Raw genomic sequence first — 144,179 nt, 5'->3', positions numbered from 1 at the left:
CAAAATTAACAATCTAAGGGGAAATATGTATCTAAACTTTACCAGGCTTTGGGGAATACTCTACCAAGTCTTTAATTAAGACACAGTTACAGGAGGAAATGTAGTCCTCAGCTGTTCCCCCCCCCCCCCCCCGCACATGTTTTGCAACTCGGCAAGTTTCTGCTTGTGGTCCTTTGCATTCTTCTGCCATGAGATCAGACCGGGCAGAGACCGCAAAAAAGGGGAGTGGGGTTGGCCCTCCTTTTCAGAGTCAGTAGAGGGGTCTTCTCTCACCCAACCACACACAGACACACCCAATTCACAGATCTCTGGAGATTCACATGGATCTTGGGAGATGGGTGGAATTCAGGAGCATCGAGTTAGCTGCTTCTTGCTTGGACATTAGCTCTCTGTAGAGGCCAGGGTCATCCGTTCAGACACCTCCTGACTGCAGAATATTTCTCAGCTTTATCCACTTACTCCAATTTTGAAAGCCAGGCTCCATTGGGCTATCACCAGTTCCCACATTGCCTGTTCCCCCACTAACCTCTCTGTCCCTTCCCCCCTTACAGTCTTAGAAAATATCCTGATAGGGCTTTGGAAGGCGACAGTGCTACTGAGCATTTTGTATCCCAGTCTCCAGTCCGCCCCATCTGTGGAACCCATTCTCTGCAGACTGGAAAATTCACCCCTGCACATGGCGGACTGTTATGTAATCCCTTAAACCCTGTTTTGCAAAACTGAGTGCTATTCCAGCGGTGCACAGGCCTGTAGCAAGGTGATGTTAATGCTTGTTTAACAATACTCACATGGCTAGTCCCATTGAAGTAAATGTGACTAATCTTGGCATTTACTTAATAAATATAGTACTTGAAGAGCAAAAGCCTCAGGAACTAAATTCAACTCTGATCAAAGCAGGCACAGGTCCACCGACTTCTGTTAATTCCCTCTTTTATTGTTGGTTGTTGCTAACTGGAAAATAGTTGCACTGGGCTTCATTAGTTATTGGTTTTGAGACCTGTAGTAAGTCGTCACTCCAGGAAGTTTCACTGGGTAAAGTTAAAGGGCTGGAGAGTCAGTAAAAAAGAAATACAAAAGCTTCCAGGAAAGACTTTTATGGTCAATGTTGGCACTTGTGAGTGAAATTCACCCCTCTCCAGAGACCCAGCACCAGGCTATTTTGAGTTTGAAGTGGGATTTAAGTGGCTTATAGACCATACTTTTGATGTCCCTCTACACAGGAAAAAATCTGTCTAAGGTTCAGATAAGTCCCCAATTATCTGAGCAGCTCACCATGTTTAATATATTGATCCTCATAGCAGCCCTCTGAGGAAGGGAAGTACTATTATTTTCATTTTACATCTGGGGAACTGAAGTACAGAAAACCGAAGTGACTTGCATATGGTCACTCAGGAAGGCTAAAGCAGAGATTTGAACTCAGACATCCTACCGTATATGATGGTGCCCTAAATACTGGACCATATTTCCTCTTGAAAGCCTTTACTAATGTGCAGTTGAGATACTCCAAAACTACCTTGTGTTAGTCAATACATATATGTTAGGCATAGTGTACACCATGCTAATAGGTATTATGTGCATGGTATTAACATTTATATATATAAAGTGTTGGGAAGTTATGTTAACTAAATGTATTATGCTCTTCCTACAATTCTGTTCATCAAGCTAAGTAATCCCAACAACACTTTGCAAAGCTGAAGTCAACTTTGATATTAAAAAACAGGAAACTTGTCCAAGCAAAGATGTAGGAATCCTTTGTACCAAGAACTGTGAGAGAGTAGTTTTATGGCTCATCAGCACTTGGAATTTAGTAATCAAAATAAGATATGGGTAAATATAGGTAGGTACCTTCCAGTACCTTGAAATCCTAGTATCCAAAACAGAGATAAGGAAGATACCGAACAATAAGTTAGGAACTGGGCCAAACTGGAGGGCTAGATTTTGGTGACTCATAGAAAGTTTTGTGACTTGTAAAATTACACTATACAGACTGCTAGCTGAAATGCCTCTCTTTGAAGCAAGTCTTCTGTGTAAGGGGAACACCCTGGAAGAATTTGCTTCCTGGAAGCAGGGTGTGTACGTCTCCTTTCGTACTGCTTTGTCTTTAAATATTAAATTTGGCTAAATTTAGTTATTTGGTCTCTGGAAAGAAACATGAGTGTAGTCAAACAACTGGCTACCCCTTTTAGTCAATAATGGGCTTAATTCATCACCCACTAAAGTCTCCATAAGTCTAAACCAACAGGACTGATCCTTTCAATAACCACTATTACAGGGCTTAAGTATGACTTAAGTGTGGCATAAGGCTTTGTTCTGTCCCTCTGCTTGGGGTGAATTTCACCTTGTGTGCATATTTCCATAGCTGTTATCTAAGTGACTGCTTTATTAGTAAGATGCCAAAGTAACTGGGTTTCCAATACATGTTTCTTTCTTTTAATTTTAATGTCCCTGCAAGGTAAAATGTATTGACATAACGGATACGTGATGGCAACTTTAGGCAAACACTTACTAATGTGAGTAACTTTAGACATAAATTTGTCCTGCTGAATTTATACACATGCTCAGAAGTGTTCGGATCATTGGGGCCATAACTTTATCTTGATACTTCTTTTGTATTTGGGTTGCAATATGATAGGGGTTCCAGCACATGTTGTGTTTTCCCCTCACTCATCTAATCCAAGATGAAGCTGTGGCCTGGCTCAAGCAAACCCCCATTTTTCAATGGAAAAAAAGTGGGTTGACAAACTCTAGTTATAATATGATGCCCTGACTTTGCTTGATGCAAAATGTCAATGAAAAGCTCTGTTGGAGTTCCAAGTTAATACTTAGGGCCATGCTGCAGCCACGTTTCGGCAGTCCAGCTGTACAAAATGGCTATAAACTCAGTGGATCTGGCCACAGGATCATCCCCTGCATAGGAAACCCTCTCATAGTTCTGAGACACTCTAGCACAATCTTCAGCACCCTTTCTCCCCCGACTGGCATGGGCAGCATGGCTGGGCAAAAAGGGGATGATCTCTACACCACAGAGGTCTTTGAATACCCTTGTGTGTCATTGCCAGCTGGGATAAGGCATAGCAGGTGTGATCCTCCTCTAGTTTACTCCATAACTGGCCTGGCAGAGAGAGGTCCCCCAGATCAGGGATCCAAAAAGCTACTTGTCCCACTCCCCTTCCAAGCTAAACTCAGGGCTTGTCTACACCGATGCAGCTGTGTGGCTGCAGAGCTTAAGTGAAGATGCTACCTACGCTGATGAATGGGGTTTTCCCATCGGAGTTAGTAATCCACCTCTAGGTCAATGGGAGAATTCTTCAATTGACCGAGAGGTGTCTACATTGGGGGTTAGGTTAATTTAACTGCATCACTCAGGGATGTGGATTTTTCACACCCTGGAGCAAAGTAGTTATATATTTATATAAATTATACTGACCCAATTTCCTAGTGCAGACCAGACCTCAGACTCAGCCCAAGGGCAGAGATCAAGGGGGCACCCAGATAGCTGGTAATGAATTTCAGCTGGCTTAATTAGTTCAAGTGTATTCCAGTTCTTTAATGTCATGAATGGTGTCAAGGTTCCTTCCCCACTCTGAACTCTAGGGTAGAGATGTGGGGACCTGCGTGAAAGACCCCCTAAGCTTATTTTTACCAGTTTAGGTTAAAAACTTCTCCAAGGTACAAACTTTGCCTTGTCCTTGAAACGTATGCTGCCACCACCAAACGTGTTAAACAAAGAACAGGGAAAGAGCCCACTTGGAGATGTCTTCCCCCAAATATCCCCCCAAGCCCTACACTCCCTTTCCTGGGGAAGGCTTGATAAAAATCCTCACCAGTTGGTACAGGTGAACACAGACGCAAACCCTTGGACCTTAAGAACAATGAAAAATCAATCAGGTTCTTAAAAGGAGAATTTTAATTAAAGAAAAGGTAAGAGAATCACCTCTGTAAAATCAGGATGGTAAATACCTTAGAGGGTAATCAGATTCAAAACAAAGAGAAACCCTCCAGGCAAAACCTTAAGTTACAAAAAGACACAAAAACAGGAATATACATTCCATTCAGCACAGAGTATTTTACCAGCCATTAAACAAAAGGAAATCTAACACATTTCTAGCTAGATTACTTACTGACTTTACAGAAGTTCTGAGTCTGCATTCCTGATCTGTTCCCAGCAAAAGCATCACCCAGACAGACAGACCCTTTGTCCCCCCCTCCAGCTTTGAAAGTATCTTGTCTCCTCATTGGTCATTTTGGTCAGGTGTCAGCCAGGTTATCTTAGCTTCTTAACCCTTTACAGGTGAAAGGGTTTCGCCTCTGGCCTGGAGGGATTTTATAGCACTGTATACAGAAAGATGGTTACCCTTCCCTTTATTTTTATGACAAATGGTATCTGATCAATGTCATGCAAGTTGTCAGTTGAATGAGGGAAAAATGTAGACCTCAGTATGCAAGGAAAAGGGGAGAACATCCTAAGAAGAACAATAGGCTATACCTATTTCAGAGGTGAGTAGGAAACAGGAGCATAGAAAGCAATTAATACAGGACTCAGAGAATGGAGAGCAGGACTTTTGAAAGAAAGTTAAATTAAATTATTTGGTAAGTAGAGAGAGAGAGAGAGGAAGAAGATTCTATTCCTGGCTCTCTCACATCACATCCCAGTAACTCAGCATCCCCATCTGTAACATGTGGTTAATAATACTTACCAACTTTGAGATATATGAATGAAAACCACATCATCAGAGCTAGGTATTAACATTTATTAATTAATTTAATTAGATTTATAAAATGGGGCTGTCCCACATTCTTTGAGCATATCGCTATTGAACTTTCTTGATTTTTCTCTATATTTACCATATATATAGAACCTGGACTAATATTAAATGCCCTAAAACTCTGTTAATGCAAAATAAAGGTTGCTCAATGATACCTAGTAGACTTCTGGAATATGTTAAAACAAAAGCAGATTAAGCTACAGTGAACTAACGCTACTTTATTTCTGAATGAGAGTGTCCACACAGCTGTTTAATGCATATTAATGGGCTTTAACATCATACCTGCAGTAACTTGGTTTTAACTTCCCTGAGTGTCCTGGTGTGGATAGGCCGAAGATAATGTTAACAGACTGGGGAAGCAGCCAGAAGAGTCTGATGTCACAGAGCAACTGAGCATAGCAGTCTGCTGTTGGTTTAGACAGTTTCTGCACCGCCCCATCTGGGCTTCACCTAAAGTAACGATCTAGGGCCGGATTGTTTCATTGTATCATTGTGCTCCCTCCCCTCACCCCCATCTGTCTGTATCAAGCTTGTCTTATAATTAGATTGTAAGCTCTGCGGGGTAGTGTAATGGTCCTCATTCAGAGTCTGGTTGGGGAGCGTGGCCTACTGGTCATAGTCTCAACCCCAGACTGCCAAGAGGGTTTTGGGGAGGGGAGCCTGGGCTAGTCAACTCTGACCTAGGGCCATTTAGGATACCAGCAGCCTGGCAACCAAGGCTGCTTAAGGCTGTCCTCTTCCTCTCGTTCCCTCTCTCCCAGGGTCAACTTAGTTCAACACCTTCCCCTGGTGGGGAAACCCAAACCACAATAAGTAAAGGGGGTTACCAAAGTGCAAGGTCCACAGGATACTTCCCTCTCTGGTTGTCTCTGGGGCGGGTCCTCCCTATCCTCGGGGGGGGATGGGGGCGTGCTTTGGGCAGCTGTGTCAGAGTCTTAGGCTTCCCTCTGCTCTGTGCTGCTGGAGATGTGGGCTACAGAGCTGCTCACCTCCAGTCCTGCCACCCAAATGAGCTAATTCCTTGCCTTGTAATGCCTCCAACAGATGGAACATTTGCTGCAGGTATGGCAGGGCAGGGCTGGCTGAGCCCCAAATAATCCTTTTAGCTCCTTGTTGTCCAGTGTGGAGTTTGTACACCCCATCACAGGCAGGCACTCTCTCTTTTTTGTTCTGCGTTTTTCGAGTGACTCTCACAGCCGGACACCTAGGTGCAACCATCAGCACAACCACAACAATAAGGACACTCGATGATTAGCAGCGCAATACCCATTTGTTTGTACCTTCACCAAACATTCATAATGTTGTGACTTTGTCCTTACCCATAACTATTTCACATTTGGGGACAATGTCTACCTTCAAATCAGCGGCACTGCTATGGGTACCCGCATGGCCCCACAGTATGCCAATATTTTTATGGCTGATTTAGAACAACGCTTCCTCAACTCTCGTCCCCTAACGCCCCTACTCTACTTGCGCTATATTGATGACATCTTCATCATCTGGACCCATGGAAAAGAAGCCCTTGAGGAATTCCACCATGATTTCAACAACTTCCATCCCACCATCAACCTCAGCCTGGTCCAGTCCACACAAGAGATCCACTTCCTGGACACTACAGTGCTAATAAACAATGGTCACATAAACACCACCCTATACCGGAAACCTACTGACCGCTATTCCTACCTACATGCCTCCAGCTTTCATCCTGACCACACCACACGATCCATCGTCTACAGCCAAGCTCTGCGATACAACCGCATTTGCTCCAACCCCTCAGACAGAGACAAACACCTACAAGATCTCAATCAAGCATTCTTACAACTACAATACCCACCTGCGGAAGTAAAGAAACAGATTGATAGAGCCAGAAGAGTTCCCAGAAGTTACCTACTACAGGACAGACCTAACAAAGAAAATAACAGAACGCCACTAGCCGTCACCTTCAGCCCCCAACTAAAACCCCTCCAATGCATTATTAAGGATCTACAATCTATCCTAAAGGATGACCCAACACTCTCACAAATCTTGGGAGACAGGCCAGTCCTTGCCTACAGACAGCCCCGCAACCTGAAGCAAATACTCACCAACAACCACATACCACACAACAGAACCACTAACCCAGGAACTTATCCTTGCAACAAAGTCTGTTGCCAACTGTGTCCATATATCTATTCAGGGGACACCATCACAGGGCCTAATAACATCAGCCACACCATCAGAGGCTCGTTCACCTGCACATCCACCAATGTGATATATGCCATCATGTGCCAGCAATGCCCCTCTGCCATTTACATTGGTCAAACTGGACAGTCTCTACGTAAAAGAATAAATGGACACAAATCAGATGTCAAGAATTATAACATTCATAAACCAGTCGGAGAACACTTCAATCTCTCTGGTCACGCAATCACAGACATGAAGGTCGCTATCTTAAAACAAAAAAACTTCAAATCCAGACTCCAGCGAGAAACTGCTGAATTGGAATTCATTTGCAAATTGGATACTATTAGTTTAGGCTTAAATGGAGACTGGGAGTGGCTAAGTCATTATGCAAGGTAGCCTGTTTCCTCTTGTTTTTTCCTACCTCCCCCGCCCCCAGATGTTCTGGTTTAACTTGGATTTAAACTTGGAGAGTGGTCAGTTTGGATGAGCTATTGCCAGCAGGAGAGTGAGTTTGTGTGTGTCCCTGGGGAAAAAAAAAAAAGGGGGGGGTAAGAAAGCCTGGATTTGTGCTGGCTGGACATGGCCCACCTTGATTACCATGCACATTGTAGGGAGAGTGGTCACTTTGGATGAGCTATTACCAGCAGGAGAGTGAGTTTGTGTGTGTATGGGGGTGGGGGGGGGGTGAGAAAACCTGAATTTGTGCTGGAAATGGCCCACCTTGATTATCATGCACATTGTGAGGAGAGTGGTCACTTTGGATGAGCTATTACCAGCAGGATAGTGAGTTTGTGTGTGTGTTTTTTGGAGGGGGTGAGGGGGTGAGAGAACCTGGATTTGTGCAGGAAATGGCCCAACTTGATTATCATGCACATTGTGTAGAGAGTTGTCACTTTGGATGGGCTATTACCAGCAGGAGAGTGAATTTGTGTGTGGGGGGGTGGAGGGTGAGAAAACCTGGATTTATGCTGGAAATGGCCCAACCTGATGATCACTTTAGATAAGCTATTACCAGCAGGACAGTGGGGTGGGAGGAGGTATTGTTTCATATTCTCTGTGTGTATATAAAGTCTGCTGCAGTTTCCACGGTATGCATCCGATGAAGTGAGCTTTAGCTAACGAAAGCTCATGCTCAAATAAATTGGTTAGTCTCTAAGGTGCCACAAGTACTCCTTTTCTTTTTGCGAAATCCTTTACAGTTCATTTTCCCTCAGCTCTTTCTGTTGCCACTTAGGTGATGCACTGATATCAGCATGGATGTTTCTGGCTGCTCTCACAGCAGCTTTCATAGCCGTTTCGATCCAGGCGTGAGGGTGAGCAGTGTATTCTCCTGCAAAATAGACCCTCCCTTCATTCTGAAACAAAGCTTTGGAGTAGTCGACAAACTGGTACGGGGTGAATGAAACATATGCTCCCATCGAATATTTGTCCAGGCCCCATTTCTTGATCACATGTTTATCACAGACGTTCTGGATATAATTCTTGGGCATTTGGTGGATTTCTGCCAGGTCCTCCAGCACCACATCAACACACTTTTCATCACTGAGGGGAACGAAGAATTCAGCATCATCATCCCAAGTGTAGGAAGCCAGGATCACCCCCACCCCACTGGAGAAATTGTGGTTGGGGTAGTAGATGAATCTGGAGGGGCGATCAGTGATTGACCTCCCATTATAGATTCCATCCTTTTCCCAAAACTTTTCCCTGCAGACCAAAAAAATCTTCACGTCCTTTGAGTAGTGGAGGGAGCGCAGGGCATGGGTCTTGTTGGAGGAAAGAGGTGGAGAAAATTTAATGAGTCGTGTGGCTTTTGCGGTGGTTGTGACAAGGACATAGTCGGCCGTCACTGAGGAGGGGAGCGATGAGCGTGGCCTGCGATAAAACACTCTCACTTTTTCATTGTTGTGTAGTATCTTCACCACTGTGGACTGAAATAGAATATCCCAATGCATAGTCTTGTAGAAAGCCTCTGGAAGCTGATCGAATCCCCCCGTGATCTCATCAAAACTGAAAGAAAGGCAGTGGGGCGGGGGGCGGGGAGGGGGGAGATGATGGTAGAAGAATTACAGCTTCTGTTAACAGTTCTCTGAATGAATATCACAAAAATAATAAGCAGATCTGTAAGGAGCTGCTTAGCTGAAGATATAATTTACCCCTTCCATCCCCTCCTCCCCCAGTGACTACTTCAATTCCGGCTTCTTTTATTACAGGCAACTGCCAGGTCTGCGGTAGTTAAGGTTAAGACAAGCTTTCTGTTTAAAGCTTCACTCTTCGACGTGATCTAAATTCTGCATGATTACTGAGATTGCCTTAGAATTAGGTGTGCCTCCTGGGGACAGGGTAGGGTTAGTAATCCCAATTCTGGATCATTTGACCAAAGGGTTCCCTCGATACAACAGAGTGATGCTCTGATATCACTATTACAGGTACCCTCAGTCAGAAGTTAATTAGTGAATTCCATAGGAACGCTCCCCATTAGACATTTTCAGTAATGTCCATCTCATCCCTTGTGAAAGTGTTCCCTGCCTTGTATGGCTAGAGAAACATAGTAATGAACACCTGCCCTCTGTGACAGTTCAGACCATCAGTGCCTACTTGAAAGAAGGCAACTGGCCGCACAGATAGATGGATAAGATACATCTATCTTCTTATCAACCTCATTATATCAGAAGATGGATGGATCGATAGACAGATCCTACCATAGATACATGTTCTTCTCCATATAAAGCAAGTAATTAAAGATACTCTTCTTCTTACCCTTCTTTGAATGCAATATCATCCATGACCGAGTACAGAAAAGACATGTGGAAACTACCATCTATATTCAGCAAGTCACCAATCATGTCAATGGCTCCTCTACTTAACTTTCCTTCTTTAATCAAATATTCCTGGTTGGGGAAGAGAGGAAGGGCAGAAAGTGCATGCATATCATATCCACATTGAACCATGACAGCTGAAGAGATGAACATAGGACTTAATCAGTACCCGTAAGGGTTAGCCAAAGGTCACACCCATAGAGATACAGAGACCCCTTGGCAAACAGTCTCCTGTTCTTTGCAAACATCTCTCAGCTCAGACCTGACAAACTGACTACACCAAACACACCTTACAAGCTATTTATCTATGAATAGTAACATGTAAGGTATCTCCAGAAAGCTCACAACTTGTCAAGATTCATAATCGTGGCGAGATGTATGTATGGGTAATATTTAAGGAATAAAGTATTTATACTGAAAGTATGCTTGATGGACTTGGGGTAAAAATTAGTCATCGGGGTACTGTGTCTAGGTGACAACTCATTCAAACCAGAGGGACTTGTTCCCCTCCCTCAGTCAGCCAGTAGGTAATGCAAGGTTCTTTTCACTACCCTGGCCACATCCCAGAACAAATTATCAAAAAAAAAACCCATTATAACAGGCAGGAGATGGCCCTGGCTATGAATCAAGGCAAAAGACTGTTTCAGTATAAACAGAGTGTCAGGGAAGGCATTCTGGATTCATTCACTGAGAAAACCCCTCAAGGCAGTGGTCCCCAAACTGTGGGGCATGCCCCCCCTAGAGGGGCATGGAGGAACGTGCGGGGGGCTTGATGGGGCCCAGGCCAGCCCCCATTGGGGGCAGGGAAGGAGCACCATCCAGCCCCACTCTGCCCCCATCTCTGCTCCAGCCCAACCCCAACCCCAGCTGAGGCCCTGGCTTTGGCTTCCGGCCCCCGACCATGGCCCGGCCCTGGCCTCAGCCAGGGACCATAGCCAGGCTTCCGGCTCTCGGCTCCAGCTCAGTTCCCAGCCACGGTTCCAGGTCTGGCAGTGGCTCTGCTCCTGGCCCCAACCCCAGTCACAGCTCTGGCCCCGATCCCCGGCTCCCAGCCTTCGGCCCCCGAAGGGGTGCAGACAGATTACATTATGGGTAAGGGGGAGCATGACATAAAAAGTTTGGGGACCCCTGCCTTAAGGAGCAGGGGCCTTGCATGAACATTTTGATGCTGATTCTGGTGAACCCAGCCAACTTTGCAACAGACTGAGCTTTGCAGGGGAAGCCTACTTTAGTGTATTGGAAAAGTAACTATTGAGAAGGGTACACCCAGCTTTGTGTTTTATGCTTTTATATTCTAGCCATTTGCTTCTAATCACTTTCTCTCAATTCTAGTTAAATACTTATTCTTTCTCAAACAAACCTTCTTTCATTCTTTTATAAGTGCTCACCAGGGCTATGTGGTTTACAGGAGTGGTGGTTTAAAGTAAAACTGGTAAACTGAGGTACACTGCGGGGGAGCTGGGATTTCTGTGAGTAGCCCGCGGCTGGGACTGGATATCACAGGGAAATGAGTCTCGGGAATTGGGGTTCACATACTGTTAACCACCCGCAAGGCAAAGCTACGACTGGCCCGGCCCAGAGGAGAGAGCTTGTGTGACTGAAAGGCTGGTGGTGTCAGGGAGCTGCCACTCAGCTACCACAACAAAGACTTCCTCGAGCTGGAGGCAGGGAGAAACAAAGTGACTTAGGCCTTGTCTTCACTACCATGCTAAATCGGTGCTGCTGCCATTGATGCAGCGGTGTCGATTTAGCGGGCCTGGTGACGATGCGATAAGTCGACGGGAGAGCGCTCTTCTGTCGACTTCAGTACCCCACCTCAACGAGAGGCGGAAGCTATGTTGATGGGAGAGTGTCTCCTGTCAACATAGCACGGCACAGACCCAACAGAAGTCAATGCCATTTACGTGAACTTGAGTTACGGAACTTAACTAGCGTAACTTAGATCAACTTCCAGTGTTAGTGTAGACAAGGCCTTAGAGGCCCAGGTGACTGGAATACCATCCCAAACATCAACTACCCTCCTGTGTGAGTTGTCAGCTTCCTCATAACCAATCACTGGAGTAAGGCGGATGATCCCATTCAGGACACAATCCCCCATCCCTTTTGATTCACTGGGTGAAATCCTGACCCCAGTGAAATCAACGGGAGCTTTGTCATTGATTTCAGTGGGGGCAGGATTTCATTCAGAGTGTCCATAGCAAGATTTTATTGCCTTTGATTAAACAGCCATGGTCCAGGTCACACTTCCTACAGCAGTGGTTCTCAACCAGGGGTACACGTATCCCTAGGGGAACACAGAGATCTCCAAGGGGGTACATCAACTCATGTAGATATTTGTCTAGTTTTACAACAAGCTACATAAAAAGCACTAGCTAAGTCAGTGCAAACTAAAATTTCAGGCAGACAATGACTTCTTTATACTGCTCTATATACTACACACTGCCATGTAAGTATAATATTTATATTCCAATTGATTCGTTTTATAATTATATGGTAAAATTGAGAAAGTCAGCAATTTTCCAGTAATAATATGCTGTGATACTTTTGTATTTTTAGGTCTGATTTTGTAACCAAGTGGTTTTTAAGTGAGCTGAAACTTGGGGTATGCATGAAAATCAGGTGAAAGGGGTACAGTCATCTGGAAAGGTTGAGAGCCACTTTCGTATGGATTAAAAATAATGATGGGCAGGTACACAGAGGAAGGGTGCCTCATTGAAATAACCATGGATGAGGACACATAGTTGGATGCCACTCAGAGACCCAGGGTGAGAAGAAGAGATGCCATGTCAGTTACATAGGTATGGAGGAGGGTCCTGTCTTCACTACACAAACACAGGACCGATGGGAGCACAGAGACCGTTTGCTTTCTACTGACCAATGTAGGCAAAGAAGATATGGGTCCGTGGCCCTGCCCTCCCCGTTCCGCAATGCAGAACCCGGAGGACCACAGGGGAAAGTATGCAAGGCCCCATGAGGCAACCGTGTTTCCTCCGCATAGCCAGGAGGTGTAGGAGGATTCAGATGTAATACCTCCTACCATGGACTGTGTGAACATGGCACAATCTATCCCACAAGGTGTTGCATTAGCTGGTGTGAGGAAAGTTTTAGGAAATCAGGCACAGGATACTGGAATGCCTTATTCAATTACCTTGATGGAAAAGGAGTCATATTTCTCTTTCAAAACTCTGCAGTCTGTTGTCACCTGGGGAGCAACAAGGCAAACAGTTGCTAGTCTCACAATCACAGCTCTACCTTTGCAGATTGGTTATTTTCCCTGTTTGCGATCACGTACTTATAGGTGGTATCCTAGTGCATATGCCCATGGAGCAGGACATGAAATGACTGCTCAGGTGGAAGAGCTGTTAACAAGATCTTTTTAATGGGGACGTAGGCATGGACCTCTCCTCTAGCTGGTGGGTGCTCGACACCCCCCCCAGGCCTCACCCCCACTCCGCCCTTTCCCCCAAGCCCCCACCACTGCCCTGCCTCTTCCCACCTCTGCCCCACCTATTTCTGCCCCCTCCCCTGAGTGTGCCCCATCGCCACTACTCCCCCTCCCTCCAGGAGCCTCCTGCATGCCTCAGAACAATTGTTCAAGGCAGGTGAGAGGTGATGGGAGGGAGTGGGAGGAGTTGATCAGTGGTGCCGCCGGTGGACAGGAGGCACTGGGGGAGGGGGGATCTGGCTGCTGGCACTGTGCTAAGCACCCGCTAATTTTTTAACTTGGGTGTTCCAGCCCTGGAGCACCCACTGAGTCAGTGCCTATGAATGGGGATAAGGAGCGGTAATTTTTGTTTTCCTTTCCTGCAGTTTTCCAGCTGTCTCAACTGCTTTCGCTCAGACTTTTTGAACAATAAAATTAATAGTTTAAGGCAATGTCTACAGTAGCAGTTTTGTTGGTCAACCTTTTATCCATCCATGGTCTGAAAAAACACCCCTCCTGACCGATAAAAGTTTCACTAACAAAAGCACTGGTGTGGACAGCGCTATGTCGGCGGGAGAGCTCATTGGGGGTGGTTTAATTATGCCGGTAGGAGAGCTCTCTCCTGCCGGCGTAGAGAAGCTACACAGGAGATCTTACAGTGGCACAGCTGCGATGTGCCGCTGTAAGATCTATCCGGTAGACAGAGCCTAAAGGTAAAAAGAGAACCAGATTTTCAAATGTATTTCATTGTTTAAAGAGGCAGATAGGCATCTACTGGCATTTTCAAAAGCACCTATGTGTCTTTAATCCTATTGAAATCACACTGATCTTTTGGAAATATCGCAAGAGGCTAGATTCACAAATGGATATAGACATTGCAGTGCTACGTGTCTCAACACCTAACTTTTAGGTGTCTAGAAAATCACTGGGATTCACACAGTCACATTCTCAGGCTCCCTACACAATGAAGGGTGGAAGAAAGGTTAGGCACCTAAGAATGGGATCCACAAAAGGCTCAAGCAGGCTGAGCTAGCTAAACTGGCCAACGAGAGATGCCAAAAAAGGGGTGTGTCCTAATCCCTACCCCTCCCAGGGCGTTCAACGCCTATCTCTGCTTGGGGATCTCAACTGTGAAGCCTCTCCTAGAGTCAGGAGCCTAAGGTGTGTCTTGAAATAGCACCAGCCTCATAGCTTTTCCCAGGGATTTGGGTACTCACCAAGCATGTGGGAAACCTCTTGTGCAAGTCTTCCCTCTATCTGATCAGCAGTGGGGATTTGAATAGGGGTCTGTTCCTCTCAGTTGAGATACTGCACCCTCTCTGGTGACGCATTCACCCATGTGTATACTGCTAGGACTTCTGGGGCCATTTTCCGTGGTTCTCTGTGCCGTAGTAAGCTGAGCCACTCTATGATTCTTTCCCAGAACTAGTTTATATTTCTGGGCACCTGGGGCTGGGGATTGTGGGAAGGCATTGGAGGACTATCAGAACTCAAGGGTTTTAGCTTGCACCTTCACTGCACACACTGAGTTGCCTACTAGCTCAAGTGAACACAGACCCTTAGCTCTAACTCATACCCTCAGCCATAGGTACTGACTCTGTGGGTGCTCCAGGGCTGGAGCATACCTTATCCAGGGCTGGAGCATCCATGGAAAAAAAATAGCGGGTGCTTAGCACCCACCAGCAGTCAGCTGCCACCCCCTACACCCCAGCACCTCCGGCCCACTAGTGGGTCCAGCTGATCAACTCCTCCCCATCCCTCCCCGTGCCTCTGGCCTGCTGTGGTCAGCTGCTCCATGGTGTGCAGGAGGCACTGGGGGAGAGGGTGCGCTTGGGAGAGGGGCCGGAACTGGGTGGGAAGAGGTGGAGCGGAGGCAGAGTGGGGACAGGAAGAGGTGGGGTGGGGGTGGGGCCTTGGTGGAAAGGGGTGCAGTGGAGGTGAGGCCTATGGTGGAGCAGGGGTGGGGCAGTGGTGGGAGCATGGGGGAAGGGGGGAAGGGGTGCAGTGGGGGCAGGGTGTGGGGTTGATCTGGGTTTGAGCACCCCCAGGGAAAGGAGAAAGCCAGCACCTGTTCCCTGAAGCAATGCCAGCTAGCCTGGGTTGAAAGGACCACTTAAGTTGAGCAAGATGGTTTTGTGTGTGGATGAGATGGGGTTTAGGACCAAAATCTAACTTTGAAGTGAAGACCTACAGTACAAAAGTCCATTCCACAACACACATACCATATCCAGTGTCTGGTCATAAAGTTCACTGGCAGATTTCCCTTTCTCTGTGGGAAGCAGAGGGTATTGCAAGATATCAGGGTTTCGGTCAACATCTCCAGATCTTGCCCTGATGTTGTTAGCCAAATACCAGGCATTGTCATTAGTATTATAGAATGGGTTCAGTTTAAGTTTGAATTTGGTAATAAATTCACGCACAACCCTAAAGAAAAGAAAAGGAGTAAAAAGAGAAAAATTCCAAAATGAGAAAGAATTTTATATGTTCATATATGGTCCCGAGCATGAATGGCCCAGTCCTACCTAGGTAAATGACATTATTTGTGTGTCATATGACCCCAAATCTATATTTTGCTAAATTCACATTCAACCCTGTTTTGCAGTAGATGAAAAATGTGGATAACTAGTTCAATAATGATGATAAATATGTTCATAATAAAAATTGTAGTTAAATATGTCATGAAACATTTTGCTAAAACTGAAACAAAACAATGCACTAAACAATTTACTTTTGAAAAAATGCCACTTGGCATTTTGGCTGGTGGAGTAGATTGTCATAATTCAACCCACTCTGCACTTCTGCCCACCCAGTCCCATCCCATCTATGCAGGAAGAGTTACAGCTCCATAGAGATTTCAGTCCGTGCACACAGACTGACTATCTGATGCAATGCAATTAGTCCACACAAAGAGAGATTTTAACCTACCCAAATTTGAGCCTTCAAAGATTTTTTTTCTTGGAATTATCATAAAAGTCTTTAAAATGGGGCTTCCACTGTTCTGAAAAAGGCTGGCGGGTGAGGAGGGCAACTGTGTATTACCTATGGTCTCTTGGCAAACGCATGGCTCCCAGCTCCGCATACCAATCTTTTTCTCGATAGGTCAAGATACGTCCTCCCACGCGGTTACTGGCTTCCAGAATCAGGACCTAGGGGCAAAACACAGGTCATGATTTTCAGTCCTTTGCTGGTACCTAGTGGCTGTAGGTAGGGCTTGATTTATCCCACATCCTTTCGTTTGTAAATGGCCATCAAAGAAAGAACATTAATGTTTTATCAAAGTAATTTCAGATGATATGTAAGCATACAGGCCTTGATTCAGAAAAGCAGGTACACATATGCTCAACTTGAATTTCAACTTCATAGGACTTAAGCATAGGCTTAAAGTTAAGCATGTGCTCAACCATGCTTCCAGAATCAGGCTGTATTCCTGCATTGGGTACTCAAGGAACACATTCCAGTATGGACGTTTTCACAGTAATAGTGATTTTTCCATTCATTATTAATGCCAGATTTTCAGTGAGGGAGGTTTTAAACCAACAACATCAACTAAGCACTTCAAATATAAATACACAAGCTATCTCTGTTGACTTTTCCAGACTCAGGGGCTGTAGTTCTTGGGTGGTTTTGAGAAGGGGGAGTAGAGGATGTTTAGGCAATCTATAGGGATAATGGATTTGGGTCCTTCCCATGGCCCAAGACAGTAGCTTTTTCTATGGAAAAACAAAACAAAGCAAACAAACAAACAAGAGTGAAAGTTAAAGTTGTTATGAGATAGTTAATATCAGGTTTCACAGGTAGAGAATTTTGTCAGAAATATGCGAACTGTTAGGGCATTTGAATCTTTTGGAACATTTACTTAACTAATCACCATTTCCATAAAAGGTACGGATTAGGGTTTTTTTAGCTGCAGTGTTATTTTTCATACAGCTATGCTATTATTTCGCTAATAACCTTAACTTCAAGACAATGAACATGTTGTCTGGAAATCAAAATAATAGATTTTTCTCTCTCTTTCCTTCACAAGTCACCCAGTTTACTTCAGTTCACATCGTTTTGTTCTTCAGCATTGTTTACGCTATCAAAAAGGAATGATAAGACTATTTCAGAGGAGCACTGCCTCCCTGGCCTGTCTCTGGCTCCTCTTGGTCATTATAATTACCTTGCAACCAGCATCTTTCAGCAGTTTGGCAGCAGTGAGTCCACTGATTCCTGCCCCGACAATCACCACCTTCTTTGAACAACATGCTTTTTCCAACCCATTTTTGGCAATATCCACCAGTTCTTCATAGTCAGAGTCAATAAAGCATTTTTCCCACTCCTTCAGTTTGTGAGGGATACCGTCTGAGCTCAGGACTGCTACAAGGAGGAAGAGCTGAAGAAATACTAGAAACAGAGATGCAAAGAAAACACCCATGTTGAAGCAAACTCACTCTCTGAGACCATGCAGCTTAGTAACATCACTGACATGCTACTCCTCATCTCTAGGAAGAGGCTAACAACCTCAAATGCAGAGCTCTGTTATATTAACAAACCAGGAATGTTATTACAATCCAATACAATCAGCATATAAACCCAGAGAAGGGAAGTCAGTTCTCAAATCCTCTCACAGTTCATGCATTCTTATAAACTGGAAAATATAAGAAAGGCCATACTGGGTCAGACCAATAGTCCCTCTAGCCCAGTATCCTGTTTTCTGTTAGTGGCTGGTACCACACATGGCCCACCACCCAGTCTACCACTGAGGGTCCTGGGCCCCACAGATTCACTTAGATCTGTGCATACCACAGGGATGTGATGATTTTGGGGGCCAGCCATGATCTGTGCGAATGGATGCAGGAGAAATTCATCCATGGTGGACAATGTGACTGAACAAGGTCTTCAAGACTTAACTTCATGAGGTGAATTGAGGAACCTAACCAGAGTCTCTGTCTTATGCCATTAAAAAAATCCCCTCAGTTCTGCTTTTGCTTTCCACAATTCAAGATAAGTTTTTTGTTTTTTCAAAATGGAAAGCTGTGATTCCCCCTCTCGATGACCATGAAGGAGCTCTGTGTCCTGTGGAGTGCAGTTACAGAAGGATCGCACAAAGAAATACGTGGTGCATGAGGTCACCAGTCCCCTAACCCGTTACAGCTTTAAAATCAAATCAACACTCGGAACTCTGTCTGGAAGTTCACAGGCTGTCAGCGCAGTTTTCAAAGCAAGATTATTATGATGTTCTCAATGGAAAGCTCCTTCCTAGTGAACACTCACATTTTCCACTCTTATCAGTTTTTGACTGGTCTAAACTGAAGGTGACAAAGGCATGGAGGTCCCACATTTCACAGCATTGGTGACTCTGCTGCTTTTTCCTCACCTTTTTGAGCTTCCTTTATCTCCCTTTCCTGCTTGATGACTCTGTTCACTGCTTCAATGCAAATAAAGCAGAACACACAATCCTCTGTTTGAGACAGAGCTGTTTGCCAACCTCAGTCTGGGACATGAGTTAAAAACACCATACAGTGGAATCTTATAACTGCATGAAAATGTTGCCACACATACGTTATCAGGACAATATTAATCATCAAATTATGAGTTTTCAATTGATACCTTAAAAGACATACTTGGTACAAAGATTATTACCATAATAATATGGAGGGTGTGGATACAGGGCTACATCCTGCCACAAATCCTGTTACTCCTTCTCATAACACAAGAACTAGGGGTCACCAAGTGAAATTAATGGACAGCAGGTTTAAAAGAAACAAAAGGAAGTATTTCTTCATACAACGCACAGTCAACCTGTGGAACTCTTTGCCAGAGGATGTTGTGAAGGCTAAGACTATAACGGGGTTCAAAAAAGAACTAGATAAATTCATGGAGGTTAGGTCCATTAATGGCTATTAGCCAGGATGGGCAGGGATGGTGTCCTTAGCCTCTGTTTGCCAGAAGCTGGTAATAAGCGACAGGGAACAGATCATTAGATGATTACTTGTTATGTTCATTCCTTCTGGGGCACCTGGCATTGGCCACTGTTGGAAAAAAAGATACTGGGCTAGATGGAACATTGGTCTGACCCAGTATGGCTGTTCTTATGTTTTTATATTCTAAATAACTATCCCATGAAACCAAAAATGGTACAGGATCACCACAGCCATAAACACCCATGTAATGTGTTTTTAATTACAGTGTTGAAACTGTTAGCAAAAAGCAAAACCAGGAAGGACTGGGTTAAAGCCATCGATACTCTTGACAATTATTATGTTCTTCTTACTCTGCAATTATCCATATCTTCCGATGTGATAGGCTGAAACACGGGCTGGAGGATTGCCACCACGCCTGTTTATTTGCAGTGACACTGAAGGGGATAGTGCATCTTGACCTTTAGCAGCATAATCATGTTATTCCCACAGCGCATAATGTTTCTTTTGTTAAAATGTGTGTATGTGGAGGGGGGGCATGGACTCCTGGCCCTCCTGTTTCTGGCACCAGTGCACCACGCTCAGTTGTGGCCGTATGAGACATTGACACAACTATGCTTCAGTTTTCCTCCTGTCTCCTTTGACCTATTTTGTCTGTAGGAGTGGCCTGACCTTCTGTCTACGACACCTTCAAATGCCTGACCCCATCCAGGACCACGGCACCCTTTAACACAAGGCTCCTCAACCTTTTTTTTTTCTGAGGCCCCCCTGACAGGCTATAAAAACACCACGACCCACCTATGCCTCAACAACTGTTTTCCTGCATATAAAAGGCAGGGTCAGCGTTAGGGGGTAGCAAGCAGGGCAATTGCCCAGGGCCCCATGCCACAGGTGCCCTGCATAGCTAAGTTACTTGGACTTCGACTTTCGTCTGAGCTTGGGTTTTGGGCCTGAGTGGCGGGACTTGGCCTTCAGCTTTCTACCCTGGGCCCCAGTGAATCTAATACCAGTCCTGCTTGGCAGACCCCTGAAACCTGCTTGTGGCCCTGAACAGGGCTATGGACCCCCATCTGAGAACTGCTGATTTAACAAGTCCAACAGAAACATAGAAATAACTACATCTTTGGCCTCAGCTGGCTACCCCTCTCCTTTGCAGGTGGGACCCAGCTACCATGCACATCTGTCCTCAGTCTCCTCTGCTTCACTCCACCCTAAAGTCTATACCTGGCTCAATTCTCCCCACCTTCCCAGGGTTTTGCAGGAAGGCTGTCATCCCTCAATGGCTCCTGACAGCCACTCAAGCACCAGGCTCACCTTAGAGGTTTCCTGTTTGCTTCTTAGTCCCTTAAACCTTCTATCAGTCGCAGAGAGAGGGAACTCACTACATCCTCCCTCCTAGGTCTCCTTCCCCAGCTGACCTCAGTCATGGAACCGCAGGGATTTCCTGGTGGGAGAGGTGTAAGGACGCTCATGTGAGTTGGAAATGGTCACAAGACATGCATTTTTCTTTACTTGTTTCAGATGTTACAAATCAGCTTCAGCTGCTGAAAAGCAGAATGTATCCAATCCTCAGTTTTTAATTAAAATGTATTTTTAAAAGACAATTAAAAATTTCCCATCAACTTTTTTGTTTAGAACTAAGGTAAATTTTCCTAAAAAAATTTTCTTCAAATGACATATTTTGACCAGCATTAAAATTAACTTAGTTTTCCAGAAACATGCTTTGACTCAGCTATCTTCAAAGAAAGGACAGACCATGTCCTATTCATGGAGCCCTTCCAACCATAAAAGGACATGATAGCAATCATAGAATCTAAGAAGTGTAGGACTGGAAGGGACCTCGAGAGGTCATCTAGTCCCGTCCCCCACACTCAAGGCAGGACTAAGTATTATCTAGACCACCCCTGACAGGTGTTTGTCTAACCTGTTCTTAAAAGTCTTCACTGATGGAGATTCCACAACCTCCCTAGGCAATTTATTCCAGTGCTTAACCACCCTGACAGTTAGGAACATTTTCCTAATGTCCAACCTAAACCTCCCTTGCTGCAATTTAGCCCATTGCTTCTTGCCAGTTAAGAAGAACAATTTTTCTCCCTCCTCCTTGTAACAGCCTTTTATGTACTTGAAAACTGTTCTGTCATGTCCCCTCTCAGTCTCCTCTTCTCCAGACTAAACAAACCCATTTTTTTCCAATCTTCCTTCAGAGGTCATGTTTTCTAGAGTTTTAAATGCAGATTAATTCAGGACTGTGAAATACACCGTACAATTTAACTGTAAGAGTTGCAGGTGAAAACAGTCAGCCAAGGTATAATAAATAATAAATATAATAAAAATAAAATAATAACCGTAATAATAATAATATTTGCATTTCTCTTCCATCCACATTTCCAAATGGACATTGGACAAGAAATAAACAGGGCGTCTAACATATACTGTGAGGAAAAACAGCTTGCAATTGGGAGCACCCTTGCCATGTTAACTCAAGGAAACAATTCCTTAGAACCCCCACAAGAACGTCAACAGCATCATCAGTACTTTGATTTTTGAGTAAATGTATTTAAAATCTCAAAGGCTTTTCTGTTGTATAAAAATAAATACGTTCAGCACTGACTTACAACATTGTTGTCCCTTCCCTTGGTGAACATATAATTTGCTCTCTTAATGTTTTAACTGAATCTAATCACTGAGCCACAGCCATGGAAAGTGCAGATCAGCTATACCTGCGTCCCACAGTGTCACTGAGGCCAAGTGCAACCGAAAATACCACTCTGGTGTTTGTTTCCTCCTAAATTCACACTTAAAGAGGAGTTGAGGATTCTGGGAGAAGCTCAACTGAAAGTGAGGAAGAAAAAGACAAAAAGAGAAAGACGATAAGAGAGAAAGATGTGAAACACGAAAGCCCATTGATACAGTAAGATGTGCCCAAAAGAATAATGTATCCCATCGCTCTGAAAAAGCTCAAAGAGAAGTTTCACTCACAGAACCTGTCCATTTCAGATGGTGGGTGGAGTCATCCACTTGCCCTCTTATTTTATACCCACCTTTTATATAGGCAGACTGATGAATATCCCAGCAGGAACTGCTGACTCTGTGTCTGGTGAAACTGGGAGATGGCTGTCACATGGTCTTATAGGACCTCCTCCTGTGACAAGCTCATAGCCTGCAGGTTACTCTGAGTTGAGTCAGCTCCATTCAGGCACATAGGACTTGGGAACAAAGGAATTGTGGTAGTAGACTCTGTCCCATCTATCTTCCTCCACACTCTGCTGAATCTGGCAGCCTCCTATTCTTTCCTGGAAACCACTCCACATTTCCTTCCATATCCTCATGAGCTGATATCCTCTCTCCTGCTGAAGCTGTTCCCGTGTGTGGAAAAAAAGTCATTGGCACAGAGGGACTGGATGCTGGGTCTCCCACGTCAACGCTTTAACCACTAGGCAATGGAGTCATTCTCTGGCTTGTTTTCTTTCTCTGGACCAGTGTGTTCTTTCACTAGTTAGCCACAATGGGTGCTTTGTTTCAGAGGCGCAAGTTAAAATCTGTATTTCCTGGGTTTCAAAACATTTGAAATTTTATTTAATCTGTAGTTCTATGTTCTTGTAAGGTAATATGAGTTCAGTCACAAATGGTCAATTTTGAATAATGTCTCACATTTCCACATTTTGAATCACATGATCATTTCAATTTGGATTTTGGATTTTCAGTTTTTTAATTTTCATTATTTTCTTGCTCTACCGCTTTTTTAAAAAAAAAAAACTTTTCCAAAAGAGAGAAAAGGCAAATAAGAAAGTAGGTTAAAAATATTCTCTGTATTACATGCCTTTCTTTTTTTCCCCAAATGACAAAGTGTGAAGCCATTTTTAAAGCTTTGTCAAGATGAAAACTTAAAAAATTTATTTTACATTTTAAAATTCTTTTTTTCACACTTTTTGAGCTGGTAATAAAAATGTGTGTGTCCCCCCTGCCATTTTCTCACACTTTAATAAAACCTTTCTTTCCTAACATTTGTGGTTTTCCCTACTTTCTCTCACTTTAGAGTCTTTCCCACAGTTTTTCCATTGGAAAAGAGACCAGAAGGGGAAAAAAGGCAAAGAACAGGTGGGGAAATACCAAAAATTCAGTGTAAGAAAGTGCAAGCACTGACATGCCATTTCTAAAAGCAGGTCGGGGAGGGAGAAATCCTGACAGTTTCAGTTCAAATCCTGGAAATCTCAGCATTGGTGAAAAAGTCTATTTGAAATTAAATAATTTTCTACTTCATCATTCTATTTTGAAAATTTTCCCTGAAAAAGAAACGTTCAGAGAAACATATTTTTCCAATGAAAAATTTAAATGTTCAACAAAAGTATTTTTTCAATAGAAGAAGTTTGTTTGACACTTCTGACCAGCTCTAGTTATAATTTGCTTCCCCAACGCAGTTCAGATTCTAAGCTAATATTTTTGGCCATACTGGGGCCATTATTAGACTAGTCCAGAAACACAAAAGGGTTCTAACTGTATGGAATGTGCTTTCAGAGGCAGCGTGGGAACTCCTTAATTAGCCAGGAAGGGATGAGTCAAAGCTATTGCTATTACCAGCAGTTACTCATTCTGCTTATTCTGCAATTATAGATCTTCTTGCACAACTTTATAACTGATATGCCAAGAATGACATGGGATGAATGGGCTGGAGAGAGGAATTGACACCCAGCTATCTTTTGCAATTGCACTGCAAAACAGGAAACATTCTCTGTCAGTCAGTGTAAAGGGCTTTCACGCGCTGCAGGTGTGCCTCCTTGTGGCTGGGCCTGGGAATTAGTTCTCGCCCCATCTGGCACCCCCTTTCATTGGTTGCTCATGATGTGGCCCTATGCTTTCTGTATGCCTTGGGGTGCACCCTCTTTGTGACTCAGCCCTCTAGTTTCCCCCTACCAAGGTAACAAAGTCCCACCGTACTAGCTTTGCAGACACTGTCTCAGACAGTTTTCCATTCCAACTCTCCAGGTCCTGTGCCACTTTCCAGCAGGTGGTAGTGGAGCCCAGGCCCACCCACTACTCTGGATTCCAGCTCAGGGACCCTAAAATGAACAATCCTGATCTGCTCAATCTCACATACTGTTGCTATTTCCCTGGAGTCCTTCCTACCCTACCTCTCTATTGCCTGGCCAATCTCTGGTTTAACCTGGGAGATTCCTCTGTTCCCCATGGCTACGTCCCCCTCTAGGCCAGGCATGCCAGAACAGTGGGAGTCAGGGGGCCATGGCCCCATCACTTTTAAATGGGGGAGGGATATGCCCTTCCACTTCTTATTGGCCATAAGGGTGAGCAATGGGAGGAGTGGGTGGAGAGGAGTGCGCAGGGCCACGTCTTGGGGAGAAGAGGTGGTATGAGGGTGGGGCCTCAGAGGAATAGGCAGGGCCAGAGCAGTGGCTCAGGAAGAAGGGGCGGCATGGGGTGTGGGTCCTCGGGGGAAGGGGCGGCATATGGGGTGGGGCCATGGTTCCAGCATCAGTGGCCCCCCACTTCTAGGGAGCTTCAGCCACTTCTGGTGAGAGTAGCCAGAGATGAGGAGCATAAACATGGCAGCACCACAGAGGAGTGTCGCCGCAGTGATGGGTAAGGCGCAGTTGGAGAAGGCCTTGAAACTCTCTTCAGCCGGGCATATCCTCAAGACAGCCACTGTGATGAAAGCATAAGAGACCAAGATCAAGGAGAACAGGGCCAGGAGTAGTCTACCGCCTCACTGACCCATGTGCGTCCACACTGGCCCCACTTCAAAATGGCCAGCACCTCACAAAAGCTGGGGTTAATCTTATCCTGGCTGCGATAGGGCAGAGTTATGGTGACGCTGGTGTGCATTGTGGCAAAGGAAATGTCGCAGGCCCAGGAGACCATTGTCATCCTGACACAGATCAGCCGGCTCATGATAAGGGTGTAGCACAGTAGGTGGCAGTTGGCTACGTACTGGTCATTGGCTACCATGGCATGGAGGACGCACTCAGTTATCCCCAGGAAGAGGAAAATGTACATCTGGGTGATGCAGCCAACATAGGAGATGCTCTTCTTCCTGGAGAGGAGAAGGAGCAGCACCTGGGGCATGGTGGTGTCGGTTTAACTGATGTCCAGAAAACAGAGATTAGGCAGTCCCAGCAAGGGCAATGAAGAGGCTGTTCTGAAAGGTGGCCTCCAGAATGATGGCCTGAAAGTCTGCAAGGACCAGCAGCTGCATTCTCTGTTAGCTGGGAAATCCCAGCAGGATGAAATCTTGACACTGAGCTTCTGCATCTGGAGCTATCATCCAGGCAGGGTCTACGTGGCCATGCAGGAGGGCAAGGGAAGCATTACTCAGCTGCAGGGACAATCTGGACCTATTGGTCTTGTTAAGGCTGAATTTCTCTTGTGTGAGACTGCCAGGAGATCAGATCAATAAGCACATTCCTGGCCTCTCTGGCCAAACCCCTCTCTTTAGGGCTTCCTAGAGTAGATGGTGAGGTCATTTCCAAGAACCTATTGACAAAGTCCATCTATCTATTTGCCCAAGGGCCTTTTGCAAGGGTGTCTACTGATACAAGGACTTCTAATACAATTGACACAACACATCAAAAAACTCGCAAGCGAATAAAAGTTGCACTTTGTCTCATTGATTCTGTGAATGTGCTCCTGGCTTAATTCCTGCTGCTTAGTTTGAGAGGGACTAGTTTCAAGTAGCAAAAGCAATCGCTTAAAAGTAGAGCTGTGTGGGAATGGAATTTCCATTCAGTGACAAATCTCGGAAGATTTCACAGAAGGAAGAAGGTCTACCTGGCTGCACAAACAGGGAGCCTGTCAACTCAAGATGCCATGCAGGCTGCCTGTGACCCATGCGTTCCCACGGAGACTCAGCTCCCAGGCAGCCACCCATGCAAGCTGCCTCACATCCAGGAGCTCTGGGGATCCTGTAAGCTTGCCTAGCAGCAAGCTGGCAGGAGGGTGGGCAGGCTGGCAGCCTGTCTACCTGGTGTCAAAGAACATTTTGTTGGAAATAACATTCCCACAGAACATTTCAGTTCCATCAAACCGGCATTATTCAATGGAACTCTGTGCTGTCAGAAAATTTTCAGCCTACTCTTCTTAAATTTATTCTTTGAGATTTCCTTTAGGCCAACCAACATGGAGCTTTAAAGGAGAAACTGTGATGGGTTGGATCACAGAAACCCCCTGGGAGGTGCCACTTGATGTGCCAAGACTACTTCTGATCCTGCTTTCCTGCCCAGTCAGCTTAGGACTTCAGTGCCCTGCCTGGTTTGAGCCAGACCCGCTAGCCTGCTGCAAACCCAGACCCAGGTCTGAACCACGTCCCCTAACAGCTATAGGCTTAACTGAAAGCAACTTACAGAAGTGTTCCTGTCCTTGACACTCAGATGCCCAACTCCCAATGGGGTCCAAACCCTGAATAAATCCGTTTTACCCTGTATAAAGCTTATACAGGGTAAACTCATAAATTGTTCGCCCTCTATAACACTGATAGAGAGACATGTTTGCCCCCCCCAGCCATATAAGGGGGTGGAACAGAAGTATTAATACATACTCTGGGTTAATTAATAAGTAAAAAGTTATTTTATTAAGTACAGAAAGTAGGATTTAAGTCATTCCAAGTAGTAACAGACAGAACAAAGTGAATTACCAAGAAAAACAAAATAAAACACGCAAGTCTAAGTCTAGTACATAATAAAAACTGAATACAGATTTAATCTCATCCTTAGAGGTGTTTCAATAAGTTTCTTTCACAGACTGGACACCTTCCTAGTCTGGGCACAATCCTTTCCTCTGGTTCCAGCTCAGGTGATAGCTAAGGAATTCCTCATGATGGCTCCCCGTTTGTTCTGTTCCACCCCCTTATATGGCTTTGGCACAAGACGGGAATCCTTTGTCTCTCTGGGTCCTCCCCCCTCACCCCCAAATGGAAAAGCACCAGGTTTAAGATGGATTTCAGTACCAGGTGACATGGTCACATTTCCCGTGAGACCCCAAGCCTTCATTCCTCCCAGCCTGACTCACAGGAAGGTCTGCCTGCAAACAGCCATCCGCAGTCAATTGTCCTGGTTGATGGGAGCCATCAAGATTCCAAACCACCATCAATGGCCCACACTTTGCATAATTACAATAGGCCCTCAGAGTTATATTTCATATTTCTAGTTTCAGATACAAGAGTGATATATTTATACAAATAGGATGAGTACACTCAGTAGATTATAAGCTTTATAATAAAAAGAAAAGGAGTACTTGTGGCACCTTAGAGACTAACCAATTTATTAGAGCATAAGCTTTCGTGACCTACAGCTCACTTCATCAGATGCATATCGTGGAAACTGCAGCAGACTTTATATATACACAGAGAATATGAAACAATACCTCCTCCCACCCCACTGTCCTGCTGGTAATAGCTTATCTAAAGTGATCATCAGGTGGGCCATTTCCAGCACAAATCCAGGTTTTCTCACCCTCCACCCCCCCACACAAATTCACTCTCCTGCTGGTGATAGCCCATCCAAAGTGACAACTCTTTACACAATGTGCATGACAATCAAGTTGGGCTATTTCCTGCACAAATCCAGGTTTTCTCACATCCCCCCCACCCAATGTACATGACCAATGTACATGGCAGAGGGGCATTGCTGGCACATGATGGCATATATCACATTGGTGGATGTGCAGGTGAACGAGCCTCTGATAGTGTGGCTGATGTTATTAGGCCCTGTGATGGTGTCCCCTGAATAGATATGTGGGCACAATTGGCAACGGGCTTTGTTGCAAGGATAAGTTCCTGGGTTAGTGGTTCTGTTGTGTGGTATGTGGTTGTTGGTGAGTATTTGCTTCAGGTTGCGGGGCTGTCTGTAGGCAAGGACTGGCCTGTCTCCCAAGATTTGTGAGAGTGTTGGGTCATCCTTTAGGATAGATTGTAGATCCTTAATAATGCATTGGAGGGGTTTTAGTTGGGGGCTGAAGGTGACGGCTAGTGGCGTTCTGTTATTTTCTTTGTTAGGTCTGTCCTGTAGTAGGTAACTTCTGGGAACTCTTCTGGCTCTATCAATCTGTTTCTTTACTTCCGCAGGTGGGTATTGTAGTTGTAAGAAAGCTTGACAGAGATCTTGTAGGTGTTTGTCTCTGTCTGAGGGGTTGGAGCAAATGCGGTTGTATCGCAGAGCTTGGCTGTAGACGATGGATCGTGTGGTGTGGTCAGGATGAAAGCTGGAGGCATGCAGGTAGGAATAGCGGTCAGTAGGTTTCCGGTATAGGGTGGTGTTTATGTGACCATTGTTTATTAGCACTGTAGTGTCCAGGAAGTGGATCTCTTGTGTGGACTGGACCAGGCTGAGGTTGGTGGTGGGATGGAAATTGTTGAAATCATGGTGGAATTCCTCAAGGGCTTCTTTTCCATGGGTCCATATGATGAAGATGTCATCAATATAGCGCAAGTAGAGTAGGGGCTTTAGGGGACGAGAGCTGAGGAAGCGTTGTTCTAAATCAGCCATAAAAATGTTGGCATACTGTGGGGCCATGCAGGTACCCATAGCAGTGCTGCTGATCTGAAGGTATACATTGTCCCCAAATGTGAAGTAGTTATGGGTAAGGACAAAGTCACAAAGTTCAGCCACCAGGTTAGCCGTGACATTATCGGGGATAGTGTTCTTGACGGCTTGTAGTCCATCTTTGTGTGGAATGTTGGTGTAGAGGGCTTCTACATCCATAGTGGCCAGGATGGTGTTATCAGGAAGATCACCGATGGATTGAAGTTTCCTCAGGAAGTCAGTGTTGTCTCGAAGATAGCTGGGAGTGCTGGTAGCGTAGGGCCTGAGGAGGGAGTCTACATAGCCAGACAATCCTGCTGTCAGGGTGCCAATGCCTGAGATGATGGGGCGCCCAGGATTTCCAGGTTTATGGATCTTGGGTAGTAGATAGAATATCCCAGGTCGGGGTTCCAGGGGTGTGTCTGTGCGGATTTGATCTTGTGCTTTTTCAGGAAGTTTCTTGAGCAAATGCTGTAGTTGCTTTTGGTAACTCTCAGTGGGATCAGAGGGTAATGGCTTGTAGAAACTCGTGTTGGAGAGCTGCCGAGCAGCCTCTTGTTCATATTCCGACCTATTCATGATGACAACAGCACCTCCTTTGTCAGCCTTTTATAAAGCTTTATAATGATACCTTACAAGAGACCTTTTGCATGAAAAATATTGTAGTTACATTATATTCACACTCATCAGCATACTTTCATAAAATCATATAGAGTGCATCACAACCAGCATATAGCATTACTTAGTAATATCCTAAAATTCAGTTCTTTAAGGTGTAGCTAGAGAGCACAGACTAATGCCGCTAACTTACAGCTACTTCTATTAAATAAAACAAAGAGAAATACAGCCTCTGAAATGGAGGCTCACCATTGCCTCTTAGTTCTGGTAACCTTTGGAGGAGGAGAGAGGCTGCCCCCATTGGCTGCTCCAAAGTGTCAGATTTCACTTTTTGGCTCCATCAACTTTTCAATGGAAACAGTGACTCTGAGGTTCCGTTCAGTGACCTTGTGTATAATAACCATTCTCCGACAACCCCAGGAAAAAGGTCTCTTCTTAGTTTCCATTGCACATTTGTCAACAGTCTCTCGTATTCCAGTTCCTGCAGTTTCTCTTCTGCTTCCATCGATATCCAGTAGAAGGCATTGATGTACAATATATTTATTTCAGGTTTCAGAGTAGCAGCTGTGTTAGTCTGAATCCGCAGAAAGAACAGGAGTACTTGTGGTGCCTTAGAGACCAAAAATTTGATTTGAGCATAAGCTTTTGTGGGCTACAGAAAAGCTTAGCCCACAAAAGCTTATGCTCAAATCAATTTGTTAGTCTCTAAGGTGCCACAAGTACTCCTGTTCTTTTTAATGTTTTTATTGTTCTTTTCAGGTCAGAAGGGCTTTTTTTTAAGTTTGACTCATTTCAGAGACTATATTTGCATATTAACCCACACTAGTCATTACAATTTCCCATTTAATCACTTCCTCTTAATATTCAAAACTATACACACTAAGTGCTTATTCCTTCCACCAAATCTTTTTTCTGGTCTGCAATTCCATTATATAAATATAATTATTTCAGAGTGCAACAACCATTCAAAAAGAAAAAAAGTTACAGTTCCTCTAAATTTGATAGGCATGTCATACTTTCTTTGATTATTCTGAGACATTTCATTTCACATTCTCTTGGGATTAACAGAATAAGAGACATCCTATTGGTGGAACAAGATACGTTATCCACACAAAGAGAGATAGTATATCAGATTCATAAGGCAGACAAGAGTACAATTTTATTTCTTTGTTTACTTTTGGTTTGATTTTGAATTTGTGGTGAAAGAAAGGTAGTTCAAATTCTGTGGAGTATCAGAACATTTGATCTATTCATCCTTCAGTTTCTTTGGGTTATTTCTAGTCTATTCAATCCGACATCTTCCAAGCACTTATCGGGGATTTAGTAAACTCAGAGGAGGCAATGAGCCAATCTGATCAGGAAATAAGGTTTTTACCCTTATTTGTCAATCATCCAGGAGGGTGCTTCAGTAACTGCAGAAGAGAAAAAGGATTCCCCTAAATTTCTGAGAGAGTCTTGCCTCAGTAACTAGCAGTAGTTTGATGATCTTATTTAAACATTCCAGGTTTTATTCCTCAGGCGGGGATGAGCGGGGGAGGACATAGGCACTATTTTGGGTAAACAGAGATGGGTGCGAGTTTCTTGCTGTGTCACTGAGAAGAGAACAGATTCAGATCACAGTTGCCAACTTTCACGCAGTAAATAAGCACTCCGACTTTCACAATAAGCCAAAATCAAGCTAATTCCATATCAAAACAAGGCCAAAACAAGCCAGTCCCTAAGAACCCCAACACTCTATGTAACTAGATCCCCCCAGTGTGCAATCTGAGACTATGGTGGGCCTGCTGTGCACCCCTGACTCTCTTTCCCCCTTGCCCCTGCTTGCCCCTTGCCCCTGTTTGCCAGGAGCCGATCAAAAAAAAGAAGCAACAAGCAACAAGCTACAAGCCAAACAAGCAACAAGCTACATGCCAAAAGCTAGTCAACAAGCAACCCAGAAGCCAATTAAACCAAAAACAAGCCCAATTTCTGCATTTTTTTCATGGGTTTGCCATGTCTGATTCAGATTTTAACCTTGCACATTAGAAATGACTCTCATAATTAACAATATACTCAAGGGATAGCTGATATCTATACACATCACACCTGATTCCATCCATGTTGACCATGGAATGACCATAATCAGAGTCAAAGATGAGGTCATTGGTTTCCTGCTACACATTGCATTTCACTGGTGGACAGACTGCAATGGAGGCAAAACCCTGAACAGGGGGGGATGCAGAGTGACTTATCCCATCCCAGGAGATGCCTCCTGTGAAATTTGCTTTGGGGAGCTTTGAGGAAGTGCAGAAGCATTGCTGCCAGATTGGAGATCAAGACATGTACTGCTGATTGCAGCCTTGCAGTTCTGCCTCTCCTCCCATTTTGGGAATGCTGGTGTGGCTGATAGGATCTGCAAGGGCTGGACTTGTTGGCTCTGGAACCAGGAGACAGAATAGTAATTGTATGCCTGCCATCTAGGCATGAGGCTAGATTGGGAAGCAGATTATTTGCCTCATTAGGGAAGCAAGAACCACCTTCAGACTCTGACGTGGGCTACATAGACCTTGAGGGTAGGGCAGCTAGGAGTTACTGGGGCTACTCATTCATTTCTTCCCTTCTTAGGAGTAAGTGAGTGTATTGGGCACAGCTGTGGCTTTACCCTCTGGTGGCTGAGCAGGGTGGCTGAGTATGAGGGCATGCAGAGTTGTTGTAGCTAGGTTGGTCCCAGCATACCAGACAGATGAGGTGGGTGAGGTAATATCTTTTATGGGACCCATAGGCACCGACTCCATGAGTGCTCCTGGGCTAGAGTAACCACAGAAAAAAATTAGTGGGTGCTTAGCATCCACCGGTAGCCAGCTCTCCCCTTCCCCTGCAGCGCCTCCCATCTGCCGGATGCCCTGCCGATCAGCTCCTCGCCCTCCCCCCCATCACCTCCCACCCACCGGGATCAGCTGTTCTGCCGCAGTCCCTGCTCTTCCCCATTCCCCCCAGTGCCTCCTGCACACGGCAGAACAGCTGATCCCGGTGGGTGGGAGGTGCTGGGGGGGAGGGCGAGGAGCTGATCGGCAGGGCATCCGGCAGATGGAAGGCGCTGCAGGGGAAGGGGAGAGCTGGCTACCGGTGGATGCTAAGCACCCACACTCAGAGTAGGGGCGCACTCAGAGTAGGGGGCGGAACTGGGCGGGAAGAGGAGGGTAGGGATGGGAAGAGGCGGGACAGGAGTGGGGACTTGGGAGAAGGGGTGGGGTGGGGTGGGGGCAGGGCCTGGCGTGGAGCATGGGATGTTGAGCACCCCCAGGGCCCAGAGGAAGCCAGACCCTGTGATTGGACCAACTTCTGTGGGTGAGAGAGAGCTGAAGAAGAGCTCTGTGTAAGCTTGAAATCTTGCCTCTCTCACCAGCAGAAGTTGGTCCAATAAAAGATAATTACCTCACCCCCTTCTCTCTCTGAGTGTAAGGGTAATAGTCTAATGCCAATGCATACAGTTTATGCATCCCCCCCATCAGGGCTAAACCTAAAGTAACAATCTTGTAATGCCCGCTGATAAGCAGTGCAATTTCTAAATTCCCCAGTCAGTAGCTGATGCATTTGTACCTTCCCCAAGCACCCTTATTATTATTATTATAATATCATCAATTATGTTTTATTTTTCTTCAGCTCTTGCTGCTACTGCCTGGGTGATGCATTGATAGCGCCATGGATGTTCCTGGCCGCTCTCACTGCAGATTTCATAGCGGTTTCGATCCAGCCGTGAGGCTGGGCTGTGAGTTCTCCTGCAAAATGGACCCTCCCTTCATTCTGAAACAGAGCCTTGGAGTAGTCAACAAACTGGTACGGAGTGAATGAAACAAAGGATCCCATGGAATATCTGTCCAGGCCCCATTTCTTGATCATGTGCTTATCGCAGACACTCTGGATATAATTCTTGGGCACTTGGTGGATTTCTGCCAGGTCCCCCAGAACCACATCAACACACTTTTCATCACTGAGGGGACTGAAGAATTCAGCATCATCGCCCCAGGTGTAGGAAGCCAGGATCACGCCCAGGCCACTGGGGAAATTGTGGCTGGGGTAGTAGACGAATCTGGAGGGGCGATCCGTGACTGACCTCCCACCCTGGATTCCCTCCTTCTCCCAAAACCTTTCAGTACAGACCAAAACAATCTTAGTGGCTTCTGAATAGTGAATGGAGCGCAGGGCATGGGCCTTGTTAGTCGAAAGAGGTGGTGAAAATTTAATAAGCCGTGTGGCTTTTGCCGTGGCAGTGACAAGAACATAGTCGGATGTCACAGCCAAGGGGACCAATGCATCTGGCCCCTGGTAAAACACTCTCACTTGGTCATCCTCGTTTAGTATCTTCACTACTGTGGAGTGAAATAGAACGCCCCTGTGAATATACTGGTAGAAAGTATCAGGAAGCTGATCAAATCCCCCAGTGATCTCATCATAACTGAAAGAAAGGGGGAGAAAAGAGGATGGTAAGGCAACAACATCATTGGACAACAGTTATCTGAGAGAATTTCACAAGAACGACAAGGAGAGCTGTAAGGAGCTGCATAGTTGAAGATAGAACCTAGCCCCCACTGAGTGCCAACTCCAACTTCTTTTATTATAGTAGAGTGGCAGGCCTGCTGCTGTTAAGGTTAAGATCAACTATCTGTTTAAAGCTTGACTCTGCTAAATGCTCTAAAATCTGCGTGATTACTCAGATTCCCTTGGAATTAGTTCTGCCTCATGGGAGCGCTGGGGAGCATTAATGATACTACTTTAGCGTCATTTGACCTAGGAGGTTCTGAGATACAGCAGAGTGATGCCCCAGTATGCCCATAACACATACACTCTGGACTTAATTACTGAATTCCATAGGATCTGACCCAGTTAGAAGCTATGGACACTGTGAAAGTGACCCTGGTTTTTAATGGCTAGTGAACTATAGTAATGAACACTTATCCTTTATAACAAGTCAGACCACCAGTGCCTACTTCAAAGAAGGCAACCGGCTGCATTGATAAGATGAGGTTGATGGACAGTTAAATGTATTGAAAGATGGATGGATTGCCAGACAGATCCTACCAGAGCTACATGTCCCTTCCACATACAAAGCAACTGAATAAAGATTCCTTTTTCCTTACCGCTTCTCAGAGAATATAATATGGTCCATGAAAGAGTGAAGAAATGACACCTGGAATTCACTATCTTCATTCAGCAAATCACCGATCATGTTGATGGCTCCTCTACTTAAATTTCCTTCTTTAATCAAAAACTCCTGGGTGGGGAAGAGTGGAGAGGGTGGAAGGTGCATGCATATTATATCCCCATAGAGAAGAGATATTTCTTTTCAGTTGAACATAGGAATTTTTCAATATCCATAAGGGATGGGCAGAAGTCAAACCCATCCACTATCCTACTCGATGATTTGTCTGCTTCCTCATAAACAATCACTGAAGTAAGGCTGATGCTCACTTTCAAGACACAATCCCTCACCCAGTTTTGATGCACGTGGTGCAGTCCTGACCCCCACCCAATAAAGTCAATGGGAGCTTTGCCATTGATTTCAATGGGGCCAGGATTTTATTCCTAGTGTCCATACCAAGATTTCACTGTCTTTGACTAAAGATTCATGATCCAGTCCACACCTCCTGTGGGGTAAAAAGTAATTGTGGGTGGGTATACGGAGACAGGTTCTCTCACTGAAATAATTTTGGATGGGGATACATAGGTGGATGTCACATAAAGTGCTGGGGTGGGAAGAAGAGATGTCAAATCAGTCACACCAGAGTGGAGGAGGGCGCTACACAAACACTAGGCAGGTGGGAGCACAGAGACTGGTGTTTTGGATAGGGAGAGACAGAGAAGATCCATGGCCTTGCCCTCCCCCTGCCACTAAGGGGAATCCAGAGGACCACCGAGGGAAGAAGGCTGTGCTCCGTGAAGACTCATGAGGCAAATGTGTTGCCTCCACCCAACCAGTAGCTTTCAGAGGATTCGGATGCATTGTCTCCTACCAAGGACTTTGTGCACATGGCAAGAACTATCCCACAAGGAGTTACATTGGCAAAGTGAGGAAAGTATGTCTACACTACCCGCTGGATCGGTGAGTAGTGATCCATCTATCGGCGGTCAATTTATCGCATCTAGTATAGATGCGACAAAGTCGATCCCCGATCGCTCTGCCGTCGACTCTGGTACTGCGAGAGGCGGAAGCAGAGTTGATGGGGGAGTGGCGGCAGTCAACCCCGCACCATGAGGACGTGAGGTGAGTCGATCTAAGATACGTCGACTTCAGCTAGGCTATTCTCGTAGCTGAAGTTGCATATCTTAGTTCGATCCCTCTCCCCCCCCCCACCCCCACTGTAGACCAGGGCTTAGAAAATCAGGCACCTTTAGATTTAAAGATACTGGAATGCTAACTTCAATTACCTTGGTGGAAAAGGAGTCATATTTCTCTTTCAGAACACTGCAGTCTGTGGTCACCTGGGTAGCAACGAAGAAAACAGTTGTTTGTTTCATGATCACAGTTCCACCTTTAAAGGGTGTTATTTTCCCTGTTTGTGATCATGTACTTATATATGGTATCCTATTACATATGCACAAGGGGGCAGGACATGAAATGACTGCTCAGGTGAAAAAGCTGTTAAGAATATCTTTTAAATGGAGATACAAGGGACAGCTTTTGTTTTCCACTCCTGCAGTTCTCCAAATGACTGAACTGCTTTCACTCAAGCTTTCTAAACAATACAAACAAATAGACTAAAGGTAAAATGTTTAAATGTGGCAAAATGAATCTGGGATCTAGCTCCCACCTTAGAAGTGACTTAGGTACTTTAGGGGGCGCATTTTCAAAGGTATTTAGGCATCTAAACATGCAGATAGCACTGGGATTTTCAAAAGCACCGAAGTGCCTAAATCCCATTGAAATCCATGGGAGTATGGCACCTAAGTCTTTGGAAATACCACTAGCGGCTAGATTCACAAAAGAACTTATGCTCAGCAACGCAATGCCTAACTTCTAGATGCCTAGAAAATCAGTGGGATTCACAAAGGTTGAATTTGGCATTCAGGGTTATGTCTATACCGGAAAAAAAACAACAACCCCAAAACCCACACCTCCAAGTCTCAGAGCCCAGTCATGACTTGGGAATGCACGGCTGAGGCCGCAGGGATAAAAATAGCAGTGTAGATGTTCCCTCTGGAGTCCTGGCTCTGAAACCCAGTGAGGGGAGAGAGTTTTGGAGCATGTGCTCCAGCCCAAGCAAGAATGTGTACACCAATATTATTAGGCTTGCAGCCCAAGGCCCCTGCTCCTGGGCTTTGACACTTGGCACCATGGGTTTTTCTTTGCAGTGCAGACTTACCCTCAGGCTCCCTGCACAGTGAGTGGAGGTAGACAGGCCTTTAAGAATTAGATCCACAAAAGCCAGCACACAGACTAAATTAGTCAATGGGAGATGCCAAGGAGAGGGGTGTATACTGTGGAGGAAAAAATCTAGTAGGCCTAAACTTATAGGCCTAAAACTTTGGTCAAGCTAACTGTGTATATAGAGCATAAGAAGAGGATGAGGAAAATTCCATTGTGGGGCAATTACAACAGCACATCTTAAGAAATGTAACCATAACAGCTAGAAATTAGGAAAGACCGTTAACCGCAAAAGAACAGATTTGTCAATAACAGGAAAAGCTTGTTTTGCTATATTCCAAATAAGGAAAGCTGCAGTTAAAACTTGCACTATATGCCAAATATGGGAAAATGCCGTTAAAGGAAATTTGCTTAACAAATTGTGGTTTTCAGCTATATAAGCTCCTGTATTTTCTGTATACGACAGGAACAGCTACTTAGAGCTGTTACCCCCTGCGCTTGTAATCAATAAAGGAGCCTCAGGCTTGTTCTGATCCAAACACAACCCGTGGTTAATTTTCCACCACAATCCTAAATCCCATCCCTCTCAGGAAGTTCGGCACCTGCGTCTGCTTGGGATTCTCAGCTGCGAGCCTTCTCCTGGAATCGGTCACCTCAGGTGTCTGTTGCAAGCAGTAGCAGCAGCAGCCGCTTTCTAGCTTTTGGTGGCAGTAATTAGAGTGAGTCGGGGGGGGGGGGGGTGGGCGAGAGCTGCCCCCGCCCATGTCCCTTCCCCTGGGGCCCCCTGCCCAGTGCAGGTGGAGGGTCCATGCCACGGCTCCCCACAGCTGCCCAGCCACTCAGCTCTTACCATGGACAGGCTGAGGCTTCAAGGCCCCATCCTTCGGCCAGGGGCGGGGCCTTGAGCAGAAGGAGCAGGGCACGGCGGGGCCACAGAGGGGGCAGGGCCCTTGGCCCCCCATTTTTGGGAAGGCTCCACCACTGCTGGTATGAGTACGCTAATGTGGGAGACCACCAGTTCAAGTCCCCTCTCTACCTGCTGAGGGGGAGGGATTTGAACAGGAGTCTCCCCACCTCTTCCATAAATGCCCTAACTGCTGGGCTAGTCCCAATCTCTCTTGCTGAAGCTGTTCCATTTTGGATGAACAAATAGTCATTGGAGCAGAGGAACTGGATCCAGGGTGTCCCAGGTGAGTGTTTTAACCACTGGATTACACAGTCATGCTCACTTGCTCCCTACTTTGTCTCTTTTTTAAAAAAATCCAGCCCCAGATGCCTCTGCATCCATGAGCATAGGTGCTGAGTTTTATTTTTCTCCAGGGATACTCAACCCTGGCTCTGTCCTGAGGTCCCTTCCCCACTCCGCCCCCTCCCACAAGGCCCTGCCTTTGCTCCACCTCCTCCTGTCTCCACTCCGACTCCAACCCTGAGACTTCCACCCACCCGCTGCTTGCTGCTCTCTGCCCTCCCCGAAGTGCCTCTGCCAGCACCAAACAGCTGATGGGTGGCACCCACAAAGAGCTGTGGCTGATCATAGAATCATAGAATCTCAGGGTTGGAAGGGACCTCAGGAGGTCATCTAGTCTCAAAGCAGGACCCATCCCCAATTTTTGCCCAATATCCCTACAAGGCCCTCTCAAGGATTGAACTCACAACCCTGGGTTTAGCAGGCCAGTGCTCAAACCACTGAGCTATCCCCCCCCCCCCCACATGGGTGCTGAGCACCCACTATTTTTTTTTCTGTGGGTGCTTGAGCCCCTGAGCACCCCCGAGTCAGTGCCTATGTCTGTGAGCACTGAAACACCTTTGAAAATCTGGCCTTTAAGAGCCTAAATCTCATGAGTTCAGCTGTAACACTGCACTTCTGTGTGTGTGTGTGTGTGTGTGTGTAATAGACAAAAAAGTCTAGCAAAACTCCAAAGTGAGAAGCTACGGCTTATTCAAATTACTATATCTTGAACACTGCTTAACCTCAAGTTTTCAACAACAACAAATGTCTCCTAGGGGCCAGCGCTATATGGGAGTAAATTTGGGCTTAATTTGGAAATATACATACCAAGTTAATATAGATTTACTATCCTAGCTAATATGTGTCGGAGAATCATGTCGCTCTGAGGTTTGCTTTCCTAAACATTTACTAAGGATACATACCGAGCACCCTTTGAAACCAGTGGAACTTGAGGGTGCTCAGCACCTCCCAGATGTGCTCAGCACCTTGCAGAATCAGCTTCCCAGGATATGTCCTCACTGGAGAGCTAACTCAGTTGACCAGTCTCTGGGTTAGCCTACCATGGGTGTGAGCAGCCACACTGCAAAGCCAAACCCAAAGTACTGTGTCCTTAATGGTATTGCATGCTCCCACGGATTTCTCTAGGACTTCTGGAGCCGGGTTCCATGGTTCTGTGTGATGCAGTAAACTGAGCTGCTTTATGAGATTTTCCCTTGTTTGTCCTTCTTGGCACATGGGGGGGGGGCAGAGGGGATTGTGGGATGGCACTGGAGGAATATCATCACTTGAGTGGTTTTTAGCTTGTATTTTCACTGCCAAGTGGGCAGGATAATAGCTCAAGTGAAAGCAGAGCCCAGGCTATAACACATACTACCAGTCATGCCAGCTAACCTGGGTTGAAAGGACCACTAAACTTGAATGAGAAAGCTGTGTGGGTGTGGATATGAAGGGAGCTTAGGACCAACAAGTAAAAGTCCAGGCTAACTCTTTAATGAAGAGAAACCCACGGTGCATGAGTCCTTTCCACAACACACATACCTTATCCAGTGTCTGACGATAAAGCTCACTAGCTGATTTTCCTCTCTCTGTAGGGTGCAAGGGGTATTGCAAGATATCAGGGTTTCTTTCTACCTCTCCAGCTCTTGCCCTAATGTTGTTAACTAAATACCAAGCGTTGTCATCAGTATTATAGAATGGGTTCAGTTTAAGTTTAAATTTGGTAACAAATTCACGCACAATCCTAAAGAGAAAGGAAAGGGGTGGGGGGAAACAGAGAAAAATGTCAAAACTGAAAAAAATTAAATTCACAAAACAATTCACTTTTGGAAAAAAGGCAAAAAACCCAAAACTGTTTGCCTGAGAAAGTTTCAGAGTGGCAGCCGTGTTAGTCTGTATCCACAAAAAGAAAAGGAGGACTTGTGGCACCTTAGAGACTAATACATTTATTTGAGCATAAGCTTTCGTGGGCTGCAGCCCACTTCATTGGATGCATGCAGTGGGAAATACAGTAGGATGATTTTATATATACAGAGATCATGAAACAATGGGTGTTACCATACATACTATAACGAGAGTGATCAGTTAAGGTGGTAATAGCTCACCTTAACTGATCACTCTCGTTATAGTGTATATGGTAACACCCATTGTTTCATGTTCTCTGTGTATATAAAATCGTCCTACTGTATTTTCCATGAATTAAGTGTATATATCTATATATCTATATATATAAAATACTCTCCGAAAATAAGTTAATAATTTAATGCAAGTTGATAACAATTAAGATTATATATATAATTCTCACAGAAAATTTATATAAATATACTAAATATTTCCCATCATATTGTTTAAATATGACTAGTACTATAGTAAATGAAACAATGAAATCACACTATTGTGGCTCTTTTGGGTAATGTTGAACGCTAGTTTGGCTTCTGAACCACTGACATTTGAGTATCACTGTCATAAAGGGTCCACATCTCTTGGATCTCTCTGGGGTGGGACCTCTGTAACCAGTCCATAAGCGGTATCTGACAGCTGTGTACTCCAAGAGCACACCAGGAAGCAAATTGTGACTCTAATTTCTGGTTACCCCTTTGCCTAAGGGGGAATTAATCTCTGGTTTACCCTTTGCTTCAGAGGGAATTTATCTGGGCCAATCCTAGGCACTGCCCCACGAGGCTGGTTTGGTTGCACTGGCTGGCATAGTAGAGAGCCATAGCTCCAATCCGCTCCCTGCTTCTCCCCACCCATTTGCAGCCCACCTGTTCTGGAAGAGTAACAGCGCTCAAAGATGTCTCTCTCCCCTGCACACAAACTGACAATGTGAAGCAATGCAGGTGGTCCACACAAGGCAGAAAGAGGGCACCTTAAGCTCATCAGATACAAGCCCTTCATTATTTTTTTCTAGGAATTATCATAAAAATCTTAAAACTGAGGCTTTTCCTTTTATGAACAGTATCGGTGGCTGAGAAGGGGTAGATGTATTACCTGTGGTGTATGGGCAAACGCATGGGTCCGAGGTCCACATACCAGCCTTTGTCCTTATCATGATAGGTCATGATGCGTCCTCCCACACGATCACTGGCTTCCAGAATCAGAACCTAAAAACAAAACACAGGCCATGGTTTTCTATCACTTCTATCACTTGCTGGTTTCTAATGGCTAGATTCACAAAGGGACTTAGGTGCATAAATCCCAAATGTAGATGCCACTGGCATTCACAACCCTCCCCCCCCACCTCCCCCTTCCCGGCTCATCTGCCACGGAATCTTGCAAGCATCTAAACTCACTCAGTGCCTACATTTTCACTGTAAAAGTTCCCTAAGAACCTAAGATTCTACTCTGGGGATGAGTAGGAATGCAAAACTTAAAGGGGGAGATGTGATGGAATGCTGCCTCCCTCTAGGTGTCTGAACACCTGTGCCACAGAGCCATCTGTGAACTGAGGGAAGATAGGTGTACTTCTACACAGCTCATCAGCAGGGCCCAACCCAATCACCGAGCTCAGAGAGAGGGACACCAACATCAGACTGTCCCATTGCCCAGGAGTCAGGGCATGCTTCTGAGAGGTGGCAGCAAGGCCGGCGTTACAGATCGGTGATGCAGCCTACCTCTCAGGGTGCCGTGGTCGGGGGGGCACCATGGTCAAGAGGTGGCCCTGGGTTATGAAGCCACAGAAAGGAGCTTGGGGCAATGCAGCAGGAGGCAGCAGGACCTGGGGGCAATAGAGGGGGATGGGGAGGCAGCAGGAGCCAGGGGCAATGAATGGGGAGCCCAGGGAGGCAGCTGAAGCCATGGGTACCAAAATACAGGTTAGCCCAGGTTGCCCTTTTCCCGAAAGCCAACCCTGTGTGGCAGATCCCTGTTCAAATCTCCTCTCCCAACCAGGCACAGGGAAGAATTGAATCAGAGTTTCCCACCTCCCAGATGAGTATCCTAATCACTGGGCTGGAAGTGATGAGGGAAGTCTTCCTCTTCCTCCCATCTCTGGCTCTTTTGTGTGAACTCATCTGTGGAGCCTGAGCTCTGAGCATGCTTACCGGATCGGATCCCTGGGGGAGGAATGGTGACCTTCCCCCAGTTCATGTATCCCACTGGGACAAGGGGGCCAGGTGCCTAGAGGTAGCTGCAGTGTGCATGCTCATAGACAAAAACATAGGAGCCCCAAAACTTAGGCATTAAGTGAGTTTAGGCATCTAGAAGATTCAGGGACAACTGAGCAGGAGTTTTGCGAATCTCACTGGGGCCTGATTCTGGGATTTAGGCACCTAAAGTTGAAGTTAGGCTCCCAAATCCTTTTGTGAATCCAGCCCCTTAACTTTAACTCAATGAACTTTTTTGAGAGTAGCAGCCGTGTTAGTCTGTATTCGTAAAAAGAAAAGGAGGACTTGTGGCACCTCAGAGACTAACCAATTTATTTGAGCATGAGCTTTCGTGAGCTACAGCTCACTTCATCGGATGCATTCAGTGAGCTGTAGCTCACGAAAGCTTACGCTCAAATAAATTGGTTAGTCTCTAAGGTGCCACAAGTACTCCTTTTCTTTTTTCAATGAACTTTGAGTCTGGAAAAGAGAGTAATATACTGCTTGCGTGCACAGAGCACCCAACTCAATGAAATTCACCTTGTTCTGTTCTTCAACATTGTTTACTCTATCAAAACAATCAGACCATTTCAGAGAAGCACTGATTGCCTGGCCTGTATCTGGCTCCTCTCAGTCATTATAATTACCTTGCAACCAGCATCTTGCAGCAGTTTGGCAGCAGTGAGTCCACTTATTCCTGCCCCTACGATCACCACCTTCTTTGAATGACACCCTTTTTCCAAGCCACTTTTGGCAATATCCACCAGTTCTTCATAGTCGGGGTCAGTAAAGCATTTTTCCCACTCCTTCAGTTTTCTAGAGATACTCTCCAAGCTTGGTGCTACCACAAGGAGTAAGAACTGAAGAAGTACTAGAGACAGATATACAAAGAAAACAGATGACGCAAATGAAGAAGGAAACTCATTCACGGAGCTCAGTAACGTCACTGATGTGATACCCCAGGTCCAGGAAGAGGTTAATAACCTCAGATTCTGGAGTTTAGCTATATTAGCAGAGAGGGAATGTACTACTACAGAAGAAGTCAGTTGTGTGATAACATTATCTATCTTTTTACAATATTTTTCCCCAATCCAGAAATAAAATGAGCCAGAACTAAACAAGCGATATGTTCCTTGAAAATATTTCAAAAGAAGTATACAATTTTCTTTTAAAGTCTCATGGAAATGTTGTGGGTTTTTGTTTTGTTTTGTTTTTTTTTGACAAAAAAATTTTTTTCAAGCTGTTTCCAAAGTGTTTCAGTTTCTGAAGGAAAAACCAATCAACAATATTGAATTTTTCCTTACGAATGATTTGTTCAATATACATTTTTGTTAATAATCAATTCAATTTTGTGCCCATTTTTTTCAAACTGTACATTTTGAACAGCTTTAACATTAACTTAGCTTTCCAGAAATGCACCCCTCAATGGTGACTCAAAGGAGCTCTTATTAAGAACACTTAGCAAGAGCTTTGCAGGATCAGGACCTTGGTTTTGGTATTTAAAACCTACAGGGCTTTCCTATTCCTTATTATAGGACTGATTTACAACATTGTTGTCCATTGATATGTTGAAAATACATTTCAACTGAGTCCAAGAACCATGTTCAAGCCTTGGTCAGAGGAGGACTATTATACCCATGATAAAATTGGTCTTTCTGTGTAACTTTGAAGCACAGTGCAACCAAAAATACACCATTGGTGCTGTTTTCCCCAACTGTACATTGCAACACTTAACAAGTAGTAAAGGTTTCTGGGAGAAAATCAACGGAAAGAGACAGAGAGAGAGAGAAAAAAAACAGAAATACAATAGTGAGAAAGAGAGAGGAAAAAGTTATGAAATAAGAAACTAGTTAAATATTAAGCAATTGCAAAGTAAGATGTGCCCAAAAAGGCAAAATACCCCATTCCTCCACAAAAGTTTCAAAAGAAGAAATTTCACTCACAGAACCTGTCCATGTTCCAACTGGCAGCTCAAGTCATCAAGTCAGCCATGTCCTTTTGTACACCAAACTAGGCTGGTTGATAAATATCCTAGGGCAACCGGCTAGCTCTGTGTCAAGTGAAACTGGGAGAACTGGCTGTCACAAGGAATCACAGGACCACATCCTAGGAGCTGATCAGCACTGCCTCTGGCTTACTCTGGGTAAGTCAGTGTTTTCCAGGCATGTGGGACTCAGAAACAAAGAAGGGGTGGGTGACGGGAGGCTCTGCCCTTTCAATCTTATGCCAGGCATGCTTAGAACTCAAATCAAGCTGGGGAAGGCTATGAAAGTTAAAGATTGTTCAAAAATTGTATTTGTTAAATACACTGAGTGCAACAGTTAGGGAAGGGGCCTGAAAGGCATTGGTTCTCCTGACAAATTAGTACATTCTTAATACTCTGCAATTGTCTATATTTTCTTACATATTTTTGCATGTGATATGCCAAGACTGGCACAGGGATGGGTGGGATGTAGGTAGGAGTTGTTGGCCACTAGTTTAGTTTCACTGCAGAACTCAAAATATGCCCTGTAGATTCATCGTCTTGATGGATTGCTGTATTGATTAATTTCTTGGACCACAGTGGTCAATAAGGGTTAGGACTACTGAGCATCTACAGCATCATGCAAATTATTACCGGCATAATCAGAATGAGACATTCAAGGAGCACATGAGAAACAATTGCAATTTATCACAAGTCTCTTTATTAACAAAACTACTACACAGATAATTCCACAAATACTGAAATACAACAGCAGATAGAGAGATAGAGCTAGGTGTTTAGCCCTATGACTGGTGTGATCGGGTGCCTGGATGGACCACACTGAAAATGCCTCACTCAGGGCAGACTGGAAGAAACAAGGAAGACAACCTCCCAAAACTGGTGCTTTATGCTATAGTTAGATTTACCAAACCAAAAGTTCTCCTGTAACACCACACTGGTTAACAAGAAGCAAAACACAGTCCCCTTTAAGCATTCCAGCCTTTGGTTCCCATCCAGACAAATTGGTCTAATACGGACAGAGGTTCCTGAAAACCCATTTCACCATATCTGAGGTTCTACCAATTCCAGAGGATCAGAGACTTACTCCCAGGTCTATATAGTGTGACAAAGTTCCTCCTCTGCCTTGGTGGGTCCTGCACTTATTGGCAGATTTGCTCACCTCAGAGGTTCATGGCAGCCCTCAGTTTGGCCACTTTTGCTAGTGGCTCAAACCTGCCACTCACTAAGCTAATCTCGTCACTGGCCAGCATGGGGAAAAGGAAGGAGAACAATCCCCGCAGTCTCTGCTGATGCACCTAGTGGGTCGGGGGACAGGCCAGGGACCTTCCCCTCTGGTGGGACCTACAGTCCAGACCAACTCCTTTTATATCCAATGGGGGGAGGGAGAAGGGGGGAACCCGGGCCCACGCTCTACTCCAGGTTCCAGCCCAGGGCCCTGTGGATCACCGCTGTCTACTGTGTTTCTTGTAACAGCTGTGTGACAGCTACAACTCTTTGGGCTACTTCCCCATGGCCTCCTCCCAACACCTTCTTTATCCTCACCACAGGACCTTCCTACTGATGCCAGAGAGCATTTGTACTCTTCAGACCTCCAGCAGCATGCCCTCTCACTCTCAGGTCCTTGCACATCCCTCACTGACTGAAGTGAGGTCCTTTTTAAACCAGGTGTCCTGATTAGCCTATCTGTCTTAATTGATTCTAGCAGCTTCTTAATTGGCTCAGGTGTCCTAATTAGCTTCCTTCCTTAATTGGCTCCAGAAAGTTCCTGATTGTTCTGGAACTGCCCCTGTTACCTTACCCAGGGAAAAGGGACCTGATTAATCTGGGGCTAATATATCTGCCTTCTATCACTGTCCTGTAGCCATCTGGCCCGACCCTGTCACTATATATATCACACTGTTACTGTCAGCCAATCCTTAGTAAACTAGCTAAAGACTTATTCATAAAAGAAAAGAAGAGATTTACTGAATGGTTAAAGAATCATTTACATACAAGTGACAGTCAGCGTTCATAGATCAGGATCATAGCAGTGATGGAATAGACTGCCGGCTTGCAAAAGTCTCTCTGGTGACAGAAGATTGGAAGGTCCTCAGTTCACAGTTCAAAATACTCCTTTTAGTTGTAAATCCACTGTCCAGAGAATTGGACCAGGAATTAGGCATGGAGATGTCTCTGGTGTCTTTTATATCCTCTGCCACATGCATGGAAAGTTACTGTCCCAAACGTAGCTCGTAGCCTGCCACCAGCAGCAGCACAGAAGTAAGGGTGGCATGGTTGCCACCCTTCCTTCTCCTTCGCTGCTGGTGGCAGTGCTGCCTTCAGAGATGGGCATCTGGCCAGCAGCCGTCATTTTCCAGCCATCCAGCTCTGAAGCCAGTGCAGAAGTAAGGGCAGCAATACTGCAATCCTCTTACATTAGTGTTGCAACCCCCTACACTACTCTCTTCTGGTTTGGACCCCCATGGTTATAACACTGTGAAATTTAAGATTTAAATATCTGAAACTGTGAAATTTACCAAAATGGATCATAAATTTGGTAGGGCCCTAATCATACACCATTAATAGCTACAGGCTCCATAGCTCAGGAGTTAAAGCACTGGTCTTGTAAACCAGGGGTTGTCAGTTCAAGTCTTGCTGGGGCCTGGCATTGTCCTTAAGTCACAGGGTGGCAGGTTGGTGCTTACTTGCTCCAAAGATCCCTGTAGATGAAGGTTCAAGACCTGCAGTCCCTGACAATTCTGTGGCTGCAGATACAAAGGAACACTTTTGGAAGGAGGGATAGCTCAGTGGTTTGAGCATTGGCCTGCTAAACCTAGGGTTGTGAGTTCAATCCTTGATGGGGCCATTTAGGGATCTGGGGCAAAAATTGGGGATTGGCGCTGCTTTGATCTGGGGGTTGAACTAGATGACCTCCTGAGGTCCCTTCCAACCCTGATATTCTAGGATCACAACCAGCATCAGTCACGTGTCATCAGCCCTTACATTCTCACTGTGTTCTCCCTCTCCTCCATAATCACTGTTAGTGATGGTAATATAGCATTTGGGCCTGTATATTTGTCTGAGATAGAATTTTGGATTTTGTTGGCCGATTTGATAGTCTTATATTCTTATTAACATGTGTGAACAAAGAACAAAGATGCTGTGTGTTGCTTCTGCCCAGCCAGATGGGTTTGTCAGAAAAGATAAGGAAGAGAGTTAAAGTGTTGCTGGGTATGGTGAGAGTTTAATATATAAGTGTACAATTGATGACTGACTTGACTCCTATCTCAAGGCAAGGTCAAGCAACCAGTTGGGGGGAGACATAAGAAACACTAAGAAGCCAGAGAAAAGGTGACCCTGGCCAGTACATAACCTTACTCCCTATCCTTCCCGTGGGGTATAAAAGAGGTGGTACCAAAGCCTCAGGACTCACAACTCTCCAAAACAGAACATGACCATAAATGGTAAGTGTGGGACCAGGGGCATGCACTACAGGTATAATTATGCCTGCTAGGAAAGGGGAGGGGGACAGGGAAAAGCTCTGTGGCATACAGAGCTATGGATCTGCTTACTTGATTAAACCAAATAAACATCACATTGCCTGCACTTCAGATTCTGGATTTCTGTCTGCGTGACAAGAACCAAGTGAGGGGGAGAGGGAAAGCCATAACAATCACACCATGTGAGTCTCGTTCTCCCCTCCAAGTAAATCCATACAGGTAGAGTCTCACTCTGCCAATTAATCTCTGCTTGTCATTCAGATCCATGGAAAGGAAACCACAGGGAATCTTTCCAGTTCTGCAGTGAAAACTTCATACCATTAAGCTTAGGAATCCTAGACGATGGAGGAGTAACAGAAGAAGTCAGTGGAGTGGTGGCATTTTTCTGCTGACCCTAGTGAAGACTTTTAAAGAGAAAATTTCCTGGTGCAGAAATAAAATGAAGTAAAGCTAGTCAGAAAATGGTATTGTCCTTGAAAATTTTCAAAAGAAGTATGTGTGTGTACGAGGGCTGTCAACTGATTAAGAAAAATAATCTCAATTAATCATGAGGTTAAAAAAATCGCAGTTAATGACAGTTTTAATCACACTGTTAAACAATAATAGAATACCATTTATTTAAATATTTTAGATGTTTTCTATATTGTCAAATATATTCATAGAATCATAGAATATCAGGGTTGGAAGGGACCTCGGAAGGTCATCTAGTCCAACCCCCTACTCAAAGCAGGACCAATCCCCAACTAAATCATCCCAGCCAGGGCTTTGTCAAGCCTGACCTTAAAAACTTCTAAGGAAGGAGATTCCATCACCTCCCTAGGTAACGCATTCCAGTGCTTCATCACCCTCCTAGTGAAAAAGTTTTTCCTAATATCCAACCTAAATCTCCCCCACTGCAACTTGAGACCATTACTCCTCGTTCTGTCATCTGCTACTACTGAGAACAGTCTAGATCCATCCTTTTTGGAACCCCCTTTCAGGTAGTTGAAAGCAGCTATCAAATCCCCCCTCATTCTTCTCTTCCGCAGACTAAACAATCCCAGTTCCCTCAGCCTCTCCTCATAAGTCATGTGTTCCAGCCCCCTAATAATTTTTGTTGCCCTCCACTGGACGTTTTCCCATTTTTCCACATCCTTCTTGTAGTGTGGGGCCCAAAACTGCGCACAATACTCCAGATGAGGCCTCACCAATGTCGAATAGAGGTGTCATAAATATAAAGGGAAGGGTAAACCCCTTTAAAATCCCTCCTGGCCAGAGGAAAAACCCTTTCACCTGTAAAGGGTTAAGAAGCTAGGATAACCTCGCTGGCACCTGACCAAAATGACCAATGAGGAGACAAGATACTTTCAAAGCTGGAGGGGGGGGGAGAAATAAAGGCTCTGTCTGTCTGTGTGATGCTTTTGTTGGGAACAGAACAGGAATGGAGTCTTATAACTTAGTAAGTAATCTAGCTAGATACGCGTTAGATTCTGTTTTGTTTAAATGGCTGATAAAATAGCTGTGCTGAATGGAATGTAAATTCCTGTTTTTGTGTCTTTTTGTAATTTAAGGTTTTGCCCAGAAGGATTCTCTATGTTTTGAATCTAATTACCCTGTAAGTCATTTACCATCCTGACTTTACAGAGGTGATTCTTTTACTTTTTCTTCTATTAAAATTCTTCTTTTAAGAACCTGATTGCTTTTTCATTGTTCTTAAGATCCAAGGGTTTGGGTCTGTGTTCACCTATGTAAATTGGTGAGGATTTTTATCAAACCTTCCCCAGGAAATGGGGTATAGGGTTTGGGAGGATTTAGGGGGGAAAGACATTTCCAAGCGGGCTCTTTCCCGGTTATATATCTGTTAGACACTTGGTGGTGGCAGCAATAAAGTCCAAGGGAAAAAGGAAAATAGTTTGTACCTTGGGGAAGTTTTAACCTAAGATGGTAAAAATAAGCTTAGGAGGTTTTCATGCAAGTCCCCACATCTGTACCCTAGAGTTCAGAGTGGGGAAGGAACCTTGACAAGAGGGGAATGATCACGTCCCTCGATCCGCTGGTAATGCTCCTACTTATACAGCCCAAAATGCCATTAGCCTTCTTGGCAACAAGGACACACTGTTGACTCATATCCAGCTTCTGATCCACTGTAACCCCTAGGTCCTTTTCTACAGAACTGCTGCCTAGCCATTCGGTCCCTAGTCTGTAGCGGTACATGGGATTCTTCCATCCTAAGTGCAGGACTCTGCACTTGTCCTTGTTGAACCTCATCAGATTTCTTTTGGCCCAATCCTCTAATTTGTCTAGGTCCCTCTGTATCCTATCCCTACCCTCCAGCATATCTACCACTCCTCCCAGTTTAGTGTCATCTGCAAACTTGCTGAGGGTGTAATCCACTCCATCCTCCAGATCATTAATTAAGATATTGAACAAAACTGGCCCGAGGACCGACCCTTGGGTCACTCCACTTGATACCGGCTGCCAACTAGACATGGAGCCATTGATCACTACCCATTGAGCCCGACAATCTAGCCAACTTTCTATCCACCTTATAGTCCATTCATCAAGCCCATACTTCTTTAACTTGCTGGTAAGAATTGATTTCAGTTACAATACAGAACGCAAAGTGTACAGTGCTCACTTTACATTATTATTTTCTATTACAAATATTTGCACTGTAAAAAAGGTAAACAAAAGAAATAGATTTTTCAGTTCACCTCGTACAAGTACTCTAGTGCAATCTCTATTGTGACAGTGCAACTTACAAATGTAGAATTATTTTTTTTACATAACAACACTCAAAAATAAAACAATGTAAAACTTTAAAGCTCACAAGTCCACTCAGTTCTACTTCTTGTTCAGCCACTGGCTAAGACAAGCAAGTTTTTTTATATTTAGGATTTAAGATCACTTTAGATAAGCTATTACCAACAGGAGAGTGAGTTTGTGGGGGGCGGCGGGGGGGAGAAAACCTGGATTTGTGCTGGAAATGGCCCAACTTGATTATCGTACACATTGTAAGGAGAGTCGTCACTTTAGATAAGCTATTACCAGCAGGAGAGTGGGGTGGGGGGAGAGGAAACATTTTGTAGTGGTAAACACCCATTTTTTCATGTTTTTGTGTGTATAAAAAGATCTTCTGTACTTTCCACAGTATGCATCCGATGAAGTGAGCTGTAGCTCATGAAAGCTTATGCTCAAATAAATTGGTTAGTCTCTAAGGTGCCACAAGTCCTCCTTTTCTTTTTGCTTACCAGACTGTAATTGCCAGGATTGCCTCTGGAGTTTTTTTTTTTCTTCAATGATGTCACATTAGCTATCCTTGAGTCATCTGATAGAGAAGGTGTAATAAAAAGTTAAAGAATATTATTTTGCCCATTTTCCTCTACTTTGTAAATATTCCCCCCCCCCGAATTTCTTTTTTTCTGTACTCACTTTTGTACCTTTCGCATAGATCTTTTAATTAGAAAGCAGAGAAGAAAGGGTGGGGGAGGCAGAGAAAGGGAGGGGGAGTGCCAAAAATCCAGTACAGCAAAGATGATATCAGATACATTTCATTTCACGTTCTTTTGGTGTTTAGAACAGAATAAGAGACAGCCTGTTGGAGGAACAAGGGAAATTAGCCACATGTAGAGTTGTCATATCAGACTCACAAGGAAGACAAGAGTAGAGTTTTGTTTATTTTGCTTTGTTTTTTAATTCGTGGTAAAAAACAGGGGGTTATATTCTGGGGTATTGGGACATTTGATCTATTCATCTTCTTCCTGTTTCTTGGGGTTAAACAGCAAGTTTCTTTTACAGTTGCCATTCATATATCTTTGATTCAGAGGACCCAGTGGGCCAATATTTAGGAAAACAGAATTTTACGCTTAATTGTCAATCTTCAGGGAGGGTGTTTCAACTAACTACAGGGCAGAAAAAGGAATCTCATCCATATGTAAATTTCTGAGACTCTTTTGTCCCAGTAACTAACAGTAGTTTGACAATATTAATTAAATATCCCAGCTTTTAATCTTTGGGTATGGAGTAGGGAATGATTCAGTCCAATTTCATTTTTTCTGGGATTCCTTAGGCAATATGTTTCATGCCCTGGGGTGTGAAGTGGTGTTCACCTGTTGTTTAATTTTCTAGCTAGAGTTAGAAGAGGCTAAGCATGATTTCGGGTAAAATGGGACGGTGCAAATGTTTGCTTTGGCACTGAGAGGAAACAGATTCAGATTTCAACCTCACAAACCACAAGGGCATGTAGTTATTAACAATATATTCAAGAGATAGTCAACATCTATATGCATCACACAGTCTTCCATACAGGTAGATCATGGAAAGACCAGGACCATAATCAGGAGTGAATATGAGCTAAATGGCTTCCTACTACACACCACTTTTCACCGTTGGACAGATTGGGTCAGTTAGGCAGAGACCTGAATGGGGTGGGATGCAGAGCTGCTTATCCCATCCCAGGAGGGACCCCAAGAAACATTTTTTCTGCAAGGATCTCCAAGGGAGTGCGGAGACTGGTTTGGAGACCAGGACATATGCTGTTCTGTGCAGCTATTCCTTTGGGGAGTGCTGAGGTGGCTGATGGGATCAGCAAGGGCTGGACTTGTGGCTGGCTCCAGAAGTGCAGATTATGTAGTCTTTGGTTCAGTGTAGTCTTTGGTTCAGATTATATGACTGGTTAAGTCAGGAGGAGTAAGAACCCCCTTCCCACTCCTACATGGGACACCTGGACCTAGGACTAAGTGAAGCTACTTGCTCACTTATCATCTTCCTAGGGCATGTGGGTGCAAGGGGACTGGGCAGGGACTGGGCACAACCTTGGCTTCACCCTCTGGGAGCTAAGCAGAATGACTGAGGCAGCTCAGCAATGTGAGTAACAATCTAATGCTGGTGCAGGCAATTTATGCACCACCCCTTCAGGGTTGAACCACAAGTGACAAGTGAGTAGTGCATGGTGATTAGTGGTGCAATTTCTAATTCCCCAAGTGCTAGCTGGTTCATTTGTCCCTTCCCCAAACCCCTCACTATTACAGTTCTTTAATTGATTAAAGTTCATTTTCCTTCAGCTCATGTTGCTGCTGCTTCGGTGAGGCGTTAATAACAGCATGGATGTTCCTTGCTGCTCTCACAGCAGATTTCATAGCGGTGTCGATCCAGGCGTGAGGCTGGGCTGTGAGTTCTCCTGAAAAATGGATCCTCCCTTCATTCTGAAACAGAGCCTTGGCGTAGTCGACATATTGGTACTGGGTGAAGGAAACATATGAGCCCATGGAATATCTGTCCAGGCCCCATTTCTTGATCACATACTTATTGCAGACACTCCGGATATAATCTTTGGGCACCTGGTGGATTTCTGCCAGGTCCCCCAGCACCACATCAACACACTTTTCATCACTGAGGGGAATAAAGAATTCAGTATCATCGCCCCAGGTGTAGGAAGCCAGGATCACGCCCAGGCCACTGGGGAAATTGTGGTTGGGGTAGTAGACGAATCTGGAGGGGCGATCCGTGATTGACCTCCCGCCATGGATTCCATCCTTCTCCCAAAACTTTTTAGTACAGGCCAAAGCAATCTTAACATCCTTTGTGTAGTGCATGGAGCGCAGGGCATGGGTCTTGAGAGGAGAAAGAGGTGGAGAAAATTTAATGAGCCGTGCAGCTTTTGCCGTGGCTGTGACAAGGACATAGTCGGCCGTCACAGATAAGGGGACCGATGTGTTTGCCCTACGGTAGAACACTCTCACTTGGTCACCCTTGGTTAGTATCTTCACTGCTGCAGAGTGAAACTGAATACCCCCACGAATATGCTGGTAGAAAGCATCAGAAAGCTGATCGAATCCCCCAGTGATCTCATCAAAACTGAAAGAAAGAGGGAAAAGAGATTATGGTAAAACAATGACAGCCTCTGACAAGTTATCTGAATGAATTTCACAAGAAGAATAATTATGAGAAGAGCTGTAAGGAGCTGCATAGCTGAAGATACAAGCTACCCTCCACTGATTTGCCAACTCCAGCTTCTAGCAGAGTGCCAGATCTGCTGCAGTGAAGGTGAAGACCAGTTCTATGATTAAAGATTCACTCTTCCAAATGCTCTAGAAACCTCATGGTTACTCACATTGCCTTGGAATTAGGTATGTCTCACGGAATTGTGGGTAGAATTAGTGAGCCTAATTTGGGATCATTTGACAAAAGGGTTTGTGAGATACAACAGATCTCTGCTCCGATATTCCCATCGCACATACACTCTCGAGTTAATTATTGAATTCCATAGGAACCCACCCAGCTAGAAGCCATGCACTCTTTCAGTAATGTCCTGCTCAGCCTGTGTGAAGGGACATTTGCATTTCATGGCTAGTGAATTATACACATACCCTCTGTGACTACTGAGATCAACAGTGCCTTTGTGAAAGAAGGCGACCAGCTGCACTGATAGAAGGGATGATAGATGGATGAGATAGAAAGAGGTTGCAGAGGTATTTAAAAATGGATGGTTACATAGACAGATCCTACCATAGGCACATGTTCTTTCAAATATAAAGCAAGTAAATAGATTCATTTCTTCTCACCTGGTGTCGGAGAAGGTAACATGAGCCATGACTGAGTGAAGAAATGACATGTAAAATCTACCATCTTCATTCAGCAAGTCACCAATCATGTCGATGGCTCCTCTACTTAAATTTCCTTCTTTAATCAAATACTCCTGGGTGGGGAAGAGTGGAGAGGGTGGAAGGTGCATGCATATTATATTCTCATTTAGAAATGACAGCCGAAGAGATATTTCATTGCAGTTGAACATAGGAATCATTCAATATCCATAAGGGATGGGCAGAAGTCAAACCCATCCACTATCCTACTCGGTGATTTGTCTGCTTCCTCATAAGCAATCACTGAATTAAGGCTGATGCTCACTTTCAAGACACAATCCCTCACCCAGTTTTGATTCACTGGGTGCAATCCTGCCCCCCCCCCCCCCCCCCGCCAATATAGTCAATGGGAGCTTTGCCATTGATTTCAATGGGGCCAGGATTTCACTCCGAGTGTCCATACCAAGATTTCATTGTCTTTGATTAAAGATTCATGATCCAGTCCACACCTCTGAACCCATGCACTACCGTCTGGTGTGATTTGTCTGTTTCCTCATAACCAATCACTGAAGTAAGACTGCTGCTCATTTTCAAGACACAATCCCTCACTCCTTTCCATTCACATGATGAAATCCTGGTTTCTGTGAAGTCAACGGGAGCTTTGCCATTGACTTCAATGAGCACAGGATTTCATCCATAGTGTCCATACCACAGTTTAATTGCCTTGGATTAGAGAACCATGGTCCAGACAACACCTTTTACCTTAGAGGGTAAAAGTAACAGTGTGAGGGAAACAGAGGAAGGTTGTCTCATTCAAATAAATGTGGATGAGGATACAAAACTGGATGTCAGCTGGGATGGGAAAAAGAGATGCTAAATCTATTACACAGGAGTGGAGGAGAATCCTGTTTTCACAAACTCAGGCACTGGGTGTATGGGAGCACCGAGACAGCTTGCTTTCTATGTGTTGGTGTTTTGGCAGAGATAATGTGGATCCATGTTCCTGCCCTCCCTCTGCCAGAAAGCAGAGCCAGGAAGATCCCCGGGGGAAGTATGTGGTACCCTCTGAAGACCTATGAGTAGAACCACCTCTGCCCAGCCAGGATCTTTAGGAGAAGTAGGCATTATCTTCTACCATGACTGTGTGCATGTGGCAAGATCTATCCCACAAGGAGTTCTATTGGCTAATGTAACAAAAGGTTTAGGAAACTAGAAACATTTAGATTTCAAGATACTGGAATGCCAACTTCAATTACCTTGGTGGAAAAGGAGTCATATTTCTCTTTCAGAGCACTGCAGTCTGTTGTCACCTGGGGAACAACCAAGAAAACAGTCATTTGTTTCATGATCATGGCTCTGCCTTTAAAGGTTCCCCTCCCCCCCCCATGATTATGTACTTAAAGACTAGGGGTCTAACAAATTCACGGACATGAAAAACGTGTCACAGACAGTAAAATCAGAGGGTGGGACAGGGCTCTTACCAGGGGCCCGGGTCCAGCTGCTAGTCTCCTCTGGGCTGGGGAGGAACGTGACTTACCCTTCCCCTGTGCAGCCACTCTGGTGGAGAGATTAGACCCACCTCTGGATATCTACCCCAGGATCTCCCTCCCAGCCCTGCTGGGACTAGCAGCTAGGAGCCCTCAAGCTGGCGCACTCCCAGCAGCACGGGGGAGATCAGACCCACTTCCACCTCCAGAAACCTCCTGCAGCTGCAAAAAGCTCTGTGGGGTGCTGGTGTGAAAGCAGCACAGAAGTGAGGGTGGCAATCCCACAACCGCTCTACAACAGCTTTGCAACACACTCCACCTGCCGCCCCCCACCGCCTCCTTTTGGATCAGGACCCCCAGGGTTACTACTCCATGAAATTTCAGGTGTAAACATCTGAAAACTTGAAATTGACTAATTTTCAAATCTTATGGCCATGAATTGACCAGAATGGACCATGAATTTGGTAGGGCCCTATTAAAGCCAGTATCCTAGTGCATATGAACAAGGGGGTGGGACATGAAATGACTGCTCAGGTGAAAGAGCTGTTAACAAGATCTTTTTAATAAGGGTAAGGTAGCTTTTTGTTTTCCACTTCTACAGTTCTCTAGCTAACTGAACTGCTTTCACTCAGACTTTCTAAAATATAAAAATAAAAAGACCAAAGCAAACCGTTCAGTAGCGCCTAAATGAATTTGGGACCTTAACTCTCATTTTCATAAGTGACTTAGCTACTGGGGGGAGGGCAGATTTTCAAAGGTGATTTAGGAGACTAAGTCTTATTTTGAAAAGGTGCAATTGACAAAGCAATTTAAGTGCCTAACTCCCTTTGTAATCGATTGTAGTTAGGAACCTAAATATCTTTGTGAATCCCACACTTAATCATCTCAATCCCATTGACTGTCTCTGGGAATCCTAAGTGCCTAAATCCTTTTTGAATATGAGATGTAGGCTCCTTAGTCAGTTATCTTTAAACATCTGGGCCTAGATTCCCACAGGGACTTAAGGCATTGCATGCACAGTACCTAACAAGTAGATGCCTAGAAATGTACTGGGATTCACAAAGTCTGAATTAGATGCTCAGGTTCCTACCTGATGAATGGCAGGAGATAACACTGAAGAATGGGAACCACAAAAGCTAGCATGCCAAGTCACCTAAATGAGCCAATGTGAGATGCCAAGGAGAGGGGTGTGTCCTAAGATCCACTCCTATCAGCAGGGCTTAATTTTTAATGAAATGTTCAAGCAATTTTTTTTTACATTCATAACTGAGGCAGCAAGCCCTGAGATGCCGGGGTTATGAACTACCTAAACTAGAGGTGCCGGGGCTCAGTCCTGGCAAGCCCTGGCACAAATTGAGCACTGTCTCTCAGGCAGTTCAGCACCTAAAACCCATGTTCTGCCAGCTAGCCTGAGTTAAAAGAACTCTTCAACTTGAGCAAGATAGTTTTGTGTGTCTGGATGAGACAGGTTGAGGGCTAAAATCTGATGAACAGCCCATGCTAACTTTGAAATGAAGACCTACCTACAGTACATGAGTCCATTCCACAACACACATACCTTATCCAGTGTCTGCTCATAAAGCTGAGTGGCAGATTTTCCCTTCTCTGCAGGGTGCACGGGGTACCGCAAAATATCAGGGTTTTTTTCCGCATCTTTATATCTCACCCTGACATTGTTAACCAAATACCAGGCATTCGCATCAGTATTATAGAATGCATTCAGTTTAAGTTTAAATTGTTTAATAAATTCACGCACAATCCTAGAGATAAAGGACAGAGGAGAAAAAAAGAAAATGTCAAAAATGTGAAAGAATGTTATGTGCTCATATATGATCCTCTAACAAAAATCAGCTGGCTCCTACTTATGTAACTGAAATTATTTGTGGGTGTATGACCCTAAAGATATATTTCACCTGAAGACAATCATGCAACTAGTGCTGTTAACTTTTGTCAATTGTGAAAATTTTTGAAATATTGATGTTATTTCAGTTGTGCAGGGCTCACATCAGACTCACTTTCACAACTCTTTAATTAAAAAAATGGGGGGGGGGAATGTACTGCAAACCCAAGTTTTCAGTAAATGAGCAACATTGATAAGTATTTAAATAATGATTTATGTTTCCAATAAAAAATGTAGGTAAATGTGTCATGAAAAGCATTGGTAAAAACAGCAGATGCCATTTTTCAATGAAAAATACTTTTTGCTTGAGAAATTTTGACCATCACTTCCCATCACATCCACTCCTGGAACAGTCCCATTGACTTCAATGATTGCACATGATGATCAAGTATTACATCTACTAATTGTAAAATCAGACTCTTTCTCACTCATTACAAGACACATGACAGCAAAAGCGGACCGTTCCTAAAATTCTTCAGAGCAAAAAAAATCAGATATATAGATGTATTTGTAATAACACTACCAGGGGCTGTATCTGCAGGGATTGAACCTGGGACCTAAGGATTTAAAACAAAACCCTGCTGTGGTTGAGCTACAGGGTAAGACAGTAGCAGACTCATAAGCAGAGCTGTTTGTGAAAACTCACATTCTATTCCGAGGGAAATACTGGTATTTTCATGTTTGTTTTTATCCCAGAGTGTGATGAAAGGTTCTGAACATAAACGTTAAAACATCTAGACTTTCCCAAATCAAAATGTTTCATTTTGGTTGGCTTACTTGCAATGAAATGTTTGTCTGTGACTGCCACAGCCAAAGGAATCTTTGGTTCCCCTTTTGCTTCAGGGGGAATTAATTTGGAGCAGTCCTGGGCCCTGGGATCTCTATGGTGGTTTAGCTGCACTGGCTGGTGCAGTAGCGAGCCATTACTCTCAGTAGAGACCCATTCTCTGCTTCTGCCCATCCACTCCCAGCCCCTTTGTGCAAAAAAGAGTAACAGCTCCAATTTTTCTCCTTCCTGTAGAAAGGCTGATGATTCAACGCAGTGCTTGTAGTCCACACAAGAGAGTACAGGGGCATTTTAACTATTCAAATCTGCACCTCCAAAGATTTTTTCCCCTAGAAATTATCATAAAAATCTTTAAAATGGTATTTCCACTATTCTGAACAAGGTTTGTGGCTGAGCAGGGCGAACCGTATATTACCTGTGATGTTTTGGCAAACGCATGGGTCCCAGATCCATGTACCAATCTCGTTCTCGATAGGTCTCGATGCGTCCTCCCAAGCGGCCACTGGCTTCCAGAATCAGAACCTAGGAACATGGAACACAAGGTTATCATTTTCAATCCCTTGCCAGTAAATTTCTCTCTTGTATGGTAAAGGTTGATTTGGTCATCACGGAAATAAAATTAATATTTTAGAAAATAAATTTTGGACAGTATGTAAGCACTCAGGCTTTGATTCAGGAAAGCAAGTAAGCATATGCTAAACTTGAATTTGAACTCCCTAGATTTAAGCATGTGCTCAAAGTAAGCATGTGCTTAAAGTAAGTATGTGCGCAAGCAGCTTTTCTAAATAGAGGTATTCCTGAACTGAGATCTCAAGGATCAGATTCTAAAATGGTAGTTTTTACACTAATAGTAGCCTTTCCAATGTATTGTAAATACTATATTTTCAATGAGAGAGTGTTTAGTACAACAACTAAGCACTTAAAGTATAAGTGCACAACTGATCTCTGTTGATTTTTCCAGCCTTGGGGGGCTGTAGTTCTTGAGTGCTCTCTAGAGGGAGAGTTGTGAATGTGTAGGCAGTGGATAGGATAGTGGATTTCAGTCTTTCCCAAGACCTACAGGAAGGCCAAGAGAGTAGCTCCTTGGAAAAACAAAACAAACAAAAAAGACAAGGTTGCAAATTAAGGTTGTTATGGGATGGCTAATTGGATATTTCACATACAGAAAATTTTGTTAAAAACATGTGGACTATAAAGGGGTTATAGTGAAGTATTTGAGTCTTTTGGAACATTTCCTTAACTAATCACCATCTTCATAAAATATAGTGATTGCAGGGCTTATTTGTTATAACATTATTATTTTTGCTTTTGGTAATGTTATTATTCCTCTAACAACCTTAAGTTTAAGTCAATTAACTTTTTGTCTGGAAATGAAAAACATATATATTCTGCCATCTTTTTTCTTTCTTTGTTCACCCAGCTTACTTAAGTTCACCTCCTTTGGTTCTTCTGCATTGTTAATGCTATGAAAAAGAAACAATAAGACTATTTCAAGGGAACACTGACTCCCTGGCCTTTCTCTGGCTCCTCTCAGTCGATAGAATTACCTTGCAACCAGCATCTCTCAACAATTTGGCAGCTGTGAGTCCACTGATTCCTGCCCCAACAATCACCACCTTCTTTGAATTACACTTTTTTTCCAATCCGTTTTTGACAATATCCACCAGTTCGTCATAGTCAGGGTCATCGAAGCATTGTTCCCACTTCTTCGGTTTGCCAGGCAGGCTCTCCAAGCTTGGGAATGCCACAAGGAGGAAAAGCTGAAGAAATACTAGAGACAGATATACAAAAAAACAGATGACACAAAAGGTGAAGGCAACTCTTTCTCTGAGAACAGGGAGCTCAGTAATGTCACTGACATGATGCGCCTCAGTTTTAGGAAGAGGCTAACACCCTCAAATGTGGAGCTCAGTTATATTAACAAACTTGGAGAGTTATTATGATAAAATGCAGTGAGCGTATAAGGCAAAGGAAGGGAAGTTAATACTCAAATCCTCTAACAGTTGGTGCACTCTTCTAAACTAAAATATCACATGGCCCATTCAAAACATTTTCTACATTGAGGGTCCTGGCCCCCCATACATTTAAATCTGTGCATCCCATAGAGGACTGATGATATGGGGGCTGGCTGTCCTGTGAGGGAATGGTGCAGGACAAATTCATATGCTGCGATTGATAATAAGGTCTTCAAGATTTGGCCTCATGGGCTGAATTGAGGAACCAAACCAGAGTCTTCTTCACAGCATTTAAAAACTCAGTTCTGCTTTCCCTTTCCATGATGCAGAACAACTTTTTCTTCTGGTTTTCCAACATATAAATCCCAGATTCCCCCTCTCACAGAGCACAAAGGAGTTCCCACTCCTGCTGAGCACAGCTGTTTAAGCGTCAGACAGTGAACAATGTGGTTCATCACATATCCAATTCCCAATCCACTTAGAGCTTTAAAAGATCAAATCAACTATCTAAATTCTATTGTATAGTTCAGAGCAACCTTTACAGCACCCACACCACACTTCCTTCCCATGCTAGTGTAGGCAGCATTGTTGAACAAAAAAGAGGTGAACTTTATACCCCAGAGCTCTCTGACAGTACCTATGGGCCACTTGCCACTGAAATAAATGTCTCTTGCAAGGCATAATATATCTTGACTTTTGTCAGGCTTTTGACACAATCCCACATGACATTCTCATTTAAAAACACCTAGGGAAATATGGTCTAGGTGAAATGGATATAAGGTCAGTGCAGAACGGGTTGAAAAACTGTACTTAAAGTGTAGTTATCAATAGTTTGCTGTCAAACTGAGAGGATGTATCAAGTGGAGTCCTGTAGAGGTCTTTGTTTGGTACTGTATTATATAATATTTTCATCAATGATTTGGACGATGGAGTAGAGATTATGCTTATGAAATTGACAGGTGACACCAAACTGGAAGGGGTTGAAAACACTTTGGAGGATGGGTTTGGAAAATTGAAAATGATCTTGGTAAATTGGAGAACTAGTCTGAATCAACAGAAAGAATTCAATAAAGACAAGTGCAAAGTACGATGCTTAGGAAGGAAAAATCAAATGTACACATACAAAATTGGGGGGAACTGGCTAGGTAGCAATAATGCAGAACAGGATCTGAGGGGTTATAGTGGATCACAAACTGAATATGAGTCAACCATGTGAAAAGGCAAATGTCATTCTGTATTAACAGACATGTTGGATGTATGACATGGGAGCCAATTGTTCTGCTGTGCTTGGCACTGGTGAGGCCTCCGCTGGAGTATTGTGACCAGTTTGAGGCACCACACTTAAGAAAGATTTGGACAAATGGGAGAGAGTCCAGGGCAGAGCAACAAGAATGATAAGAGGGTAAGAAAACATGAGCTATGGGGAAAGGTTGAAAGAACAGGGCATGTTTGTTCTAGAGGAGAGAAGGCTGAGGGGAGCATGATAGCAGTCTTCAAACATGTAAAAGATCGCTATGAAGGAGATGATGATCAATTGTTCTCATGTCCACTGAGAAAAGGACAAGAAATAATCAGTTTGAATTGTCACAACAGAGATTTAGGTTAGATAGTAAGAAAAATTCCTGACTGTAAGGATAGCCAAGCTTTGAAATAGGTTACCTAGGGAGGTCGTGGAATCCTCACCATTGTAGGTTATTAAGAACAGGCTGCACAAACATCTGTCAGGGATAGTTGAAGTATACTTCATGCTGCCTCAGCACAGAGATGATGGACTAGAAGAACTCTTGAGGTCTCTTCCAACCCTACAATTCTGTAATTTCTGTGGTGAAGTAGAAGATGTCTGAGCCTCCTCTAGTTTTTCTTTGGCCGTTGGTATAAAGTGGAGCAACTCCGAACCTCCTTTAGTTTACACCACTGGCAGACAAAGATCCCCCAGATCAGGGAGATAAAAAGCTACGTTTGGTCCAAGCTTCAATTCAGCCCAAGAACTGAGTCACTGAAAAGATGGAGGGGGAGTATCTTCCATGTCTGGAGACATAGATAGTGCCTCATTTAGAGTACCAAACGGATCCAGGTTACAAACAGGTCTGGGAACAAATCTGTTATAACTTAATTTCCAACATGGTAGGAACTGTCCTGTAGACACAGCTTTGAAGGTCAGGAGGAGAAATTCAGTTTCCTAGAACCTTTCTTCAGAACTGAAATATAATTTTAAAAATGGAAAGTTTAATATTTGTTTTGTGGTATTGAAAGAATAAGGCACTCTTAAATTTTCCTTAAAAACCAGTATTGTCTGCCCATTAAATCCATGACTCTGGGTGAGGATGGAGCCATATATTTCAGAGTGACTGAAATTAACTGAGCACAAAACATATCCAACCCTTTGAGACCAGGAATTATTTAGGGTCTCCACAGGTAGAAACACACTTATGTAATGTATTTCCTGCAGCAGTGTGAGAACTCCAGGAAGATCTGGGTTGAAGGCACTAAACATTGCTGCATCTGAAGAAGTGGGTTTTTTTACCCACTAAAGCTTATACCCAAATAAATCTGTTAGTCTTTAAGGTGCCACTGGACTCCTTGTTGTTTCTGTGGATACAGACTAACATGGTTACCCCCTGATACTTGAACATTGTGTGTCACAATTCAGGGCAACTGCACCTGTGTTTTCCCCTTCCTCACCCTGAGGCTTACAGCTCCCCAGCCTTCACCTCTCTTGGGTGGAGACCTGCATCTCCCTCCTTCCTGACTGGGGTATTTCCGGGCTACACAGTTGCCTGCCTACATTGCGAATTCCCTAGCAAGTCAGACTGCCCAGCAGGCCTACTTTGCTTTCTCCTCAGATATCATAAACAGCATAACTGTCCACTTGTCACCACAAAGCTCGTTCTAAACAAGTACATTTATTCTTAAGGTGAAAGCGTTACAGAGGCTACATCTACACTACACAGCTTTTAGTGACATGGCTGTGTCTCTACTGCCGTGCTGCTAAAAGTTGTGCAGTGTAGCTGCTGCTTGTTGGCTCTCCTGCAGACAAAAATCTTCCCCCCACTCCAAGGAGCGGCATTTGTGTTGTTGGCAAGAGAGCACTCCTGCTGACAAAGCACTGTTCACACTGGTGCTTGTCACTGGCAAAACTTTTGTCTTTCAGTGTTGTTTTTTTTAACACCTCTGAAAGGCAAAAGTTTTGTCATGCAATTGCCAGTGTAGACATAACCAGAGAAAACCTACTAAAAACAATAAAAGAACTTAGACATGCATGCCAGAAAGCTTACCAAAGACCACCCTAACTCCAGCAAGGGCAGGTGAACAGCCCTACAAACCCCACCAAGGCAGGTTTCTGTGATCACAAGTTCATAACAGCTGTTCCTCAGGACAAGCACCCTCATTAAAAGTTTAGTCCTGCCTTTATACATCTAGGGTCTTTGATCTGGGAATAGATAATTTGTAGGCAATGCTTTTCTCCTCAGGGTTTAGCTTCAAAGGGCTGCAAACTTGAACAACTGGAAGTGCTATATTTGCATACCCTTTCCCCTGTGGATTTCCTGGGAAACTCCCTTAACATTAAACATTCACATTGTTTCAAATAGTCCTTTGAAGATCATAACACTTATCAAGGTTTCATTCACCATGTCTCCTCCCTAGAAATGTCCCCTATAATCCCACAACAATATATAAACATTTGCATTTTAAGACAATGAACTCCTAAAATATTGATGCTTAATTACATAAGGTTTGTCCAGGATATTGCAGGAGATTGCTATATTAGTCACACCTAGGCTCTTCTTACTCTGCAATTATCAGCATCCTTTTCCTTATCTTTTGTATGCGATAGGACTGACATGCAGATGATTGGACTGGAGAGAAAAGTTCTGATGCCAGCGATATATTCGCTATTACACTGCAGAACTAGAGATGTCCGCCAGAGCTAAACACCAACCAGAGATTATTTGGCAGAAGTTATATTCATCAACAGGCAAGCAGGAGTGCTTGCCTTCAGAGCTCAGCTGGGAACATAAAAACAATGTGGATGGAATTCATCCTGGTGGAGAATAAAGTCCTACACATCACATGAGTTCCGTGTTCACTTGCTCCTGAAAGGAACAGCCATCTTGGGGATGGTATGGAGCCCTCTAACACCATAAGGTATTCCTGGAGGAAGGGACATAAGGATGCATGGGTTGGAATGATCACCATAATTTCATTTTTGCTTTATTGATGGATATGAAATTAGTTTGTAGGCAAGTGAAGTAAGTGGAAGAGGAAAGGAAAACAAATATAGTGGCTATGTTGGACCGCTAAGCATCTAGCAGCAATCTTTGATCTAAGCAAACACCTGCAATTTCTTTTATTATTTTTTTCCAGTCATGTCCAACTCAATTCCATTGTGGGCAGTGATATACAGCTGAACAATTCCTATGTTTGTTTCCCCCAACCTACCAAAGCTATTTCTCTCTTATCTGAAATGAACCTCAAGCAGCTAATCCTCATAAATGCCCTGATCTCCTGCAAGCATTGGATCATCAGGTTCACCGCATTGTCAAGGGTCAAATGAGAGGGTGATTAACATCAACACATTATCATCAGCCAGTCTCCCTCTCCTCTATAACCGTACACCATGAGTCTCTCATTGTCACAGGCTAATCATCCCCTCCATCTAAGTCTATACAAGTAGTCTCACTCAAAGTGTGGATCTGGCATCGACCCTTCCCAAGTTACATGCCACCAAGTCAGGTATCTTGCACTATGGAGGAGTAACAGAAGAAGTCAGTTGACTGATAGAACCTTCCCGCTGACACAATGTGAAGGCTTTGCAAATAAAAATTCCCCAATGCAGAAATAAAGTGAATTAGGGCTAGACAGACAATTGTATTTTCCTTGTTTTTTATTATTTGTTTATAATAGACTGGTTTCATTTTTTTCTCAGAAATACTCATGGAAATGTTCTGTTTTACTGACCAAAAAGCAAGCCAAAAACCCTGGAAAATAATCATTTTTCAGTTTTTCTAAAATATTTTCATTTTTGAAAACAAACAGAAAAACCCCCACAACAATTCACTATTCACTTTATTAAAAATGACTTTCTAAACAAATTTTTAAAATCCATGAACATTTTTTATTTGAAAAGCAAATCAATTTTCCGCTGAGTAATTCTTCATATGATACATTTTCATCAGCTGTAAAATTAATTTACATTTCCACATTTGCATTCACAACTCATTCCCCTTCCTTGGTCAAAATCAAATCTAAGGGCTTGTCTACACTTACCAGGTGATCGACAAGTGGCAATTGATGCATCGACCACAGATCACTCTCCCGTTGACTCCTGTACTCCACCAGATTGAGACGAGTAGGGGGAGTCGACAGGAGAGTGTCTCCTGTCAACATCACATAGTGTGAACCCTATGGTAAGTAGGTCTAAGGTACATCGATTTGAATTACGCTATTCACATAAATTGCGTAGCTTAGATCAAATTTCCCCTGAAGTGTAGACAAGGCCTAGAATAACTTCCCCCACCTCAGATAATTCCTCCACCTTCTGAAACAAAAAATGGTTCCCAGTTTGGACAGAGCAGAGTTATTACTCCAGTGTACCACAATAAGTAGTAATGATTTTCATTGTATTAAAAATGCAAAAACCACAAATGATTTTCCTGTGTAATTGAGGCCAAAAATATGCCATTAGTGCTGTTGTCTGCCACACTTAAAGAGAAGTAAAGGATAATGGGAGAAAAATGACTAAAAGAGAAAGAGAGAAAGAATAAGACAAAATGAGAAACACCATAACAAGAGAAGGAGAAAGGTGTGAAACAGGAAAGTTAATTGAATATCATCGGTAGAGTAAGATGTTCCCAAAATGACCTATCCCCATCCCTCTGCAAAAGTTTTAAGAGAAGTTTCACTCACAGAACTTGTCCATGTCTCAGGTGGAAGCTCAAGTCATCAGGGAAGCCCTCTCGCTTTATACATACAACTAGCCTGGCTGATAAATAGCCTCTAGGGAACTGCTAGCTCCATGTATAATAAAGCTTGGAGATCAAAGGGCTTCCTCCTATGATGTATTCAGCACAGCTTGTGGGTTGAGTCAGCACGTTCCAGGTACATGGGACTAGGATCAAAGAACGTGTGGGTGTTGAGAGGCTCTGCCCTTTCCTCAAGTCCCTCTGAATCTGATAGCCCTCCATTCTTACCTGGAAAGCACCTGCTTTTCCCTTCATCTCTTTCTTCCCCCCTTGATCCTCTGTGCTCTGCTGAACCCAATAGTGGTTGTGATACTTTATACCCTTTTTCATAGTCACATACTTTAATCACCGTGCAAATTATGGCTTTGACTAGACACATAAAAAAGGCAAAAACTCCCCAGTCTTTATTTAGGGTCCAGTCCTGCAAGTTGCTCAGGGCACTCAGAACCTCACTGGATCAGACCTTATGGTTCTGTGTAGCACCCAGTTTTCTGAATTTCAAACGGCTCGGGTGTTTCCATATTCCAATTTTACCATACACCCAGATCATGGAATTGGAGAAAATCCATGTAAATAACTAGGATTAGTACAAGGAATATACAGTGCACTTGGTATCAGAGACAGTTATATATGACACAAGGAGCAAAGCCAATTGTCTGTGACACATAGTTGTTATATCCTACAGAGAAAGGAAGATGTTTGGATGGCATTTCTATTCAAGCAGAGCTAAAGACATTTTGGTGCCTTGTTTCAAAAGCACAACTTTAAATCTTTATTTCCTCAGTGTCATAGACTCATAGATGTTAATGCCAGAAGGGCCTGTCGTGATCATCTAGTTTGACCTCCTGCACATCACAGGACACAGAACCTCGCCCACCCACTTCTGTAATAGACCCCAACCTCTGGCTGAGTTACTGAAGTCCTCAAATTTTGATTTTAAGACTTGAAATTACAGAGAATCCACCACTGATTCTAATTCAAACCAGCAAGTGAGCCATGCCTCATGTTGAACAGTAAGGCAAACCCCCCCAAAAAACAACAACCCAGGATCTCTGCCACTCTGACCTGGAGCAAAATTTCTTCCTGACCCCAAGTATGGTGTTCAGTTAGACCCTAAGTATGTGGGCTAAGCTGGGAAAGAATTCTTTATACTAACAAAGAGCCCTCCCTCTTCAGCATCCCATCTTCAGCTATTGGAGATATTCACTAATAGCAGTCGCAGATGGGCCATATGCCACTGTAGGACACCTTATCATACCATCCCCTCGATAAACATATCAAGTTCAGTCTTGAAACAAGTCATTTTCCCCTCCCTCCCCCCCCGCACCCGACTACTTCCCTTGGAAGGCTGTTCCTGAACTTCATTCATATGATTATCTAATTTCAGGCCTTAACTTGCTGATAGGCAGTTTATATCCATTTGTTCTTGTGCCCACATTGGCCCTTAACTTAAAGAACTCCTCTCCATCCCTGGTGTTTGTCCCTCTGATGTATTTATAGAGAGCAATCATATCTCCCCTCAACTTTCATTTTGTTAAGTTAAACAAGCCAAGCTTCTTAAATCTTCTCTCATAAGGCAGGTTCTCCATTCCTCTGATCATCCTAGTAGCCTATCTCTGCACCTGTTCTAATGTGAATTCATCTTTCTTAAACATGGGAGACCAGAATGGCCCACAGTATTCCAGATGAGGTCTCACCAGCATGTTGTACAATGGAAATAACACTCTCCTGTCTCTACTGGAAATACCTTGCTGATGCATCCTAGGACTGCATTAGCCTTTTTACACAACCGCATCACATGGGTAGCTCATAGTCATTTTATGATCAACCAGCAGACCCAGGTCTTTCTCCTCCTCTGTCACTTCCAACTGGTAAGTCTCCAGTTTACAGAAAAAATTCTTATTGTTGGTCCCAAAGTGCATGACCTTACACTTTGAACTACTACATTTCATCCCATTTCTATTACTCAAGTTTTCAAGGTAATCCAGATCTTCTTGTACAATATTCCTGTCTTCATCCACAATGGCAATACCTCCCAACTTGGTGTAATTTGCAAATTTTATTAACACATTCCCACTTTTTATGCCAACGTCATTGAGGTAAGGTTAAATAAGATTGGTTCCAAGACCGATCCTTGAGGAACTCCATTTGTAACCTTGCTTCAGCCTGACAGTTCACCTTTCAGTATGCCCCGTTGTAGTCTTCCCTTTATCCAGACCGTTACTCACCTTTCAATTCTTGTATTAATCCCCAGCTTCTTCAAATTAATGAAAATTTCCCCAAGTGTAACTGTATCAAATGCTTTATTGAAATCAAGTTACATTATATCTACTGCATTTCCTTTGTCTAGAAAATAACTATCTTCTCAAAGGAAGAATTCAGGTTTGGTCTAGCATGATCTGCCTTTTGTAAAACCATGTAAAACCATGTTGTATTTTATCCCTATTGCCATTTATCTTTTAAGCCTTTAATTACTCTCTCTTTCAAAATTTGTTCTAGGATGGTTGTTCCCAAACATTTTCCCTGCATGACCCCATTTTCGGATATATTGCTTCATAGAATCATAGAATATCAGGGTTGGAAGGGACCTCAGGAGGTCATCTAGTCCAACTCCCTGCTCAAAGCAGGACCAATCCCCAACTAAAGCATCCCAGCCAGGGCTTTGTCAAGCCTGACCTTAAAAACTTCTAAGGAAGGAGATTCCATCACCTCCCTAGGTAACACATTCCAGTGCTTCATCACCCTCCTAGTGAAATTTTTTTCCTAATATCCAACCTAAACCTCCCCCACTGCAACTTGAGACCATTATTCCTCGTTCTGTCATCCACTACCACTGAGAACAGTCTAGATCAATCCTCTTTGGAACCCCCTGTTGAAAGCAGCTATCAAATCCTCCTCATTCTTCTCTTCTGCAGACTAAACAATCCCAGTTCCCTCAGCCTCTCCTCATAAGTCATGTGTTCCAGCCCCCTAATCATTTTTGTTGCCCTCCGCTGGACGTTTTCCAATTTTTCCACATCCTTCTTGTAGTGTGAGACCCAAAACTGGACACAGTACTCCAGATGATGCCTCACCAATGTCAAATAGAGGGTAACGATCACGTCCCTCGATCTGCTGGCAATTCTCCTACTTATACATCCCAAAATGCCATTGGATCTTCTTGGCAACAAGTGCACACTGCTGACTCATATCCAGCTTCTCGTCCACTGTAACCCCTAGGTCCTTTTCTGCAGAACTGCTGTCGAGCCATTCGGTCCCTAGTCTGTAGCGGTGCATGGGATTCTCCTGTCCTAAGTTCAGGACTCTGCATTTGTCCTTGTTGAACCTCATCAAATTTCTTTTGGCCCAATCCTCTAATTTGTCTAGGTTCCTCTGCATCCTATCCCTTCCCTCCAGCGTATCTACCTCTCCTCCCAGTTTAGTGTCATCTGCAAACTTGCTGAGGGTGCAATCCATGCCATCCTCCAGATCATTAATGAAGATATTGAACAAAACCAGCCCCAGGACCAACCCTTGGGGCACTCCACTTGATACCTGCTGCCAACTAGACATGAAGCCATTGATCACTACCCGTTGAGCCCGACAATCTAGCCAGCTTTCTATCCACCTTATAGTCCATTCATCCAGCCCATACTTCTTTAACTTGCTGGCAAGAATACTGTGGGAAACCGTGTCAAAAGCTTTGCTAAAGTCAAGGAATAACACGTCCACTGCTTTCCCCTCATCCACAGAGCCAGTTATCTCATCACAGAAGGCAATTAGATTAGTCAGGCATGACTTGCCCTTGGTGAATCCATGCTGACTGTTCCTGATCACTTTCCTCTCCTCTAAGTGTTTCAGAATTGATTCTTTAAAGACCTGCTCCATGATTTTTCCAGGTACTGAGGTGAGGCTGACTGGCCTGTAGTTCCCCAGATCCTCTTTCTTCCCTTTTTTAAAGATGGGCACTACATTAGCCTTTTTCCAGTTGTCCGGGACCTCCCTCGATCACCATGAGTTTTCAAAGATAATGGCCAATGGCTCTGCAATCACATCCGCCAATTCCTTTAGCATTTTTGGATGCAGCGCATCCGGCCCCATGGACTTGTGCACGTCCAGCTTTTCTAAATAGTCCTGAACCACTTCTTTCTCCACAGAGGACTGGTCGCCTCCTCCCCATGCTGTGCTGCCCAGTGCAGTGGTCTGACCTTGTTCGTGAAGACAGAGGCAAAAAAAGCTTTGAGTACATTAGCTTTTTCCACATTCTCTGTCACTAGGTTGCCTCCCTCATTCAGTAAGGGGCCCGCACTTTCCTTGGCTTTCTTCTTCTGTTGCCAACATATCTGAAGAAACCCTTCCTGTTACTCTTAACATCTCTTGCTAGCTACAACTTCAAGTGTGATTTGGCCTTCCTGATTTCACTCTTGCATGCCTGAGCAATATTTTTATACTCTTCCCTGGTCATTTCTCCAATCTTCCACTTCTTGTAAACTTCTTTTTTGTGTTTAGGATCAGCAAGGATTTCACTGTTAAGCGAAGCTGGTCACCTGCCATATTTACTATTCTTTCTACACATTGGGATGGTTTGTCCCTGTGACCAGAATAAGGATTCTTTAAAATACAGCCAGCTCTCCTGGACTCCTTTCCCCTCATGTTATTCTCCCAGGGGATCCTGCCCATCAGTTCCCTGAGGGAGTCAAAGTCTGCTTTTCTGAAGTCTAGGGTCTGTATTCTGCTGCTCTCCTTTCTTCCTTGTGTCAGGATCCTGAATTCGACCATCTCATGGTCACTGCCTCCCAGGTTCCCATCCACTTTTGCTTCCCCTACTAATTCTTCCCCGTTTGTGAGCAGCAGGTCAAGAAGAGCTGTGCCCCTAGTTGGTTTCTCCAGCACTTGCACCAGGAAATTGTCCTCTACACTTTCCAAAAACTTCCTGGATTGTCTGTGCACCACTGTATTGCTCTCCCAGCAGATATCAGGGTGATTGAAGTCTCCCATGAGAACCAGGGCCTGCGATCTAGTAACTTCCGCTAGTTGCCGGATACAAACTGGATACAATTAACTTAGGCTTGAATAAAGACTGGGAGTGGATGTGTCATTACACAAAGTAAAACTATTTCCCCTTGTTTATTTCCCCTCCTACTGTTCTTGTAAAGTGCTGGAAAAGGCCCACCTTGATTATCACTACAAAAGGTTCCCCCCTATCCCCCCAACCCTGCTCTCCTGCCGGTAATAGTTCACCTTTCCTGGTCACTCTTGTTACAGTCTGTATGGTAACACCATTGTTTCATGTTCTCTGTGTATATAAAATCTCCCCACTATATTTTCCACTGTATGCATCCGATGAAGTGAGCTGTAGCTCATGAAAGCTTATGCTCTAATAAATTGGTTAGTCTCTAAGGTGCCACAAGTACTCCTTTTCTTTTTACAGATACAGACTAACATAGCTGCTACTCTGAAACCAGAAATTATCTGGGGCCCCTAGTTTGGTCCAAACAGGCTGTTTGAGTCTGGGTTCCACCTCATATGTGGTCATTTCTATTTCCATATTCTTGTTCTCAGGTGTCACTCCGGCACTGCCCCCAAGCTTCTCATTACCCTTATTAAAAACTTAGGCAAAGCATTTAGGTGTGGGCCATACCTAAATTATCTTTAATCTCCACCATGTCTTCAATGTTTAGCAGTCCCACTTCTTCCTTCCTGCTTTCTTTTTACTTAGCTAGCTAAATAACCTTTCTTATTTGTTTTAATTTCCTTTGCAAGGTCCACCTCTGCTTGGCTTTTGGCAGTTCTCACTTTATCCATCCAATTTCTGATCTCCACCAGGTAGCTTTCCTTGTTCATCCATTGCTTCTTCCATTCCTTGTAGGCTTTCTGCTTTCTCTTAATCACCTGTTTGAGATGCTTGGCCATCCATTTCAAAATATTTGAAATTTTATTTCATTTTTAGCTCTAATGGTCTTGAAAGGTAATATGCACTCAACAATGAATGGTGAATTTTGCCTCATGTCTCACATTTTGAATTAAAGCATCATTTTGGCTTGGATTTTGGAAACTGAGAAAAAAAAGGTTTCCTCTTTCGTTTTCACTATTTTCCTGATCTCTCCCTTTTATACCCTTTCAAAAGGGAGGAAAGATAAAATGTATGAGAAAGTAGGGTGACAATTACTCCTTGTATTATGCCTTTACTGTATTCCAAGTTAAAAACTGTGAAAACATTTCTTCAAGATTTGTTTGTGAAAAAAATTATTTGACATATTTTGGTTTTTCACCCTTTTCCAGTTGGTAATAAATATGTAAAAAATGTTATTCCCCCTATTTTCCATTACTTTCTAAAACTCCTCCTCCAACCCCAACAAATTTGGGTTTTTCTCTACTTTCTTTCACTTTTGTACCTTTCCTACAATTTTTCCATTGGAAAGCAGAGAGAAAAGAAAAAAAAGGCAGAGAAAAGTTGGGAAAGTACCAATAGTGCAATAAAACAAAGAGAGGATACTGACATAATTCAATTTCCAAAACCAGAAATAAACCCTGACATTTGAAGTCAAATCCTTGAAATATAAAAAATATTGAAAATCTCCATTTCACATTAAACTTTTTCATCATTCCATTTTGTAAATTTTCCATGAGACAATGGAAATTATTTAGTAAAAAACAAAGAGATTTTCCCATTAAACATTGCATAGTCAACATAAGCACTGTTTTCAGTGGGAAAAGAGTTTGGTTGACACATTTTGACCAGCTCTAAGTATAGTTTCCTTCCCCGACTCAGTCTGAGCTAATATTTTTGGCCAGGCTGGAGCTATATTCTGACATTCTAGCTCTACAAGGTGGCTGTTCATGTATGTATGTATGTAATGTAATGAATTTTAGTGGTAGTGTGGGAACTCCTAGCATTACCAGGAAGGGCTGGGTTAAAAACATTGACATTCTTGATAATTACTCTGCAATTATTTTCATCTACTTGCAAATGTTTGTAAGTGATATGCTAAGAGAGACACAAGGATGATTTGGCTGAAGAGAGGAATTGCCACCACAGCTATTTTTGCAATTACACTGCAAATCTGAAAACGTTCCCTGTAGATTAACTTCCATGGATCTGAACACCGAGCATGGATTCATTGCAGAAATTATGTCCAGCAACACACAGGCAGGAATACTTAACTTCATCTCCCAGCTGGGAACAGGAAAACGATTTAGGGTGAACTTAACAGAAGTTTATGGATGGATTTTAATACCTCCATGAGAATAGCTGGAGTCCAAGGGCACGGACATGTCAGAACCATAGAAGACCATCACCATGGTGATGTGTGAGGTGCATCTGGAGAAGGCCTAGGAGCTCCCCTCAGCTGGACAGATCCACAAGATGGCCATTAGGATGAATGCTTAAGAGACCAAGATCAAGGAGAACTGAGTCAGGAGCAGTATCAACCCCTCAGTGAAATTTACCACCTCACTAACCCATGTGTCCATGCAGGCCAGCATCAAAATGGCCAGCTCCTCAAAGAAGAAGTAGTTGATCTTGTTCAGGCTGCAATAGACTAGACCCATGGTGTGAAACTGATGTACCTTGTGGCAAAGAAGAAGCCTCATGTCCATGAGCCAGTTGCCATCCTGGCTTAGATCAGCCTGCTCTTAATAAGGGTGCAGCACAGAGAGTGGCAATTAGCTGAGTACCAGCTGTAGGCCATCATGGCATGGAGGGCAGACTCGGTTATCCTCAGGAAGAGGAAGATGTACATCTGGCTGATGCAGCCAGCATAGGAGATACTCTTCCTCCTGGAGAGGAGGTAGAGCAGTATCTGGAGCATAGTGGTAATGGTGTAGCTGATGTTCAGGAATGACTGGTTAGCCACGAAGAAGTATGTGGAGATGGGAGTCACATACTGAGGCGAGTCCCAAGGAAGTTCATAGATACTAAGGTCAGAAGGGACCATTATGATCATCTAGTCTGACCTCCTGCACAATGCAGGCCACAGAATCTCACCCACCCACTCCTGAAAAACGTCACCTATGTCTGAGCTATTGAAGTTCTCAAATCATGGTTTAAAGACTTCAAGAGCAGAGAATCCTCCAGCAAGTGACCTGTGCCCCATGCTACAGAGGAAGGCGAAAAACCTCCAGGGCCTCTTCCAATCTGCCCTGGAGGAAAATTCCTTCCCGACCCCAAATATGGCGATCAGCTAAACCCTGGGCATATGGACAAGATTCGCCAGCCACATACTACAGAAAATTCTTTCCTGAAGTTCTCCAGGTTGATGGCCTGGAAGTCCACAAACAGCAGCAGCTCCATCTTCCTATAGACGGAGAGAATCCCAGAAGGCTAAAATCTGACATGGAGCTTCTGCACTTGGAGCTGGCCTCCGGGCAGGGTCTATATGGCCATGCAGAAGGACATGGAAAGCCATACTTAGCCTTCAACGGGCCATATTGTCCCTGCAGCTAAGTTTCGCTTGTCTGGGAACTCCAGGACAGGGGATGAATGTCTCTGGCTGAACTCCTTTTTTTTGTACTCCCCAGAATAGGTGGGGTGGGCATTTGCAAGAACCTATTGATGAGGTCCATGGGTGGTGGGTGATGCTTCCCTTTGGGGAGGCTTGCCCCCCTGACTCATCTCTTCTGGCTGAGGCCCTGCCCCATCTCACTACTCTTAGCCCCCCCTTTCCCCTAGCGCTCGGAGCAGGGGGCATGAGAGCTTGGCTTCAGCTGGGGTCAAGCTCTCAGCCTCAGCTAGGACCATGGCAGAGCTCTCTGCCCTGGCTGGGGCTCCCCCATTTTGCCCACGGCCCCGTCCATGGCCCTACCTCATTCTGCCCCTTCCCCTGCAGCCCCGCCATGGTTCTGCCCCCACTCTGCCTCTCCCACTCAAGGCCCCTCCCCTGCATGCTCCTTCCCCGCTACCCCTCTGCTGTGGCCCCCAGAGCAAAAAAGCTCTGTGCCCCCGCCGTGGCTCTGAAGCCATGGCAGGGAGTGAGATCTCCTCCAGCCCCAAGGCTATGGTGGGGGAGATTTTTCAGGAGGCTCCAAATTCGCCATTGCTCCTCCCTGCCCTCTGGTGGCATGGGGTTTGGAAAAGCTTAGCCTCCCCGGCCCCCATTATGTGCTGCCCGTGACAAGGTCCCTCTATCTATTTGCCAAGGGGCCTTTTGCAAGAGTCTCTACTGGTGTAAGCATAAATCGGGGTCAACTTTTATAAATTTGCCAGGTACCAGTTCGATTTTAAAGCCCAAAATTAACAAATAACATTTGCCTATTTTTGGTAAATATTATAGTTTGTATGTGTATGAAATTTAATAAAGCCACCCCAACTCCAGGGATGGTTACCTTACTAATTGTAATGATAGGATCACCTCAGGTCAACTTTAACCTTGGACAGTTTTTCTCAAATCAGGACATTTTGCTATTCTTAAGCAAGCAAACAGTTTTATTAATTCACCATCAAGTCTATGAGTATACAGTCAACAGTTTAAAGAAGGCTTGTAGATTAAGTTTGGATGCTAGCAGTTCCAGGCACGTAATGAATACAACATACAGTTGCGAAAGCAATTGACATAGGCTAATGCTGGGGCCAAGCACAGAACAATCAAATTGTCTACAGTTCTTTCTCACAACAGTTACTTTATAATGTTCAGTTATCAATTCTTTAGGACTTCGAATACAGTTAATGTATATAATATAACTCCTAAGGGAATTAAAGTTGCACTTTATCTCCTGCTTTTGATGAATGTGCTTAATTGCTGCTAATTAGTTTGAGAGGGACTAGTTTAAAACATCAGAAGAAATCATATAAAAGTAGACCTACATGGGAATAGAATTTTCCATTTCATAATAAATCTTGTAAGAGTTCAGAAAAGATAGGTGGTCTTCCTGGCTGCCCAGGGGGCTCCCACGCAGCCAGCCATACAGGCTGCTTCAGAACCAGGAGTCCCTGAGACCCTGACAGCTCACCTACCATTTAGCTGCCTGGTGAGCTAGCTTTTAACCTATGTGTCTGCTGTCATAGAAAATGGTAATGGAATTAATAAATTCCTGCAGAACATTGGCGCTGACTCTGTGGGTGCTCTGGGGCTCAGCACCCAATGTCAGCCCTGCCGATCAGCTCCTCCCCCTCCCCCTAGTGCCTCCTGCCCACAGACAACCCAACCAATCAGCTCCTCCCCCTCCCTCCCACCACCTCCCTTCTGCTGTGATCAGGTGTTCAGCAGCGTGCAGAAGGCACTGGGGGGAGGTGGAGGAGCAAGGGCATGGCACGCTCAGGGGAGGGGGTAGAATGGGGTGGGAAGAGGTGGGGCAAGGGTGGAGTCTGGAGAGTGGTGGTCAAGCACCTCCAGGCAAATGAGGAAGCCAGCGCTTATGCTACAGAACATCTTGGTTCCTTTGAACCAGCATTTTCTGATAGAACTCTGTGCTGACCTACCCTACCTAAAAGTTATTCTTTGAGATTTCCATTCAGCCCACCAGTTTGGACATGTAAAGAATAAACCAGCATCTAGCATTATTCAATCAAAATCCTAAAATTCAGTTCTTCTCGGGGTAGTTCGCGAGCACAGACTCAGTGCAGCTAACTTTACAGGTACTTATATTTAATAAAGCAAAGAGAAATACAGTCTCTTGCCACTTCCTCTTAGTCCTGGTAACTGTGAGACGAGGAGAGAGGTTGTTCACACTGGCTTGTCTGAATTATCCAGTCACATTTTTGGGGATGAGCAGCTCTTTGGTGTATTCAGGAACTCAGACGTTCCACTCAATGGTCTCATGTTTCATACCCTTTCCTGCAGTCTTTGGAGAATGGTTATCGTCTTATTTTTATATTAAACTTACCATTGTTCTCTCACATTCCTGCTCCTCCAGTTTCTCTGCTACTTCCTTCCATAGCCAGAAGAAAGCATTCATGGCACTTATTGGATTTTTTTCTTGTCAGATAATTTTTTTAGGTTTTATTCATTTCAGAGATTGTATTTCTCTATTAGCCCCCATTATTAATTAGAATTTCCCCTTTTAAGTAATTCCTCTTAATAGTCGAAAGCTATACATATTAAGTATTTACAGCTTTCACTGTTTGCTTTTTTTCTTCTTCCATACAATTCATAGACAAGTTTTTTACATTCTTTGATTATATTTGATACATTTCATTTCACCTTCTCTTGGGGTTTACAACAAAATAAGAGACATACTATTGGAGGAATAAAACAGATTAGGCACATGTAGAGAGATGGTATATCAGATTCATAAGGCAGACATGAGTACAAGTTTTTTGGGTTTAATTTGTGGTGAAAGGCAGGTGGTTCATATTCTGGGGGTATCAAGACCTTCATCCTTCGGTTTCTTGGGGATGAACAGCAAGGGTTTTTGTTTTTTGTTTTGTTTTCTCTAGTTAGTTCAGTCATGCAGTTTCCACTCAGATATCTGGGACTTGATTCAATCAGTGGATGCAACGGGCCACTCTGTTTAGGAAATAAGGGTTTTACCCTTATTTTTCAATCTTCCAGGAGGATGCTTCAGCTAGCAATTTCAAATTTGGGGGATTCCTTAGACAATGCGATTCATACCTTGGGATGTGGATTGATATTCTCCTATAGTTTTAATTTTCTAGCTAGAGTTAGAAGTGGCGAGGCATGATTTTGGGGTAAACAGAGGTGTGTGCAAAATTTCCTGTGTCATTAAGAGGAAAATGGATTTGGATTTTACCCTTGCAAACTACAATGGCATGTAGTTATTAACAATCTATCCAAGGAATAGTCAACATCTATATACATCACACCAGCTTCCATCCAAGTAGACCATGGAATGACCACAACTGTAATCAAGGCTCAGGATGAGCTAAATGGCTTCCTGCTATGCACCGCATATCACCGATGGACAGATTGTGTCTTTGAGGCACAGACCTGAAGACCTGTGTCTTTGAGGCAGACCTGTGTCTTTGAGGCAGACCTATCTATCCCATCTCAAGAGGAGCTTTACAAGACAATTTTTTTCTCAGAGATCTTCAACGCCCTCCACCCATTTGGAGATGAAGACTGTTCTGTGCAGCCATTCACTTCTGCACCTTGGGGAGTGCCAGAGTGGTTGATAGGATCTGCAAGGGTGCTGGAATTGTGGCTAGCTCCAGAAGCGGGAGGCAGAACAACCACAGTTTCCATGCAACCTAGCCAGGAGGTTAGAATGTGATTCAGATTATGTGCCTGATCAGGGAAATCGGAGGGAGTAGAAACCCCCTTTACACTCCTACATGGGCTACCCAGACCTTGGAGTAGGACACCTAGGAGTAACTGAGGCTACTTGCTCACAAACTGCCTTCCTGGAGCATGGGGGAGTTAGGGGACTGGGCACAACCTGGGTTTCACCTTCTGGTGGCCGAGCACAGTGACTGAGGCAGTACAGCAGTGTGAGTGTAGCAGTCTATTCCTGGTGCAGGAATCTTATGCACCCCCACTTCAGGGCTGCACATAAAGTCACAATCCAGTGATGCCTGGTGATTTGCGGTGCAATTTCTAATTCCTCAGTCAGTACTGATGCGTCCCCAATCACCCTTATTATAATTATTATTACTATTAATTACAATTCATTGTCTTTCAGCTTCTTCTGCTGTCGCCCAGGCAATGCATTGATAGCACCATGGATGTTCCTGGCTGCTCTCACAGCAGATTTCATAGAAGTTTCGATCCAGGCGTGAGGCTGGGCTGTGTGTTCTCCTGAAAAATGGACCCTCCCTTCATTCTGAAACAAAGCCTTGGAGTAGTCAACAAACTGGTACGGGGTGAATGAAACATATCCTCCCATTGAATATTTGTCCAGGCCCCATTTCTTGATCACGTGTTTATTGCAAACCTTCCGGATATAATTCTTGGGCACCTGGTGGATTTCTGCCAGGTCCTCCATCACCACATCAACACACTTTTCGTCATCGAGGGGAACGAAGAATTCAGCATCATCCACCCAGGTGTAGGAAGCCAGGATCGCCCCCGCCCCACTGGGGAAATTGTGGCCGGGGTAGTAGATGACTCTGGAGGGGCGATCAGTGATTGACCTCCCGTTATAGATTCCATCCTTCTCCCAAAATTTTTCAGAACAGATCAAAAAAATCTTAGTGGCTCTTGCGTAGTGAATAGCACGCAGGGCACGGGTCTTTTCAGCAGAAAGAGGTGGAGAAAATTTAATGAGCCGTGTGGCTTTTGCTGTGGCCGTGACAAGGACATAGTCGGCCGTCACAGATAAGGGGAATGAGGTGTGTGGCCTGCGGTAAAACACTTTCACTTGGTCATCATCTTGTAGTATCTTCACTACCGGGGAGTTAAATATAACGCCCCCGTGAATATCCTGGTAGAAAGCCTGCGGAAGCTGATCGAATCCCCCCGTGATCTCATCGAAACTGAAAGAAAGGTGGGGAAAAGATGATAGTCAAACAGTTACACCCTCTGACCACAGTTATCTGAGAGAATGTCACAGGAGTAATAAGCAGAGCTTGCATAATGGGAGAGAGAATCTAGCCCCCAGTGACTGTACAAGTGTTTTATTAGAGCGGAATGGTAGGTCTGCAGTAATTAAGCTTAAGGCCAACTCTCAGTTTAAAGCTTAACTCTTCTAAACACTCTAAAATCCTCATGGTTCTCAGACTGCCTTGGAATTAGGTGTGCCTCATGGGGGTGCTGGGTGGAATTAGTGAACCACGATTTGGGATCATTTGACCAAGGGCTTCCTGAAATACGACACAGCTACGGTCCAATATGCCTATAAACCATACTCGCACTATGGAGTTAATTATTGAATTCCATCAGAACTCATACAGTTAGTAGCTGTGGACACTTTCAGTAACGCCCAGCTCATCTCCTGTGAAAGTGTCCCCAGCCTTTCATGGCTATAGCTCTATAGTAATGAACACCTACCCTCTATGACAATTCAGACCATTAGTGCCTACTTCAGAGAAGGCAGCCAGCTGTACTGCTAGACGGGATGACAAATGGATGAGATAGTAGGAGGTTGACAGACAAATGGATGTATTGAATAATGGATGGATACCTAGACAGGTCCTACCATAGACATATTGTGCTTCCTCTTACAAAGCAAGTAAATAAAGATACTTTTCTACTCACCTCTTCTCAGAGAAGGTGGAAAAGACCATAACAGAGTAAAGAAATGACAAGTGGAATAGACCATCTTCATTCATCACGTCACCAATCATATCAATGGCTCCTCTACTTAAATTTCCTTCTTTAATCAAATACTCCTGGGTGGGGAAGAGCAGAGACGGTGGAAGGCACATGCATATTATATCCCCATTGAGAAATGACAGTCAAAGGGATATTTCATTTCAAATGAACACAGGAATTATTCAACATCCATGAGGCAGGGGAGGTGTCAGACCCATTCACTACCCTCCAGTGTGATTTGTCTTCTTCCTCATTACCAATCATTGGAAGTAAGGCTGATGCTCACATTCAAGACCCGATCCCTCATCCCTTTTGAGTCACTGGGCTAAAGCCTGACCCGAGTGAAGTCAATCAGAGCTTTGCCATTGATTTCAATGGGGCCAGGATTTCACCCAAAGTGTCCCTACCAAGATATCATTGTATTTGATTAAAGAACCATGATCCAGACCAAATCTCCTGTGGGGTGAAAATAATGATGGGCAGGGCCACAGAGGAAGGTTATCTCATTGAAATAACTGTGGACGAAGATTCAAGCCATGGCTACACTTGCAGATGTAGAGCACTTTGAGTTAAATCAGCCTTCAGAGAGCACAGTAGGGAAAGCGCTGCAGTCTGTCCACACTGACAGCTTCAAGCTCACTGGTATGGCCACATTTGTGGCACTTGCAGCGGCATTGGGAGCGGTGCATTGTGGGCAGCTATCCCTGCATGCAAGTGGCAGGTGGGAGGGGAGAGTGTGACAGGGAGTGTGTTGTGTGTATGTGGGGGGGGGAGAGAGAGTGGGTTTTGGGCGGTCTGAGAGCATGTCAGCTTGCTGTCTTGTAAGTTCAGACAGCAGTAGACCCCCCTCCCCCCACACCTCTCTCTCACACACACAGCATTTCACAGTAATGGTTGCTTTGTCTTGGAGCAGATAAGCAGCCGGCTGCCAGAAATGGAGCTTTCAAAGGGCATTTCCGCATTCCTACAGCTGATTCCAAACAATGACAAGAGTGGCCACTTGACTTAAGGGGATTATGGGATGTTTCCAGAGGCTGATCAGAGCGCAGTAAAGCAACACCTCGTTCACACTGGTGCTGCGGTACTCCAGCGAGGGTGCAGCAAATATCTTGGAGTACCAGCAGCGCTGTAGCCACGGAGTCAGAGTGCTCTACATGCCTTGCCAGTGTGGACGGGTAGTGAGCTAGTGTGCCCAGGGCTCCTTTATTGTGCTGTAACTTGCAAGGATAGCCAAGTCCTCATAGCCGGACATCACACAGTGAGTTGGGGTGGGAAGAAGAGATGCCAAGTTGGTTGCACAGGACTGGAATAGGGTCGTGTCTTCATGACACACACACTGGGAGTATGGGAGCACCGAGACTGCTCACTTTCTATGGGTTGGAGTTTTGGTTAGGGAGAAGCAGAGATAACATGGGTCCACATCTCTGCCCTCCTCCTGCCAGAAAGCAGAGCCAGGAAGACCCAAGGGGGAAATAGGAGGTGTCCCAGGAAGGCCCATGAAGTGAGCGTGTCAACTCTGCCGGGCCATAGATCTTTAGGAGGGTTCTGATGCATTATCTCCTACCATGGACTGTGTGCACCTGGCAAGATCTATCCCACGAGGAGTTACATTGGCTAACGTGATTAAAGATTTAGAAAATTGGCACCTTTAGATTTAAAGATACTGGAATGCCAGCTTCAATTACCTTGGTGGAAAAGGAGTCATATTTCTCTTTCAGAGCACTGCAGTCTGTGGTCACCTGGGCAGCAAACAAGAAAACAGTCATTTGTTTCATGCTGATGGCTTTACCTTTAAAGTTTATTATTTTCCCTGTATGTGACAATGTACTTATAGGCCGTATCCTAGGGCATAGGCACAAAGGGGGCAGGACATGACATGACTGTCCAGGTGAAAGAGCTGTTAACAAAATCTTTTTAATAGTGCTCTTGTTTTCGGCTCCTACAGTTCCCCAGCTGACTGAACTGCTTTCACTGAGACAGTCTAAACAACAAAAATATATAGACTAAATGTAAAATTTTCAAAAGTGACTATAGGGCCTGTCAAGGTTCCTTCCCCACTCTGAACGCTAGGGTACAGATGTGGGGACCTGCATGAAAAACCTCCTAAGCTTATATTTACCAGCTTAGGTCAAAACTTCCCCAAGGTACAAAATATTCCACCCTTTGTCCTTGGATTGGCCACTACCACCACCAAACAAATACTGGTTACTGGAGAAGAGCTGTTTGGAAACGTCTTTCCCCCCAAAATACTTCCCAAAACCTTGCACCCCACTTCCTGGACAAGGTTTGGTAAAAAGCCTCACCAATTTGCCTAGGTGACTACAGACCCAGATCCTTGGATCTTAAGAACAATGAACAATCCTCCCAACACTTGCACCCCCCCTTTCCTGGGAAATGTTGGATAAAAAGCCTCACCAATTTGCATAGGTGACCACAGACCCAAACCCTTGGATCTAAGAACAATGAAAAAGCATTCAGTTTTCTTACAAGAAGACTTTTAATAGAAATAGAAGTAAATAGAAGTAAAGAAATCACCTCTGTAAAATCAGGATGGTAGATACCTTACAGGGTAATTAGATTCAAAACATAGAGAATCCCTCTAGGCAAAAACTTAAGTTACAAAAAAGATACACAGACAGAAATAGTTATTCTATTCAGCACAATTCTTTTCTCAGCCATTTAAAGAAATCATAATCTAATACATACCTAGCTAGATTACTTACTAAATGTTCTAAGACTCCATTCCTGGTCTATCCCCGGCAGAAAACCAGCATATAGACAGACAGAGACCCTTTGTTTCTCTCCCTCCTCCCAGCTTTTGAAAGTATCTTGTCTCCTCATTGGTCATTTTGGTCAGGTGCCAGCGAGGTTACCTTTAGCTTCTTAACCCTTTACAGGTGAGAGGAGCTTTCCCCTGGCCAGGAGGGATTTCAAAGGGGTTTACCCTTCCCTTTATATTTATGACAGGGCCTAACTCTCCTTTCCAGAAGTGACTTAGGTACTTAAGGGCCAGATTTTCAAAGGTATTTAGACATCTAAAGATGCAGGTAGGCAGCTACATGGATTTCCAAAGCACCTAAGGGCCTAAATCTCATTGAATATTATGGGCTAGATTCACAATGGGACTTAGGTATTGCAATACTCAGCATCACAATGCCTAACTTTCTGCTGTCTGGAAAACTGCGGGAACACAATGCCTGAGTCATGCGCTCAAGCTCTCTACACCGAATACCGCGGTCTAACCGCTGAAGAATGGAATCCACAAAAGCCAGCACACGGAGCCACCTAAGCCAGCCAATGGGAGACACCAAGGAGAGTGAGGTGTCTTAAGCCTCCTCCTCCCCATTTTAGGGAGTTCAGCACCTATCTCTGCTTGGGATTCTAAGCCGTGAGCTCTTCCCACCCACAGCATTTCTAGCAAAGAGCAGCAGCACTGCCCTCATAGCTTGTACCCCAGTGGTTAGTGGATTTCCACAATGTGGGAGACCACCGGCTCAAGTTCCCCCTCTAGCTGATAAGGAAGAGTCTCGCACCTCCCCCGTGAGTGTTAGACTAGGTTTTTTTCCTATCATGAGCGTCTCATGGGGGCCTCCCTTAGTCTCTCCTGTTAAAGCTGTTCCAGTTTGTATAAATAATCAGTGGAGCAGGGGGATTGGATTCTGGGTCTCCCACATGAATGTCCTACCCACTAGATCAGTGGCTCTTAACCTTTCCAGACTACTGCACCCACAGGTGCTGTGGGTGCTGCTGCACCCCCTGGCTTGAAGTGGTTTCCATTATATAGAGGGTTTACAGTTTGGTTCAATGGCTCTCAGCACCCCCACTATACAAATTCATAGAATCATAGAATATCAGGGTTGGAAGGGACCTCATGAGGTCCCAGCAAATTGTCCCAGCAACCCTGATGGTACCCCTTGCAGGAGGCTGATTTGTCTTGCATACCCCCAAGTTTCACCTCACTTGAAAACAACTTGCTTACAAAATCAGGCCTAAAAATGCAAAAGTGTCACAGTATGCTATTACTGAAAAATTGCTGACTTTCTTATTTTTACCCTATAATTATAAAATAAATCAACTGGAATATAAATATTACACTTACATTTCAGTGTGCAGTACATAGAGCTGTATAAACAAGTCATAGTCTGTATGAAATTTTAGTTTGTTCTGTCTTCACTAGTGCTTTTTATGTAGCCTGTTGTAAAACTAGGCAAATATCTAGATGAGTTGATGTACCCTCTGGAAGACCTCTGCTTACCCCCATGAGTACATGTACCTAGGGTGACCAGATAGCAAGTGTGAAAAATTGGGACAGGGGGTGGGGGTAACAGGCACCTGTATAAGACGAAGCTCCAAATATCAGGGCTGTTTCTATAAAATAGAGACATCTGGTCACCCTCCACATACCCCTGGTTGAGAACCACTGCACTAGACTACAGAGTCATTCTCACTGTATCACTCTGGTGGCATCTATGTCCCTTTGTGAATCTAGCCACAGGTGCCTCTCTGCATTCTTTAGACAGTAAATACCTTTGAAAATCTGTCATTTAAGAGTATTTCTACACTGCTATAAAACACCGGCAACTGGCCCGTCTCAGTTCACTCGGGCTCATGGAGTTCAGGCTGCAGGGCTATAAAATTGCAGTGTAGATTTTGGGCAGCCCAAGCCCAAATGTTTACACTGCAATTTTATATACCCATGAGCCCAAGTGAGCAGACACTGGTGTTTTATTGCAGTGTAGACACACCCTAAGTCTCATGCATTCAACTGTAATTTAGCAATTTTGTGTGTGTGTGTAAATCGACAAAGAAAACTAGGGAAACTCTCAGAAGCGAGAAGCTGCCACCTATTCAAATGAACAAATCTCTAACAGTAGTTAACTTCAAATTTTCAACAACCAAACAAATCGGCACCTGGTTAGCCTACCACAGGCATGAGCTGCCACATTGCGAAGACAAGAGGCTGTCCCCTTAATGGTGCTACATTCACCCATGTGTATTGCTAGGACTTCCAAAGGCACGTTCCATGGTTCTTTGTGGTGCAGTAGGCAAAGCCACTTTATATTTCATCCCTGGAACTTGTTTGTCCTCCTGAGCATCGCCACCCAAGGGGAACTGTGGGAAGGCACTGGAGGCCTATCAGCACTCATGGGTTTTATCCTCCATCTTCACTGCACAGAGGGGGGTTACTAGTGCAAGTGAAAGCAAAGTTCAGGGTCCAATGTGCAATGAGTCTGGGCTGAAAAGACCACTAAGTTTGAGGGCCAACACCCAAGTGAGAATCCAGGTTAACTCTTTAGTGAGAACATACCCACAGTTCACGAATCCTTTCCACAACACACATACCTTATCCAGTGTCTGATTATAAAGTTCTCTGGCAGATTTTCCTCTTTCTGTGGGAAGCACGGGGTATTGCAATATATCAGGGTTTCGGTCTACCTCTCCAGCTCTTGCCCTGATGTTGTTAACGAAATACCAGCCCTTGTCATTACTATTATAGAATGGGTTCAGTTTCAGTTTCAGTTTTTTAATAAATTCACGCACAAGCCTAAAGAAAAGGGAAAGAGGGGGGAAAAAAGAGAAAATTTCAAAAATGTGAAAGAAAGTTATATGATTGCGTATGATCCTCTAACATAAATGCCATGATCCTACCTATGTAACTGAAATAATTTGTGTGTAATGACTCCAGACCCACACTTTACCAAAAGTCAATCATGCAGCTAGTGCTGGTCGCTTTTTTTAATTGTGAAAACTTTTGAAATACGGAAGTTATTTCAATTTGGCATCATTCGCATCAGGCTCATTTTCATAAGTTTTTTAATATAAAATATCAAAAAGTGTATTTACTGCAAACCCTGTTTTGCAGAAAATGAAACACGTTGGTAACCATTTCAGTAACGATTGTAAATAAGTTTACAATACAAATTTTAGTGAAATGAAAAATTTTGCTCAAAACTAAAAAAATGTTGAAAATTTGCAAAACAGTTTACATTTGGAAAAATGCCATTTTTTTCCAATGAAAACTACATTTTGCTTGAGAAATTTAGACCTTCTCTCCCAGCATTGTCTGCTCCCTGAACAGTACCATCGACTTCCAGGATAACCGATGAGCAAGCATTACTTCTACTAATTGTAAAATCAGACTTTTCCTTGGTTATTACGAGAGACATGATAGCAAAAGCTGCCCATTCCTAACATTCGTAACAGGAAACAAACAAACAAACAGCCTGGTGATACAGATGCACCTTTAACAATGCTCCTGGTTAGTATAGATGCACAGATTGAATTTAGGGTCCTGTGGATTTAAAACAAAACCCCACTAGTACTTGAGCTAAAGAACCAGATGGAGCTGTCTAAAGGTAGTAGTAGACTCATATAGAGAGCTGATTGGACAAATGGACATTTTATTCTGTGGGAAATGTCAAAATAACAGATTTTGACATTATTTCCATCCCAAACTGGGATGAAAAATGCCGAACCATGTCTCTTCGGAAATGTCAAAACATGTTTGTGTAAGTGGAGTTGTGACCTGGCTCATGGGGTTTCAGGGCCATTCACTCAGATTTGGCCTAACCAGACTCCCGTCATCATGACAGATGGGCCAAACCTGAGTGGCACTGGGATCCCAGAGGTTGCAGTGTCTGGAGCAGGGAGGTGAGCCCAGCCAGCCCCATGGGACAGGAGCTGATACGTGACCTTTTGAAACATTCAAAGGTGGTCTGGAACTTCAAGGTGCATATACACCTCTTTCCTCTGATAATACACATGGGCGGATTCAGAACCAGATCTCCTCGTATCACAACCACAGCTCTATGATGCTCCTGAAACGAATCCCCAGGCCTCCTCAGCAGGGCCGTCCCTACCAATTATGGTGCCCAAAGAAGCCCGAGCACCTGTTTCCCCACCCTGCCCCCCGCCCCCACCTCGGCAGAGGGTCTGGGTTGCACTCAAGGCCAGTGGGGCCGCAGAGGCAGGAGCTGTGGGGGGCCGCTTTGTGGGGCCTCACAAGCCGAGAGCGGCCCAGGGGATTAGCGGGGGGCCTGGCACTGGGAGCAGGAAGCAGAACAACCTGGGCCCAGCCTGCTCCCCTCCCCCTGCCTCAGCCATGTCACTTGGGGGAGGGGGTTTGGAGGAAGGGGTCCATAAAATTTGAGGCAATTTGGTGCCCCAAATTTTGTGGTGCCCTACGCAGCTGCTTATTCTGCATCTACCTAAGGATGGGCCTGCTCCTCAGGTCGCAATCACCGCTTTTCCAACCTGCTCCAACATATTCCTCCACCATTACAATACAGCTCCACCTAACACAGTGAATGCAGCTGGCGTGTGTAGGTACTGCCCAGTAAGTATTGCCAGCTCTATCAGGGCTGAGTTACGTTTCCGTGGGCATTTACTTTGAATATTTTCTGGTTTCCAGATGGTTTGAGTTTGGCAGAACTCAATGTTTTGGGAGGGCAAGAGCAATCACAGGGCAACGTCAATGCTGTGGTCACAAGTTTTTTGCTGTTTAATTATAAAACTTATCCTGAGTCCCATTTCTTTCAATAAGCAATATGGGCCCAGAAAATTGGACCTACGTGGTTACCAGCTGGTCGGTCTTGAGTCCCCGACAGTCTGAAACCCTGACTAGCTCCAACTAATAAATATTCAGAAAGCCCTTTGAAAAAATCCATAATACAAAAATAGCACATTTTACAAAGAAGGTATGAAAGGAATCATGGCTGGAAGGTGGCAATTCTGGGCTTTCCATGGGGCCAGAGCAGTGGCAGCTTGGTATTTTATATGATAAGGTCCAAACCTTCCAATATGTGGGGGGTTTTGTAAGCTCAACCTTAACTGTTGATTTCCTGGATTATAAACTGGTGTTGTTTTGCTGACTGAAGTGTTCTAGGTGGAGTTTTGCCCTTCATTTACTGATACATGCTCCCAGTCGTAACTTCACTTTACCTCTCCATTGTGGTGTAGTTGCATAGTCCAAGAACATACCTGGGACCTAATTATGACTCTAATATCCAGTTCCCCATTTGCTGCGGGGATGGGGTGGAGAATTAATCTGGGCCAGCCCTAAACCCTGTGTCTTTTAGGCTGGTTGAGCGACTTCTGACCACCTACTCTCAGCCCACCTATGCAGGAAAAGTGACAACTCCATGGAGATTTCTTTCCCCTCTGCACACAGACTGACAACTTGATGTCATGGAGTAAAGGGGCATTTTAACCTATTCAAATTTGAGCCTTTAATGAGTCCCGCCACCCTCAGGAATTATCATAAAATGTTTTAAAAATAGGGCTTCCCCTATTCTGAACAAGATTGGTGGCTGAGGAGGGATAACAGAATACTACCTGTGATGTGCTGGCAACCGCATGGCTCCCAACTCCACATACCAATCTTGTTCTCTGTGGGTCACGATGCGTCCTCCCAAGCGGTGACTGGCTTCCAGAATGAGAACCTGGGAACAAAACACAAATTATGATTTTCAATCCCTTGCCGGTATCTGGTGACTGTATCAGTGGTTCTCAAACTGGGGGTCATACATACTGGCAGCGGGTATCATAGGCTGGGGAAGGCTGTGCCTCCCCAAACAGCTGGTGTGGTCCCACCCACCATCCACCTCCAGTCCCCCTCTTGCAGTTCCCAGTGCTCTGCCCCAGCCCACGCTGACTGGGACTGAGGTTCTCTGGCCTGCCACGGGGGCTTGGAGCAGCTGGTGCTGGGGCTGACCTGGCTGCCCATTGCTCAGACTGCGCTGTCCAATGCTTTGGGGCTGAGGGTGCTGCTGCATCATCTGGTCGCCCCGGGGCTGCGGTGGGGGTGCTCTGGGCTCCTGCTGGGGAGCAGCACAAAAGGAGAGGGGCAGGGCCTTGGACAGAAGGGGAGGGGCTGGGGGTAGCCTCCCCCAATGGCCAGGTCACTAGCTGCCTCAGGGGGTCGCAAGATGGTTACATGGAGGTTGCAAGCTGTCAGCTCTGTGGGGCCGACAGCCCCAAGTCCCATTAAATTAAATTAACCCCCCATTTTTTATTTATAAGGGGGAGCTCACACTCAGAGTCTTGATGTGCGAAAGGGGTCACAAATACGAAAAGTTTGAAAACCTCTACTGTATATTTCTCTCTTGAACGATAACGATAGATTTATTTGTTTGTTTGTCATTTCTATTGCAAACGGTCACCACACAAGGAACACGCTTATTTTATAAAAGTAATTTTGGTCAATTTATGGACGCGCTCTGTCCTTGATTTGGGAACCCATGTAAACATGTCCTTAAGATGAATCTAAACTCCATGATCACTTCCTTGTTAGTATAGTGGTGAGTATCCCCACCTGTCATGCGGGAGACCGGGGTTCGATTCCCCGACGGGGAGGAAAAAGTCCTTTTATCTTCATAAATGATCTGGAGGATGGTGTGGGTTGCACTCTCAGCAAATTTGCGGATGATACTAAACTGGGAGGAGAGGTAGATACGCTGGAGGGGAGGGATAGGATACAGAAGGACCTAGACCAATTGGAAGATTGGGCCAAAAGGAATCTGATGAGGTTCAATAAGGATAAGTGCAGGGTCCTGCACTTAGGACGGAAGAACCCAATGCACAGCTACAGACTAGGGACTGAATGGCTAGGCAGCAGTTCTGCGGAAAAGGACCTAGGGGTGACAGTGGACGAGAAGCTGGATATGAGTCAGCAGTGTGCCCTTGTTGCCAAGAAGGCCAATGGCATTTTGGGATGTATAAGTAGGGGCATAGCGAGCAGATCGAGGGACGTGATCGTTCCCCTCTATTCAACATTGGTGGGGCCTCATCTGGAGTACTGTGTCCAGTTTTGGGCCCCACACTTCAAGAAGGATGTGGATAAATTGGAGAGAGTCCAGCGAAGGGCAACAAAAATGATTAGGGGACTGGAACACATGAGTTATGAGGAGAGGCTGAGGGAGCTGGGATTGTTTAGCCTGCAGAAGAGAAGAATGAGGGGGGATTTGATAGCTGCTTTCAACTACCTGAAAGGGGGTTCCAAAGAGGATGGCTCTAGACTGTTCTCAATGGTAGCAGATGACAGAACGAGGAGTAATGGTCTCAAGTTGCAGTGGGGGAGGTTTAGATTGGATATTAGGAAAAACTTTTTCACTAAGAGGGTGGTGAAACACTGGAATGCGTTACCTAGGGAGGTGGTAGAATCTCCTTCCTTAGAGGTTTTTAAGGTCAGGCTTGACAAAGCCCTGGCTGGGATTATTTAACTGGGAATTGGTCCTGCTTTGAGCAGGGGGTTGGACTAGATGACCTTCTGGGGTCCCTTCCAACCCTGATATTCTATGATTCTATGATTCTATGATTCCATGGGACTGAAAGATGTGCTTAAAGTTAAGAATGTACTCAACCATTCTTCCTGAATAGAGATATATTCCTGAATTGGGAATCTCAAGAAACAGATTCTAATATGGAAGATGTTATCCTTTCCCATGTATTACAGAAAATCGGTTTTCAGTGAGAGAGTCTTTAATGCAACAACTAAGCCCTTCTAATATAAGTGCCCAAGCGATCTCTGTTGACTTTGCAGCTCTGGGGGCTGTATTTCTTGGGTGATACTGAGAGGGGGGAGTAGCGGATATATGGGCTATGGGTAGGGATAATGGATTCCAGTCTTTCTCAAGGCCCACAGGCAAGCCAAGAGAGTAGCACCTTCAATGGAAAAACAATATAAAACAAAACAAAGAAAAAGAGCAAAGGTCAAAGTTAAGGTTGTTGTGAGATAGTTAATATGAATTTTCACATGTATAGAATTTTGTTAGAAAGACATGAACCTTTGAGAATATTCCCTTAACTAATCACCACTTCCATTAAATGTAGCGATTGGGATTTTTTTAACTGCAACATTTTTGGTATTTAAGTTTTCTTATGGTAATATTATTAATACTGTGGCAGCCTTAACTTTAAGTTAATTAACTTTGTTTTCCTGGAAATGGCAATAATAATATACTGCACTATGCTTTCTTGCTTCCTTCCTTTCACAGTTAGTTTACTTAAGTTCACCTTGTTTTATTCTTCAGCATTGTCTATTCTATGAAAAAGAAGTAATAAGACCATTTCAAGGGAGCACTGACCCCCTGGCCTGTCTCTGGCTCCTCTCAGTTAATAGAATTACCTGTGAGCAGTGGGTGAAGCTTCCCCTTGGGGAGGCTGGCCCCCTGCCCCACCTTTTCTGGTTGAGGCCACTCCCCCAGTCACTGCTTTCAGCCCCCACCCCACCCCCTTGCCCCTGTGGCCCTGGCCAGGGCAGGGGGCTGAAAGCTCAGCCTCTCCCACCAACAGCCAGGGGGCAGCTGAGAGCTCGGCCCCAGCCAGGGTCAAGCTCTCAGCCCCAGCCAGGACTGCACCTTCCCCTGCAGCCCCACCCCCACTCTGCACCTCCCCCCCAAGGGCCCACAGCCACTCGTTCCTTTCCCCCCCACCCCCACTGTGACCCTGAGACCAAAAAAACTTGTGCCGCAGCGGGGAGCAAGAGCCTCTCCAGCCCTGGGGTCGTGGTGGGGGAAATTTTTCCAGGGGCCCTAAATTGTTTGGGGGCCCCTGGGCATGGGCCCTGTGGACCCGTGTGGGAATCTACCACTGCCCATCCCGTCCCGTCCCCCCCGCCCAGTGATGCGAGGTTTGGGGAGTCTTAGCCTCCCACAGCCTCCATTACATGCCGCCCGTGGAATTACCTTACAACCAGCATCTTTCAACAGTTTGGCAGCTGTGAGTCCACTGATTCCTGCCCCAACGATCACCACCTTCTTTGAACGACACCCGTTTTCCAGACCATTTCTGGCAATAGCCACCAGTTCTTCATAGTCTGGGTCAATGAAGCATTCTTCCCACTTCGTCTCTATGCCAGGGAGAATCTGTAAACTTGGGACTAGCACCAGGAGGAAGGTCTGGAGGAGTACTAGAGAGAAAGAGATGGAAAGAAAACAGATGATACAAATGGTGAATTAAACTCATTCTCTTAGACCACAGAGATCAATAATGTCACTGATATGATCCATCTGAGCTCTAGGGAGAGGCTAAGAGTCTCAGCTGTGGAGCTCAGCTATATTAACAAACAAGGAATTTTATTATGATCAAATGCAGTGTGCATATAAACTGAAAGCAGCGAAGAGAATACTCAGATGCTCACAGTTGTCTTGTAAACTGTAAAATATCACATGGACTATTCAAACCACAATCTACCATGAAGGGTCCCGGCCCCACCCTCTCAGATACACTTAGATCTGTGTGTACCACAGGGATATAACAATCTGGGGGCTGGCCATTCTCCGAGGGAATGGTGCAGGAGAAAATCTTGTACTGTGGACAATTTTCAGAGTAACAGCCATGTTAGTCTGTATTTGCAAAAAGAAAAGGAGTACTTGTGGCACCTTAGAGACTAACAGTCTCTACGTAAAAGAATAAATGGATACAAATCAGATGTCAAGAATTATAACATTCATAAACCAGCCGGAGAACACTTCAATCTCTCTGGTCACGCGATTACAGACATGAAAGTTGTGATATTACAACAGAAAAACTTCAAATCCAGACTCCAGCGAGAGACTGCTGAATTGGAATTCATTTGCAAATTGGATACAATTAACTTAGGCTTGAATAGAGACTGGGAGTGGCTAAGTCATTATGCAAGATAACCTATTTCCCCTTGTTTTTTCCTGCCCCCCCCCCCCAGATGTTCTTGTTAAACCCTGGATTTGTGCTGGAAATGGCCCACCTTGATTATCATACACATTGTAAGGAGAGTGGTCACTTTAGATAAGCATTACCAACAGGAGAGTGGGTTTGTGTGGGGGGGTGAGAAAACCTGGATTTATGCTGGAAATGGCCCAACTTGATTATCATACACATTGTAAGGAGAGTGATCACTTTAAATAAGCTATTACCAGCAGGAGAGTGGGGTGGGGGGAGGTATTTTTTCATGCTTTGTATGTATAAAAATATCTTCTACACTTTCCACAGTATGCATCTGATGAAGTGAGCTGTAGCTCACGAAAGCTTATGCTCAAATAAATTGGTTAGTCTCTAAGGTGCCACAAGTACTCCTTTTCTTATTGTGGAAAATGTGACTCTGAATGAGGTCTTCAAGATTTGGACTCATGAGCTGAATTGAGGGACCTAACCAGAGTCTGCTTTATGTCATTCAAAAACTCAGTTATGTTGTTTCTTTCCATTAGTCAAGATAATTTTTTGTTTTTTCCATGATTCTCCCCTCATTGAATGTGAAGGTGCTGCCTCTTCTGTTGAGCACAACTCTGGAAGTGTCAGAAGGAGAACCACATGGTTCATCACATAATCAATTCACAATCCATTTAGAGCTTTAAAAGATCAATTTAACCATCTAAATTCTATTGTATGGTTCAGAGCAACCTTAGCAGCACCCACACCACCCTTCCTTCCCATGCTAATGCATTGCTTGGTAAAAAGGGGGGTAACTTTAAGAATGTGGTGCTGTTATAAAAAGGCAAATGTCATTAACTGGAGTGTTATATCTGTGACAAGGGAGGCAACTCCTCTGCTCTACTTGGCTCTGTGGCCTCATCTGGAATACTGTGTCCAGTCTGAGGTACTACAGTCCAAAGGAGAGCAATAACGATGCTAAGAGGTTTAGAAAACATGAGCTAAGAACATAAGAATGGTCAGACTGGGTCAGACCAAAGGTACATCTAGCCCAGTATCCTGTCTTCCGACAGTGGCCAATGCCAGGTGCCCCAGAGGGAATGAACAGAACAGGGCAATCATCAAGTGATCCATCCCTTGTCGCCCATTCCCAGATCCTGGCAAATAGAGGCTAGGGACATCATCCCTGTCCATCCTGGCTAATAGCCATTGATGGACCTATCCTCCATGAACTTATCTAGTTCTTTTTTGAACCCTGTTATAGTCTTGGCCTTCACAACATCCTCTGGCAAGGAATTCCACTGGTTGACTAGCTAAGAGGAAAGGTTGAAGGAATTGGGCATCTTTAGTCTGGAGAACAGAAGGCTGAAGGGGGACATGATAACCATCTTCAAATATGTAAAAGATTGTTATCAAAGGGATGATGGCCATTGTTCTCCACCTCCACCAAGGGAAGGACAAGAAGTAATTAGATTAATTTGCAGCAACTGAGATTTAGCTTAGATATTTGGGGAAAATGTGTAACTGTAGGGATAGTTAAGCACTGGAACAGGTTATCTATGTGGAATCTCCATCATTGGAGGTTTTTAAGAACAAGTTAGACAAACACCTGTCAGGGATGGTCTAGGTTTATTTGTTCTTGCCTCAGCACAGGAGGATGGACTAGATAACCTCTTGAGATCCCCTTCAGCCCTACTGTTCTATGTTTTCTTTGACAAAGTAGAGCATCTCTGAGCCTCCTTTAATTTTCACCAGTGACCGGTCTGGCAGACAGAGAGCCCCCAGATCATGGAGGCAAAAAGCTACTTTTTCTCACACACCTGACCAAGCTACACTCAATCCAAGCTTTGACTCAGCCCAAAAACTAAGCCTCTAATGATATGGAGGCCTATGTTTCAAGTTTGAGGACATAGTTTGGGTCCCATTTCTAGTACAAAATGGACCTGTGTACAAACAGATCTGGGAATAAATGTATTCTAACTTTGTTACCAACATGGTAGTAACTGTACTGTAAACAAAGCCTTGTAGGTTGGGGGGAGAAATCCAAATTCCAAGAACCTTTCTGGAGAAATGAAAAATAATTTCATTATTCAAAGTACAAAGTGTCATTTTTCCTGGTATGGAAGAATAAGACACTATTTTTCCCCTAAAATCCAGTATTGTCTGCCCTTTAAATTCCCAACTCTATCTGAGGCAAAAGCCATATATTTCAGAATCTCTGAAAGTAACCTGAGTGCAACACCCATCCCATCTTTTGAAATCAGAAATTGCTTTTGATCACCACAACCAGAAACATGTTTATGTAATGCATTTTCATAGGTGAAACCAGGAAGGTGTAAATTGAAGGCATTGATGCTCTCAATAATTACTATGTTCTTCTTCCTCTGTAATTATCTACATCTTTTGCATGTTCTAAGATTTCCAAAGGGATGCGTGGGCTGGAGATAGGAGTGCCACACCCGCTGTTTTTGCAATTAAACTACAGAACAGGAAATACTCTCTGTAGGTTAATTTCCATGGAGCTACATGCCAAACAGAGATTAATTTGCAAAGGGTACATCTAGCAACAAGTTAGGAAGGATAATCACTTCCAAAGCTCATCTGGGGGCATGAGAACAATTTAGGGTGGAATTCATCCTGGGTCAGAAAAGGTCCTACGCAACACATGAGTTCCATGCTCCAGGGTCAGTTCCTGAAAACTACAGCTGTGTTGAGAAGGGTGTGGAACACTCTACACTGCACAGAGCTCCTGGAGGAATCATAGACGTGTAGGATTGGAAGGGACCGTGAGAGGGCTTTTAGTCCAGTCCCCTGCACTCAAGGCAGGACGGAGCCCTGGTCTACACTACAAGTTTAGGTCGAATTTAGCAGCATTAGATCGATTTAATCCTGTACCCATTCATACAATGAAGCCATTTACTTTGGCTTAGCCCTGGTCTACACTAGGACGTTAGGTCGAATTTAGCAGCGTTAAATCGATGTAAACCTGCACCTGTCCACACAATGAAGCCCTTTATTTCGACTTAAAGGGCTCTTAAAATCGATTTCCTTACTCCACCCCTGACAAGTGGATTAGCGCTTAAATCGACGTTGCTGGCTCGAATTTGGGGTACTGTGGACACAATTCGATGGTATTGGCCTCCGGGAGCTATCCCAGAGTGCTCCATTATGACCGCTCTGGACAGCACTCTCAACTCAGATGCACTGGCCAGGTAGACAGGAAAAGAACCGCGAACTTTTGAATCTCATTTCCTGTTTGGCCAGTGTGGCAAGCTGCAGGTGACCATGCAGAGCTCATCAGCACAGGTGACTATGATGGAGTCCCAGAATCGCAAAAGAGCTCCAGCATGGACCGAACGGGAGGTACGGGATCTGATCGCTGTTTGGGGAGAGGAATCCGTGCTATCAGAACTCCGTTCCAGTTTTCGAAATGCCAAAACCTTTGTGAAAATCTCCCAGGGCATGAAGGACAGAGGCCATAACAGGGACCCGAAGCAGTGCCGCGTGAAACTGAAGGAGCTGAGGCAAGCCTACCAGAAAACCAGAGAGGCGAACAGCCGCTCTGGGTCAGAGCCCCAAACATGCCGCTTCTATGATGAGCTGCATGCCATTTTAGGGGGTTCAGCCACCACTACCCCAGCCGTGTTGTTTGACTCCTTCAATGGAGATGGAGGCAATACGGAAGCAGGTTTTGGGGACGAAGAAGATGATGATGAGGAGGAGGTTGTAGATAGCTCACAGCAAGCAAGCGGAGAAACCGGTTTTCCCGACAGCCAGGAACTGTTTCTCACCCTAGACCTGGAGCCAGTACCCCCCGAACCCACCCAAGGCTGCCTCCTGGACCCAGCAGGCGGAGAAGGGACCTCTGGTGAGTGTACCTTTTAAAATACTATACATGGTTTAAAAGCAAGCATGTGAAAGGATTACTTTGCCCTGGCATTTGCGGTTCTCCTAGATGTAGTCCTAAAGCCTTTGCAAAAGGTTTCTGGGGAGGGCAGCCTTATTGCGTCCTTCATGGTAGGACACTTTACCACTCCAGGCCAGTAACACGTACTCGGGAATCATTGTAGAACAAAGCATTGCAGTGTATGTTTGCTGGCATTCAAACAACATCCGTTATTTATCTCTCTGTGTTATCCTCAGGAGAGTGAGATCTAATTCATGGTCACCTGGTTGAAATAGAGTGCTTTTCTTCAGGGGACACTCAGAGGAGCCCATTCCTGCTGGGCTGTTTGCCTGTGGCTAAACAGAAATGTTCCCCGCTGTTAGCCACAGGGAGGGGGGAAGGTTGAGGGGGTAGTCACGCAGTGGGAGGAGGCAAAATGCGACCTTGTAACAAAAGCACATGTGCTATGTATGTAATGTTAACAGCAAGGTTTACCCTGAAAGAGTGTAGCCACTGTTTTATAAAATGTGTCTTTTTAAATACCGCTGTCCCTTTTTTTTTCTCCACCAGCTGCATGTGTTTCAATGATCACAGGATCTTCTCCTTCCCAGAGGCTAGTGAAGCTTAGAAAGAAAAAAAACGCACTCGCGATGAAATGTTCTCCGAGCTCATGCTGTCCTCCCACACTGACAGAGCACAGACGAATGCGTGGAGGCAAATAATGTCAGAGTGCAGGAAAGCACAAAATGACCGGGAGGAGAGGTGGCGGGCTGAAGAGAGTAAGTGGCGGGCTGAAGAGAGTAAGTGGCGGGCTGAAGACAGGGTTGAAGCTCAAATGTGGCGGCAGCGTGATGAGAGGAGGCATGATTCAATGGTGAGGCTGCTGAAGGACCAAACCAGTATGCTCCAGTGTATGGGTGAGCTGCAGCAAAGGCAGCTGGAGCACGGACTGCCACTGCTGCCCCTCTGTAACCAACCGTCCTCCTCCCCAAGTTCCATAGCCTCCACACCCAGACGCCCAAGAACGCGGTGGGGGGGCCTCCGGCCAACCAGCCACTCCACCACAGAGGATTGCCCAAAAAAAAGAAGGCTGTCATTCAATAAATTTTAAAGTTGTAAACTTTTAAAGTGCTGTGCTTAAAGTGCTGTGTGGCATTTTCTTTCCCTCCTCCCCCACCCCTCCCAGGTTACCTTGGCAGTTATCCCCCTATTTGTGTGATGAATGAATAAAGAATGCATGAATGTGAAGCAACAATGACTTAATTGCCTCTGCAAGCGGTGATTGAAGGGAGGAGGGGAGGGTGGTTAGCTTACAGGGAAGTAGAGTGAACCAAGGAGCAGAGGTTTTCATCAAGGTGAAACAAACAGAACTTTCACACCGTAGCCTGGCCAGTCATGAAACTGGTTGTCAAAGCTTCTCTGATGCGCACTGCGCCCTCCTGTGCTCTTCTAACCGCCCTGGTGTCTGGCTGCACGTAACCAGCAGCCAGGCGATTTGCCTCAATCTCCCACCCCACCACAAATGTCTCCCCCTTACTCTCACAGATATTGTGGAGCGCACAGCAAGCAGTAATAACAGTGGGAATATTGGTTTTGTTGAGGTCTAACCAAGTCAGTAAACTGCGCCAGCGTGCTTTTAAACATCCAAATGCGCATTCTACCACCATTCTGCACTTGCTCAGCCTGTAGTTGAACAGCTCCTGACTACTGTCCAGGCTGCCTGTGTATGGCTTCATGAGCCATGACATTAAGGGGTAGGCTGGGTCCCCACGGCTAACTATAGGCATTTCAATATCCCCAACTGTTATTTTCTGGTCTGGGAAGAAAGTCCCTTGCTGCAGCTGTTGAAACAGACCAGAGTTCCTGAAGATGCGAGCGTCATGTACCTTTCCCGGTCATCCCACATTGATCCACGAGTGCTTGCAGCACCACTGAAAAGTACCCCTTTCGGTTTATGTACTCACTGCCTTGGTGCTCCGGTGCCAAGATAGAGATATGGGTTCCGTCTATCGCCCCACCACAGTTAGGGAATCCCATTGCAGCAAAGCCATCCACTATGATCTGCACATTTCCCAGAGTCACTACCCTTGATAGCAGGAGCTCAGTGATCGTGTTGGCTACTTGCACCACAGCAGCCCCCACAGAAGATTTGCCCACTCCAAATTGATTCCTGACTGACCAGTAGCTCTCTGGCATTGCAAGCTTCCACAGGGCTATCACCACTGGCTTGTGAACTTGAAGGCTGCTCTCATCTTGTTATTCTGGCTCTTCAGGGCAGGGGAAAGCAAGTCACAAAGTTCCATGAAAGTGCCCTTATGCATGCAAAAGTTTCACAGCCATTGGGAATTGTCCCAGACCCGCAACACTATGCCATCCCACCAGTCTGTGCTTGTTTCCCGGGCGCAGAATCGGCGTTCCACAGCATGAACCTGCCCCATTAGCACCATGATGTCCACATTGCTGGGGCCCGTACTGTGAGAGAAGTCTGTGTCCATGTCCTCATCACTCTCCTCACCGCGCTGCCATTGCCTACTTGCCTGCTTTTGCAGGTTCTGGCTCTGGTTCTGCATATACTGCTGGATAATGCGCAGCATTACAGTCATAACTGCCATGGTGATCTGAGCGGGCTCCATGCTTGCCGTGGTACGGCGTGAGCAGGAGAGCAGAGTGGCAGCAGAAGCAGCGGGTGGATGACAATGCTGACAGCAATATGGTGCCCACACGGAAAAAGGCGCAAAACGATTGTCGGCTGTTGCTTTCATGGAGGGAGGGAGGGAGTGGGGGCCTGTCGACATGTACCCAGAACCACCCGCGACAATGTTTTGGGATAGCTACCCACAGTGCAATGCTCCGGAAGTCAACTCTAGCCTCAGTACTGTGGACGCACTCCACCGACTTAATGGTCTTAAGTGGGGACACACACAATCGTCTGTATAAAATCGATTTCTAAAAACTCGACTTCTATAAATTTGACCTAATTTTGTACTGTAGACATAGCCTAAGTATTATCTAGACCATCCTTGACAGATGTTTGTCTAACCTGCTCTTAAAAATCTCCAGTGATGGAGATTTTGCAACCTCCCTAGGCCATTTATTCCAGTGCTTAACCACCTTGACAGTTAGGAAGTTTGTCCTAACTTCCCACCTAAACGGTCCTTGCTGCAATTTAAGACCATTGCTATTTGTTCTATCCTCAGCGGTTAAAGAGAACAATTTTTCTCCCTCTCCCTTATAACAACCTTTAATGTACTTGGGACGTATGTTATACATTCATTTGGGCTTTACTGATGGATTTGAAATTAATTTGCAGGCAAGTGGGAATGCTCACCAAAGATGGAAAGAAATTTGTATCATGGTGATGGCTTCCCCCTGCGCACCCAGCAGTAGTCTTTGATCAATCAAAACCCCTAACATTTGTTTCAAATCATGCTCAGCTCCACCCAGTTGTGGGGGCTGATGTACGGCTCAGTAATTCTTAAAATTGCTTTCTCCAAACTACCAACATTATTTTGCTCATCTGAAGTGAACCTCAAGCAGCTAATCCTCATAAATGCCCTGATCTCCAGCAAGCATCGGATGTTCAGTTCTATGACATTGCGAGGGACAAATCAGAATTTTGACAAAGAACAAGATACCAGCACACTAAATACATTGCAGCTCTCACAGTCTCCCTATGTTCTCCCTCTCCAGTCTTCTTCATAACCATACACTGTGAGTCTCTCATTAACCAGCCCCTCCCACTAAATCCATGCAGTGTGGGTTTGGCATCAGTCCCATCCAAATTCCATGCCACCAAGTCAAGTATTTTGGACTATGGAGGAGTAACAGAACAAGTCATTTGACTGCTAGAATCTTCCATCTAACATAAGTGAAGGCTTTGCAAGATAAAAATTCTGCAGTGCAGAAATAAAATGAACTAATACTGGATACAAAATGGCATTTTTCTTTGATTTTTTTAAAATGCACAGATTTCATTTTTTCCAAAAATTCTCATTGAAACTTTCCATTGTATTGACTAAAAGGCAAGCAAAAACTAACAAAAACAAAAAAGAAGCCCCACAATTAATCATTTTTCTGCTATTTCCAAAATATTTCAGTTTTTGGGGAAAAAATCAGTACTCAGATTTTCATTAAAAGTGATTTTTATAGAAATAAAAATATTCCATTAAAATCAATTTTTCCATGAATCATTTTTCATATGATACATTTCCAGCAGCTGTAAAATTAAATTAACTTAGATTTCCATCTTCAGATTCTTAACCAGTTCCTCTCTATTAGTCTGAATCAAATCTAAAACAGCTGCCCCACAAGTAACTTCCTCCATCTCCTGAAATCCTAATTTGTCCCCAACACATTCTCTGTACTGGAGCATTGGACAATAAAATTGATCTTAATGTGTAGCTGAAGCCAAGTACAAACAAAAATACACCATTGGTGTTGTTTTCCCCAAATTCCACGCTTGAAAAGGAGTAAAGGATTCTGGGAGAAAATCAACTTGAAAAGAAGGAGAAGAAAAAAAAGATAAAGATGGTAACGAGAGAGAGAGAGAAAGATGTGAAATAATAAAGCTAATTGAATATCATCAGCTAACTGATAAAGTAAGATGGGCCCAAAAGGGCAAACTGTCCCATCCTTCTGTGCCCAGAATTGCAACCCATCCCATCCCGCTGCAAAAGTTCTAAGACGAGAAGTTTCACTCACAGAATCTGTCCATGTTTCAGCTGGCAGCTCAAGTTATCAATGAGCCCTGTCACTTTATACACTCCCGCTAGTCCCTGGCAGGAACTGTTGGCTGTGAGCCTAATGACACTGAGATTGCTGTCATATGGACTCATAGGGCCTCTTCCTATGAGTTGCTCAGCATGGGTGGGTTACTCTGGATTGCATTAGCACATTGACCTCAGGAAAAAAAGATACATTGTTATTGGAAGGTTCTGCCTCCACAATTTTTTGCTACTGCCCTCTGAATCTGATAGCTTCCCCCACATTGGAAGAACTGGAATTACTGGTGCAGGAGATCAGAGTAGATATTACAGGGATCATAGGAACATAGTGTAATAGCAATCAGGACTGGAATACAGGCATTGAAGGGTGTGTGCTGTTTTGGAGAAATAGCAATAAATGCAAAGTTGATGGGATGACGTACATCCATGAAATGGTAAACTGTAAAGAAATACGAAGTGATAGTGTGGACAAAACAGAAACTGTTTGGATCAAAACCTTTTTGCTGAAGAACTGTAAAAGAGGTTCTGTTGGGATAGCATTATGGGTCTGCTATAGAAGCCCAGGCCTGAAGAAAAATACTGTGCAGCCCTCAAGCGTGTATCTTTCACCAACAGAAGTTGGTCCAATAAAAGATATTACCTCGCTCACCTTCAGTCTCTTGTCTCTCTTATAGAACTCATGGGTCAGATTCCAATCTCTTTAATATAATTAGAACAATAAACACTTCTGGGAATTGTGTCATAATGGGAAACTTTAACTTCCTGGATATAGACTGGAAAATTCATCCAACTAATAAAGGTAAGGCTCAATTATTCCTGGTTGTGACAGAGGACAGCTCTCTTCATCAAATAGTCACTGAACCAACAAGACATAATGCAATTTTAGACGTCATTTTGGTAAGTAGTGAGTACATCACAGAAGAGCTGGCCATTGGAAATAACCTTGGATAGAGTGCTCACAGGTTGATTCAGTTTAAATTAAATGGAAGGATAATCAAACCCAGGTCATCAACTATGGTTTTTTATTTTAAAAGGGCAGATTTTGGGAAATTGAAGGAATTAGTCAAGAAAGCCAGCTAGCCAGAAGAGCTCAAGGACTTAACTGTGGAGGAGGCTTGGAATTTCTTTAAATTAGCTACTGTGAAAAAAACAACTAAAATTTGCATCCCAAACAAGGGGAAAAAACTTGTAGGGAAAGGCCCCAGACCCATACGGATGAATAACTATCTCAAAAAAATTATTAGGAGTAAGTAGAGAGCCTCAAGGGACTGGAAAAAGGAATGACCAGCAAAGAAAGCTGCATCATGGATGTTATAAAATGTAGGTATAAAGTGAGAATTGCTAAAAGTCATGCTGAATTTGCTCTTGCCAAGGAAATTAAACTGAATAATAAGAAGTTATTTAGTTATGTAAATAAAAAAAGAATAAGGAAGGTGAAGGATGGGGTGCTATGCAGTATGGATGGGAAGGAGATTAAAGATAATCTAGGAAGGGCCCAAAAACTAAATGAATACTTTGCCTTGGTTTTCAATAATATGGAAAATGTGCATGAAGGCGGTATTGGTGGTGGACATAACCACATCTGAGATGCAAGAAAAACTCAAAGAGCTTAATGTGCTCAAATTGAGGGCAATGGATAATTTCCATGTTGGAATACTGAGAGAACTGGCACATGAGTCTGGTAGCAGGGATTTTTAATAAATCTATCTATTTGGAGGTCGTATCTTATGACTGGACAATAGCTAACACTGTGCCTATATTTAAGAAAAGGGGGAAAAAGATCTAGACAATTTCAAACCTGTTAGTCTGAGCTCAGCAGTATGCAATTTGAAGGACCAACTGTGAAGGAAAGAATAATTACATTCATAGAGGTAAAGGTTGTAACTCAACATAGGTTAATGAAAGGTAGACTAACCTAATTTCTTTCTTTGAGAAAATAACTGATTTTTTAGACAGGGAAGTGCAGTAGATCTAACATACATGGACATCAGTAAAGCATTTGACACTGTACTACATGGGAAATTATTAGTTGGGGAAAATGGGGATTAGTATAAGAATTGTCGGTCGGATAAGGAATTGATTAAAGGGGAGAAATCAACGGCTTGTGCTGAAACGTGAATTATTGGACTGGAGGGAGGTTACTAGTGGAGTTCTTCAAGGATCTGTCTTGAGACCAATCTTATCCCAAATTTTTGTTATTGACCTTGCCACAAAAAGTAGGAGTGTGCTAATGAAATTTGCTGATGATACATATTGGGAGGCATCGTCAATACAGAGGAGAAACGGACTATTATACAGGAAGATTTGGATGACCCTGAAGACTGAAGTGACAGAAGTGGGCTGAAATTCAAGAGTACAAAGTGTGAGCTCAATCACTTAGGCCTAATAATAAGATCATCATCCGTTGGAATTGACAGTGGAGGAGAGAGACTGGGTGCATGGGCTGATCACAGGATTACTATGAGTCACCAATGAGGTGGCTGTGAAAAGGCAAATGCGGTCCTAGGATGCATTAGGGGAGGCATTTCAAGTAGATAGAGAGAAGTATTAATGCCATTGTACAAAACACTGGCAAGACCTCATTTGGAATACAGTGTACAGGTCTGCTCATCAGTGTTCAACTTAAACTAGAACAGGTGCAGAGAAGATTTACTAGGATGATCAGGGGAATGGCGGGCCTATCTTATGAGATGGCACTGGAAGAGTGTGGCTTGTTTAGTCTAGCAAAAAGAGGGCTGAGAGGGCATGATTGCTCTCTCTATATATGGGCGGGGAGGGTAAATATCAGGGAGGGTGAAGAGTTATTTAAGCTAAAGGATGAATAACAAATGTGTATCAATTGATCATGAAGAAATGCAGACTTGTAATATAAGAAGGTTTCTAACCATCAAAGGAGTGAGTTTCTGGAACAGCCTACCAATAGGAGTTGTGAGGGCAAACAATGTAATTGGTTTTAAGTCAGATCTGACCAAATTTAAGAGTGCAGTTGTATGATGGGGTTGCGTGTAATGGTGGGAGGCAGGGCTCAGCAAACCCGGGACTCACTTCTGGTTTATGTCTTCTGTTCCCAAAGCTCATGCTTCAGGGGTCAGGAAAGGACTTTTAAAAATCTCCTTCCTCTGAAGAATCAGAGATGGCCATGGCTGGAGATGGGGCCTTGAGTGGATTGAGCCAGGGATCTGAGTTGGCACTGAGCATTGTCTCTCTCTCAAATGCTTGGCTGGTTGGTTCTTGTGAACAGGCTCAAGGTCTAACCATATGTGGGGTTGGGAAGGAATTTTCCCCCAGGTCAGATTGGCAGTGATCTTGGGGTTTTTTTCACCTTCCTCAATAGCATGTGAGTGTGGGTCATAAACCAGAATTACCTGAGTGTATCTCACTTAACCATTTCTCTGCCTTTGCATCGGTGTGCCTTGGTCCCTTTATTCTTTGCCTGTGGCACATAATAGTCTAGTCTCCTGAGCAGGGGCAGCGAGTTCTATGGGCCCGTGGTGCCTGGGCACCAGGAATATTCCTGGCCCCTGGGGCCCAGCTCCAGCAATGTGTGAAGCCGAGTCTCTCCCTTGGCCCTGCTTTCCGCCCCCTGACGCTCCCACTACCACCCCATCCCGCTCATCCCCCGGGTGATTTAAAATGTCCCGGGGCCCTGACTCACCACCAGCAGCACAGAGGAGCTGAGCGGCTTCCTGCCTGCTCACTCCACATGGCTGCCGGCCCCTCCCTGTGGCCCCTGGGTGGAGTGGGTCTGTGTCCCACTCCAAGTGCCTCTGAGGCCAATAGGAAGCTGCGGGGCAGTGCCTGGGGGTAGCAGCACATGGAGGCCCCCTGGCCCGCCTTGCCTAGGAGCCCCAGGTAAGCGCAGCACCCCCCACCAGCTCCCAGAGCCTGCACCCCCACCCCTTTTCCACACACCCCTCCCACTGCCAAACTCCCTCCCAGAGCCTGCACCCCTCACCCCCTCTTGCACCCCCACCCCTTGCCCCAGACCACAGCCTACTGTGACAGATTTTTTTGTCAATCTGCCTAGAACCTCAGGTGATTAGTCTGAGGCTACAGGATCGTTAGGGTCGGAGATGAAGGAGCACACCAAGTGACTAAATTTTAAAGCTTTATTAACCAAACAACAGCAGTGAGTGCCTGGGTACACCCCACGTCACTCAGAGTAAGGAAGAAAGAGTTAGTGCCCGAGCCCTAACCCACTTAAATACTCACACATGCACAACCCAAGGCTGGCCAAGCCTGGGTGTAACATAAGAAGAGGGGGAAGGGTGTTCTTCCCTGTGCACAGGTCATCCGGGGTCCGCTGTAGATCTCTGTGGAAGAAAAAATCTAGTAGGCCTAAACTAATAGGCCTAAAACTTTGGTCAAGCTAGCTGAGTGTATAAAGCATAAGAAGAGGGTGAGGAAAATTCCATTCAGAGGCAGATAGCAACAGCTCAGCTTAAAAATGTAACCCCAAACGCTAAAAGTTAGAAAAGACCGTTAACCACAAAGGAAGCACCTGTCAATAACAGGTAAAGCTTTGTTTGCTATATTCCAAATAAGGCAAAGCTACCGTTGAAGCTTGCACTGTATGCCAAATAACGAAAATGCTGTTGAAGGAAGTGTGCTTAACAGATTGTGGTTTTCAGCTATATAAGCTCCTGTATTTTCTGTTAACTGCAGAGCAGCTCCGGCTGACTCTCTCTGTATGTGCATGCTTAAATAAAGAGGACCTCAGGCTTTGTTCTGATCCAAACAAAACGTGTAGTTAATTTTTCCACCACATCTCCAACTTGCTTCCACTCTTGGGAAGATTTTAAGCCCTGGGTGTTTTGTGGGGAGTCTTGACCAGGGGAGCACCCCCACCCCACCCCATTCCCCATGCTTTTTGCTCTTTGCACCAGTTTGAACTGGCTTTTTGCAGCTCCCCTAACTTTCCATAACACACCGGCTCCAGGGTCGTGAGGCAGACTGTTGAGTCTCACCGGGCCAACCTTCACAAATGTGTAATCTGGCAGTCCTGCAACTTTTTCAGCTCTGTTTGGTTTTGTTTTCATTTTTTACAGCCATTTTGGGGGCTGAGAAGCAGTTTTTTGCTGCTTGGCATGCAGAGAGTGTGTCTCTGTTAGTTTTTTTACCTTGAGCACTGAACAGCTTTTTTTTTAATTTTTGGACTGAATTTTTAAATTAACCCATTCCCCTCCCCCTCGGCCTTTTGCAACCTGCAAAGGAACCTTCCATTCCCCACTTACTTACACCTTTAACCCTTCCCCACTGCCAATCCACTACATATATAAAAGTGTTAGCAATGTATGGTGCTGGTGCTTACCCAGGGGACCCCAAGGGTCGGGGCGGGGGGTGTAGTTCATACTGTGACACTACACCCAAACTCCATCTCAGAGCCTGCACCCCTCACCCCCTCCTGCACGCCTGCCCCAGCCAGGAGCCTACACCCAGCACCCAAACTCCATCCCAGAGCCTGCACACTAGACCCCCCTCCCCTACCCAAACTCCCTCCCAGAGCTCAAACTCTCACCCCTTCTGCACCCAAACTCCCTCCCAGAGCCTGCACCCTACATCTCTCCTGCACTCCAATCCCCTGCCCCAGCCCAAGGCCTGCACCTCAGACCTCCAGGCTCCTCCACCCATGCAAACTCCCTCCCAGAGCCTCAGGCAGGTTGGGGGTGGAGTTTGTGGGTGGGCGGAGTTTGTGGGGGTGGCTCTGGGTATTCTGGGCACCACCAAAATTTCTACAAACCTGCCACCCCTGCTCCTGAGGGCTGTAATACTTTGGTGTCATTTTGGTTGTTGGGGTTTAATGTGCAGCAGCGGGGTAGTGTTGGTGGCCTGAGATATACAGGAGGTCAGACTAGCTGATCTTGTGGGCCCGTCTGGCCTTAAATGCTATAATTCTATGATTCTTCCCTGGAAATCACTCACATTTCCTGCCTTCTCCTCCTACACTCATTGCCTCTATGTCCTGCAAGTCATACCCACTTAACTGAATAGTGGTTGTGGTGTTTTACAGCCTTCTTTGTAGACATTCACGGTACACACCATACAAATTCCTGCTCAGACAAGCAGCATAACAAAGGCACAGGGTAAGGGTTTTTTGGGGGGTTTTTGATGTTGCACTCTAATGTTCTTGAAAGGTAATATGCAAGAACCATGAATGGTGAATTTTGAATAATGTACCACATTTTTTATTAAATATCATTTTGTTTTGGATTTTGGAAACTGACCAGAGAAAAATCCCCTTTCTCTCTTTTTTTCCACTTTTTCAAAAGGAAGGAAATGTTTTGGTTTTTTTTAAAAAAAGGTCAAAATACATCTACATCTTTACTATTTTCCAAGTGAAAAGATGTGAAAACAGTATTTTTTTTAATTTGTCGTCTTTTAAACCTTATTTAACTTATTATTTAAAAAAAACTTTTTCATTTTTCCAATTAATAAAAAAGAAAATGCTAAATGTATTTCCACCACTTTCTTATATATTTTTTAAAAATATTTTCCATACATTTAGGTTTTACCCTTCTCTCATGTTTGTATTTTTCCCACCACTTTTCCCTGGAGGGAGGGGGAAGCAAGCAAGAAATTTAAAATCGAATCAAAACAAAGATGGAAAATGGAAAATTTTAGTTTACAAAAGCCAAAACAAACTGAGAATTTAATCTGAATCCTTTAAATATTAAAAATGTTGAAATGTTTAAAATGCCAATTGGAAATGAAAAGATATTTTTGTTTTATTCCATTTTTAATTTTTCCAATAAAAAGTTGAAATATTTAGTAAAAAATGATAAAGTTCATTTTCACCAAGCCCTTCTTTTCCCAGAGGGTTAACACATTTTGACCATCCCGGTTTTAATTTGCTGCTCCATCTCAGCTTGAGTCCCATGCCAGTATTTCTGTCCATGCTGCAGCTACTGCAGGCAACTGGGCACAATGATGAACATATGTTATGTATATTCAGTGACACTGTGAGAACCCCAAGCAATTGAACTAAAGGCTTTGATGCTCTTGACAATTACTGCCTTCTACTTACTCTCTAATTATCTAAATCATCTTGCAAACCTTTGTACGTAATATACCAAGACTGACATGGGGATGGGTTGTAATAAATGTGCCTTCACATTTACCGTGATTGTGAGCTCAACCGTGGAAAAGTCGATATAAGTTCACAAAATGTTCCAATCACATATATGTAGATGGGAAACAGTCCAAAAAGGGAGATGGAATGACTGAACTAGTCCAAGTGAAAAGGTATACTGATACAGCTCAAGGCCTATCTTAAGATCATTTCTGGTAAACGACAAATTTGGGACAGGAAATCAATGAACCAAAATTGGTGTGTCGGAAATGAGGCCCAATTGACGGACAAAATAGGGACGGGGATGAGCTATTCCATCCATCCCTCGCTTTTGGGGTCCTTAGAAAAAGAGACATTGGGAGAAAATTTAGAAGATGGGGTCAGGGATACTGACTAATTGAAAGATGTAACACCACTGGGCCATTGTCATTCTGATTCTGTGAGATGTCCTGACCAGACCAGATTAAGGAGAGGGACCCAGATGACACCATCACCTCCACTGGCTCTGGCTAAATCCTGAAAACCATCTGTGAGATGAGCCTATGTTTCCCGCAGCGATGAAGTGGGAATTTTCTTTAATATTTTTTATGAATCCTAGACATGCCTCAGTTTCCCCTGTGTTTTGCATTGTTACCCTGTGGGGTAGGGGAGTGATGGTTTGCTCTCAGGACAGACTAAAAGACATAGGTATGAATGAGGCCTATTTGTCTGAGACTGCAAGAATCATTGCAAAGGACTGGCCAAGGCCAACCTCTTGTCAATGGAGTATCTGAGAAGACAGTGGCAAAGCCAATCACCAGGACATTGACACTTTCCAACCAAGGATCCAGAAGGAGATGGATTTTCCCACCTCTCAAAAGGGAAATTGAGCAACATCCCTCAGCTCAAGAGCTAGGAAAATGTGAGCTGAGAGGATGAGTTGGCTGCTGGAAGGAGTCGGGGCTCTCACCTGGGATCTGACCAAGGAGGTCAGACGAAGAGACAGACAGAGTTTGAACAATGGGGTTCTCTACAGCTTGGCTGGGCTCTGGGGTAACCAGAATGGACTAGGCTTTAACTAGTGCTTCATTTGTAAGAAAAGAGGTGCAGGACTCAAGCAATTTTTTTTACATTCATAACTGATGCAGCAATGCCAGAGGAGCTGGGAATATGAACTGCCAAGCCTAGAGGTGCCAGGGCTCAGCAGGGTGGGTCCGTCAAGGGCTATTAGCCAGGATGAGCAGGAATGATGTCTCTAGCCTCTGTTTGCCGGAAGGTGGGAAGGGGCGACAGGGGATGGATCACTTGATAACTGCTCTGTTCTGTTCATTCCCCCTGAAGCACCTGGCATTGGCCACTGTTGGAAGACAGGATACTGGGCTAGATGGACCTTTGATCTGACCCAGTCTGGCCGTTCTTATGTTCTTCTTACGTTCAGCCCTGGCACAAATTAAGCGCTGGCTTAATTAACCTAAGGACTTCCTAGGCTGTGTTCCAGTTCATTAATAAACCAAACTATTTTGACACCACTGTGTGAGTGTCACTGCAAATGTTGGGTGAGGTGCATTAACTCCCAAAGAGTGGACAGGTCTTGATGAGGAGTCTGTCTCAGTTGGACTCACTCTACAGAGCTCACAGTGGGAAGCAGGAGGGCTGAAGATCAGAGGTTCCATCAAGGAGGCAGTGAGGCTGCATGTCCTACCCTGTGCGGGAGGAGTGAGACGCTTTTGGGGTTTGGCATATTGAAGGGGTTCCTCCTAGAGACTATTCCAAAGCTGGGGGTGTAGCACCAGTCCTGTGGATCCATGACCACCCTCACTCCCGTGTGCCCTTTTCCTTCTCCACCTCATTTCTTCTTTTTCCTACCCATCTTTTGTCTTCCTTTTCTTTTTGTTTATAAAAAGTCTGGCTTAGCTGGCTGAGACAATATATTTTGCAATACTGCAGTAAGCTTATGACCTAAGGAGCCCAATGATAGGGTTGCCAACTTTGAATTCCTGGAGGTTTCATCACATGACATTATCTTTAATGAAATATTAATCTTTAATTCCTGGAGACTGCCAGACAATCCTGGAGGGTTGGCAACACAACCCAACATTGGTAAAAGGTTGCCAGACCTTGGAGTGACTGATAGAACCATGTGCCAGGCCTGTGTTTTTTTTCCAGCAGTCAGATTGCAAGTGAAAGTCAACACCAGAGTCAGTAGTTGTATGTTTTATCTTTGCTGGTTTTTTCTTTCCCCTTTTGCGTGCGTTTGTCCTGGTTTGTCTTCTAGGAAATGGGATCAGACTTTAACAACTGCTCCAGCTCATCTCAATTAACTTTTCCTCTTTCTCCCCAAAAGCACAGACATCAGCATCTTTAATACCACCCGAAAGACTATCAAACAAAGAGGGGTTCTTTATAAAATCTCCCTACGACAAAAGGAAAAGGGTACTAAGGTTATGATTAAAATAAAAGATTTATTTAATACTTTACATTTCAAATGTTTTAACTGTTCCCCTGCCCCCCCCCCCTTTTTGTATCTTTAATAAAGAGTTAAAAGGATGTTTAATGGTGTGTTTTTGTCATGGTGCTAAGCAAACGGAGGTCTGTATATAGCAAACCCCAGACCTTGTTTAAAGCTGTTTAATGTTGGACAGTTTTAGGGTCATGTTGACACCTTTGGTTCTTCGGACCCATTTAGTCCATCGTCATTAATATAACAGAGGCCAGGTGCAGCGTTCATGCGATTTGGGAGAAAACATAATGTGGGTGTTCTGACAAGGAAGTCCTAGTTTTGTGTCTGACGAAATATGGGGAATTGGCTGACACGTTGAATCATTGGCATTATCTTAAGATGTGCTGAGCACAGTCCCGGGCTCGCTCTGGGTGGAGTCAACAACTTCCAGACACTAGGGACTCGGGAACAAAGGAAGTATGGGTGTGTGATGAATGTGGAAATTTTAGCAATATTTTTGTGAGTCATGTGCCTCAGTTTCCTTCAGTGCTTTGTACAGCTATGCACTGAGTGCAAAGGGAGGGGACAAGGTTGGACAGCTGATTGGAGACCAGAATAATCAGAAACCTCTTTCTGACTTGGCTGGACTTGCTGTAAAGAGACACAGAGGGAGACCTGGTGCAGCTGTGACAGGATGTTGGGAGGCCCTTCCCCCTTCATCTGCCACCAGACACCTCCGAATCTGGCCACCCCCTATACTTCCTTGAAAAGCATTCACTTGCCCTACCATTTCCTCATGCCCTCTATCTTTTACACCATTTCTGCTGAATTGAATAATGGTCATGGTGCTTTACAGACTTTTTCTTAGCCCTAGTCTACACTACGGATTTATCTCGGTATAACCACATTGCTCAGGGGTGTGGATGCAGTTATACCTACCAAACTCCTGTTGCAGACTGCACTAGGTCTATGGGAGGGCTTCTCCCCTCAACACTGCCTCTCGGGGATGTGTAGGGCTGCCAAACCTCCAGGTCTGTCCTGGAGTCTCCAGAATTTAAAGGTAAATCTTTAATTAAAGATTCTGTCATGTGATGAAACCTCCAGGAACAAGTCCAATCTAAATTGGTCAATCTAGGGAGGTGGCGTATGGGAGAAGCTCTCCTGTCAACATAGTTAGCATCTTCACTAAGTGTTACAGAAGTGCAGCTGAACTGGTGCAGTGCTGTAAGTGTAGACAAACCCACAGACATTGACAGTACACAGCATACAAGTGATTGCTTAGGCGAGCGGCATAACAAAGGCACACACTACCCAGTCCTTATTAAAGTATCTGTCCTGCAAGGTGCTCCTGGCACAAAGTACCTCATTGCATCACACTTTCTGGGGCTACGCCTCCGATTGTCTAAATGTCATATGAGGAAAAGCTAGACTGGCTCCATATACTGCCTATAATTCAGATCATGAAAGTGGAGCAAATGCATGTAAATAACAAAGATTAGTGCAGTGAACATGCAGTACATTCAGCAAGAGACAAGTTTATATTAAGTAGCGAAGCCAATTTTCTGTTATACATACATTTTATATTCTACAAAGAAGAGAATGTAATCAGCTGGCATTTCCAGTGGGTCAGAATTTAGGCAGTTTGGGTGCCTGGTTTGAGAAACTCAACTTTAAAACTGCATTTCCTGAGTTTCTAAACATTTGATGTTTTTTTATTTTATTGTTAGCTCTCATATTCCTGAAAGAGAATATGTGCTCAGCCATGAATTGTGAATTTTGAATAATGTCCTACATTCCAAATTTGGAATTAAAAATATCATTTCATTTTGGCTTTTGGAATCTGCCAAATTTTTGTTTTCTGTTTTCAGATTTTGAATTTCCATTTACCCCAAGCTCCTACCTTGCCTTTTTTACTTCTTCAAAAAGTAGAATGAATAAAGTATATAAGAAAGTAGGTCAAACAGACTCTTTCACACATCTTTTCTTTGTTCCAAGTGGTAAATTGTGAAAAAGAAAAAAAATGGGTCAGATTTAATTTTTTTTAATTGTATTTTACTTTTCAAATTGTGCTCAGACCCAGGTGCCAATCACTTAAGTTAACTTTGCAGCACAGATATGCCTGGGGAGAGATTTGAAGGGAGATCAGCAATTTTGAAGAAAAGTTAAATGGAATTATTTGGTAAGTGTGGAGATAAATCAAAACTATTCAATCACTGATAAATACTTGCAGAGTCACCTAATGGATTGAGCACTGAACTGAGTCTTAACAGCCATGGGTTCTATTCCTGGTTGGTGAATTTACCTAGAGCTAGACACTGCAGGGCCCTGTGCTTCAGTTTCCCCATCTGTAAAAGGCGGCTAATAATAATTACCTGCTTTGACATGTAGGGGTGAAAAAATCCTTATTGGAGCTAGGCATTGATATTAACTAATTTTATTAATATAAAGTGTCTCTGTCTCTATATGCATATTTAACAAAAATGTACAAACCAACAAACATAAACTGGATTGGTCCATCGTTAATGAATGTGTCCCTGCCCATGCAATCCAGCGCTACTAATAACTGGCCCACTTACCCCCCAAAAATCAACCTCTTCCCAAAGATTTGGGCTGAAACTCACAGCCAAGCAAAGGACCAGGAAAATACCTATGCACCATTTACGTCCTATTTTGAGAGTTTAAGTTCAATTAAGCTCTGATTGGCACACAATTTAATGAAGCATTTATTTCTGCAACTTTGTGTATTGACACCATTCTACTAGTATACACCTGCCTTATAAACCAACATAAATGTGTCCACATAGGCGTTTGCACCAGTTTTAAAACAATGCAAATTCTATCCTTTCGTGGTACATAGGTCTTCTGCTGGATCTTTACACAGGAGTGAATTTCACCTTAGGGAATAGATACACCTTGTATTGCCTTAAACCATCTAAGGATGTCAGTCCAAAGGCAATGGATGGAGCAGTGATTTCTATAGTTAAGGAGCCTTCACTTAAAATGTCTTGTCATTATCTCTCTGACATATAACAGGGCAGCTCTATTAACTTAAACAACTCAGAATTGAGAGGCAGTATGGCAGGCAGTCAGAAGGTGTCCTGGGTTTTGAATACAGCTCATTCCCTTTCTCTGTGCCTTACTTTCCCAGTGTCACACGGTTATTCTGGGCCACAGCGAGGTGTAGAAATCAGGAGTTGTGATACCTAGTGCCCACTGCTCTAACTCACTAGATCCCACTTCCCTCCCAGAATGGTGAATAGAACCCAGGAGTCCTGAGTTCCAGCCCCTCCCTGCTCCAGCCATTGGACACTTCTCCCCTCCTAAAGCTGGGGAAAGAACCCAGGAGTCCTGACTTCTACTCCTACTGGCTGTAACCATTATCCTCCACTCCTGTCCTAGAACTGGGACCAGAACCCAGGAGTCCTGAACCACATGACAATTCTTCTTCCCCCTTGATGCAAAGGTCATTTTTTACCCATCAATTTGACCAGCGCTCCTTTGACATCCTTGTTTCTCAGGCTGTAGATTCAGGAGGGAAGACACCACACTGTAAAAGAAAGAGAAGTATTTGTCCCTCTCGGGTGCGTAGCTGTAGGCAGGACGCATGTACATGAACATGGCAGCACCATAAGAGAGTGTCACCGTGGTGATGTGCGCAGTGCAGGTGGAGAAGGCCTTGAACCTCCCCGCCGCTGAGGAGATCCTCAAGATGGCCATTAGGATGAACACGTAAGAAACCAGGATCAAGAAGACCGGAATCATGAGCAGTATCACCCCCATCACAAAGACCACCACCTCGGTGACCCGGGTGTCCGCACAAGCCAGCTTCAAAATGGCCGGCACCTCACAGAAGAAGTGGTTAATCTCATTTGGGCCACAGTAGGGCAGCCTCATGGTGACACTGGTGTGCACCATGGCAAAGAAGAAACCACCCACCCAAGAGCTGGCGGCCATCTTGACACAGACCGACCTGCTCATGATGAGTGTGTAGTGCAGCGGGTGGCAAATGGCCATGTGCCGGTCGTAGACCATTACAGTATAGAGGACGCACTCAGTTATCCCCAGGGAGAGGAAGATGTACATCTGGATGATGCAGCCAGTATAAGAGATGCTCTTCTTTTTGGAGAGGAGGTGGAGCGGCATCTGCGGCACAGTGGTGGTGGTGTAGCTGATGTCCAGGAAAGAGAGGTTGGCCAGGAAACAGTACATGGGCATGTGGAGATGGGAGTCAATCCTGATAAGGGCGAAGATGAGGCTGTTCCATGGCTAAGTAGATGGCCAGGAAGACCGCAAAGAGCAGCAGCTGCATCCCGGGCTGGCTGGAAAATCCCAGCAGGATGAACTCTGACACGGAGCTTCTGTTCTGCCATGTAAGATTTCTCATTGTGTCTTACATGACAGGGGGAAAAAACAGGGTTGGGGAGAAACAAATGATAAAAGCCACCTTCAAGGGAGATAAAGCACAGAAGGTTCATAGGTTCCATCTATCTCCACACATATGCGGTCTTCATCACAGTAGTATCTGAGCACCTCACAGTCAGCAATAGATTTTAGCCTCATGACACCTCTGTGCATGAAGGAAGCAGACACTATCTCCATTTTACAGTTGGGGAAACTGAGGCAAAAGATAGAGTAAGTCATTTACTCAAGGACATCCTTTCTTTAACCAGCCAACATCAGGGCAGCATCATGCTAGGTTCTGTTCATACATGTAACCCTTCTACCAGGTGGAGTTGGCAGCAATATCTAGGGGTGCCTCTTAAAAATACAAAACAGAGCTGGCTCCAGCCCCCACCCAGTAATCTGAGAAAACTAAACACCACCCTGGGCACTTCTAAAAGGCAATAACTGCCCCACTAGCAAGCAATAAGTCTCTGCGTAACAAAAGATAACTTTTATTACAAGGGAAAGGGAACCCGGCATTAATTTTGGGAAACACCCACAACCACGATTCCAAAGCATGTAACCCTAAGCAAACACCCACCTCACAGTACATTGGGTAGCGTCCTCTGCCTCAGTTTCCCGCTGTCTGGAGTGAAAACCTGACGAACGAAAGTCCCTTTAACACACCACTCCCTTTCCCTCCGCTGCAGCCCGCTCATGGTTGGCTGTCCTTAGTCAGCAAAGATCCGGAGGTGTGTTCACCTCTCATCCCTGAAAACGAGAGGGGGAGGACATTGACCAATGCTGCTGATCCTGTAGTCTGGTGGCACTCGGCACCACTGCTATCTCTGCTGTCATTGGCTGCCTGCTGTTACCCCCTGTAGGCTCTCTAGTGTAGCCATAGTCTCAGAAAGCTTTTCCTAACACCCAACCTACATCTCCCCTGTCCTGGGTGGATGCGGAGAACAACTGATCACTGTCCTTTTTGTAACAGCCTTTTACATATTTGAAGGCCATTATTATGTATGCCCCCCCCCCGCCTCAGACTTCTATTCTCTAGACTACACATGCCCAGCTCTTTCAACCTTTTCTCACAGCTCATGTTTGCTAAACATCCCATTATTTTCATCTCTCTCCTCTGGACTGGCTCCAATTTGCCCACAAATTCTTTAACTGTGGTACCCAAACTGGATGCGATACTCCAGGCAAGGCCCCATTAGCTCTGAGGGGAGTGGAACAATCACCTCCCCAGATCACTGTTACGCTCTGGGATTCAGAGCTGCATTGCTCCAGTCGTGCAAAGCAGCCGTCAACCTGGCATAAACAGACAGGTGAACGAGCTGTATGGCTTTCTTGGCCGCTTTCCCTGTTTTGCTGCAGAGTGCTGTAAAACACCCCTAGCGTACCAGTGATTCTGGTGCACGCTGCTCTTTTATTTGACTAGGGACATACTGGGGAGAGGAAGTTATTAATACGGCACACGATGGAGCAGAGAAGAATGGCACAGCTCAGAATTAAATCTCAGTCTAAATCTGACACAATTGCCAATTTAAACAGTGATTGCGAAAGAAGAACATCAGTTTCCCCTGGATATTCTGTAGGATTTTATATAGATTCCCAAACAATCCAAAAGTGTGGGTTTGTGGGGCACCGATATGCCCATTTCAGCTCTTGAGGAAGGGGCTGCATCTATGCATGTTTTTTTGACACCGCACCTGAATCTCTGTCCAGTGTCTTAGCCACAAAACCTTCTCTAGTCGTCCCCTCATTCTGGATTTAACCAGTAGTCCATTTATTCCAGTCTCTTAATTCTTATTTCTAGGAACATAGGTATTTCCAGACTATATCAAACTATTTGTACATCTCCTTCAATTACCTATCTACGGCTTTCAGAGTAGCAGCCGTGTTAGTCTGTATTCGCAAAAAGAAAAGGAGGACGTGTGGCACCTTAGAGACTAACCAATTTATTTGAGCATGAGCTTTCATGAGCTACAGCTCACTTCACAGTATGCATCCGATGAAGTGAGCTGTAGCTCACGAAAGCTTATGCTCAAATAAATTGGTTAGTCTCTAAGGTGCCACAAGTCCTCCTTTTCTTTTTGCTATCTACAGCTGTGGCCAGTATCAGCTGAATTAAAGGAAAGTGTAAGAAGCCCCCTAGTGGTTAATTATGCAATTACCAGCCCACAAGGAAAGTTTCCCTCCTAAACCCCAATACTTAGAAGTTAGTTTAGGCTCCAAAGTTTGAGAGTTTATATCCTTTCCAATTATTTGGTTATTACTTCTCACCAATATATATACAAATTCCTCAGTCTGGTGTTTTCATCACCACAACATTTCATTACAAAATTCACTGACTTCGTTTGTGAGAGAACAGCATAGTGTCTTCAGTTGTAAAAGTACAGAATCTGGATTTATTAATCAAAAGGATCACTTAAGCTAATTCCTCAGGCAAAGCTGCAGAACAGTGCCATGCATTGTGGAAGACTTTTGTGTACCTCTCACTGGCTCCAGGTGTGGAAAGAAAAACCTAATAAAACAAAGATAAATTAAATAGTTTGCCAGTGTATGATAAATTTAATGAAAATGTGTTTCTACCAGAACTGAAACTGATATGATACAGGAGGCATGAATTTACAATGCTACTTTGTTACAGATTTTCATTAGGTTAGACTATAAATGAGCTGGAGTTTTTGTGAACCACAGTTTTGGTCGTGTGTGCATGCGTAGTAATTATCACTGCCATTAATTTATTTTTCTTCAGCAGATTACAGACTATTTGCTGTTTGTCCCGTGCTGTGAATCTGATTCACTGTCCTGGATTCAAAAAGGCAAACACAATTGTTAGGGGGCTTATTCCTTCACCCACTTACTTCCCTGGTCCTTCTCACATGAACAGAGAGCAACAATACCCGAAGTCCAAAGGTGCAAACAATTCAATGTTTATTGGGGTGAACTTCCAGCAAGCATGATTCCAGTTTCCTTCCTTAGTATCCTCCTTCCCAGCTCTGACACCACAGAGCCTTACACCTGTGTCCCTGTTCCCATTCCTACCCTGAGCCAAACATGATTCCAACTTCCTTACCCCCATTCCCTGTTCCCATTTCCCCCTTTAGCAAAACATGATTCCAACTTCCTTACCCCCATTCCCTGTTCCCATTTCCCCCTTTAGCAAAACATGATTGCAATTTCCTTACCCCCATTCCCTGTTCCCATCTCCCACACCCACACCCACCCCCACTCCCCCCCACACCCACACCCCCTCACTTCCTCATTGACTCCAGATTATATAGTAAAACTTGAGTTCCGCTTAGCTATACCTTAACCAATCATTTTCCTGAAATTTAACTAACCAATCCTAACATATTGTAACATGATTATGTAACCAATTATATCCCACCACCTTAATTAGTTTACACCCAGCAAAATTAATTATACAGCAGACAGGAACAATCACAGAACCAGACAGAGATTATACAGACAACCAATAGCAAAGTGGGAACTACAATCACAAGACAACACAGAAGTGAGGATTTCACATCCCAGCTATTGATAAGTGAGTTCTTGCCAGACAGGATGCTATCAAACTAAGTTTCCTTTTACATTTTCTAGGCACTTCCCTTTCTCTGGAGGTGATAGGAACTATCAGGACAGGATTGTATTCCTAACAGCCCAATAGCACCTTATTTCCATGTGACTAGGTTGGAATGTGAGGATGTGACTGTTCGCTTCCCAGCTTATGGCTGCCTCTGCTGCTTAGCCAAAGGCCTTAGCCTAAGCACAGGGCCTCAATCTGTCACAGTAAGAGAAGGCCCTTACACCGGCAGACAGTGATTTCTTTCTTTTATACCTCTAGAACTAGCCAAGCGATAAGAATACACCTAAATTCTTAGAGTATAGGCCTTTACCGACAGGCCTGAATATCTATATCCTAACAACAATACACTGGACATAAGCAAAGGCTAAAATAATAAAAATGTCCATATAACATTGTGAGGAGAAGATCAATCAACTAAAAGACGAAGCGTTAAGAGTGATTCATTCACTTCTCAAGTCCACTGCTCTTTGAATAAACCTAAAGGATCCAAGGGTTGACTGCAAAAAGGTTTGAGATATTTCAAAGGTGGCTTTAAATCCCAGGGCTTTTCTTGTGTTTGTTTTTTAATAAACTCAGCAAAGGCAAAAACAAGGTGTTATTTTTCAGGTGTCTCAGGGGTTTTGTACTCCAGCCATTCAATTAAAACAAACTTATTAGCTGAAAATATATGAAGTGTAAAAAGTTACTTATCTGCAACCCACTTCTCAAAACATATTAATGTGTTTATCCTCACCATTCCCTGCTGGGTAAGGATTATTATCCACATTTTACAGATGGGGGAAACTGAGGCACAAAGAGATGGTGGAACAGGATTCTTAATCTACAGCAAGTCCCCATTGTAAAAGGCACTGTACAAACCCAGATGATGCTGATGCTGAACAGATTCCCTGTGTTGGGAAACTACAGTTTAATAAGCAGATCAGACAAAAGGTGGGAGAGGAGAAAGAGTTGAAAGATGAAATTAAATTATGACACCCACTCAAGAGTATTGTCTGATTACCATTTATTATATGGATTATTGTAACACCTAAAGGCACACTGGGCTGGGCCCTTCTCATACACAGAGAGATAAAGAACAGATGGATGTCATGGAGGCTAGGTCCATCAATAGCTATTAGCCAGGATGGGAAGGGATGGTGGTACTAGCCTCTGTTTGCCAGAAGCTGGGATTGGGTGACAGGGGATGGATCACTGAAGGATTGCCTGTTCTGTTCATTCCCTCTGAAGCACCTGGCATTGGCCACTGTCGGAAGACAGGCTATGGGGCTGAAAGGACCTTTGGTCTGACCCAATATGGCCATTCTTATGTTTCAATTTATGCCTCTGGGATGGTGAAGCACAAAGGCAGGATAAATAGTAGAAGGGGAGTTAATCTACTCAGGGACAGCCTAGCCAGAGTTGTCAGGAAGATGCTAAACTAATAACAAAAGGCAAGGGTTAAAAGAGGCAATTTTAAAATCAAGTTTCAGAGTAACAGCCGTGTTAGTCTGTATTCGCAAAAAGAAAAGGAGTACTTGTGGCACCTTAGAGACTAACAAATTTATTTGAGCATGAGCTTTCGTGAGCTACAGCTCACTTCATCGGATGCATACCGTGGAAACTGCAGCAGACATTATATACACACAGAGATCATGAAACAATACCTCCTCCCACCCCACTGTCCTGCTGGTAATAGCTTATCTAAAGTGATCATCAAGTTGGGCCATTTCCAGCACAAATGCAGGTTTTCTCACCCTCCACCCCCCCACACACAAACTCACTCTCCTGCTGGTAATAGCCCATCCAAAGTGACAACTCTCTTCACAATGTGCATGATAATCAAGGTGGGCCATTTCCTGCACAAATCCAGGTTCTCTCACCCCCTCACCCCCCTTCCAAAAACCACACACACAAACTCACTATCCTGCTGGTAATAGCTCATCCAAAGTGACCACTCTCCCTACAATGTGCATGATAATCAAGGTGGGCCATTTCCAGCACAAATCCAGGTTTTCTCACCCCCCCCACCCCCATACACACACAAACTCACTCTCCTGCTGGTAATAGCTCATCCAAAGTGATCACTCTCCCTACAATGTGCATGATAATCAAGGTGGGCTTTTTAAAATCAAGATGGCTTGTTTTTCTGAAAGATCTGCTCTGGGAATTATTTGGGGGAAGTTCTCTGGCCTTTGTTCTGCACCGACTAGATCAATGTTCCATGGGAAGGGGCTAGGTGGGTCACGCATGCCCCTGGGGCAGTCCCTGTTCCCCAGCTCTCTCAGTTTCCCTGGGAAGCACCACCAGGGGACAATCTGCTAATTGTCTGCTCACTGGCTCTGGCTTCCTTGGATCCCATTCACACCTCCCTGGGCATCAGGCACTGGAGTGGGGAGAGGAATTTGGGCAGCTGGAGCAGTGCAGAGGAAATGGCTGGAGCCAGCCCCGTGGATGGTTGGCAGACTGGTAAAGATCGCAGCCTGGCCATAGGGGAGAGGAACAGGCCAGTGCTGGAAGAAGGGGCAGATATGGGAGAGTGAAAGCAAAGCGCTTGGGGGCTGAGCCGGGGGAAGCAGGAGGCTGGGGAGGGGAGGGGAAAATAAGGGGCTGGAGAGGGTGGAGTAGGGGTAAGGGTGGATCCCCCAAAAAGAGAAAATGCAGCTGGGGCAATCACTGGACCAGGCAATCAAAGTGGTCCCTTCTGGCTTTGGAAGCTATGCATCTATGAGTAATGCGAACCCCCCACCAATGCACCTTCTCAGGTCCTGCACCAAGTGTCTCTCGGCTGTATCCAGAGATCTAAGAGGAGTGGGTGTAGTAGGAAGAGGGCCTCAAACATAAGCCCTTGTATCAGAGGCATGGTATGAGGCCTGAGGCCCGGGCTAAAGTAGTGGTCCAAGCTTTGCAGATATAAAGCAAAGCCAGGTTGTGAGCAAGAGGCAGGCCCTACTCACAGAATCTGTCAAGAACAGGGCTGATATTGCAGAAACACACACTCCTAAGAGGTGCTAGGCACAAAACACAGATGCAAACACCTTCCAGAAGGGTGATGCTAGAAGCCCTCAAAACCAACACATTCCCCAAAGAGAAAAGGAGCATGCTGACCCATCCTAAAGATAAGGTCAGGATGATAGTGTGATTGATAGAAATGATATGATCGAATGAACATGTACAAAGTAATGGGGGTCACCTAAATATGTCCGAGGGTGGCACCTAGCCATGTCAAAGGAGCAATATGTAACTTGTTTGTATCAGTGTAAAAAGAGGGGTCTCAGAGAGAGTGTCTTTGGCCAGCCAAGGAGGCAATGGAAAGTCCTGTCATTCACTGAGCTGCATCCATAGTCACAGGCATACATGTCTTAGTATCCTCGTAGAGTCTGCAGGATATTTATACCATGCTTCGTCAACAATAAACTTGGCAGGGTGCCTTCATACCTTAACGGCTCTTGTGGTCATTGAGTGGTTCACTCGAGGTCTGCTGTGCCAGCTGCCTGTGCAGAGCTGGGACGGCACACAGAGAGAACACACACACACATGCAGCTGAACATCTGACGATGGGGAAGGGGGGGAATAGAATGGTCCATTAGCTTTGCTGCATGGCAGGGCACAGATCCATCGTGAAACTTTGGAGATCTTTCACTATGTTTGACATATCACCTCTCCACACTCCCCCACCGCGGACAGCATCACAAATGGGAGACTAACAAGTCCACGGGACAGCACTTCTCTGGAGGCGTCTGTGTTATCGCAGGTTTGGAGAAACCTGATTTTGAAGGATTTAGGTGAAGGGACCGCATGAGGGCAGCAAAGTGACTGGACAGTAGGAGAAGGTTGCAGTGTCCAAGGACAGATTCTGCAGAGTTTCTCCACCATGTGGCTCATCACCCAAAACTGGCTTGCCAGAACATGTCAAAGGGTAACATGGGGAGCTGCAGGGTGGGCCCAATCTGCACTGACCCCACAGCAGCAGCTCCTGCAGCTCCCATCCCGCTGTGCTGACTGGTCTCAGTTCCCCAATCCAGGCCTTGCAAAATGGTACGGGGGGTTGCTGCGCTGCTCAGGTTGGGCCTACCCACCACTGAGCCATGTTCCAACCCCGGATATCACAATGCCTTGAGTGGGACGCCAAGACCAGCCAGCCCCATGGGACGGGAGCCGCAGGAGCTGCTGCTATGGTCCTCATAGAATCATAAAACCACAGGGTTAGAAGGGACGGCAAGGGTCATCGAGTCTAACCCGCTGCCAAGATGCAGTTTGTTGTGTCTGAACCAGTGATATTCAAACTGAGGCTCGTGAGCCACAAGTGACTGTTTAATGTGTCCCCTCCTGCTCTTTGCAGCATGATATTAAAACACTGTGTGATTGAATTATTAACCAATCTAAGTTATTAATCAACCAGGATGCTTTTACTATGTTATTAGCCAATTGTAACTGATAAAATAATAATATTTGGTCAATCATTTTGCTGTGAGATGTTAGACAGATGGCTGTCCAGTTTCCTTTTGAAAACGTCCAGTGAAGGAGCTTCCACAACTTCCAGAGGTGTCTGTCCCATTGGCTTCCTGTTCTTATGGATAGGAAGTTTTTCCTGAGTTTTACTCTAAATCTGTTATGCTGGAGTTTGATCCCATTGCTTCTTGTTCTGCCCTTTGTGGACAAACAACTTTTCTCCATCTCTTTTATGTCAGCCTTTCACATATTTGAAGGCCACCATCATGTATTCATGGCTAAGGCTACGATTTAGTCATGGGGGTCACGGCAGTCACGGATTCCGTGACTTCTTGGGATTCAGGAGAAGGAGGCAGGACTGTGCACCTCTGCTCTGCAATTGGGGCTGGCAGGAATAAGGACCCTGCAGCCCCAGCCCCACAGCTTCCTCCAGGGGCTGCAGCCAGACTGGGGGCTGCAGCTGGTGCCGCGCGCCCCAGCCCTGTGGTGCTCTGGGATTGGTGGGGTCTGCACCTGAGCCCCGTGGTGACCCGGTCTTGTCGGGGCTGCGGCTGGGGCCAGGCACGCCTGCCCTGCGGCTTTCACTGGAGTCTGCAAGTGGGGTCACACATCCCCCTTGTGGCTTCCCAGGGCCATGTGTCCCCCCCACACTGCATCCGGGCTTGGTGGGGGCTGCAGTCGAGTCACGCACCCCTTTTCCCACAGCTGGACCAGCTCTGGAGCAAGGGCTGTGTGTTCCCCATGACTGCGACCCCCACTGTGGCCACTGGAGTCAGGGCTGTGCCCCCTGCCATGGTGAGGGGCTCGGCCTGTCAGTCGTTTCCCCCCCCCCCATGGGACTCCATTTCTCCCCCCTACCTAGCCCTGCCCCCAGTTATTTTTAATAAAGTAATGGACAATGGACAAGCTCCGTGAATGTTTGTTTATTGCCCATGACCTGTTTGTGACTTTTACTAAAAATAACTGAAAAAGTCTTAGCCTTACTCATGGTGTACTTATTTAGTACTTATTACATTAATATATTTAATACATACCACGGAGAAGAAGTGTTTAGTAAGCCAAATGTTTTTTGCACTAAAGCTGTTTACTGTGTTGCGACAAGCCATCAAAGTTTACAAGTGGATCCTGAGCCCCAAAGATTGAGACCCACTTAGCTTCTATGAACTTTGAATTCTTTACATTTTAGATTGAAGGAAACATCTCCTTGTTAGAAGGGGCAGTAGCTACGGGGTTAATCACTACCCACAAAAAAAATCACTGCCTAATCTAATCATTGCAAGTTAAAAAAAAACTAAGCCAGTCATTCATCTCTGCGGGGAATCCATAACTTGGCAATTGGATGTAAACTTGTCAGGGACTTGAACTATCCCAGAGATTCCCCTGGGGCAGCTATCTCACAAAGGACGTCCACTAACGTTTCATTAACTGGGACATTCTCTCCAGAGTTTCCACTGTGAAGTTTTTGTTCGGTAAATAAAATAATGCAGTTGGCTGAGTCCAGATGAATAGCCCTGAGTATTATTAACGTCAGTGTTTCGGAGGAATACAGTTAAACAAATGATAATTAGGTCTCAGTGGGGCCTTACTGAAGACTTTATGTCTTAAGGGTTACTAGGAACATTCTTGTTACACAGAAAGTTGGAGGTGGCACTTTGGGCTTTTCAGCTAAAGCAGAGAGAAACCCAGGAAAATAAAACAAAACAGTTTTATTCAGTATTTTTAACAGCCAGATTTTCTATCTTTCAATCTCAGGTACCTGTATGGCCACCTTGACCATAATATTTGGGCACCTCACAACAACCTTTCATGCGTTTACCCTCACACCATGCCTGTTATGTAGGGAAGTGCTACTACCCCCATTTTACAGACAGGGAACCAGAAAACAGAGAAATTGCAGGTACTGCAATTACAAGGTGTGACTGCAGCCCGAGCAGACATATCTGAACTAGCTTTAATCTAGCTAGCTCAGATTCCAGAACAGTGAAGCTGCAGCAGGGCGAGTTTCAGTATAGACTGTATAAAGCCAGATGGAAGCCTGGGTCATTACTCACAGGACTAGCCCATACTGAGGGTCACAGTGTCTGGGCTTCAGTCCTCCGGTACCTGAGTTAGCTAGATGAAAGGTATCTCAGGTAGGCCTGCTCATGCTTCAGTCATATCCTGTGACTGCAATATAAACATACCCTTTGTGTGCCTCCCAGCATGGGTGGACAGACTTTGTTAGCACACTAAAAATAGCAGTATGGACTTGCGGCACCAGGGCAGGCTCCAGCTAGCCACCCAAGTCCAAACCCACCTGACCCCCCAGGATCTGAGCTTGGGTGAGTAGCTAGAGTCTCCACTGGAGCTGCAATGGCCATGTGGCTATTTTTATTGTGGTAGCTTGAGCAAAACTAATGTGCGTTTTCTAGCCATGCTGGAAGTCATGTTCCCAGAAGCGGTGTAGACATGACTTCTCCAAGCATACAAAGAAAGCCTGGGTTGGAGCAGGGGATTAAATCCAGCTCTTATATGGTAGGCTAGAACCTTAATGAACATATTTATCTTTAGAGAGACAAGGTGGGTGAGGTAATATCTTTTATTGGATCAACGTCTGTCATTGAGAGATACAACCTTTGGAGCTTAACCAGAGCTCTTCTTCAAGTCCTGTGTAAGCTCGAAGGCTTGTCTCTCTCACCAACAGAAGTTGGTCCAACAAAAGCTATTACCTTGTCCACCTTGTATCTCTAATATCCTGGGACCAACACAGCTACAACACTGCATACATAAATTTATCTTTTTTATTTGGGCATTTATTTCATGGGTAAATTTGTTAGTCTTTAAAGTGCCACCTGATTCCTCATTGTTTTTGTGGGTACAGACTAACATGGCTACCCCTGTGATATTTATCTTTGTTTATTTAGCCTGTTGAGAACCTTTTGAGGAGGACAAAGCTAACCGGAATTCAACTATAGCTCACGATGAGGGTGCTATCTCTGCCTTACCTACATGAGATGTTCATTTCTGCAAATTATGGTACCTAACTTTTAAATTACAGCTAACAAGCAATTCATTGAGTATACTGATTTATTTCCATATGCTCCATTGCTGATAATAGCCTGCAGGATGACATATACTTGACTGCTATAAAATTCAGGTTAGGAAAATGTACTTGATAAGTAATGATTTTTATCAGTGTGTAGCATGGCGGGACTCACCACTGCAACACTTCCTGCCGGTCGTCCAGGAAATTAGCATTTCCAGCCTCAGGAGCGCCCTCTACAGGCTGGTGTCACGCTTGCCGCTGGGCCCAAGTCCCTCCTGGACCCCCGTGCCCCTTTCAGGTTGGGGTGCTGCCCCCAAGCAGTACTCCCACAGATCTGGGTCTCCCCTCCCCGGGGAACTCCACCTTCTATCCCCACCTCGCCTCAGTCTATGGCCACTGTCCAGTCATCAACTATCCCCCGTTCCCTGGGGCAGACTGCAGTGTAAATGCCACTCATCACAGGCAAGGGGGGTTGGGACCTGATGCCTCTGCCTACCCGTGGGCTGCCCCCTGCAACCCCAGTACCCTTTTTGGCCTTACACTAGGCCTGCAGCCTATGGGGTTTCCAGGCCGGTGCTCTCCAGCTTCTCTGGCCCTCCCCCAGCCCTGCTCCACCTTAGGTACCCAGGTACGTTCCCCAGCAGCCAGGCCAGAGAGAGAGAGAGAGAGAGAGAGAGAGAGAGAGTGAGAGAGAGAGAGAGTGTTTCTGCTCCTGGCCCACTGCTCTCTTATAAGGGTCAGCTGGGCCCTGATTGGGGCATGGCCCCAGTTGTGCCTTTTTCCCCAATCAGCCTGGGAGCTGCTTGCCCCCAGCCACAGCCCACTCCTGGGCTGATTTCAAGCCCTTCAGGGCAGGAGCAGGTGACCACCCTGCTACACAGTGCAACTGCAACCAACTATTTATAGACAGGTTGTTGCATGCACAGTCATTCTTTTATCTATCTATTTATCTACGGTGAAAGCTGTGTTATCCGTCACTTTATCAACTGCAAAGCTCTATTAACCGGCCTTTCTGATCTCTCCCAATAGAAATCTTCAGTCTAGTAACCCGGACTAGTTTACTGCCCAGGAGGTTATGCAATTGCACATCCTGCACTCTACTTTTATGCAAAAGAGGCAGAAGACAAGTCAGCAAGCAGATATCAGGAATTTATTCAAAAAAGCAGCTTCCAGGGTGTGTCATAGGGTCATTACAGATTCAGCCCAATCTCCTACACCTTCCACATCTACAGTGATAATTGATGATAATGATGACCCTGAGGCCCTGCAAGACCCTGAAGTGCCTTCTGAATCATCAAGGAAAGGTTAAATTACATTCAGTATTGTTTTATTGCTAAGTGTATTTTTAGCGATTTTGGTGTACGCCATGCGCTGCCCATAATGATAGGTAGTGTCATAAAATAACCTACTGAAAAGTTTGGGGACCACTGATCTATCGATCGATCTATCTATCTTAGTATAGTGTCACAAAGATTTGCATTTCCTGTATAATGTGTCTTCATTACAACTGATCTTCACTGTGGTATCTGTAGCTATATTGAATGGCGGAAGGAGTAGACGCAGCAGGTGGCCAGCGTTCACACTACCATATGAAGCAAGATATACCTAAAGGGATTAGGGATCCCTTCTTTCTGTTTGAGTTATAGAGAGAGACCAGCTAGGTGAGGTAATATCTTTCATTGGACAGACTTCAGTTGGTGAGAGAGACAAGCTTCCAAGCTTACCCAAAGCTCTTTTTCAGGTCCGGGAAAGGTACTCAGAGGTTGCCTCAGTAAGGGGCCGCAATGGTGCGTTCTTGCTATGGGGATTTTGAGCACAGAGTTACCATATTTGAACATTCAAAAAAGAGGACACTACACGGGGGGGCGGGTGAGGGGGGAAATTTGCTCACGCCACCCCGCCCCAATTCCACCCCTTCCCCGCCCCATTCCAACTCCTTCCCCAAAGTCCCCGCCCCAACTCCACCCCGACCCTGCCCCATTGGACTCCTTCCCCAAATCCCTGTCCCAGCCCCGCCTCCTCCCCTGAGCATGCCTCATTCCCCTTCCTCCCCCCTCCCTCCCAGCTGCGTGAAACAGCTGTTTTGTGGCACAAGCACTGGGAGCAAGGGGGGAAAATCAGGCACTCTCTCGAGTGATCAACATTCACTTTCTTTCTCAAATGATTAACATTCACTCTCTTTCTTGAATGATCAACTCTTCTTTGGGGAAAAATAATAATGGCAAAATCCCGGACTTTTTTAGATATTTAAAAATTCCTCCCCGATGGAGATTTAAGAACCAAAAAGCCGGACATGTCTGGGCAAATACGGACGTATGGTAACCCTATTCTAGCAGGGCTCACTCCAGGGCTGTGTGCAGGCAATGTCCCAGTATAGCGAGGAGGAGTGGCCTCCCTCGGAGATAGATGGGGAGGACGGCCATGCACTCTTAGACACTGAGAGAACACTTTCTGCTCCAGTCTTAGCCCCAACATTGACACTACAATTTTCTAGCCCCACAGCCCGAACCCCGCGCACCTGAGTCAGCTGACCTGGGCCAGCCATGGATGTTTTATTGCAGTGTAGACATACCCTTTGAGACCTGTCAGCCAGTTTTTAATCCATTTAATGTGTGCCGTTTTGATTTGTATCATTCTAGTTTCTTCTTGCATCCTCAAAGGGTACACTTACAGGCAGGAGGGGGATCAATGGGGCTCTCTCAGCTGGCCGAGGTGTGGTGAGCCGGCACTCTGGGCATGAGGCACAGAAGTCTACCATGTCTCGGTAGACCCCTAGCCAAAAGAACTGGGCTAAAATCTGGGCTAGCGTCCTTTCCCTTCCAAGGTGCACAGCCGTGGGTATGGCATGGGAGACTCACATAACCCACTTCCGGTACAGTCGGGGCACCAAGAGCTGATGTCAAACCTCTTTGACCGGTTGGTCTTTCTCTGTGCGGTACAGACGGTCATCTTGAATCTCAAAGCGTGGGAACCGTCGTGCTTGGTGGGGTTCAACAGTCTCCCCTAGTCTCCTACGCCGCCAACTAGTCGTATGACTGACTCAGGGTGTTGTCATCCTGTTGCTCCTCCACAAAGTCAGAGAGGTGAGTCAGAATCTCCGATTCAGGTAATGGGGGGAGCTCCCCTCCTGGCTGGGATGGGGCCTAGTTGGCCTGGGTTGATGCTGAGGACTGGGAAGTCCCTTCACCAGGGTCAGCAACCTCCCCCACCCGCACAAGGGTTGCAGCTGCAGGCTGGCCGGTGGCCAGAGGCAGGGGCCCTTGACCAGGTCAGCTAACAATTCCCCAAAATAGTTCCATTCCCTGCCTAAAATAACTGACTAGGCCAGTGTCGTGGCCAGACCAACCATCAGGGGCTCTTCATGTCTCCCCACCATTAAAGTCACTTCTGTGTTGGGGTAGGCCCTCACGTCCCCGTGCATGTGCTGTAACATGATGGTGCCCTGGGTTGGGCCAAGATTAGGCTCCATGTACTTTGTACCAGGATCTGGGCACACCTGAATCTACTAGTCCCATTACTTCTCTCCCATTTACCAGCAGCAGGATGGTCAGTTTTGCTGGTTTCCCAGGGCGTGCTCATGCTCGCGGAGTCCAGACCTTCCCAAAGCTATATTCCATGTACAGACATTCTCCGGACCAATGCCCAGAATGGCCACACATGAAACACCAGTCCTGATCTTGGGTGGCACAAGGGGTTTCCTGCCTGGGTACCCAATTGCTCTGGTCACAACGGGTCTCCCCAAGTTCTGGGCCAAGCAAGGACCCTGGCTGGGCCTCTGGTGGACCTGTGGTCTCCCGAGCTGGGTTGGGAAGCCCTGGCACCCCTGGATCCTTGAGCCCTCGGGAGCTCTGATAGGGAGGGAGGAGGCCGACATTCCTCATAATCCTGGTGTCCATTAGGTGGTACCATCCTTTAGGGGCATGGGGCTCTTGGTTCCAGCTGACCCCAAAGGGGGCATCATCATGGGGGACTTTCTGGCTAGGTAGTTCTCCATGAGCTGGATGGCATCTGTCGTGGTGTCAGGGTGATGCCACAACATCCACTCTCTTCCCCCAGGGGGTAGGATCTGGACAAACTGCTCTAGCAGGACCTGTTCAGTGACCTGCGCCCCCGTCTTTGCTTCTGGTTTGAGCCATTTCCAGAATGAGCTGTGAAGCTTCCAGGCAACAAGCAGGGTCAGGCTCCCAGTGGGTACCGTTTCTCCTGGAAGCGTTGCTGGAATGTTTCCTCTGAGATATCTAGGGTGTTGCGGATCGCTGCCTTAACTTGGGCATAGTCCTGAACGGCGGTGGGGGTCTAACACATGGTATGTGGTCTGCAGTACCCTGCTTAAATACGGGGCCATCACTGCAACCCATTAGTCTCAGGGCCACTGGGTTACTTCCACCCACTTGAAAGTCCCTAAGAAAGCCTCAGGATCATCGTCGGGCCCCATTTTGGCAAGCCTGATAGGGGCAGGGCTAGACAGCTCGGTTGGAGCAGCAGGTCGCAAAATGGATGCAACCTGTTGGGCCAGCTACTGCTTCTGCTGTTGGGCTGCAAATTCGCAAACTAACTGTTACTGCTGCATGGCCATCTGCTGCAGGAGTTGTTGGTGTTGCTGTTGATGGTGGGTGTTTTGCTCGGTCAGCCGTTTCAGCAGCTGTTTCATCTCCATTCAAGGGTTTGTCCTTGGGACTTTTTTTTTTTTTAAATTCCCTTCAGCAGGGACTAGATCGGTGCCTGCATTCTCCACCATTTGTAATAGGCCCTTCAGTGGCTGGACAGCCTAGTGGCTAGATCGTTGGTTGGGGGGCTGTAGGAGGACCTGACCTCTCCTTTTCCCTCAGGTCCTGGCCCGGGGTCCTGTGTCACTCAAACCCCTAAACAGGGGAGATGGACCTTTCTCCCATCCATGTTTTCCTGAACTGCTCCCTATGCAAGTCATTTTAGTTTGGGGTGTAGCCCCTCTAGTCCAGTTTTCAGGAAGTTTGGGCTTATCTGCAGGTTCCCCTTGGCAGGGGAAGACTTACTTGCCTCCAGTGGCTGCGTTGGCAGCTGGTTGCCGGTCTGTGCCTTTAGGAAGGTATACAGAGAGCTCCTGCCTCTTCACCAGTCAGCCCCTGACTGAGCCAGGCTCTCTTCTTTTCTCCCCACTCCAGGCCTGGCATTGGCTGCAGGTATAACGCAGTGGGACTAGGTGAGCCCACAGGTTTTCTTTGACCCCTGCTGTACCCAGCAGCAATCTCTCTGTTCCTTCACACCCTTCTTTAATTCTTTATTAATAGAGTTCTGTATCAGCCACTCCATTAATATTTCCCAGATCAATGTCAGGCTGACAGGCCTACAGTTACCCAAGTGATTCCATTTACTCTTTTTAAAGCACCCTTTTAGTCTTCTGGAATTTTTCCAGTGTTTCAAGAGTTATAGAAAATCACCATTAATGGTCTAATGAGCTCCTCAGCCAACTCTTCTAAATCTCTTGGATGAAAGTTTTCCAGACCTGTTGATTGAAAACTACCTAACTTTAGTAGCTGCTCTTTAACATCTTCACAAGATACTATTGGAAAGTTTCATCATCATATGATATGATGACAGTATCTGGTTTTTCCTAATATAGAACAGAAATATTTATTGAACGTCTGTCTTTTCTGCATTATTATTGAGAATTCTGCTATTTCCATCTAGTAATGGGCTAATATCATTATTAGGATTCTTTTAGTTCCTAATACTTAAAAATATCTTATTGTTCTTAATTCTGCTATTTATCTTATCAATTTTCTACAATTTCTAACTTTTAATTTACGTCCATTACTATCAACTTTCCATTTCTTCTATTCATTATATATTATTTTCTTCTTTTTATATCTGCCTTCCCTTCCCCTCAGAGCCATGGCCCATGTTGTTGTTGGTTTTTTAAACCAACGTGACCTTTTTCATTGATTGTGAGTTTCAGACACCTAGTAAAGTGTTCTTAAACAGTTCCCAATTATCATTTACACTATTCCGTTTAAATTCTTCCTTCCAGGTAATTTATTTATGGTGCCTTTGTAGCTGTAGGAGACCAGGGTGAGGCCCAGCAGCGCCATTTGGAAGATCACACTGAAAGCAAATGCCTGGGCCTCATTGTCAGAGGTGTCGACACAGGCCAGCTTGAGCAGGACCGGCACCTCACAGATGAAGTGGTCAAGCCAGTTCTGTCCGCACCGGGGCAGCCACACGGTCAGGCTGGTCTGAAGGATGGAGTTGCCGAAGCTGTTCAGCCAGATGGTGGCCGCCATCTGCAGACTGAGGCGGCAGCCTATGACGATAGTGTAGTGCAGCAGGTGGCAGATGGCGACGTAGCAGTCGTTGGCCATGACGGCCAACAGGATACACTCAGTGCCAGCCAGCGAGAGGGAGATGTAGCGCTGGGCCACATAGCCGGCCCAGGTGATGAACTTGTAAATTCACCAACATCTGAGGAACGGTGCTGGTGGTGTAGCAAAGATCCAGGAAGGAGAGGTTGCTAAGGAAGAAATACATAGGGGTGTGTCCAGCCACAAGACAATGATGATGGCCAGGTTCCCCACCAGGTTCAGGACGTACAAGACCAGGAAGACCACAAAAAGCAACATCTTCAGGCATGGCTGGTCAGAGACCCCCCAATAGGATAAACTCCCACTGGGACTTTCCATTCCCTCTTTCCTGCTGCAGGGAGAAGGGACAAAGATAAGGCTGAAAGGTGCCCCAATAGCCATACACAGGAGGGTCACATTCAAGGGCAGCCCCATTTGCTCTGAATAAACCATGCCCACTTGTGACTTTGTAATAGTCAGTCTGGGCCAGTTGGGTGGCAGGTCAGATCCTTCTGCCAGGGAATGGCTTCATCGCAGAAAAGTGGTTCTGTGGCACTTAGTGACAAAGGAGGATCCATATGCCAGGGAATCAAAGTGTCCTAGAAAATTGGATCTGTGGCAATTTTTGGGATCAATAGGATACATTGCCAATAAATAGATTTGTCATTGAAAATGGATGCTTAGATTGTAAGGTCTTTGGGACATAAGGCGTTTTATTAATTATTATTATTATTCTGTATTTATACAGATCCTAGTTGCGACTGGGGCTCCTAACTATGACTCTAGTTTTATTCTTATCCTTAATAATATGTCACAAAATTAAATCAGAATGGATCTGTGGCAATTGATGGCAGTCATAGGATACTGTAACAGGGCCCTCCACCTCCCAAAATCCCCTTCATGACAAGGGTTGGCTCTGTGGCGCTTTGCCTCTCTTTCTCCTCTTCAGGAGCCCTTAAGAAATCCACACAGTCTTTCTCATGGCTAACACCAGACCTGCCTGGGGCTCATTTAATAACAGAAACAGTTCAGAAGAACCCTCCAAATGCCAAAAGTTCATCACAACAACTCAAAAGTTCATATTCAGCTTTGGGGTCTTCTACCACACCCGGGCTCTTCTTCCATCCTAGTAAGCACTTCATAAAGCCACCACTTCCAGCCCTTCCGAGCTAGAGCTCAACTTCTGGCTCTGGCTTCCAGGCCCCATCCCTTCTCCCAGTCAGGGTTCCCTGTAAGGGCCTCCTGCTTAATGCTGCTCTTCTCTGCCACAGCTTCCACCTCCTGTTCCCATCCCCTCTGGCTCTTTATCAGGAACTCCTGTCCCCTGTCAGGCCTCGTCAAGGCTGCTAATGAGCCAAAGGTGAGTGGGAGTAGTTCCCTCATAAAGGGCTCAGTCCACCCTGTGGCACATCTGGATGCCAAGAAACAGAGTTGAGAGACAAGGAAAACAGATAATACCGTTTATTGGACCAACTTATGTGGATGGAAGGGACAAACTTTCGAGCTTCACAGAACTCTGGAGAGGGTAAGCAGAGTGTTCAAGTTAAATACAAGACAGGACAGATGGTTAAGCACATTGCAGAAAACCACTTAAAATGAAATGGGCAATAAACACAAAGTGGAAAATTAACACCTCTGCAGTTGTCAGACAATGAAAGGTTAGTAGGCAGCAGGGTGTGTCACAAATTGTTGTAATGGGCCATAAAACCAGAGTCTCTCTTAAGTCCAGGGTTTTCAGTGTCCAGAAGACTTATGAATTTAAATTCTTCAGTGTCATCTTTTGAAGCCTCCAATATAAGTTGGTCCAATACAAGAGATTACCTCACCTACTTTGCATTGCTCGTATCCTGGGACCAGCCTGACTACAACAATACTTCAAACAAGTTGTCATGGTAAAGTGCAGCTATGGCAGTTGGTGGCTGTTCTAGGATATGTATGTCAGAGAATAGGCAATGAGACAATCTACCCATAACAGAAATTTCTTCCTCAGTGCAGACAGTTAGAGGCTGACTTATACCCTGAATCATGGGAACATATATTCTTTAAACATTTGAATCCTCGATAGTGTATATGATGAGGTCATTTCAACATGCAATGCCCTTCTCAGAAACTTCAAAGAAAAACACTTTTAGCTCAAATTGTAACCTTAACTCTGACCTTTACAATAATTTACAAATTTTGTATCTGTTAGAAAATTTTTGAATAACTCTTATTGTTATGCTTATACAAAGTACACAAGATTTTTTATAAGGGAGAAGGCAATATGCCGCATTTATTGAGAATAAAGCATATGCTTTTCAGTTACACATACACACCATGCACACAGTCCTGCCAGTCGATGTTTATAGTTACCAGTCCAGAGTCTGGATCAATCTAGTCACCAGCCAGATTGGTCACAGAGGGGAGCCGGGCTCTGGCGGTCACGATCCGATGCTCCTGGAGTTGTGGCAAGACGAACCCAAAGCCCCATGGCAAAGCATCCTGTTCTTATAGTTCTTTTTTCTCTGTTGAAGTCTGTGGATTTTTCTGTGTCAGTTTATGACCAGTTTTCAGAGTAACAGCCGTCTTAGTCTGTATTCACAAAAAAAAAAAAGGAGTACTTGTGGCACATTAGAGACTAACCAATTTATTTGAGCGTAAGCTTTTGTGAGCTACAGCTCACTTCATCGGATGCATACTGTGGAAAATACAGAAGATGTTTTTATACACACAAACCATGAAAAAATGGGTGTTTATCACTACAAAAGGTTTTCTCTCCCCCCACCCTACTCTCCTGCTGGTAATAGCTTATCTAAAGTGATCACTCTCCTTACAATGTGTATGATAATCAAGGTGGGCCATTTCCAGCACAAATCCAGGTTTTTCTCCCCTCCCCCCCCTCCACTGTTCCTCAGACGTTCTTGTTAAACCCTGGATTTGTGCTGGAAATGGCCCACCTTGATTATCATACACATTGTAAGGAGAGTGATCACTTTAGATAAGCTATTACCAGCAGGAGAGTGGGTTGTTGGGGGGTTTCTGCAACTGGTTAGTTCCCCAGGTCTGCTAAGTAAAACATTATAAGCATTGGCAATTCTTAAGTGGTAATTTTTTGCAGGAGGATGTATGTCAGAAGCCCCATGACCAAACCCCGAATTTGAACTTCTAACTGCACTCTGTCCCTGATGTGGCATGGCAAATTACAGGGTAATCTACCTATTTGTTTCCATTTTAGATCACTTTGAAAAACTGGCTAATAAACAGAAATCTATTGACCTATCTATCTACAATCTATGGCTGAAAGGAGTTAATTATATGGAGAGAAAGAAATAATTGAATGTGTGTCAGTTGTTTAAATGATTATCTTAATGATTATTACTATTAATTAATTAATAATATAATATATTATGCATTAAGAAAGGTATGGACAAATTGGAGAGAGTCCAGAGGACATCAACAAAAACTATCAAAGGGTTAGAAAACATGACCTATGAGGAAAGGCTGAAAGAACTGGGCATGTTCAGTCTAGAGGACAAAAGGCTGAAGGGGGACCTGGAAACAGTGTTCAAATGTGTGAAAAGTTGTTACAAAGAGGATGGTGATCAGTGGTTCTCCATGTCCACACAGGGTGGGACATGAAGTAATGGGCTTAGCCTGTATGAACGGAGATTCAGGTAAGCTATTAAGAAAACCTTCTAAGGGAAAGTCTAAACTTAAAATGCTGCATTGGCTCAGCTGCTCTAAGCCTATTGGAGAGAGCTCTGAAAACCAATAACTCACTTGTCAATACTATCATGACGAAATGTGTGTAGCAACATTCTACATAAAATAATAAACATAAGCTGAAATTAGGTCTGAAATGCATTTACCCAACAAGTCTGAGTAAAGCAGTTTCTTGAACACAAAGGAGTCTAGCCAGGTATCATCAAAGTTGATGGGCAACCACCTATCAAGTGGGTAGTCTTAGGCCAGGAAGTGGGGAAGGAACAACCCTATCTGCATTTAAACAAACAACAGCTTGGCACATTTTTCACCGTGAGACTCCTTGTCTCTGTCCTCACAGCAGGAATGTACTTCATCTAGGCATAATCCTCAATAAAATTCATTTCAAAGGGGGACTGGACAATAAAAGTGAGGAGCAGAAACACCCCAAGGTATCTCTCCCTATTCATCTCTCTCTCTTTCCCCTAAGAAGACAAAAGAAACAGCCTTTGGACTTTGGGAGCAGATTTTGGCCTGAGAATTGGCTCAGCAATGTTACTCGGAGCATGTGGTAAGGGATTTCACCTTGAGGCAAGTCTGCTTTGCTAAGGTTTAGTACTAGGAAGCGATTTATCTTTATTTCTCTTGTAACCAATCTGACTTTAATACCTTACACTTGTACTCACTTAAAATATCTCTCTTTGTAGTGAAATAAAGGTGTTTTATTTCAGAATCCAAACTGATCCATTACTGCATTTAAACTGAATTGTATGAGTAACTCCATTTGAAGTAGCAAACTGTTGGATATTGCTCCCCTCACAGGACAGCAGACCTAAAATATCTGAACTGTCCACGAGAGGGCTGGGCAGTGCAGAACAAACATCTTGTGAGGGGTGGGGGGGAATTTTGGACTAGGAATGTGTTGTGGTCACCCTGTTAACCAGGAACTCAGATCTTGCCTATGGTTAAATGGATGTGCTCTAGGTTCCACTCCTCAGAGTTCCCACCCAGCAGACTCGTTCCCCCAGTCCCTATATATCAATGGAAAGAAAACTAACTATAAAGCAAACTGGTTTATTAAACAGTGACTCAAACAGGAAACAGTAACTTATAGGACCCCTGGCAAAACAATACACAAAGGGCATACAGGTACAGGTTGGCACAACAAATTGACATACAGTCAAGGTCCCAAACCCATGAGGACAAAGGTGAATTTACTACAGGTAAGGTACAGAGGTACACAGCATACTACACAGGGTTCAGAGGAATGGACCCACGATAGAGGACATCATGGATGGAATACATGGCTCAGCAATGTTACTGGGAGCATGTGGTAAGGGATTTCACCTTGAGCCAAGTCTGCTTTGCTAAGGTTTAGTACTAGGAAGTGATTTATCTTTATTTCTCTTGTAACCAATCTGACTTTAATACCTTATACTTGTACTCACTTAAAATATCTCTCTTTGTAGTGAAATAAAGGTGTTTTATTCCGTAATCCAAACTGATCCATTCCTGCATTTAAACTGAATTGTGTGAGTAACTCCATTTGAAGTAGCAAACTGTTGGATATTGCTCCCCTCACAGGACAGCAGACCTAAAATATCTGAACTGTCCATGAGAGGGCTGGGCAGTGCAGAACACACATCTTGGAGGTGGGGGGGGTTGGAATTCTGGACTAGGAATGTGTTGGGGTCACCCCACACGTAGTAACCAAGGCTGGTAGAAGCCAGAATGTGGCTGGTGTTTGCAGACAAGCTGCTGGGGTAAGAGTTGCTGGACCAGGCTGTGGCTATGCACAGACACACAGGGTGTGACCCGCATGCTTGGAGGCTGCTTGTGAGTGACCCATATTGGACTCTAAAACAGGAAAACATTTGGAGGCAGGCAAGGTTGCAGTGCAGGGGTGACACAACTCCTCGCTACTCTGGATTGCACCCCGGAATGCCATACCATCCTGGGAGTTTGTTAAGAACAGGTGGGACAAATACTGATCAGGTATGGTCTTGGTAATCTTATTCCTGTCTCAATATGGGGGTATGGACCATATGACCTCTGGAGGTACCCTCTAGTCTTACATGTCTATGATTCTATGACTCTACTGCCACTGTTGACATGAACCTATTATTTGTATGTACTTCTCTGTGCAACTGACAGGGACCACAGTCTAAGCATGCAGGAAGGGAATAAAATAATCCCTGCACCACTAATAATATTTCAGACCTTGATCCTACCAGCACTTAGAGCTGGGGTTTCCAAAGGAGCTTTAAGGAATGATGCATCCAAATCCAACTGATTTTCAGGGGGATTATGGGTTCAGATAGGGCTAAATATGCAGATAGGCACCAAGTAGGATTTTCTTACTCCCATTGATTCCAGTAGGAGTTAGGCCCATAGCACCCATCTGCATCTGTAGCCACCTAAATCCCTTTATAAATTTGGCCTATGCTGCCTACATGCCTTAATCTCCTTTATCCAAACCACATCCAATTGATGTCAGCGGGACTGCCTGTGGGCTTAAGTTAAGCACATGCATAAATCTTTGCAGGATCAGGGCTTCTCAAGGGACAACAGGTTTACACAGCACTTTACAAACACAGGATCCAGTCCTGAAGAGGCGTACCCAGGTGATTAACTACTCACCTGTGGAAAGTTATCCCTGCATAAGTTTGTGGGTTATAGACCCTGGATAAGACAGATTCCAACCCTAACCAAATCTACCAATCTATGATAGTTGTCTGGTCCCCAGCACTGCAGTATCTGAGCACCTAACAATCTCTAATGGCCTGCTTCCCAGCTCCTGAACCCTCCCCAGTAATAAGCACAGTCATCATGAACGAGTGGTGGAAAAAACCCCAGACTTACGTCCATTCATCTCCGGCTCTGCTCTCTTCATTTCCCTCCTGCCTGTGTTGGATCATATTAAAAAAGTTCTGTATTAAAATCACAAATGAGTTTGATTCCTCATAGTTTAAATTCCAGAGTATTACTAATTAAGAGGTCTCTTGGTTTTTGGTCTCTTGGTTTTACTGTTTCTCTCCCTCTCTGTGTGAAACTTTCAAGCTGCTAATTGTGTTAGTACATCCTAAGACAGAGTCTGTTCTCAAAGCAATACTTTGCAACAACAACTATTCGCACAGAGAGAGACTCAAAGTGATACTTTGTAACAACAGAAACAACACACAGAGACTCCCTGCCCTTTTGTTGTATTTATTTCTCGCAGAGTGGAGACAACCAGAGGACCCCCGGAGGGCAGAGTGGAATCCACCCAACAGCCTCAAGGATGGGAAAAACAAAGAACAAGATAACATCTGGCAGCACAGAGCCGTCAGGAATGTGTTATCTGCTGATTGATTCAGCAACAGCATGGTGAAGCAATTCCCATAGACTGGCATAGGAATAAATTCCTATAAAAATGGATTCTAGAAACTGAGAACTTTGGGGTCTGATTCTGCAAACCAACTTCCAGGAGCATCAGATGAGCATCTGACAAGGCCCTGCTCCCTCCTCATGTCCACACCACCTGGCCAGTGGTTTGGCATGAGCAACTCTAAGGCTGGTAACTATGATAACAACCTTGCAGAACCTGTGTGTGTGTGTGTATGAATGAACGTGTGAATAAATATGAAATTGAATGGAATGTTATAGCTATAACTAACTGCTTACTATGATTCTTTCTGTGTTCACAGTAAATGTGGCATTTTGCCTTATTCCCTTTAATAAGATCCTGCTGATATTTATTTTATTGGTATAACACCTGAACAGCTCCAGACAGTTCAGATGTTCCAATGCCCGAGGGCCTGGGACGAAGCAGCCCCGAGCTGTGGATCTGAATGTCTAAATGTCTACAGTACTCGCTGGATCAGCGGGCAGCGATCGATCCAGCAGGGATTGATTTATCGCGTCTAGTCTAGCAGTTGACTCACCGCGGTGAAGACACCACAGTGAGTCGATCTAAGTACGTCGACTTCAGCTACCTTATTCACGTAGCTGAAGTTGTGTAACTTAGATCGATCCCCACCCCGCTAGTGTAGACCAGGGTCTCTGGGTCTACACTAAGAGTCTCCGTGGTCAGGGGTCTCTGGGCTCAGGGAGACCAGCTAACTTTGCCCCCTGCTGTTTGGCGGCACCATCTGCATCTGGCTCTGGAAACCCTGAGGCTGTAGGTGTTGCCCCACACTCTTCTGGGGCCCTGGAGTGCGTCTCAAAAGGAGGGGAATGGAGAAAACTGGATGTTCAGAGCCAAAAAGAAAAGGAGTACTTGTGGCACCTTAGAGACTAACCAATTTATTTGAGCATGAGCTTTCGTGAGCTACAGCTCACTTCATCGGATGCATACCGTGGAAACTGCAGCAGACTTTAAATACACACAGAGATCATAAAACAATACCTCCTCCCACCCCACTGTCCTCCTGGTAATAGCTTATCTAAAGTGATCATCAAGTTGGGCTATTTCCAGCACAAATCCAGGTTTTCTCACCCTCCACCCCCCCCACACACAAACTCACTCTCCTGCTGGTAATAGCCCATCCAAAGTGACAACTCTCTACACAATGTGCATGATAATCAAGGTGGGCCATTTCCTGCACAAATCCAGGTTCTCTCACCCCCTCACCCCCCTCCAAAAACCACACACACAAACTCACTATCCTGCTGGTAATAGCTCATCCAAAGTGACCACTCTCCCTACAATGTGCATGATAATCAAGGTGGGCCATTTCCAGCACAAATCCAGGTTTTCTCACCCCCCCACCCCCATACACACACAAACTCACTCTCCTGCTGGCATCCGATGAAGTGAGCTGTAGCTCATGAAAGCTCATGCTCAGATAAATTGGTTAGTCTCTAAGGTGCCACAAGTACTCCTTTTCTTTTTGCGAATACAAACTAACACGGCTGTTACTCTGAAACCTGTTCAGAGCCAGTATCACATGGTCACAGAATACCCCTCATCCCAGAGACCTAGCCCGCTTGGTGTGTGAGTGAAGTATCTGTGGACAGGTTGCCCCATGCTGGGAGAGATACCCTGCGCCTCTCAACTGGCAGGGTCTCCTAGAAGCCCAGAGTCCACAGTAATGGAATAAATAAAATCCCAGAGATGGGGAGGAGACAGAGAGAGATGGTTATAGAGAGAGGGATGGAGAGAGAGTGGATGGATGAGAAAGAGAGGAAGAGAGAGGTGAATTGTTAGGACAGAAAGAAAGGCAGAGAGAAGGATGGATAAAAACAGCAATAAAGAGAGGATAGATCAGAGAGATGGATGGGTAGCAGGATGGAAGGAAGGAGAGGTAGATGGATAGAAGGATACAGAGGGAGAGAAAGAGAGATGGATGAGCAGATGGATAATGAGTGGGGGAGAGATGCAGAGAGCTGGATAGAAGTACAATGGATGGCTGGAAGAATGGATGGAAGGAGGTAGGATCCCCAGCCTGTATCCCTGATCCCCATCCTACCCCAGACCTGGGGTCTCTGGGCTCCTGAAAACGGTATCACACTATACCTGGGCTTCCCCAGCTCTGAAGAACAGCTGAGAAGGGCCCAGTGTCTCTGTGACTGTAGGAAGCTGCTCCTTGCATGGCTCACGATAGTTGTCCCTGACTGCATAGGGTCATGGGTGTGGGGGAGGGAGCAGACAGCGCCCTTATGGATGTCAAAGCGGTGGGGGGGGGAGGGGCTCTGCCTCCCTGAAGCCTCCCCAAGGAGCTGGGACTCAGCTGGAGAGGTTTGTGGAGCCCCAGGGTCCCACACACACCAAATTGGCCACAAGTCTCCTGCAGCTACTATAGGACAGGCCCATCAAGAAAAATAACAGATCACCACTGGCCATCACATACAGCCCCCAGCTAAAACCTCTCCTACACATCATCAATGATCTACAACCTATACTGGAAAATGATCCCCCACTCTCACAGGCCTTGGGAGGCAGTCCAGTCCTTGCTTACAGACAGGCCCCCAACCTGAAGCAAATACTCACCAGCAACTACACACCACACCACAGAAATACTAACCCAAGGACCAATCCCTGTAACAAATCCCGTTGCCTTCTCTGTCCCCCATATCTACTCTAGCGACACCATCATAGGACCCAAGCACTCCAGCCATATCATCAGAGGCTCATTCACCTGCACATCTACTAATATGGTAGATGCCATCATGTGCCAGCAATGCCCCTCTGCCATGGACATTGGCCAAACCAGACAGTCTCTACGTAAAAGTATAAATGGACACAGGTCAGACATCAGGAACGGTAACATACAAAAGTCAGCAGGAGAACACTTCAATCTCCCTGGACATTCAATAACAGATTTAAAAGTAGCCATTCTTCAATAAAAAAAACTTCAAAAACAGACTTCAAAGAGAAACTGCAGAGCTACAATTCATTTGCAAACTTAACACTGGGCTTGAACAGGGACTAGGAATGGCTGCCTCACTACTAAAGCAATTTTCCCTCTCTTGGTATTGACACCTCCTCATCAATTATTGGGAGTGGACCACATCCATCTTGTCTGAATTGGCCTTCAACATTGGTTCTCCACTTCTAACATAACTCCCTTCTCTTCATGTGCCAATATATATTTACACCTGTATCTGTAATTTTCATTCCATGCATCTGAGGAAGTGGGTTTTTTACCCACAAAAGTTTATACTCAAATAAATCTGTTAGTCTTTAAGGTGCCACCAGACTCCTCGTTGTTTTTATATGGTCAGTGACTTGGGCACAGGGTGCATGGGGGACTGGCCAGTGATCTGGGGCAGGAGAATGTGGGGTACAGGAGTAACTGGAAAATGATCTGGAGCAGGAGGTTACGGGGTACTGGAGTAACTGTCGAGTGATCTGGGACAGAGGTGTATGGGGTACTGAACTAGCTGGCCAGTAATCTGGGGCAGGGGTGTATGGGGTACTGGACTAGCTGGCCAGTGATCTGGGGCAGGGGAGTATGTGGTACCTTAGTAACTGGACAATAATCTGGGGCAGAGGTGTGTGGGGTACTGGAGTAACTGGCCTGTGATCTGAGGCAGGGGTGTATGGGATACTGAAGTCACTGTCGAGTGATCTGGGTCAGAGGTGTGTGGGCACTGGAGTAACTGACCAGTGATCTCGGGCAGGGGTGTATTGGGTTGTCAAGGTTCCTTCCCCACTCTGAACTCTAGGGTACAGATGTGGGGACCTGCATGAAAGACCCCCTAAGCGTATTCTTACCAGCTTAGGTTAAAAACTTGTTCAAGGACAAGGTACAAAATTTGCCTTGTCCTTGAACCATATGCTGCCACCATCAAGAGTGTTAAACAAAGAACAGGGAAAGAGCCCACTTGGAGATGTCTTCCCCCAAAATATCTCCCCAAGACCTTCACCCCCTCTCCTGGGGAAGGCTTGATAAAAATCCTCACAAATTTGTACAGGTGAACACAGACCCAAACCCTTGGATCTTAAGAAGAATGAAAAATCAATCAGGTTCTTAAAAGAAGAATTTTAATTAAAGAAAAGGTAAAAGAATCACCTCTGTAAAATCAGGATAGTAAATACCTTACAGGTTAATCAGATTCAAAACATAGAGAATCCCTCCAGGCAAAACCTTAAATTACAAAAAGACACAAAAACAGGAATATACATTCTATCCAGCACAGCTTATTTTAATCAGCCATTAAACAAAAGGAAATCTAATGCATTTCTGGCTAGATTACTTACTAACTTAACAGGAGTTGTAAGGCTGCATTCCTGATATGTTCCCTGGCAAAACCATCACACAGACAGACAAACTCTTTGTTCGCCCCCGCTCGCCAGATTTGAAAGTATCTTGTCCCCTCATTGGTCATTTTGGTCAGGTGCCAACGAGGTTATCTTAGCTCCTTAACCCTTTTACAGGTGAAAGGGTTTTGCCTCTGGCCAGGAGGGATTTTATAGCACTGTAGAAAGGTG

The 144,179-nt window shown here is 44.8% G+C and overlaps 4 protein-coding genes across 6 annotated transcripts; all 4 read right to left on the bottom strand.

The window, feature by feature from the left end:
* Nucleotides 1-8,122: 8,122 nt before the first annotated feature.
* On the bottom strand, nucleotides 8,123-22,061 carry LOC311530283 (L-amino-acid oxidase-like; the record flags this gene model as incomplete). The annotated part of the gene is made up of 7 exons (XM_084646735.1): nucleotides 8,123-8,936; nucleotides 9,687-9,817; nucleotides 12,894-12,947; nucleotides 15,392-15,593; nucleotides 16,209-16,315; nucleotides 17,329-17,552; nucleotides 22,049-22,061. The coding sequence occupies 7 exons, from the start codon at nucleotides 22,059-22,061 to the stop codon at nucleotides 8,123-8,125; spliced, it is 1,545 nt and encodes a 514-aa protein (XP_084502861.1).
* A 10,804-nt stretch (nucleotides 22,062-32,865) lies between these two features.
* On the bottom strand, nucleotides 32,866-43,822 carry LOC311530282 (L-amino-acid oxidase-like; the record flags this gene model as incomplete). The annotated part of the gene is made up of 7 exons (XM_084646734.1): nucleotides 32,866-33,649; nucleotides 34,332-34,465; nucleotides 35,620-35,673; nucleotides 39,324-39,525; nucleotides 40,773-40,885; nucleotides 42,514-42,737; nucleotides 43,810-43,822. The coding sequence occupies 7 exons, from the start codon at nucleotides 43,820-43,822 to the stop codon at nucleotides 32,866-32,868; spliced, it is 1,524 nt and encodes a 507-aa protein (XP_084502860.1).
* Nucleotides 43,823-50,798: 6,976 nt separating this feature from the next.
* On the bottom strand, nucleotides 50,799-101,346 carry LOC311530567 (L-amino-acid oxidase-like). 3 transcript variants are annotated; one of them, XM_084647360.1, is made up of 7 exons: nucleotides 101,322-101,346; nucleotides 91,792-92,015; nucleotides 58,479-58,585; nucleotides 56,935-57,136; nucleotides 55,146-55,199; nucleotides 53,872-54,005; nucleotides 50,799-53,164 (listed from the first exon to the last, which is right to left on the bottom strand). In XM_084647360.1, exons 1-7 carry the CDS (start codon nucleotides 101,332-101,334, stop codon nucleotides 52,351-52,353), a joined length of 1,548 nt encoding a protein of 515 aa, XP_084503486.1. In that variant the 5' UTR covers nucleotides 101,335-101,346; the 3' UTR covers nucleotides 50,799-52,350. The 3 variants fall into 3 exon arrangements, with proteins under 3 accessions (XP_084503486.1, XP_084503484.1, XP_084503485.1); XM_084647358.1 differs by lacking the exons at nucleotides 91,792-92,015; nucleotides 101,322-101,346 and adding exons at nucleotides 59,611-59,834; nucleotides 65,926-65,972; XM_084647359.1 differs by lacking the exons at nucleotides 50,799-53,164; nucleotides 53,872-54,005; nucleotides 55,146-55,199; nucleotides 56,935-57,136; nucleotides 58,479-58,585 and adding exons at nucleotides 76,110-79,329; nucleotides 80,051-80,184; nucleotides 81,793-81,846; nucleotides 85,451-85,652; nucleotides 88,442-88,548.
* Nucleotides 101,347-114,296: 12,950 nt separating this feature from the next.
* On the bottom strand, nucleotides 114,297-115,216 carry LOC311530617 (olfactory receptor 2A12-like; the record flags this gene model as incomplete). The annotated part of the gene is given in 3 exon segments (XM_084647442.1): nucleotides 114,297-114,357; nucleotides 114,359-115,093; nucleotides 115,095-115,216. Coding segments are annotated over 3 exon segments (918 nt in total).
* Between the last annotated feature and the right edge of the window lie 28,963 nt (nucleotides 115,217-144,179).

This window comes from Lepidochelys olivacea (genome assembly GCF_965140295.1).
Source record: "Lepidochelys olivacea isolate rLepOli2 genome assembly, chromosome: 14".
Classification (NCBI taxonomy): domain Eukaryota; kingdom Metazoa; phylum Chordata; order Testudines; family Cheloniidae; genus Lepidochelys; species Lepidochelys olivacea.
The sequence above is the reverse complement of the archived record's forward strand: the minus strand, read 5'-3'. Positions and strand labels throughout refer to the sequence as shown.

Coding starts and splice junctions, on each gene's coding strand:
- LOC311530567 (XM_084647360.1), bottom strand. Junction 55,200..56,934: donor ATGAGCAGACACTGGATAAG/GTATGTGTGTTG, acceptor GTTGTTCCCCAG/GTGACAACAGACTGCAGTGC. Junction 54,006..55,145: donor ATGACTCCTTTTCCACCAAG/GTAATTGAAGTT, acceptor TTCCCCACCCAG/GAGTATTTGATTAAAGAAGG.